At 38.1% G+C, this 144,179-nt stretch overlaps 1 protein-coding gene across 1 annotated transcript; it reads right to left on the bottom strand.

Moving 5' to 3' along the window:
- Positions 1-36,495: 36,495 nt before the first annotated feature.
- kctd16b (potassium channel tetramerization domain containing 16b) lies at positions 36,496-131,492 on the bottom strand (the record flags this gene model as incomplete). The annotated part of the gene is made up of 2 exons (XM_079247899.1): positions 36,496-36,959; positions 130,658-131,492. 2 exons carry the CDS (start codon positions 131,490-131,492, stop codon positions 36,496-36,498), a joined length of 1,299 nt encoding a protein of 432 aa, XP_079104025.1.
- Positions 131,493-144,179: the final 12,687 nt, after the last annotated feature.

Genomic DNA, 144,179 nt, shown 5'->3' with positions numbered 1-144,179 from the left:
CTCCAACATCAGAAAAACTTACTTTTTTTTTTTTTTGAAAAACACTATGAAATGTGGCACCAATTTTAAAACAAATCCCTCCATCAGTTGTCCAAAACCAAAATCTGCATAAACACTTATTGAAAGGTATCCTTATTAAACAGGCATGTGTTAAGATACTTAATTAAATAAATCTATGAGAAAGAAAGTCAAGTGGCGACATGAAATCTACAGTATTTTGTAGCTGAAAATTTAAGAAAATCAGTCATTTCTATTAATTGAATCAAAATTCATTGTAAGAAATTTTTAGAAAGTCCAGTTAAATCCATTTCACTGTCATCCAATTACAGTGAAGTAGCAATAAGACTAATTACTAATTAGAATGACTAATTTTATAGAAAACTGTACCACATAAAAAGACAAATACAGTAATCTCTCCAGTGTTCTCTGGCTCTTCCCCAGGGTCTCGTATCTGGGATCTTATGTTTTTGATCACTATCCAACTGTCATGAACATCATGTTGGAACAATGATGGACAAGTAATTCAAAGGCTGTGTCTCATCTCCCTGTTCACAATACATTAGTACAATGCCCTCATCATCACTGACACAGCACCAATCCGTCTGTCCTTCTCTTGCTCCATCTTACCACAGCTCATGAACAAGATCATAAGATACTTAATCGCTTCCATCTCAGTTCACCCTTTTTCGGTTTAGAACCGATGCCTCAGATGTCGAGGAGCTAATTTTCTTCCTGGCCACTTCACTGTGTAAACTGAGCCAGCGCATGGTGAAGGTCATGGCCTGAAGAGGCCAACATAACCATACCATATGCAGAAAGCCTGAAATCCTGAGGCTCTTATACAAAGAATTCTCATCTCTTTAACTCACTGACTGCAAGTCATTGTTTTAGCAGAGATCCCCATACTGCCAGCATTTTGGAGCCTTTTGGCACATTTTTCAGGATTCACAGTCTATTTAGTTCCAGGACTACAGAGAAAGCAAAACATGTCTTATAATGTCTTTGGCTTTGAATGTTTGGATTAGAAAAGACATCACAAAAAACATTTTTGGCCAATGAGTTAATAGCATGAAAACCACAAATAGGATTGGTATCAATAGATTAATGGAGTCTATCAATTAGTGAGCTTGGTGTTAAATCAAAACACAGCTCTTGCTTTGGTTCTACAGAATACAGGGATCATGTGTCCTGTATATGCCTCCTTTCCAACATCATGGAGTCCACTTAGTTAGGGAGGCGGACTTATATGATATCCAGTTAGAAAAAGTATATAAATGTAAAAATAAATCATTGAACACAAGTTTTAATAAATACATTTTACCAAACATTGAGAGTGAATTCTAATATGTTTATAAAAAAAAAGAATGACGTCTTTTGGTAGAATAAGCGTCTACGCTAGTTTCATGAACTAGCATAAAAAATGTTGAGTCGAGGGTCTTCATGGTGATAATAGAATTTATTTTATTCACTGATACAAATTCTTACTATTATGTACATTTAAGGTTGTGAAGTTTTACTCGGGCAGCAGGACTGTCAGGGGCAGTAGTTGCAGGTGATTGCAAAGTTCAACTTAAATAGCTGCATTAAGCCAAATAATGGGAACTATAGGGTTTGTTTGGAGGGTTTGGGACTAGTGATTGGGTTGGTAGATAGGATTGTTTTATGTGATATACCTGTGTAAGCGTGCAAGAAAAAATATTGGATATATGTCTTTTGACATGATTTGGAGTGAGTTAAATGTTTTTGTATGTGACAGCTTGTTTTTACTTTGTTTTATTGTTGATATTTAGTTTTTATTTTTGTCAAGTAAAGCACTTTGAGCTGCTCTTTGTATAAAAAGTGCCATATAAACAAAATGTTTCATTGAACTATACTTTTTATTGGCAATACATCTAAAGAAAAGTAAACACGTTTGTTTTCTTTTAAATTATTTCCCACAAAATAAGAAAATTTTAGTCTATTGCAGCAGTAACCCTAAATGCTACATCATTCTTTGAATCTACAATGCCTGAATAACTAAAGACAAAAACGTGTGTTGTAAAGCAGCGAATGTCAGAGTGAGTCCGCGGAAATAAGGAGAAAACTAATGCATTGCTTTAGGCATGCGAGATTGAAGCGAGCCATCAGACAGCACATTATGCCACTGCAGGTATGCTGGTGAAATGAAAAACATATCTATTAGAGCACAACCCTTTTCTTTTCTTGTAAAACAATGTGCCATTTTGTATTAAAAAATAGTTATGTTTACTTGAGCCTCATGTTTCTGATAAAGGACTGTTGAACATATGTATAGTGTAGGATCTGCATTGCTTAATCAGGCTGTGGGTTATAAAGGCTTCCCCAAACCATTCTGTAGTCTCCCTTGGAGACAATGGAGCCTAATAAATGGCCTCTGAGCTATGTGTGCCATTGCTGTAATGACTCTAAGCATTGTGGGTTCCTTCTAATAGCAAAGCCAATCAAGTCAAAATGAGCTGCAGGTCAGGAGGTGTTTGCTGTATTTTCCCAATGGGAAACACCACAGAACTTAATAAATGGCTTGTTAGCCAGAAGAAGATTCAAATGAAAAGGACCAAAATGCAGAAAAGTAAGCCCATCACTATAGCAATGCTGCAACCAATAGGAAGTCTGCTGCCGGCATTTCTACTGAGAGTCGCTAATAAATGAGCTGCTAAAGAAACAGTCCACAGGATCCAGTATTATCTAGGTCTGCTGTAATATGGTAGTTTTAATTTACTGTACAACTAACTTTGTTTGCAGAGTAGCTGATGTCGAGCACCAAAGATGAGCATTTAAATAAAGTCACTGCATTCAAATTTGTTTTCATAAATGAAATTCAATTATCATGAAGTTCATTTCAGTCAGTTAATATCAACTAAATTACAAAGGCAAAAAACAAGAGAAGCCTTAAAAAGAACACATAAGTCTTACGCTCGCTGGTGAATCAGGTTAAGGTTTAGGTCCCCCTCAGTGACATAACATTTGACAAACCCACTTGCTGCTCCATCTCGCTTATTCCACAAGAATGGAACCAAAGGCTGCCAGAGAGTGCTCCTCTGCACATCTGCCTCACCAGGTGTGACTTCAAATGCTGTCTAACACTAAGCCTCTGAGGAAATATCACAGCTAATTAATGAGTCCTGTAAGTTTAAACACCTCACATGCTATTTGGCGCTTACCGAAATAAAGGCATCTTAACCATTGGAGAGGATGTGGAAGCACAAGGAGGATACAATTAATCACAGCCTAAGACAGCTAATGTAAGGATGATATATTACTGTGCATTTCAGGCCACAGGCTATGCGACATGCGCATTGGTAATTATAACCTTTTACATAGTTTGACTTGGAGCTCTTCATGAAGACTCAGCTAGAGGCACAGAAATCATAGCTAATACAAAAGGGTTTACAAAAAATAATATAAAGAAATAAATCAAAATAACAGTTTTAAAATTTGATTTTGTTTTACTATAATCTAGCCTGCTTCCCCTCCATATTCAACACAACTAATCAATGTATTACCAGATTGATTGAGTTGTAACTGCACCCTCTTTTTTTGAGTAACTCCATCCACTGGAAATTTAAAAAAAAAAAAAAAAAAGGCTAAGAGGGGTGGTGAAGATTGAAGATATACAATTTATGCAGTGATATGGTCAGTGCAGCAGGAATATACAAATAGAGAATGAAACGGCTTTCAAAAGGCACCTTTTGTTGTTTCTTCTCCAACTCTTCATATTTACTTAAAAGGTGCTTGATAACTGGATAGGATAGCTCACTTGCTGTTTGATAGGCAGCCTTCAAAGAAACACAGGTCTGAAAATGACAACCTATCAAATTACATTTACAATATAGGCCTAGTAAATGCATGTTACCCTCTGAAAATTAGTAATGGGAGCAACAAAATCCCACTTAATGTCAGCGAACACATAACACATTAGAAATCAGAGGACAATGAATTGATGCACTGTACTGTGAGCATTCTGGAAAAACAAGTTTCCTCATATCTCAGACGTTTGGTACATGATCACCCAGAAAGTTTGTTGTGTTTAGAAAAATAGGAGTGGGATAAAGATGACCAGCTGACCAGAATCCAACTAAACCTTCACAGTGTTGGAAGAACTCTCCATACAAGGTGAATATTGCCAACATACATAGCCTATATGGTGTATTTCAGTCTATCTGCAACCACTGTCATTAAAATCTGTACTTAATCTGAAATGATAGGATGAAATTTACACAACACACAAGGTCAATGATGAATGACCCTGACTGAGTCAGTGAGACGAGGCTCAAATGGTCTCCTTCCATCATTTCTTTTTCATTCCCTCATACAAAAATCTCCCTTTTTTTCTTTTCAAAACAATAAAGTCACATTATATTGTTTGCAGCTCCAACAATCTATCTTTGGATGCATTACCCTTTATAAAAAGCGAATGGGTCTTGATTTTCCTTTTCCAGGAATAATGATGAATAAACTTAAATGATGTGTGTGGGTTTTCAAAGAATTCTGATCCATTTTGATTATTCTGATAAAAATATCAGTGGAATCAGGCAACATTTCATGTTTTTCACACTACTTGAATGTCTTTGACAGTATAAGTATACTATGATTTAAATGTTTTTTTTTTCCCCTTTCTTTTAATCTCCTCTTGATAAATGGTTATCCAGTTGTTCCCATTACAGCTGACAGGTATCAAGTCAATGATAACTCCCTCAAGGCAGACTTTATTTTCTACAGGAATGAAGTGGGGACGCATGCTGCAGAGCTGCTCCCCTTTTCCAGAACTTATCGTTGACATTTCTAATTCATGTACCTTGCTCCAGCCTCCCTGAGGACATCTTTCTTTCTCTCTTTTTATTGATATTTATTGTGTGATGCTGTCTGGGTGCGAGGACTGTGACAGCTCACTCTCTAAAGCAGCACTTGGATTGTTTGCTGCTGTGCGCAGAGCAATAATGTATTTGTCACCCACTGCCAAATGCCATACACTCTGCAGTTCATCTTTTTGTGTTCCATTTTCTGTACAACAAAGCAAAAATAAGTGCAACTTCCCAATGACAGGTATGGAAAAACATAGGAACTTGAAATCTGTAAGAGCACGAGCAATTAAATCAACATTTTGCTTTGTATTTTTACAAATTGATGTGCAAATAAGGATAATAAACTCTCAGAAGAACATGAGATTAGAGTGCAAAGTGGGTGCAATACTCCTATTCAATGAAGAATAATCTAGTTTTCACATCAGCTTCATTTTCATTGTGGCTGTTTTAGTCGGGTCCTGTGGGTGACAATAACATTGTTGTGCTTTGTACATACAGTGAATGTTTAGATGTTTCCTTCATAGGACTACAAATCCTGTAGTAATACTTGAAACTGGGATTTTTTTTTTCTGCATGTGTCAGCATTTCTTCTCAAATTATTTAGAAAGAGGAGCTATAACTTATAACTGATGTGTTCTTGTTGGCAGGAGAAATCATTAGAGAAACACAATCTCCTGATAATGAGACAAACAACTAAGCATGCAATGTTTCAAAGCAAGCAAAATGTAATGCTTCAGTCATTCGCAAACTTGACTGGAGAGTCACAAAATCGAACCCAAAGACAGTAAGCAGAATAGTTTTGGTTTACATTACAAAATTCTGTGCGTAACAAAATAACAAAAATCCTTAAATTGTGCTATATTTTTCTTCTTCTTCTCCCTCTTCCAGATTTAGTTTAAATGGAGGGTCATCTTATACTTCCACTGTGGTTGGGATTAGTTAACATAGATGCATATGTTTACATGCTACAAAGTAAAGCTATATGGTTATCGCTTACATATGAGCAAAGATCTTGCATGGTTGCTGCCAAAAAAAAAAAAAATTCCGCTTAAAGATACTTTAATATCTCACAATCTGCAGCAATCGACTGTGATATTAATATGTTTTGGTCCACCAGTCAAACATACTTATTCCATGTTTTTTTTTTTTTTTTAAAGCAACTGGACTGCAAAAAGAGACCCACAACAATTTCCATTGATTTCAGATAAAACAGTCCAATGGCGCTGTGTGTGCCACTCAGCACACTCAACTCAGTTATCTGAGTACTGTCAGCTCCAACATTTCTTATGGATTATGATCAAAATTTGATTTGACCATTTTAAAATTTCTACTGAATTCTCTCAACTATTTTTTTTTTTTAAACGAACAACCAGATGTTTCTTTTGGTTTTAATGACATTCGTCTTGCTTTTCTTTTTTCCCAGGCACACGTGCCGGTAGCTCTGTTTACAATCCCACTGATGTCAGCGATGGTAAAAAATGTTCTGCAATTTTGTATATTTGTGTCTTTTTTAAACTTGCTCGGTGGAGCATAAGCTCCAGATGACTTTCATCTGGCTTTAAGATAACAGCTCTTGATTGTCATCCTAGGATTTTACCATACATATTAAGGAAAGGTGGTCTTAATATTGCTGAAACTGTCAGATTCATTCACTTTGGGTGGATGTGTGCACATTTCACAGTCTGCTTTAATTAATGTGGCTGAGAGCAGATTTCTACTCTACTTAATCAATTAAATCTTGGGTAGATTGAGCAGGAGTCTATTTATAGTGCAGAAGCGGCTATTCTTTGTGTGGTACGGTGCATTGGTCTGTAACAATAGTTGAAAAGAGATCATTTGCTGGAGCAGAATGACTGGAACTTCTTCTGCGATGGCTGGAAATGGTAGTTGTAACAATAATATCATAGCAGTGGGGATTCGGGCATTTGAATGGAGATCATGGGTGAGCTTCATTAGAATGAGGTCAACAAAATGCCTGTCTTTTTCAATCCTGTCTCTTTGGGGTATGGACCTAATCACTGAATATATTAAATACGATTGGCTGAATTTTATGTGCATGCATCTAACCCCTTATTCCTGACTGAACCCATTTAATTGGGTGGATGAAAGGAAGAGTTTTCCACAGTATCCTAACAGTTAATTCTATTAAATCTGGTTTGTTACTGACAAACAGCATGAAAACATCACATGTTGGACACGCCCGTTATTTTGTATTGAAAAGCTTTTATTTATTTGGATGTTTTAATGGATTAACTGGGGAGTTTGACATTTTACTTATGGTTCTTTGTCAGTCCACTTGCGGAATTTTTTAACAAATCTTAACACAGAAAAACTGCAACACTTGCTCACTTTTATTGAATTTCTGTTAAACATTTCAACAACTCTCAAGGCACATTTTTTCTTCTCAAACTAAAAGTCTGTGTCCAAGTATTTCTAACTGTAGGTGGCCTTGGGATTTCATCAGACATCTTACAGACAGAACATTGTGTGGAAAGTGCTTATTTATAGTTTGTAATATATTTGTTGGTTAGCCTGTTTTGGTGAATAGATTTGACTACCATTCACATTTAATACCACTGATGCAGTCTGCTATTGCTCTCGAAAAACACGGTGTAGACAACATATGCAAACAGTTTCAACAATGTGAATGCAGACAATCAGGTCTGATCATATTTTGATCATATTTCTGATAAACTAATGTAAATTAAGTAAAAAAAAAAAAAAATCCAAAAGAGTTTTGGTGAATTAAATTACGTTTTGCTTCAGTTTGATTGTGTTAGTTAATCTGAAAAATTGTGTCAAGTTTGTCCAATTGGCGAATACTTTGACACAGTTTGAAATTTTGCTAAGTGTACTCAAAGGTGCTTTACAGGCAATTAGTTCACTGTGAAAGTTTTCTCAGTGAGTCATTCTTTAGTAGGGAAGTCTGTATTCCATCCATCCATTTTTGTATTTGTTCATTCCAGTACAGAATCAAAGACAGCTGGGTCTCTGGCCTGGAGATAAATCATAAATCATAAATATTGATGAGAAAGGCGTAACCACGTTGTAAAACGATCGCCAGCCAGCTGTTAATTTGGTTGGGAATGACCAATGGCTACATGAACCCGTCCATGACACAATTTTCACATGAAAAGTAAAATCTTGAAACAAAAGCAGAGACAAGTTTTGAGAGAGAACAAAAAAGTTTTGAGAGAAAAGAAATTTCATTTAAAGTAAAAGTTTTCACTTGGGCAGAAAAAAAATTATTTGAGAGTGAAAATGAGCTTTTTTTTTTGTTTTTCGTTTTTTTTTTTTTTTTTTTTTTTTTTACAACATATATTTGTTAAATGTCAAATTATTTTTTCATATATTCTATGACAGCATATCTTTATCTCATCTTTTTTTAAAAAAATTTTTTCCAATCAAATATACTTTTTTTTTTTTTTTTTTTGCTATTGGTGTAAAAAGAATTACTATCGAATTTTTTTTTGCCTTTCCAACCTATTTTCCTCTCAGATTGCATATTTTTTTCTTGCATTGAATTAAAAACACAAAACTAGTTCCATAAAGCAGATTTTCCGAGCAAATGCTTAATTCTCGAGACTACTACGTAAGTTCACTCACACAGTTAGATAAAGGCAACTTGTTAACATAAGTTACCTCTACTTTTTCAGAGATATTCTAACTTAACAACGTACGTAGTTTCACTTCAAAGACATGAGCAGACCTGAAATCTTTCCTAACTCTGTTGAATGTAGGATTTTACTTTGAGTTACCGTCTTGATTTAGGTTTGCAGAACACCCTATGTTGAGTTTATCCAAATAAGTTTTGCAGCTGGTTGAATTGGGGAAGTGGAAGCTAAATACAAGATGCACATGTAGCTGATTAAGCGCAATAAAGATTTACGGTAATTGAAAATTATTTAAATGTTATGTAGAAATTGCATTAAATGTGCTGAACAATTCAGAAATAGAAGGTGGTGAAATATCCAATAGCTTTTCCTTGTTTAACATTGAAAGAAAAAAAGACATCCAGTGTCTCTTGAATAGAACAAGTCCAGTGTCAAAAAGCATCATTGCTTTTAAAACTTTAACACACTTTGATTTAAATCAGCACGTGCAGCAAGCTTTGATGCTGGGAATATAATTTGTAAGGATTTGAATTGACATTAATTTTACATTTCATGTCACTGTATCACAGGTTCTGGGAAAAACTTGAGTAATAGGCTTTATGCATGAAAAAGTATCTAATTTATCTGCTTGCACCTGTCTGCCCAGAGCTGCTGACCCCCATTTAATGCTTGGGGAGTTGAGTGTCTCTTAATCTCAACAGCATTCACCCAGCCAACCTAACACAGACCCCTCCATGCTTTTCACACAGCCACACTCAGCTTTCAGGTTTCACACACAGGTATTTTCAGACACTTTAAATTTGGAATCAAATTTATTTGAAAGCTTACGCAGACACATGTATTCGTACATGACCTTTTGGGACAATTAGTGCTGTCAGTTGCAGTCTGTATGGTTTATGATCTTGCTCCCCCCACTTTCTTAACTTTTCATAACCAGTCAAATTCTGGATTGTGGGAAAGCTGGAACCTATCCTGGCAATCACTGGGTGAGAGGAAGGGTACAAACCGGGCAGGTTGCCAGTCCATTGCAGCATTTATGTACTCATCCTTTGATAATATTTACGAATACAGCAGAGCAGCAACAACGTAGGACAGGACCATTCAGCGTAGATGAAACTGAAACAGCTGGTAGCTACTCTCTATTGCACAGTCATTTTAGGTCTGTGCAGCACATTAACTACACAAAGCTGATTGGAAAGTTTCCTGTTTTTTTATCTTTGAAGGGGCTAAGTCTAAATCAAAGCCACTGAGACATCTTGGCCCGAGAATGTTTTGACGCTCCGCGTTACCGTGATTGATTTTACTCTGATCCCTTATTTTCTGGTTCATCCATCTTTAATTCCATTTCCAAGATTCTTGTGCCAGTTAGACGTCGTGCCCTGCGGTCAAAAACCATTTGCCTTCTGGGCCAAAACATCTACCCAACTAGTGACGTGTTCCTCCTATATGCGTCACCTGCCCAGGTAACAATACATCGCCCCCTAACAGCACCAATTAGAACACAGTTAAAAATCGGCTCCTACAATCTTGTTTTTGTTTGTTTGTTTGTTTCAGACTTGTTTTAAAATGGGGCAGTACTGTAAATTTCACTTCTTATCAAACTATACAAAAAACTGCATGGTGATGAAGAGCTGCCTTTGCTGGAGTGTTTTCTTAATTTATTAAAAATATGGCTGAGATGAAAATGAAATAAGCTTTCAGACACTCTTTATCCTGACATTTACGATTGAGTTCAAGTACATCCCGCTTTAATCAATGGTCCTTGAGATACTTCAATAACCTGCATGGAGTCTGCATGAACCTGATTGAATATTGTGCCTAATTAAGAGTGCACTCACGTGTCAATTGATATGTTATGTGTGGTAGTGTGGAAACCAAGTTAAGTTTCCACACTACCACACTGCAGAGTTCTGGCTGTTTAGTCACACTGAGCAGTCAGGGATGAAAGTCTTTTGGTCCAACCGGTAGCCAGAATGGTCGTGGAGAATAACATCCTATGTAGAGAGCAGAAGGTGTACAGAGGGACCCCCACTGGAGGAAGATAAACTCAATATTGTTGTGAATATGAATTCTAAAACATGTAAACCCTTCTGTGGGTAACTTTGGACGCTTGTCCTTTCCAACACACATACAAATATCTAGAAAGTACAAATACAAAAAAATATGAATGTGCAGAAGTTATAAAAATGCACAAACATTTCTTTTTTGTATGCTATTTTAATTTTATTTTGCAAATTTTGTGTACAAAAAGACTCATATCCTGACAAATCATTATATGTGCAAGAATTTCCTCATACAATCAGACAAAACTGTGTTTTAAGGGAGTTCCAAAGAGACGCAAAATGAATTACCTTTCATGGCACGCAAGAGACTTAGGCCTGCTTAAATCCTCTGGACCTATGACTCAGGTTTCCACCGGTACTTAGGTGCACCACGTACGCACAAAACTGAAGCTCCAGGAAATGTGTAAAGAAACTTAAAACCCCTTTTTGCCCTTGTAAACTGATCTATCTGTAAGCACAGTTTTGCATGTGCATATCAGATGACTCATCAAAACATATCTGAGGATATCTATGAGCTCTGCTTGGTTTATATTCTCTGAACATTTCACAGATGTATTCTGGTCCTAAACCCTTCAGGGATTTTTAAACAATCTGCAAGGGTTTCAAAATCTCTCCTCTGACTGGAAGTCATTGTAAAGATTTTAAAACTGGTATGACGTGTTCAGATCTCTTAGTCCTAGTTAAAGCTCTTGCAGCAACATTCTAGATGAGTTCCAGATGTTTAATGCTCTTTTCAGGAAGTCCTGTGAAAGGACCGTTACAGTAATCCAGTCTACCACTGATGACTGCATGGATGAGTTTCTCCTGGTCTTTCTGGGAGACTAAACTTTTAATTCTGTCAATGTTTCTGAGTTGGTAGAAAGCTGTCTTAGTGATAGCTTTTATGTGGCTGCTGAAAGTCAGATCTGAGTCTTTTAAAACTCCAAGGTTGCAGACTGAATTGGTAGTTTTGAGAGCTCGAGTCTCCAGGTGTGTACCAATACTGACCCTCTTCTCTTTGCTTCCAAACCGACAATCTCAATTTTTTCTTCATTTGATTGAAGAAAATTCCCTCTCATCCAGATGTTTAGTTGCTCCAAACACTGGGACAGCAAATTCATTAGACTACAGGCGTCTGGTGTCAAAAACACATAAAGCTGCATGTCATCTGCATAACTGTGATAATTGATGTTAAAATTCTGTAGTATTTGACCCACTGGGAGCATATACAGGTTGAACAGAAGTCCACGGACTTATCCTTGAGGTACTCCACAAGTCACAGCCACTCATTCAGATTCATAGCTGTCGATTGTAACCAAATAAATCTGGCCCTCTGGATAAGACATGAACCAGTTAATGACCACTCCAGAAAGTGGAGTTTCCCAGCCTGTGCAACAGAATTCTGTGATTTACAGTATCAAACGCAGCACTGAGATCCAGCAGAACCAGAACTGACCAGAATCAGTATTCAACCTAATGCCATTTAAGGATATAAAAGAGAGGTTAAAAACAGGTCTGTAGTTGTTCATTACAGAGCCTTCTAGAGTCCTTTTCTTTAGGAGTGACTAAATGGCAGCTATCTTTAGAGACTTGGGAAAAATACCTGATGGCAGTGAACTGTTGACAATAAGCAGAAGATGGCTTTTAAGAAGTCAGATGGTATCATGTCCAGAGAGCATGTTGTGGATTTTATATGATAAACTAATTACTGTAGGAATTTCAAATCAATTAGTGGAGTAAAAGATAAACAAAAATCCAATTGCCTCATTAACAAAAAATAACTAGATCAATTACAATATGTTTTAAGTTATGTTTTATTTACTGTGTTTTGTCAAATGTCAAACACGACTAGTTTATAGATAGCACAATTACGTAGATTGGAGTAAAAATACTACATTAAATGTAACTTGAAAAACCATCCAACTCTGCAGGTTAAATGGAAAATATATAAAAGCTTCCACAATACAAATCTGACATGATTTATTTTTCAAAACAGGCCTTCTTGTTATATGATTCTGTATTTGTTTTCTAGCTTCATAGCACTCTTAATTACCTTCCTTTAATTAATAAGCATTCTTAATTAATTCAAGGAGTTGTATCATAAATAGTCACAGCCTTTCAGCATAGCTCACAGGGTGTGATGTCAAAGTGCAAAACTAACACTGGATTTATCTTTCAATAATACATGTACAGTGCGAGTCATACACATGCCCCTAAAGGCAAGCATGCATGGACCGTGTTAAGAGATGGTGATTTTGCAGCAAGTTGATGAAGCCTGAAAGATTCTGGTCCCACAGGGCATTTTCATTAACACATTAAGTATTACAACATGGTGCAATAATAATGTCTCACACATTGTGCTGCCCCTTTTCCTTTTCTTCTAGCAAAAAGGCTTCAACTTAGTATGTGTGTGTTTTTGCATGCATACGGTGCATATTTAGGTGAGTGCTTTTGAAGCTTTCTTTTATAGATAGAACTAATGAGATGTTGGATACGCAGCTACAGTCAACTGCCAAAAGTGCCACAGAGATGGTGGCAGATTTTAGTTTTCACGTCTGTTTTGGCACTTGTATAGATTGGCATTCTGTATTGGGACTGAATAACAGGCGCGTCTGGAACTCATTCTGTAAAATAACAATTCAGTCCAGTTATCCAAGACCTTCAAATATCTCTGATGACGCTTTTTTTTTTTTTTTTTTTTTTTTTGATCGAGCAGATTGGCTTCATTGCTCTGGTATCATCTGCAAAGCTACACAAGCTGTTGACATCACAGGCAGCCACATATTGTGAGTCAACATGCCTAAAAATATTATCAGGTCAACACTGGGACAAAAATAGAGACCAGTTTAAAATATGAAAATGACTGCACTCTCTGAGGGGAGTTTTGTCATCTTATTGCTGTGGCAGTGATTGGCTAATTTCTTTGAATAACTTTTATTCCTTAAAACACAATTTAATATTAAAAACAGAAATAAACCTTGATTCCACAGCCAAAGAGATGGCTTAGGTATTTGAAATATTGTATTTGTTAGTTGCAATGATAGAAGTTCGACCATCAACTAGGGATTGTATTTGGTATTTAGTTTAAAGGTGGGGCAACATGAATAAGTGCATTTACTCAAATGGGCCCTGTATTATAAATGTGCCTGATGTATTGAAAAGTTGCATTATTAGAAACAAATATTTCTTTTTTTCCATGAACAACCTAAAAATAATATTTGGCAAATAAATTACAGTGGCTTTAATGAGATACAGTTGTGCCCATATTTATTCATACCCCTTCATTAAAGAAGGAAAAAAACAGCTGCCTGTAAAATAAGCTAAATTTTACCTATGAAAATCACAACATTATTTTCTAATTCTGGTTCAATAAAAATATTTTTTAAAAAGCAAACAAATAATATAATTTATTACATATTACATCACTCATAAACTAATATTTTGTTGAACCATCCTTTAATGTTTCTGCTACAGTCAGGCGTTTTCTGTTCCTCTCAGTCAGACTTCTGCACCTTTTGACAGGTTTTTTGTCCCACTGTTCAACAGAAATGTACTTTAATTTGTCAAGGACCAATTTGTTTGTTTGTTTGTTTTTTCTTTCTTCAACTCAATTAAATGAAAAAACAGTGTCTTACATGACTAAATTATATTTTTGCAAATTCTTAGTTATTGTTCCTTTTTTCAAGTCTCCAATTACTTGAGTGACTGTTGTAAATTCAACCTTTTCTCTAATGAAAGGGTATGAATACATATGAGCACAACTGTAACTGATTTAGTGTGAAATGTAAAATGTTTGTCTCCTCACTTTGTTGGAGGGAGTGATGGAGGAAATGTTTATTGCATGGTACAGAAATCAAATTCGAGGCAATTTGACAATCATGAAGCATAAACTCGCCCGCAATGCGGGATTGACAGAACTTTGTGAAGGATCTGGAGTTTGCATGTTTACAGAGCTTTTAAGACTTATAAGACTCTTCACCACAGACCACCTAATCCTATTCCTGATTCCATGCATCCTCAAAGTGCAGTTAAAGACTGTTTATGGTGGTTTTTCAGGCCTGCAGGACAGCTTTGAGGACATCCGAAAGGAGCTCTTTGAAAGCCAGACATTGAGCCCCAAACAACTGTAGTCTGTTTCTCAGAAACTTCTTCACATCAACCCAATCTTTTGAAAAACTAATCAACTTGCATGCTCAGTAATAAAGGCTGGACTTTGGCTTCTACTTGCTTGTGTCTATTTATTTCATAGAAAGACTCTAATGAAGTGATCACTTGAATGACTGTCAATGATTCATTTTGTTATGCACTAAACTTCCAAAAAAGTTATCATGATATCTTTTGTTTAAAGTTGAGTTTAGTTTCAATTCAATGACAGCAAGGTGCCCACACCCATAGGCCTATAGGTATAGCCTTAAAGCAGCTTCTTTTTCTACAGCTCAAGTTGTAGAACTCAAAAAACTCTGAAAGAGCCCATTTTCTCATTTCTGGGCAGCTCGTCAGCAACATTAAATTTAGGCCTAGGCAGTGATTACAAACGTGTAAAGCCTGAAAGCCAGCATTTAACAAAAAAATTAATTTAAGTAGCATATAATTTAAACTTCGACCAATAAACTTACCGACAGTGTGCTGACTAAAAATTCAATCCAAAGTCTTCAGAGCAACAAAATATTCTGCTTGGCAACCTATCATATGTTGCTTCATGTGTTTATTCCGTTTCCCTTCAATGTATTTTTTGTTTTTCCATGTGTTCCTCTGAAAAATATCCTAAAAGCAAGCAAGCAACAGTCAGGCAGGAGAGAAAATCAGCAGATAACACAACATATCTGATTTTCAAAACAGCTCCATGAAATTATCTTTCCCTTCAAAGGCAGAATTTTATCCATACTAAAAATATCATTCATGAAATGTTCACATAGTAGATGTGTTCTTCCTTTGTGCTTGTTTATCACAAGTCTTTAATCGGTATTGGTGCCACCAAATGTTTGGGCAATATGAAGCACCAGTGGTACACAGCATACATAATTAAATGCATTCCCACAGTAGACATAAAAGCCATATTAAATCTTCCCAGTGGAATTATCCAGTAAACAAACTATGTATTTTTTCATTAAAGTTTTACAGTATGTATTGTGGGCTAACAAAGAAACTTTGCTCTGTGGTAAAATGTTTTTAACCTTTTACAGAACTAACCAAACTCTAACCAAAGAACTAACCAATAATTATTAACTGATGGATGTCAAGTATTTCTTTATAATGGTTTTTTATCCAGAAAAGTTTGTTTATAGAATATATTTATAGCTATATATATGGTAGGCAGGGTAGGCAGTGCCAAGGCAGAAAGAAATATATGTGATCATTCCATTTTAATAATTAGTTTATAAATTTTTCACATTTTTTAAAAATAACTTTTACTTTTAATCTAATCTTTCATATGATAATTTACTATAGCCTGTAGTACCCGTCAATTTGAAACTGACGGCATTTAGTGCTTTTTACAGTGCATTAAAAATTACTCAACAGCACCTCCTCCTGGCCAGACAGAGAAGCCCCACAACCCACCCTTGCGCTGTACAGTTGAGGCCGTAGGCACAGTTCTGCACTGCCCTTTACTCTCTGATCATTGCAATGATGTGTGTCCGCACATGCGGAGTCCATATCCCCATCCAAAATCAAATACATAGAAAGGCAGATCACTACACTGCCTTTTTGCGTTGATTTTGGTCTATGTAAGTTTGCTTACATAGACTGGTGCTTTGCTCTCAAAATTGGTTGAAGTGTTTACCAGCAGGATGACACTGCTAAACAGACTGTAATGATCTTGACCTTCCAGAATTAAAAGACGTTCGAACTGGATTAAATGATGGGTTCTTTATCTTCTCTTGCAGTCAGACTGGTGTAGTCCTAGAGGACTGGAGAAACTGACCAATTGACCCAAAGGAGGACGACAGACCCAGAGATTTACACTCTCTCTCCTCTCTACAGAACGCAGCTGGATCAACAAAGGATATTTTTTAAGTGAAACATCTAACGCGATTTATAGTTTTACAGGTCAAGAGATACCAAGCGTCACATCTGACCAAACGCTGGTTCTTGTCAAAAATGACACCTTTGGTCAAGGTACCAGACTTCATGGCGCCAGAACACCCCCTCCCCTGACTGAGAAGGGGACTGGAAAGAGCTCCAAACTTTTCCCCCCAATTAAAGGAAAACTTCAGATGCTTAACTTCATTGATCTTCTTTTAAAGTTTCCCTGTAACCGATTTAACTTAGTCTAAATGACTTTGGTTAATTGTTTTGATTGAATTTCTCCTTTTTCATTATTTCATCTTGATACGTGATTCTTTGAACTGATCACACACCAAAAATAATCATGAACACTGTATTAAATAATTGCTGATTATGTTTTCCAAGCTTCAGACCTCTTGTAAGCTACTAATGTGAATGAATAAAATGTGAGTTTCCTTTTCAGGATTCATTGCCCGATGAAGACGAATCATGACAATTAATTAATCCACCTTTAACAAAAATATACGTAGCCAATCTTTTCATGTGTGAAAGTAATACTATAAGTTAATGCTTTTCTTCCCAACAAACGAGGAGTCTGCATAACTTAAGAATGTGATTTGATGTGTATTGAAGTCGAAACAAAGTAAAGAATTTGAGTATCATGTTCACATTAATGAGATGCAGAGGGAAGGAACTAGAGCTGACCTGATTGGATACGGTTGGTCAGCTTCTGACAGAAGCAACTTGTGATTGGTTGGAAGTTCGAAAGGCGGGTCCGTTTAAAATACACTTGCAGCCTGACTACATTTTGTTATGTCTTCTACCTCTCCATTATGAAAGTACAAAAAGTGTTTATTTTTAACCAGTAATTTTTTTCCCAAGATCAGAAATTAACCAGAATCGTAACTCCAACTTTTTCCACTGCGTCTTTACACGTAAAATCTGGAACTATCTATTTTTGGGACAATCTGGATCATCATCACGCCGCTCTGGAACTCCACTGAACGGATCCAGAGGTCCAGATTAGCTGCATAGACCTACCCTTCCTGACGCTTCAAGGATCCAATTCCCCGGAGATGCGCCGAACAGGGAACCAACCACCCGATTTGACCCGCACTCCGGCATTCAGCGTCCAAGTAGGATCTGATAGCGCTCTGAAAATTTGTGATGCCCAAGACCAGTACATCAAACTTTAACCAAATAATAAAATTTGAATTCTCATCCAAATTTAGGATTATAGAACACATTCTTATCAAAGATTTAAGTAAGATAATGATCCCAATTTATTTGCTTAAATCCAACCAGTTTCTTCCTGCTCCATCTCATTTAATTAATTTCAGCGTTCCTTATTAATATCAGAATTGAAAACCCATGCAGACATAGTCATTATACAATTCCATTAATAACCTCTCTTTAACTGTTTGGTTTCTTCTACTGTGTTGTTTATCATGATTGTCAATAAATATGTGATCAATTCATCCGTTCTTGTCATAATTTCTGAATGCACACTTTCTGGTTCGCTCGTTCTTAGAATTTACTCCTTTAAATTGAGACTTTATTTATTGAATTGAATTTATTTCAGGTTGTCTCATACTCCTGAATCTTAGGTTAATTCAAAAGGGATGAGTGGTGCTCCGAGGTAATTTGATAATTAATAAATTAATAATCAATAGAGGCATATTCCGCTACACAGGCCTAAACAAATTTCATGCCTTTCTTTTGAGGAAACACTTTTGGTGTTTTGTCCTGGTCAATCTATGTGCTGGTTTCATCCTTGCTTTTTTGGTTTGTTGGCCAGTGTATATTTTGGGCAATAAAACCCCAAATGAGCAATTCTTGTTACTGTGTGATGTTGTTGAGGCGGTGTTGTCTTGCTTGCGTAGCATGCATTTGTGCAGGCCAACTAAACCAAATAATGGTATGACATTACTCAGCATTCTCCACCCAATCCTCATGGCTGTGTGTGAATAGTGTTGGAGTATACTCCCAAGTCTTTCAACACTGTAGAAACAAGAAAAAGAAAAAGAAAACAAATGAAAAGGATTCTTGCAAAGCACAAAAATTCAGAATATAGCAATGGTGCCCTTTCAAAATGATGTTGGAATACCTCCTGAATAAGAACATATAGCTAGTTGATGTTTTTACACCTTGTGTTCATGTAATGCAATATCTGGCCATGCCTTGTTGACATCAGTCAAATACTAATTTCCATTGTCACATATTTTTATTGAATGCATCTTTTAAAACTGAAAGGTGTCTATGGTTTGAACTCCAGATTATCCCCAAGTGGAATCATTTGGGATAAGATGTTAGGAGTGTATTCTAGGATTTAATTATCTTCATTTCGTTTTTAATAGAAGATCCAAATCAACATTGTTACAATAGAATTTATGGTATGAAGTAATTACCTCAAATATGGATCAAATATTCCCATAACAATAACTTATATTGTGTAAATCTACCTGTTATCAGTAAATTTCTTTTCATTGCCATATATTCCAGTTTTACTTCATATTAATAAGCCTACTTGCTTGTGTGATTTTCATTGCATTGCAAGACCCCCAAGTAATCTTTGCCTTGGTTCAGTTCACAAAGAAAAGGAGATAAGGGATTAAATGTGCTTTTACTAATCTTGTCAGTGTGATTGTGGCTCCAGGACACAGCTGAAGCTGGATCAGCCGTTTGTGCACAGGCTTGTACCATTGTTTGCTCCATAAGGCATGGCAGTGTGCGCACCATTCAGCAGTGCTGCTGAGAAAATCAGCCCGACTAGTTGCAACAATAGCAATACACAGAGCTGATCTGATTGCAGTGTGAGAGCACACGCTTTCATCTCTAATGCAGGAAAACAGATCATGTAGCAGCAGCTCTTATCTTGGAGATGGATGCTGACAGCAAGCACAAGCTTGGTGTGCTACCTTCAGTTTTTTTTTTTCTCCTACATTGTAATCCCTTGTTTCCTCACACTTCTTGCTCTCGTTCCTGTGTTTTCTCTCCATTTTCTTCACTCTGCCCCCCCACATGTCTCAACACCCACTTCATCTCCACTTTCTGCCAATGAATTTTAATATTAATTATTATTTCTTCCCTTTTCCCTCTCTTCTCAATACAATTCCTTCCATCTGCTCAGCCTTCTTTTCATTTTATTCCATCCTCTAACCTCCCCTCCTAGGCTGTGCTTTGGCCCCATTTTCCACCCTTTCTCACCTTTCATCCTAATTCAAAACCTTCCCTCTTTCAGCACCCTTTATCACTTCTCCCTTACACTTTTGTCCCCTCGTTCAGCCATTTCTTTCTTTATCAGACTCTTCATTGCAGGCTCCAGCCGGCTCTGAGAACCACATGCAGCCCCCTCATTTGCTGATCTTGAGAAGATAGCTGATCCCACTGATGCTATTTTAAGCCTGTCATGCATACTCTCCCTCCGATTCCCTTCCATGGAGAGCTGGCAGCCACAAAGAGAGACATGAAACACGCATTCTTCCCTCACAACCAGACTTTCTCCTCCTGATTGTGACTTTGAAATTCGTGTAATTAACAGTATTGTCCAGGGATGAGCGAGTCTGGCAGCAGATTTCTCTCCATATGCCGATGCTAAATAGATGATTTAATGGCCTTGAAGTTTTTTTTTCTTCTTTTCAGAGGACTTGCAGAAGGTAAAGACAAGCTTGTTATAATTTGCACTTTTTTTTTTTTCAAACATTGTATATCTATGTCATTCATTGGATGGTAAAGGTCATTCTCATTCATGTACAATTCTCATTTAATTTCTGCTTAAGGTCCCAGTGGTCACTATAAGAATGAAAGCCTGATAGACTTTAAAAGGCATCATATGCATGGACAGCAAAATGGAATAAGTCTTGGTGAAGATTGAGGCATTGTGACATTTTCGTGTGAGGACAGAAGTCATTCTCAGGCCTGTTTTGTATGCATTTCCAATTATTCTGTGCTGTAGCATTTATTAACAATGGTAAATGATAAAGAAATAATTACATAACTAATTTTATGTATCTTTAATAAGTACTGTAGTCCTGATTGAAAATTCATAAAATTATTTAAAATAAATAAATAAAAGAAAACATCTATTGAGTGGGAGGCAACACCTGAGGCCTTGAAACATAATAAAGGTCAAATCAGTCTTAGAAGTAGTTTTTGGCCTACATGTGTCAGTCTGAGGTAGGTGTGGGACCCCTGTTTTGTATGCATTTCCAATTATTCTGTGCTGTAGCATTTATTAACAATGGTAAATGATTAAGAAATAATTACATAACTAATTTTATGTATCTTTAATAAGTACTGTAGTCCTGATTGAAAATTCATAAAATTATTTAAAATAAATAAATAAAAGAAAACATCTATTGAGTGGGAGGCAACACCTGAGGCCTTGAAACATAATAAAGGTCAAATCAGTCTTAGAAGTAGTTTTTGGCCTACATGTGTCAGTCTGAGGTAGGTGTGGGACCCCTGTTTTGTATGCATTTCCAATTATTCTGTGCTGTAGCATTTATTAACAATGGTAAATGATAAAGAAATAATTACATAACTAATTTTATGTATCTTTAATAAGTACTGTAGTCCTGATTGAAAATTCATAAAATTATTTAAAATAAATAAATAAAAGAAAACATCTATTGAGTGGGAGGCAACACCTGAGGCCTTGAAACATAATAAAGGTCAAATCAGTCTTAGAAGTAGTTTTTGGCCTACATGTGTCAGTCTGAGGTAGGTGTGGGACCCCTGTTTTGTATGCATTTCCAATTATTCTGTGCTGTAGCATTTATTAACAATGGTAAATGATAAAGAAATAATTACATAACTAATTTTATGTATTTTTAATAAGTACTGTAGTCCTGATTGAAAATTCATAAAATTATTTAAAATAAATAAATAAAAGAAAACATCTATTGAGTGGGAGGCAACACCTGAGGCCTTGAAACATAATAAAGGTCAAATCAGTCTTAGAAGTAGTTTTTGGCCTACATGTGTCAGTCTGAGGTAGGTGTGGGACCCCAGAAGAAGAAGTGGATCCAGGAACCGATCAGTGATGATGAGATTAACTATGCCAAAGCTTCAGAGCATGTGCTGAGTAATCCAGACTGTAATTCTTACGATGTGGATATTGAGGCTTGAATATGTCGTACATATCATATCATATGTCGTACATCGACTGGATGCACCAGGTGACTGGTTCAGAAAATGGTTCCAGTCATGGCATGTGCCTAATCTGTGCCATGTGAAAGGGTGTTTATGCAACCTAGAGAACAGCCTGGAGAAGAGTTACAAAAGTGAATGTTTAAATCTAAACAATACAACACAACAAACAATAGATATTAACATGAGACTTGCTGACCTGCTGGTCACTACTGATCGGGTCCAAACATGTGCAAAATAAGAACTCACAACTTTATTTAGAAGCATACTAATATCCTAAACCTGTTTTAAAAAACGATGCTGCATGGATAGGTGGATGGATGGATGGATGGATGGATGGAAAGCTAGCAAAAACCAAAAACAACAAAATTGTTGCCACAACAAATGAGTTTGAATATGTGTGACGGTGAAACAAAGAAATAGCAAAGCCAACAGTCCATGTCTTCCAGAAAGGCTGTGTAACAAAAGCAAAGCTATGTGTGTCACGATGCGTGGTGGAGGTGTGGACCAGAATGCAGGAACGGGAGCCAGTGATGCAGAGTCAGATGTTTTATTAACTAAATGGAAATCCAGAAGGCTAAACTCAGGCAGACTTCGGATGAACCAACATACAATGAAGCAGCATGTGGTAACAGAAACCAAGGGGTATAGACACACACACAAAGAACAAGACATAGGTGGAATGACCTAAGTAATGAGTTGAGGTGAACCTAATAGGTGTTTCTCAATTCAGGGTCTGCACACTTCCAAGTGCTGCATAAGCAACTAAGTGTTCTACGTCATGTGCACACACCGAAGAGCGCTTACTGTCAGAGTGTACGAGAATTACCCATAGTGCTCTGGTCCTCCGTTGCCTGGCAACTACATATGCCAAGTTTATCTAATTACTGATCCCATTCTTCCACTAAAAGACTCAAAAATATTTTTAAAATGACAGAAAATGGTGCCAATAATTTGAATTAGATTTATTTTCACTTTCCTTTGTGTCTGAATGACAGACATGAGGAGGAGGTGGTTTAGACAAGCTCTCCTCTGGCTGAAAGCTCATCCTGTCGAGCTGACGTTAACTTCAGTGGAAAATAATCCTTGTTGGACACATATACAGTCGTCCTCATATGTATTCATACCCTCCCATTAAAGAAGGAGAAAACTGCTGCCTGGGAAATAAGCTAAAATTGACAAAAGTAATAATAAATAAAAGTTTTCTGAAAATCATGACATTATTTTCTAATTCTGGTTCAACAGAAAGATTTTTTAAAAAGCAAACAAATATGATAAAAAATAACATATGTTACATCACTCAAACTAATATATATATTTATATTTTTTAAAATCCTTTGATGTTTTCACTCCGGTCAGGTGTTTTTTGTTCCTCCCAGTCAGACTTCTGCACCTGTTGACAGGTATTTTGTCCCACATTTCAACAGAAAAATGCTCTAATTAGTCCAGGACAGATTTGTGTGTTTTTTGTTTTTTTTTTAACTCATTTAAATGACGTAACTGTGTCTTACATCACTGAATTATAGTTTAGCACATGTTTAATTATTGTTCCTTATTCCAGTCTCCAGTTATCTGAGTGACTGTAATAAATTCAGCATTTTCTTTAATGAAAGGGGATGAAGACCTCCAAGGACGACTGGAATGAAATTCATTTGTGGTTATTGGACACAATGCTGTTGTCTTTCCAGCTTGTCCAGCTTAACAATCCTAAGGCATTGACTTGGGGTTTAACAAGCAGCAAAGTACAATGAAAAGCTATTGATACACATCAGGAATGCTACCCAGACCATAAAAAAAGACAAAACGAAAAATAAACATAGAAGAAAAATCTGTGCTGAAAAAAAGAACAAGTGTTGAAAGTAATTGCAATTGTCAAGTGCAGCTGTTGATGGTGCTCTTCTTCTGTATTGTTTCATTATTTTGTGATTTTCACACTTAATCCTGACGACATCTGTGATTGTCATTTTATTTCCAGCTCCAGTTTAAGTTCAAACATTCAGCAAACAATTTGTTATTTTACCCCTGATGGCTACACAGTAGCTGCATGCTAGCATGTTTACATTTATTGTCTATTGACATTATTCAACCTGCATGAGCTGAGAGCATCCCAGTACTGTGAATTATGCATTGGGGTGGGGGGTGAAGGACCACAGTTATCATTCACGTTCTGGGAATCTGCGGGCCTGAAAATTCATTCTCCAGCATTCATGCTACATGTTGCTGATTTCTTTCAGAATCCAAAACATTTTGATAAATGTCCTGTTCATGTTCATGTCTAAACTGGCTAGCTAAGGCACTGAAAGCCAGGACTGAATTTATTTTAAACAAGAAAGGTGTATCTCCTGGAAGTGGTGAAGTGGTTGTGGAACCTGCAAGAGAAGGTGCAGTTAATCTGGCCAAGGTCCGTACTACACAAAGGGTGAAGCCCTGGAGAGTTAGACTCTTCTGCCAATAGAAAATAGCTGTTTTTCCTTCTCTCAGCTTCACACAGACATTTAACTGCAAGGTCTTCTGGGACTTGGTGGCTCTCCCCCAGTTTCTTTGTTTAAGGGCATTTGCTGAGGCTATTGGGATCCCATGCAGGCCCCTCACTGTTGTCTCAAATGAACAGATTGCCACATCAGGAAATTGCATGATTCATATCTTTTTTTATGTTGGAAAGAGTCAGATCTACAATGATTATGGCAACCAGTAGCATCCACATGCCCTCTAATCTCGCCTTCATTGTCAAACAACACAGAGACTTTTAATTAAGATGTTTTATTATTTAAAAAATGGTAAAAAAAAAAAAAAAATCTATCTATCTATCTATCTATCTATCTATCTATCTATCTATCTATCTATCTATCTATGTGATTTCAAGATTTCATACCACCACATTAGGCCAGATTGGCTTCATCCATATTGTATCTAGTCATATAAGCAGTGCTGGCTGGAGAACAAAAACAGTGTGACTGCAAGATGGCAGAATACGATGACAATTCAAAAGATCTAACGAGCATAGCTGATATTTGCAGTGAAGCAACACAATAAAAACAGTGGTAACAGTGTGTCAGTAATCCAGTTATTTATTCTGCATGGTGAAGGTCAAAGTCTTAACCTTTGCAAGATTGATTGAAATGCTTCTTTTATCTGTTTATTTTCCTTTCATTTTTTCTTTTATATTGTTTAAACAGCATAATATAAAGCCTCACATTTCCACCTGAGCCCACGCTAGCAAATGGCCAGGAAATGTGATTAAACCAATTCAAACTGTAGACAGCAGTGGGAAGCAGCATGTGTGCATTCACTGCTAGTGTTGGTTTTCATTTCTTTACATGAACAAGACCAAAATGCCTCATCAGTATACTTGGAACCAGCAATTAATCTGCTACTTTATAACTAGAACAGCTAGAGAAAAGTAGCGTGTGTAGCTATTAGCAGAATGTACTGAATGTAAACTTCCAGGCTGTGAAAATATTTTGTAGTTATTCTGTTTCTCTTTTATTGCACAGTTCATATTGTTATCATTTTTCTTTCTGTTATCCAGCAGATAATGTATCTCTACAATTCAACTGGATGCCTAAGATTAAACAAATGTTTATATTAACTTCTCATACATTAGTTGCCCAATTACAAAATCTTTGTGATTACCTTATGTAATCACAAACCCCCCAAGGCCGAGTTAACCCCCGAATCAGATAAGAACTCAGGAAGTTCTTATCTGAGGAGGTCCATCCACACATCTCCAAAACAGAGCTCAATGACAGCCCTAAAAATCAGATTTATCTTAATCCGGGTAGACAGACCTCCACTTTAAACCAGGAACCCTGCTGGTTTTATCTTGTTCCTGGTAGGAAATGTCTACACAGACAGACTTTGGCACCCTTTTGAAGTTGGACCCTAGTAAGAGCCTGTTGTCCATCACCCCAGGAGGTCCCTTTGTATCCACAGCACACAAAGACCAAATTTCAGAGCAGAACCTTTAAGCTCTGAATTCTAAACTGTATAAAATACTGGATGTATCCTCAGCACACCTGGATAAATGGACTCTTCTTCTTTTCTCAATTAATCCAAGACTTTAACCATTTTTCAGATGTGAAATCCACAGAAGTTAGCAAGTTAGTTAATTTCTGTGATTCCTTGGATGGAGCAATGGCGCCATCTAGCAGACACCCTCGCATAGGTTGAGCTAGGCATTTCAGGCTGATTAAATACACCGTGATTAACATTATATGCTGTTGTTATTAACGACTCTGACTCAAAGTAAGAACTTGTTGTGTGGAAATGATTTCTTGACCCACCAGGTCCGTGGAACGTGAAAATCATTGCTGAAGTGTATTGAAATGTCTTGAAATGTCTTAATGAAATGTCTTGTACCTGTTAACAAACCTTTTCCCCTTTTGACAGCAGCAAAACTGTTTTAAGGTTCTTGTTTATAAGGATCATTCATACTTCTTCTCATCTAAAAATGAATTTTATAGACATGTTTTGAGGTTGGAAAAATGTTAAGTTTAATTCCCCAAGAACTTAGTATTTTGACCAAACCTTCAGGCCCCATGTCCTGACCCCTGCGCTCTGATTGGATATTCTAAAGTCCGCCCCAGAGCGCCGGCAAATTTAACTGCGGGTCTTCCCGGAACTCGCTCTCTTTTGTCTTATCTCTTTTGTCTCTTCCTCTCTTATCTTCTTTTGTCTTTTTTTCTGCTCTTGTTTTTTCTCTCTCGTTTTCTTTGTTTCTCTCTTGTTTTTTTTTCGTTTTCGTTTGATGTTTGCTTTAGTCGTGTTTTTGTCCGTCTGGCGTCATGTTCGTTTTTATTAAGTAAGCTCGCTCGACTGCTTAACACCAGAAAACTCATCCAATTCTGGCTGAACAATTTTTGCTTCTGACACACCATCTAAGCTGCTCTCAAGGCCCACAAAGACTGTGACCAGCAACGAATGGGCAACCCGAACGTTACTGCTCCAGCTGATCCCAGGACAGGATCCCGTGACCCGTGGATTCTAATCAGAGTTGGGTCCAGCTTCAGACGTCGAACCAGGCGGTTCCAGGCGAGCTCCTGACTTCTGTGGAGGTCCCCTTTGGACAAGTATCAGGACGACCACTGAATCCTTGCCCACTGGACCCAAGGTTCGGGTTCTCGACCACCAAGGCGCTGAAGTAAGGCCGACCCATTATTCCACTGTCTCCGATCCAGCTGGTGTCTTAGCAGAAGCTGCCCTTTTTAAATCCATTCCCCCGGTATCTGCTTGATAGTCTACCCTGACATAGTTAGTTAACTTCATTAGACTTGCCATCTTTCCAACCTTCCTAGTTGTGTAAGTTATGTAAGCTGCTTACATAACTTTACCTTTAATAATTTTATTTTACATTTTTGTTGTTGGCTCAGCGCAAGCTTCCATACTCTCCCTCTCTCTCATCTTGGCTAATTCAGTATTTGATGCTTGCTGACGCTATTTCTGGTTTAGATTATTAATTTCATTTGTGCCTGATCATTTTAACCGGTGTGGTTTTTAATAAAGTGTGTTATATTTTAAGAAGTCGTGGTCTGTACCTGGGGGTGACTGTCGGTTACCCGGGTCTCTGGGTTCTCCTGGCCTTCCTCTAGCTGTAGGCGGGCGGGGTCACATTGGCATGATCACTCTTCTCTAAACACGTTCCACTCTGAATGTTCTGCATGAATGTTCTGCATGTGTCACAGTCACTGAGTCATCCAGCAAGTTTATTCACTAACAGCAGGTGCCTCTCTTTCTGTCTTTTTGACTTAACTTGCTAGTTTCTGGTCCTCATGATTGTCAACGGTTTTGTTCTCCACGAATCTAGAGTTGGCTTGTGTGGGTGTATATATTTATGTGTGTGGGTGGGTATGTGTGTGTACTTATGTGTATGTGTATGTATGTATGTGTATGGATATGTATATATGTATGCATATGTGTGAGTGTATGTGTATGTGTGTGTATGTGTATGTGTATATGTATGTGTATGTATGAGTATGTATATGTGTATATATGTATATATATATATATATATATATATATATATATATATATATATATATATATATATATATATATATGTGTGTGTGTATGTATGTGTATATGTATGTATGTATATCTATCTTTATGTATGCATGTATGTGTACATGTGTGTGTATGCATGTGTATGTATGTATGTATATCTATCTTTATGTATGCATGTATGTGTACATGTGTGTGTATGCATGTGTATGTATGTGTATATGTATGTATGTATATATGTATATATATAATGTATGTGCGAGTGTATATACATATATATGTAGGTGGGTATGTATGTGCATATACATGTATGCATTGATCTCTTTCTTTTGTTTTTTTTTTTTTGTTTTTTTATGTTCTCTTTTCTGTTCTCTTTCTGCCCCTTTCCTGTCCTTTCCGGTCGGGTCCAGCAGCATAAACTCTGTAATACAAGCTATTATCCAAAACAAATTGAAAAATAAAATAAGAATCAAGAAATACAAGGGGATCATTACATCTACAAAAGTTCCCCTTGGCAAAATAAATTTGCTCAGCAGAACACAGCATCCAGAACATCAGTCTGCTTGCTTAAATGCTGGACAAGACAAAAAAAAAAAAAAAAAAAAAAAAAAAAAAAGAAGTCGTGGTAGCGTGATCGATCTTTAAGGAAGTGATTTGTTCCCTCTGACGAGAACTTACAGTAAGCATATTTTGAGACTGATGGTTATCTGTTATTAGACAAATATCATTGTCATATTATGGTATTCCCTGCCTGACCGTATAACAAATTTAGGGCTGGGTGGTGCCCCGAGATCGTCCGCTTGTCTAAGGACACAGCGAATTGATAATTAAAACACCCACTGTCACTCCGACATTGGACCACAGGTTAACGTTAATGATAATACGCTACACTTGCCATTCCTTATTTCCTGTCTTTTAGGTTTTACTTGTCAGGCTGTTTGGTTACTGTTGATCTGCTTTTATCTAAACTTTTGTGGATTGTTCTTAACTTGTATAGTTGCTTGTGTGTCCAGACTCTTTTTATGTATCTTGTTAATAAAAAAGGCACAACACAGCCTTTCCTTTAAGAAATTATTGATTTTATGTTAAACCTCCCCTGGTGGAGAGGACTGGACTGGCAACCTGTCCAGGGTGTAGCCCATCTCTCACCCAAAGGCTGCTGGCTCCAGCTCCAGTTCCCCCGTGATCCTCAATCAGACTAAGCGGTAGGGATAATTAAAAAATGAATAAATGTTAAACCTGACCACATCATCTAATCCATGGCTATGAGTCCAAGATGACTGTCTTGTTTTGATTTATTCCTACCCCGTAGCTTACTCTAAGCTGTAAATCTATTTAGCTTGGTTATGATTTACATAATGCATGTTACTGTCATTTCCGGATGCATTTAAAAGAAACTCTTGTACTTGTTGACTTGTTGAAACTTAAACAGCATCAACATTTACTATTATATTCTTTGTTCCATTGTTTCTGAGACTGTTGAAGTTTATATCAGTTTCATACTCCGGAATAAGAAACAGTGATTTCCAATGATGCACTTATGAGTGTGACAATATTGGACATTATAAAACTCTGTTCCTCCATCCTTTAACAACTAGGTGACGAATAAAAAACAATGTCAAAATGAGGAAAATGTAAGGATGGTGGAATCGGTTGCAAGTTTTACCTTTTGGGAATATGGAATTACTTTCTGCACTTTGGTTTCACCTTTTACCAAGAATCCTTACTAATACCACTGAAATTAGGTTTGCTTCACAATAAAACCCCTCATGGGATTTTGTCCTAAAACAACAGGGTTAGGTTTAGGAAAGAAACACAGCTCAGCTTTAAACACACTCTTTCCTGCACGCAAACACTCATGCACATTAGTGTAATATGTTGAGGATAAATGCAGCACATGCGTCGCTGTACAGAATGTCTTGTTTATTGGTTGTACTCATACATTTTCAAAATTACTATATGATGATTTGTATCTAAAGATTCTCAGAGGAATTATACTGTCTCTAAAGGCAGACATAGAAACAGGACGTGACACCTAAAATACAAAGCAGCTCTCACCACCATGCCAGGCTTTACTGAGATCACATTCAGTGTGATATGATGAATCATATCTCTATGTATGATCTGGAGATTAGATATTTCATTAGTTGCAAGGTCCTGACGAGAGTTGCTTTGTTTTTTGAAGGAGTTTGGTCACATTGTAGAGTTGACTTTTTAATTTATAATGTCACACACCTGTGGAGAAACAGCAACTATTGACGTAGACTACCTGTCAAACGTTTACGCACACTTTCCCACTGCATTTAAAGGGAAAGTGTATCCAAACTTTTGACTGGTAATGTAACTGTGCTCGTCTTTTTTCTCAAATTTTCTTTTTTTTCTGTCAAACATCCCATTTTTTTTAAACAGAATCTTTTTCACAAGAACAGACTAAGTTAAATCTGTTATAAGTTTTATACCAACATGCTCACAATGTTTTTGTTTTGTTTTTTTCTTTTTTTCTTTGTGTGTGTGTATGTGTGTCACATCAACATACATCAAAACAGTCGCCCCTTGTTTCAAACAGCAAGTTTCAGGTCTGCCATGGTGTTATCAGACTAATCTGATTTTCTTTGTCGCTCTGCAGACTCCTCAAAGACAGGAGGAACATAACAAGGGCTCCATTTATGTACATGAGTTTCACTTGAAGGCCATGAATGTAACACCTGGACAGAAAATCAGTCACACACTGTAAGAGGTACACTCCAAAATAACACAAGCTTATCATCATTTCAGTCTCTCTTCCTTTTTAAACATCACATTGAACTTATTAACAAAATTACACTCATTCATTGGGAACATTTACATCATCTGTTGTTCATTTCAAGCAAAAAATAAATAATAAAAAACTGAACATCTCGTGTGCTGTGTGGGAGCAAACTGGTCAGCTCAATCCACAATACAATATATGCAGACATGTCAGACAGACACATTACCTGTGGCTAAGCTGTGCATGTAAAGTGACTGACAAATTAGCCTTTTTTCAAATACTTCCTTGTTTGTATTTCTTTGTTAACTTTTTACATTGTGCAAAAACAGCTGTAATCTATTCTAGAAGGCCACCGGGTGTCTTGGTTTTTATCTTCCCATTTCTGTTCCACAGCCTGTTTGAAAATGCTTCCAGATAGATTGGAGTGAGCAACGTCATTGCTGAATCTTTCTGAAGTAAGCAAACCCAATACATTTTCAAAATGGCAAGCAGAGTAAAGCAAACACAGTATTAGCTTAAGTCCCTGCTTAAACTGGGCTGGAAAAGAGCAGCACGAGACTGAAAAATAACTTCACCATATGACATATGCAACAGCTCTAAGACAATCAGGGACATATTTTACTCAAGCAATCTGAAAATACACATTTTTTGAGTTAAACAAAAAATGTCATAGTCATTTAGTCTTAATAAAATTAAAAGATAAAAAAAATTAAGGTAAACGGTTATCTGCCTATATTTATGGTATCATAAGTTTGGTTCAGACCAAGCCAGCTCACTGGATATTTACCCCCACCCGTACAAAGATTATTTCACTGTACAGCCACATTTTTCTGGCTTCTCGTTGACCCAGCTGACTGATGGAAAATGAGATAATAGCTCTGATGTTAACGTTTTCTGTTCAATTTTAAAGTATTGAGTTGAACAATGTTAGAAAATGTGTTTCTCAACTTTATGTGTTGTGCATGACTTACAAAGGCTTTGGAGACTGTTTTTTGTTTTTTTTTAGGTGTTTTTCTATTTCTATTGATTCAGCTCATAGCAGTCTCCAGTCTCATCCTAAAGAGTGAGAAGAACATTATCAGTTGGATTTAGCACAAATAGCAAAGGATTAAGCAGGAAGATGAAGGTGTTTGAAATCACTATCTTTGTTACCTTGAACTGTAAAGTGTGAGTCAATGCTTCTGTAAAGATGGAAAGATAAGTGAAAACCAGCAAAATGGATGTAGACTCTTTCAAACAGTTCAAAGTTGTAAGTTTGTGCTTTGGGCTGATTCTGAGTTTCAAGTCCAAATTCTGACTTGCGGAGCCAAAACAAGGACAAATGAATGATTAAAAAGGTTCAATAATCACGCTTTCACTATTTGAATTTATTTAATTATAACTTTTTTTGTTGTTTTAAATCTTGTCTTCCACAGAATTACTTGCCATGGTTGTCCCCAGTTTTTTGTTTTATAAATAAGCATCACATCTCCATTGAAGAGGCTGCCTGTTAGTTATGACTGTAAAATAGGCAGGACATTTGTTTTTTTTTTGCTTTCAAGTATATTTTGTATACCTGACCTTACATAAAACAGCTTACTTATTGTTGTGAGGTTGCCATTTAGAGTGGTGCTTTAGCATATTTAAGTGCTAAAAAATAATCCTCACTCGTCAACTGAGGATGAAGTTTACTATATGACGAATTCTAGCAAAGGCCTCTCATATAATGTCCAAAGTTGGTTTTATAGTTTAACGATACAGATGTTGAGCTGCTACTGACTTACTGTTTTTCAGGTCAGAATTTTAATATGATAGTTTTGGGCTTAGTGCTAAAATATCGTTGTGATCACTGACTGCTCAAGCAGTACTGTGACACCAACGTGTTGTTCATTTAAGACTCTTATTTAAAAAAGAAAAAAATCACTGGCATGCCACACTTTATAACCATTGAAAGATCTGTGTGTTGTATTTACTTTCACCTCTGATGACCTTATATGAAAACATAAAACAAGAGAGAGGGTCAGACATTAGACGTAGAACTACCGAGTCACTGGGAACAGAATAGTAGCAACGCCTTAAGGATTTGCATCTTATATACACAGAGTATAATATACATGTTTCTGCTTTCGTATGATTTATGCTGTTTATTTACATATGATAAGTAGATTTGATTATCGTTTTGAATTTCATCTGATCTGACAAATGAATTTAAAGTTCAAATGTAATATTTAAGTAATTTAGAAAAATAAGTATTGTCATGAGGAAAACAGTTGATTTTATATCTAGCACCTAAAGCAACCATTTCACTGTATACTAGAAGAAACCATAATAACCAATTGAGTTGTGATGAATATAAATGTCATTTAAATTATTTGGAATGAAATACAATATGGCCAACATAAGGGTATTTGATAATATATTCGACTAAAGGATTATAGATAGAAAAATAACTACAATAAAATTTTTAGTCATACTTTTATTCACATGTGGATTTGTTAAATAGACAGTTCTTTGAATAATATATGCATATGTTTTTCTAAGATGGGTGTGCTTTTAATTTAGCTCGGCAACAAGCTGTGATTGTTTAAAAACAGTATGTCTCTGTGTTTCTTGTTTTTAATTCCAAAGGGAAATTACTGAATTTATTACAAGTGTTTTTAAAATTTTTCACACATACTTTCACTTTTTACCTGAAGTTAGATTCCTACTGCGCAGAACTGAAAGCATAGAAAGTTACAATTTTTCCATTTTTAAAAGCCCATTCATACTCGACGCAGAGGACAGATATGCAAACGGACAGGTTGATCAGTTTCCTGCATTGGTTATGCAGGTAATTTGGTTTGTTTTTGTGGAGTTTAGCAACCCGCCACTTTACGCAGAATCACCAGAAATTGCTGGATCAGTGCTGAATTGTAAAGCCCACACACAACTGGTGAAATGAACAAACGAGAGAAGAAAAAAGGAACAATAAGCAGACAGTGCAGATAAAAAAAGTAATTGTAAAGTTGCAGAAGAAGTGCAAAAAAAATATTGCAGTTTTATTCTTCTTTTTCTTTTGGTGTTTTTGGATGGTTGCAAACGACACAGCAAACAACCGGTGTCAAAAAGTGGAACTAAACTTCAAACTCAACACTGCCCATGAGTGACTGAACTGACTGAACAATAGCAAGATAAAAGCTGCAAAAAAGTATGTAAGGTTGCAACGTGTAAAACATTTGAAACGGACCTCCCAAATGACATACTTAAGGAACATAAATGGGCTTTAACAGTACCTCCATCTACTAACTTTGGCTACCGTGCCAACAGTATTTTCTTCTATTGCTTTTGTCAGTTTTTTTGTTTCACTGCAAAATATTTTGTTTTAATTTTTGATTTTATAAAGCAAATTTAATTGGCTTGTAAAATTGTTCTGTATGAAAACATTGCCTTTAAAAATCTTTTGTTTCTCCTAAAAGACAAAAATGCATAATGCATCTAAATGAATGGGATTCCTTCCTAAAGCTTGTTACATACTTCACGAGAAGCAAGAACTGAGTTCTTGCTCTCGAGGCTGCAAGAACAAGAAAAAACTTCTTGTTCGTCAGGTCCATACATACTCTACGAGAAGCACGTCTGCAGCGAGGAGGGATCACTGCGGGGGGCGATGTCTGCTATTATGTGCAATGAAGCCGGTTGTTACCTCCGCCAAGGAGGTTATGTTTTCCCCGGGCTCTTTGTGCTCAAGATAACTCAAAAGGTTACGGACGGATTTTTAAAAAAAATTTAAAGAGTTGTTGCAAATGTAAAAATGAAGAACTGATTAAATTTTGGTGGTGATCCGGATCACCGTTTGGATCCAGGAATTGTATAAAAGGATTCTTTAACATTGTGCTTGACGGAGGTTTCCGCTCTCCGAGTGCTTTTCTAGTTTCATATAAAATGAGCAACTTCGTCCGCGGCAGGGCGGGTTATGCACATGGCTGGGTCCAAGTGTTTTAATACCACATGTAAAAATATTCGTACTTTCTCACCACATCGATAAGATGCTTTATCAAAACAATCCGTTTTTACCTGCAACAGCAAAAAACGCAGAAGCAGCAACCCCGCTTTATGCTTTCTCTGTGTTAACCACACCCACCTCAAATGTCCGACCAATCACACGATACTTCTCAGAGCCCCGCAAGAAAAAAGTTCTGCCAGCCCGATGTGTCGAGAACTGTCTTCAAACGCGTTAGTGAGAACAAAATGACGCCAATTCTTCTCGGAGCCTCGAGAACAAGAAAAAAATTCTTGCTTCTCGTGGAGTATGTAACAAGCTTAAGTTTACTGACATGAATGGTTTCTTTTAAGGTACTAAATAAAATATATTCAATAAAATATCAAAATTTGCATGAATGAAAATATAATTAAATATATTTTGTGCACTACCACTCAAAAGTTGGGACACACTTTCCCATTAAAAGCTGTGTGAAGGTGTGTCTAACATACGGCAATGTATTTTAGCAATACATTAGCATAACTGTTACATGAGGGAACGTTTAAAGCTTCTAATTTGGTAACAACTGTTTATCATGTCTTTTAACATTTCCTTTTCCGTTTTGATTTCCTTCAGTGGATTTTCTTTTTTTTTGTTTGTTTGTTTTGTTTTGTTTTTATTGTTTTTTTTGTTTTTTGTTTTTATAATTTGTTATAACAGTTTAATTTGTTCCCAGGAATAATTTATCAAGTCTTCTCTGATAGATATACTTTAAAGCAATCACCTCAAATTAGTAACATAAATCTACTGTCAAAACCAAACTGTGTTTTTGAAGTGTGCTCTCATAAGTAAAACTGTTTGCCACCTTTGTATCTGTACCCACAGTGTAATATATCACTTTAACGTTGATGAAGAATGGGCAAAATATGTGGATACTTCCCAGTTCAATAACTACACAAGCAGCTTGTCTCTTTCAGCAACCCAAGTATTTCATTAGTAACTGTAAGCCAGAACTACATATGTAGGCTCGACCACCAGACCCATGATCACTATGGACAGAAAGTACCTGTCTGTGTCGGCAGTCAGCAAATGCAACAATCCTAACTCATTTTTACCTCACTAATAAATATGTGAGCTTGCACGTGTGAATGAATGTTGGTAAGAGTGTTGTTAATGTAAATAAGAGTAAATGTTGATTGTGTTCAGCAGATAGAATAGTGTGTTTATCTAAGTGCTTAATATTTGTTAAAGTTCATTTAACCTGGTTATCCCCCTAAAGTTTGATAATCCCTTTTAAGGAGACCTCACACCTGGGTGTTGCTCCATATCTAGTACGCATAATACAAATCGAAGCTATGCATGCTAGTTTGACACTTCTAGGTCACATTTGCAACATAAGCAATAGCCAAAGCAGGAAATTAATGGAGATGTTCTGAATATTATACCTTCTTCTTCCTCAGAAGTTGTCATTTTACCGTAAAGCAGCTTAATCAGCCCAGCTGTTTATGCCAAGGTGGCAGCAGAGATCTCTGAGTATAGTTGTGGTGGGAGCACTGTTGGAACTGCATGAATTATTAATGGATCCTGATACAGATTCATCTGTGACCTCCAAGCCACCTGGGTACAAACACATGAATACACCCCGACCCACTCACACACACACACTCACACACACACATTCACGCACATATGAACAAACATTCACATAATAATCATTTTCCTTTTTGGACAAGAAATGTGGATTGTGTAATGTTTTCTCATCAAGGTTATGGCAGTCTGTTAACCATTAGCAACATGAAGTGCAGCGATCGACATGCCTTCAGTTGGTTGATCAGTTAGCCCATTTGCACTGGTCCTATGGGATAAATTATTCAAAGCTCAGAAGCATTCAGCAAGCTACAGCACATACTTACAGATTACAGCAGATCTAAACTACATACACACACGCACACATACTACATACACCAGAAGGAGGACTATCAGTGTCTTTATGATTATTTCTTGCTTCTCTAAAGACATTCAACCTTCTGGTATGAGTTTCACCAAGAAAACATGATTTTGTTTCAAAAGTCACAATTAAAAAAAAATTAAAAAAGCAAAAACCAAACAAACAAAAAAGCAAAACACGTAAACCGATCCTTGGCCTTGTTTTCACTCCATCCTTCCATGCATGTTTCCATGCTCAAAGCCGGTATTTTCTCAGCAGGTCGGCCTGCCACATGTACTTCCTCTCAGGAAATCTCTCTGGGATCTTGATCTTTCGGAAGTCTTGGATGCATTTTTCTAGCTCTTCCTCCACTGTTAGCTTCTCTTTCACAGGCCTTTTCTTGCACATGCTAGTGTCGCGGGAGCTGGATGTAAGAGTGCGCAGCAAGTCACTCTTCCGTCGCTGGTCAGACTGTTGGAGAATGGGGACGGGGCCCTTTTTTGGTGGCCTGTCCAGTGTTTGGACCTTGGTATGGGGATGTGACTGACGGCTCACTGGACAACGAATCACTGTTCCTTGCGGAGAGCTAGCCTCTGAATGGCTCTCTGAGCTAGAGGTGGTAAGCTCATTGAAGGAGGTCCCGCTCTCGCCTTCACCATCACCCTTGTGGTTCTTGCAGCAGCAGTCACATGGTAGGGAGGACCAACGTGATGGACCACCTGGAGAGAGAGAGACAAGCAGGGAGCTAATATTAGATATGCAGAGCTCCATTTTCTACCTTTTCTTTAAATTTCCAGTCAATGTGAAAAGGAAAACTTGAAGGCAGCACAAAGAGAAGCAGAAATTACCCAGACAGGAGAATAAAGGAAAAATAAGAAGCACTTAGAGAAAGACAAAAAGGAAAAGTCAGCCAAAGCCAATTGGCTATCATCAAGAACAAAGTGACTTGACATTGGGAATAACTGGCTTGCCTCCAGCCCAATCATAAAGGTGAGCTGGGTGACTGTGTGACAAGCCTGTATTGTTCAGAGAAAAAGGCTCATACATTCATGTTGTCACATGAGACAAATGGAAGCGCTGAAACCTTTCAGAAAAGCACAGAGGAAGTTCAGATTTACACTCTGTATGTTTGTACAAGTGCCAAATGCAATTATGTCTGAATGTAATGGAAGAGATGTCAAAGCAGCACCAAGTTGCTTTACCATTTTCAAATATTTATAGTAATAGTATCTAGGAGGATGATATCTAAAATGTCTTATAAGCAGTTTCAAGATAGATTTAAGACTTTATGCTTCCATGCCAGTGACACTGCAGTGTTTCATGTCAATAAGCTGTGCTGTAAATTTTCAAAAAGCTTGTTTATGATGACTTTCTGCAGAGAAACTGTCGGGATGAACAGGCCAGCAGAAAAAGGTACACCTAAAACTCATGGGATTTTATTGATCACTGACTTTACAGCTGAAAATCAAACAGCTGATACAAGTATTTGGTGAAAAATGTATAACTGCAGGTCAATTATTTGAGTGGTGATTTTAGTCCACTTAAAGAACAACGATTCTGAGAAACGCACTTCATTCACAAATCTATCAAAAGTAATTCACAACCAGGTCCCAATTACTACTACCACCTAAGGATCAACCACCACAGTGAAATACAATGGGAGTTTTATTCTTAGCTATGAAACTGCACTCTTTCTCCAAAACCAATTTTAACATATAAATTCATGTTGGCATTTGGAGCCTGCACTTCCTTCTTTGGTGGCAATTTGCCGTTCCTTGACATCTCCTACATCAGGGGTAGCCAGCTCTGGTCCTGCAAGTGTTGGGATTTTCCCTGATGCAACACACTTGGCACATATCAGACTTAATTAGGAGACTTTTGCAGAGCTTGACATCAAACTCTGCACAAGTCAGCTATCTACCTACTGATTTAATTCAATCGAACAGTGAAGTTTATCTTGGTGTTATGTTAGAAACAAGGCAGAGTAGTCCCTACGTTTTCCTGTATAAGTTGCAATATTTACTGTTACTTAGGATATAAAACAGCAGAGACTGCTAATTTGTCAGTTAGCCTACAATGGATAAGCTCCACTGCAACAGTTTCCCATTGCAACAGCAAGTAACGGCTCTAGTTACATGATTTAACACAGTGGTATTAGCTATTAACAGTCGCTTAATACATAATACACAACGGGCATGCTTGTAATTTATTGATATCAACAATCAAACAGAATTATGTATCGTTCTGTACCTCATCACCTGAAGAGATTCAACTGTTTTCAGTGTGGACCATGGCTGATTCATAAAAAAAGCCCATGAACACATTATGAGGAAGAGAGAACAAGAAAGAGAGAACAAGAAATAAGACAAAAGTCAAGAGAAGACTGTCTTTTACTGGTTGGAGAGACCTCACAATACAGGTAAGATGGAAGATGGATGCTGTATTATCTTTTGATGGTGGGCGCATCTTGGTGAAAATTGCATTTCTTCTTTAAAGTGCTGCTTTCAGGAATCTGACTTATTTGTTCCTGAAGTAATGTTTACTTGGAAAACAGATTGATGTAATTGTGCAACACCTAAAAATATTTTTCTTTTCCTTTTGTTAGAGTGTGGTGATTTTGTAGGTTGTCTTAGTTCTAGTTTCCCATCTTATTTTGTAGTTTTCCTTGTGTTTTCTGTCTAGCCTTGTTTCCTGTTCATTAGTTCACCTGGGTTTTGTCAGCTCATCTATTACACCTGTATCTTGTTTTGTTGTCTGTGTATTTATGCTTCTCAGTTTCAGTTGTGGACTGCAAGGTGGAATGGTGGTTAGCACTGTGGCCTCACAGCCACCGGTGGGCGGGGCTGGGTTTGAACAGTGGCCTTTCTGTGTGGAGTTTGCATGTTCTCACCGTGTATGCGTGGGTTTTCTCTGGGTACTTTGGCTTCCTCCCACCGTCCAAAGACATGCGTGTTCGGTTGATTGGTTACTCTAAATTGCCCCTGTGAGTGAGTGTGAGCGTGAGTGGTTGTTTGTCTCTGTGTGGCCCTGTGATGGACTGGCAAGCTGTCCAGGATGTACCCTGCCTTTTTCCCAAAGACTGCTGGGATAGGCTCCAGCTTCAGCTTCCCCGCAACCCTTAATCGGACTAAGCGGTTGGGATAATCAATGAATGACTTTCAGCTGGTGCTTGCTGGTTTATTGCGTGTGTTTGTTTGTGGCTCTGCCCATTAGCAAAGATAAGTCTCAGTGTTTCTTCTGCCTCTCTGTTCTGCATTTTAGGTCTGCACCTCCACAATCCACAATCTGTTTCCTTTGAACATCTAAAATGTACATTCATCCATCCATTTTCTTTACTGCTTGTTCCAACTAAGGGTCTGAGGGAAACTGGAGCCTATTCCAGCAATCATTGGTCAAGAGGCAACATACACACTGGACAGGTTTGCCAGTCCATCTCAACCTCTGAAATGTTTCGTTTGCAAATGTCTGACCTAAAGGGGAACAGACTGGCTTCTGTAAGGATGGTTTCTATGCACTACTTCACAATGAATAAACCTGAGGAAGACAAACTGCTTCACCCAGTGCCAGAGTTCACACCAATCAGCAATATTTGTCAAAGACATGTAGGTTTTGAATTGAATTGAATTGAATTGAATTGAATTGAATTGAAAGTAGTCTCACTGTTGATAAGACTGAGGCAGCTGTCCAAGAGTTGTGGTCTCAGCCAATAAAACAACATAAAAGCAGTGATCCACAATTACCGCTGAGAGGAAGCAGTTGCCCAGTCTGACCTCTGTGCGATCACACACTAACCTGAAAGATTCAGGAACTGGAGCAGCACCACATTTCACAACAGGAAGCAGCCATTTATTTTTCATGCTAACCTCCTGAATAATTGAGGGAGTATCTGTTGCTGATGGACTCCTCTCTGTTTAGTGAGGGGAGAGATTAAAACCCTTGAGGCGAGCACACTAATGCCCCACCCTACCCTCTGTTTTTGAGACCCGCCTCGCTCCAACTACATTTCCACTTTCCCTGACAAGCTTAGTTTTCCATGCATCCTATGTTGATCAAGTTCAAAAGTACCGTACAATTGTTTCTTTTCATGTGCTGCTGAGCAGTTTACTTCAAACAAGACTATAAATAACCCTAAATAACAAAAGCCTGTCTGCATTTAATTCCCTTTATCCTCAGCAGCATACTTGTTTATGTAGAGACAGCACAATAAACCAACATTTCTTCCACACAGTATCTTCCATGAACAGCTACCACACATCTTAACTATGTGTGTTTATTAATTGTGGATGTATTTTCTGTACAGCTTGACACCAACTTCATATCACATGCACATACACACCACTGCTGCTTTGTGTGTATGAAGTAAACTTCACCCATCAAAGGCATTGACAGAAATGGAACGACACTCTCTTTTTCATCCGTAACAGCTCTGTATTTCTATAATTACCACTGGCATTTACACTTCTGAGCTTCGACATGCACAAATACACTATGATGAGCAGTGGTTCCCAGTCAGGGGCCAACTGCTTCTCACAAGGGGTCCCAAAGATCACTAGGGGGATACAGAAGTCTTTAATTGCAATGAAATCCTAAGGTTGAGACCAATACTTGGATATGGGGTTCTAATTCAAGAAGAATGAAGACATGTAGGTTTTTTGTCACTACAAGGTGGGATTTGGGTGCCTTAAACGAAAATAATTATAGACCATTACATAAAAAGTGGAAAAACCCAGCTATAGAAATGCCATCTGCAGCCAAACATTTGTTCTATGAACTATGCTAGAAAAAATGCACTCATATAGTTTCAGGATACAATACAGTATCTAATTCTAGGATAGATGGGGTTGCATCTCTGTTAAATCTTCATCAAACACAAGTTTATTGATGTGGCATGGAAGGAATTGTGGGTCATCTGATTAATGAGGTGAACACTCATGACTAGTACTTCGAAAAAAAATGGACCCAGACTCTTAACAACAACTGGAAGATAATCTGCTTGTCCACATGAAGTCAACACAATGGGTATCTTTATAATGAATGTCTTGAAAGGTCTTGTCATATGCTTAACAGGGACATGGCCTTGCGTCTGTACATTTTGATGTATGATTTTCAGATGAAACATTGACGTCAAGTAATTATAATCCCCTTGTCGTAGTTCTTCATCCTGTAAGCTTTTGACTGGTTTAATTTGCAGGCTCTGTGAGTGGCTGTTAGCTTTCCTAGCTTTAAGAAATATATGTCAAGAAGGGGTTGTGATTTATTATTTTGACCTGTTCCTTCACATGCCAAACCTTGAGCCTCATGACAAATTAGTGGGAAAAAAAAACACTTCTTGCTAGAATTGTGAAAGATCTGCAGCTTCACTGAATGGTTTCACCACAATTTTCACACTATAATGGTAATTTTGTTCCCAAAAGTATGTTTAAGTATGCAGCGTTGATGAGTTGTTACTCACCGAGTCGTGGTAGTTGTAAAACCAGTTCTTCTTGCTAATTGAAGTAAAAAAAAAAGAGTAAAAGTGTAGACTGGTATTTACTCATTAGCATTCAAAGGTTATGATTTCATGCTAATTATGGTGAGAATTAAACTAATGTTTATGCTATTTTTCATTTAATTGTCATTTTTCAATACTGCTGCTTTCTGTTTTACCGTTGTTATTAATCCAAGATTCATTTGCCTGCATGAAAACACAAAAGAAACTGTTGGAAGCCCAAAGGTCACTAATTTTATTTTCACAACAATGCATTAATTTTTCACAGCTAGCTAAAGTGACATTTAAGGGTCATCCTACATTTGCTTCAGACTTGATAACTCAAACAAACCTTGTCCAATTTTCCCCATGCACAGATGAGTTATGCATTTTGACAGTGTGCTGTGAAGCATCAAATTTGACGCTGATGATGGTGCCATCATTAAAGGTCAAAGTATCAGAATTGGAAAAGCTACACAAGTTGTTGGATTTTAACTCTTTAAGCGCCAGAGTTATTAATTTTTTTTAGACCTACAGTAAATGAACAAAAATGTTGAATATGAACCAGAGTTTATAATGGCTGTATTGCCTTGTTATACACTTACTCATTTTTCAAATACACGCAGCCATCATCATGGATAGTTATAGCTTGATTTTTCAGTCCTACATTTTTCCTACCTGCTCCCTTAAACACGTCCAGAAACTGTCCTAAATATTCAAATTCTGTCTCCTGATCCCATTCAGTTAAATACTCCGAGTTGTTATCTCCCACATGTGTTGCTTCAGGTATGTTATTATTATGAACGCTGTCGCTAGAGGACCAGTCATAGACCTCCAGAGATAAATATTCCACTCCGGGATCAAAAATGGCTGAGAAAATATTTCATCAACAGAGAAAAAACATTTTGATATGTTGCTGTTTTCTCTGCATCACCGACTATGAGCTCTTGCTCATCAGCTTGGTACAGTGTCTATCAAACACAATTTCCTCATAAACTTTGAATAGACTCCACACGCTCCCCTCTCCTCACCTACCATGTGTTACGCTGAAGATTCACATGTTTGCCATTTAGCGGTGGAAAGTAGTAACATGTCTAATCTCTTCTTCTGGAGATATGTCCTAGTGCTTGTCGCAATTTTGCACCGTAATAAATTTACCACAGCACTGACCATGTGTGCCAGCTCTTCAAGTCAGTGGATTGACATGATATGATGATGACTGTGCTGCATATCAGGTAACACACGGTTTTAGCTTTGACAGTCCAATTTCCTCCCATGGAAAAGGCTTATACAATTACTGAGCAGTCATTTCCTACTTGCGTAATTGCTTGTTCCCTAGTTATCAAAAATAACTATCTGCCACTCTTAAATAACTTGCCATCAATAAAACATTATGAGATTGATGGCTCCAGTCAGGAGGTGTATGTTATACACTCCCATATTAATGTGGTCTCACACCAGAATGCGAAAATTCCTACATCTCTTCCTTGGCTAGAAAAGACAAGACAACATTGTGAGCATATATATGTTTGCCTTTGAAATCATAACTTGCATTTGTTTATAATAACTTAAAATGGCTGCATGTGCTCCAAAATGGTAATAACAAACTTCAAGGTTGTATACAAACATATTAAATGTTTACTCTCTCATTTACACATTGTTAAACTGGATGAGCTTTGGATTTTGTCAAACAGTCAAAACTGTGACATTTTACAACAATAAATCAAAGAGATATTGGAAAAATGCAAGGGAGCCAAGTTTGTCATCTTGTAATCTCTATTTTTCCACTTTACAGGCTTTGCTAGTTTTAAAAAGAAGGTAGTTAGACAAATCTTTTGATTAAAATATATGGTCAGATTTAGGATATTTAAAAAAAAACAACGCAACAAACAAAAAACAAAACAGGTGATTTGTGGGTTTAGGTTTTGTTTTCTAATGCATTTGGGTTTCATCGTGATTTATTTTGAAGATTTCCCCTTGTATGTTTTGCTTTTTGCCTCCTGTCACCTGGTTTCAATATAGCTAACCCACAGCGCCTGTGTCCTGCTAGTGCTCCTCTGTGTATTTATACCACTCAGTTTGTTGACTCAGATCATGTCTTGTCTTGTTTCCTGAGTTGCATCCGGTCATGAGTTGTTTTAAGCAGTCTTCAACACAACTGCACCATCACCCAATAAGACTCAAATGTTTGGAAACTTTTCATTAAAAGGAAAGAAATGTGTTTGGTTTGTAACCTTTTTGTTGTAAAAATGCTTTCTGGCAATAGACTCCACACCATCTCTTTTTTTAAGGTGCCACATTGAAAACATTGCAGTTTGGTGATAAGCAGCAGAAATGACTGTGGGTTGCAAGCATGAAAAACAAATCTTGTACATCAATGCCTATTATGTTTACTCTTGCTTCTTGTTTTTTATTGGATTGGATGAGGTCTATACAAATAATTTCTAAATTAATGATATATTTATTTAACGACTAAAGGCCTCTGTAGCATGAGGAAGAACCATTTACATCCACCATATCCCAGCATCTCCTCCCAGTCTTGACCACCAGTCAGGTCTCGAACTGCGTTCCATTCTTCAACCAGTATTTCTCCAAAGTCAGACAGTTGAGTCAAACTGGCCTTTTGTACCCAAACCACAGCTCAAACAGCGCTCAACCTGGAAAAGTTTCTGGAGAAGTTCGCTGTTCTCTGGCAAGTGTTTATTATTGCACCGCACCTAGAAAGAAACTGGTTGAAAATCTGCTGGTTAATTTCCTCAATTTGTGCTGATCATGAAGCTGCTGCTGGAGCCGTGTATACAATATGATGAAATAGTCATTAGACATTCTGAATGAGATGGAGATTAAAAAGACAAGAACTATAGTTTACAGAATGCCTAAAACCCCTAAAATGGCAAATTAGTCCTACAGTTCTGTGCACGTTGACGTCAGTGTGCATTCTCTGTGGGTTTGAAGTTTCTTTCTGACATCTCTCGGAGGTAATGATATCGCTCTGCATTGAGATTGTTTGCAATGATAACAAGCCTTTTTGTTTTTCCACTTAGGAGGATACTGGCCGAGACCACCACACTGCCTCCACCAAAACCTGATAGCCTATCAGTGCAGCAATCAGCATAACAATGACAGTAAAGATTTGGCAAGTTTATCATGGTAAAAACCTACAATACATTCTTGGCTCTGCTGCTCATTCCAAAACATGTTTTTTTCTTCCAAATGGGGTAGCTTTTAAAGCAGAACTGAATAGGCTTTTCCACAGTATATATATATATATATATATATATATATATATATATATATATATATATATATATATGTACCTACACACACGTACATACATACAATCTTCATAACTCATCTAGTGTCATATGATTGGGAAATATCATGTTTGTATGTACTCTTCTTGAGTTAGTAGTGCAAATTCTACTAATTAGTGCAAATTTATAATAGCTCAGAGGTTAAAAAAAAATCCCTTCTTAGCTAATCTAGTCACATATATATTCATGAAATATCATCTTCTGAACATGCACTCCGTGACTTTGTCATGTAAATGATATACATAGTGCCTTGTGTTCGTGTGTTTCTGCTTGTGCATCTCCCAAATGTTAATATATGTCGTTTATTCATGTATGGGCGACATGATCTACTCTAATGTGAGTGCAGGGTCATGCTTGCCTTCAGGGCTGAGTGCACGGTTGTGTGGATGTCTGTGTAAGCACATATGAGTACACGTGTGCACATCCACAAGCACGTCTAAGAACCTGATGTGGGTCAGTTTGTGTGCTTCACTGAAACCTTTTTGCTTCCATATGCCATACATAATAACTGTGTATAAATGTGTGTGTGTGTGTGTGTGTGTGTGTGTGTGTGTGTGTGTGTGTGTGTGATTTAAAAGAAAGATGTGCATCAACATTTTTGCACCCCTTTGGTGCTCCATCAGTGTGTAAGGGACATTGGCCGGGGAGTTGTTATGTGTATGCTACTGGGCAGAAAGAGGGATTCTGGTGGCAGGTGGGGTTCCCATTCATATCTTCAGGGGTGTCAAACTGTTGGCCATGCCTCTGGTCAGCATCATTCACCGCACACACACACCTTTGCTTTGTGTGTGTTTGCGTGAGATGTATTATTTGTGCCACAGATGATTCATGTGATCTCATGTTGTGTCTTTTTCAGGCGGGTGGGCAGGAGGTCTCGCTGCAGACTAATGACTGTCACATATTATTACACACACACGCAAACACACAGAGCATCTTGACAGGTGCTCCCGGCACTGATGTATTGATCTTAGCAGGGGCTTCCACAACTTGTGTCAGATTTGGTCAGTAAAACTGATTCACACCACACTTACAAGTGAATACAATACAGTCATTCACACAGTTAATTCTCCATCCGCATACCGAATCATTTTATTATCAAAGGCTTGCTTGTTTTCGCCTGTGCATTCTCAACCAATACATTAAGTTGTTTGTTTTAGTTGGAACATGAAAACAGGCATTTTGTGAATTCGTGTTTGAAGTATCACGTGTCTGCTATGTAAGGCATAAGACTTTTTGCAGAATTGTTTGAATTCTCAATTATAAATTTCATTTGTTAACTGCAAAATTAGTGCACCAGCAAATGATAAAACAGCTCTAAGATTCCTGTTTCTTTGTTGTTGTAGGAAAATGAATCAGGCCCCAGGGATGAATTCTGTTTACGCCTTCATCTCGCAATAATTGACAGAGTCTGATAGACAGTAGCAGAGTTTGTTAACAGACAAAACATACCCTCAGCTGTCCAAGTTATCCCTCACATTCACAGCAGAGACAATTCAGCAGACATGTGGTATTACAAAGACGACAAGCTTTTCCCCTTGAGCAGAAAACAGTTCACTGCTCCTATTGTTTTAAAACTCCATTGTTCTTTTCTCCATTGAACTTAGTGAGAGAGCGAAGGTGAGGGAGAGAGAAGGGGTTGTACAATGATCTAGTGGCGTTTCATACTGATTTAATGTTGAGTGTCTACAAAGTGCTATTATTAATACTTCGGTGAGATTCTGTACGGACACAGGGAGTTACGATTCTCACACATGATGTTATTTTACCCTAAATAAAGACATCTACAGTATGTCTGCAGTTTTGCAGTGGAAAATAGATTTCCCTACCAGGTCAACTGTATATCAGATTATATTATACAGTCGCAGACGAAAACATTAGATCACCCTTATTTTCCAAACAAATTAACCTTTGGTTGTATCAATCAAGAATACTTCTGTGATCCTGATTATTTTGATGTCTGTGTTCTAAAAGCTGATCCTGAGGCTGTCATTTGATTACTGTGAGTTATAAAGGAAATAATTAGGTTGTAGCATTACAACCAAGTGGCCTCAAAAGTTCATTATTTCATGCTAATGAATTTTTGTGTCATTAGTTCATTCATTTGTATCATTGATCAGTACTGATCTCTAAATTCTTCATACACCAAGCACGAAGGAGAAAGTGGAAAATCAAATACAAGCGGTTGTTTATTATCCTGATCTCATTAAGCTTTGCATATATTCTGGCTTTTTGGCAAAAAAAAACTATGTAGATCCTAAATCAAACCACAAGTTCAACCAATTACTTCTTTACAGTAGCTTTAACTAACTTTTATTGTCTCCAGTTAAACCCAGGTTTGTGAAATTAAAGCAGACGGCTCTCCAAAAGCTCATTAAATTCCACTCAAATGTCTTTAAACTACTCATGTGGCATGATTCAACTCTGTTTTTTCAAAAACAGTGCACGGGGGGGTCTAAAACTACTCAGTTATTAAACTCATTAGGTTGGTTTGTTTCAGGGAGAATAAAAAAATCTTGTTTTATTGTTAAATAGAGCTGCAAGTAAGGCAAGTCTGAGGCATCTGTTGGAACGTTTTGTGGTCATAAAAGCATGAAAGGGCGGCTTAATGAGTGAGTTGATGGCAGCATGCAGTCAATTTGTTTAGGGACAAAAACTCTTCTCAACTTCTTATTGATTTAATTGTTCAATTAATTTGCCTTTAGCTTAATTTTAGAAATCTGTGCTACAGTATATTACATATTATGACAACATATGAGAAAAAGGAAATCTATGCAACTATACTTTAATGTTTAAATGTAGTCTGCATGTAAAATATCCTCTGTTAAGGATGGAGAAGCAACTAATGGAAAAGTGGGAATTTAAAATGGAAAAACGCCATAAACCAGTTAAGACAACAAATTAATAAAGGATTACCAACAGTATTTTGTCCTTTCTTATGTTCCGACTTGACTCGAGATGGTAAAAGAGGAACTAACATGAAAAAAAGATGCCCAGATGTCAAGTGGAATAATGGGAAGTTTGTCTCAAGTGGCATTTAAACTGCAAGCACCCTAAATCTGTGGCTTCCTGCATGAATTTGCAACCATTTTTTTTTCTTTACTCCACATCCGTGCACTTCCCTCAGCACTGCTTTTCACCTTTCTCTCCTCCTCTTCCCATATATCTCTCCTCTACTCTGCTTGTATCGATGGGTTTGCACATTAGCGGCTGTGCATGGACGATTGCCTTCTGACTGATTTCTGTCATACAACCTCTGCACTCAGAGGCTGTTCAGCAGAGATAAATGATGGTGGCAATAAAATCTCAACTCTTTCCACAGTCTGCATTGGTCTGCTTCTATGTCTTGCTCTAACTCACGGTCTTCTTGCATCCTTCTCTGCTCCCCCCATATTTTGCTACCAGTCTAGATTTTAAAAGTCTTATGCTCTTTCTGAGTTTTTTCTCAACCTTTTACATCCTATTTTTCCTTCATCCCTTATTTTCCAATGCTTTGAGTCAGGTACCGTCATTGTGCATACTTTTAGAGACTTCGATGCAGCACTTCAGTGAAATGTTACGGCCAAATTATTGAGCTGAGAAGAAATCAGCTATTCATCTATTTTAAAAAATGGAACAAAGCTTGAACTGTATTTTACTAAATATAGAGACATGCACAGTGGAAAAAATTAAAGTCCTTTCTGCACTCACCTGTGCACTCAGACAAGGATGTTTTTTTATTTTTTTTGATAAGTCATTTTATTCTTTTTCCGCTCCTACTTGGTTCAGCCTGGCTCAGCCTAGAAATCTATTTAGGTAAAGTTAAATGCTGGAACTTGTTCAGAAAAATGATTTCACTTTAGAAAAGTGACCCAACTGTTAAAAATGTTATGAATAAATCCTTACTTCTTTCTCTGGCACAATGGACTCTGTTTAAGCTGGCTACTGGTTACAAAAAGGAAGTCTTACTGAGAAATACTTTACAAACTGTTCTGGTTTTAGATTAATTTTCATTTGCAATCGGATTTTTTTTTTGTACTGAAAATGAAATTTTGCCTTTAAAAAAACGTTTAACTTGTAATCATAACATTTTCCCCTCAAAGTAGATTGAATGTATAAAAAAAACTACAACAATTAATATATTGGGTTTTTTTTTACTTATATTAACTATATTTTTTAAGACGTGCTGAACAGATAGCGACGGTTGGAAGCATTACATTAAGATCATTTCTGTTTGTTATGTTGCTATAAAACATGGAGGGCAGTGCTCCTCAAGGACCAAAGTTTGAGATCCGTGGTCTACACATTTAAAATGACATGGTCGACCTTATAGAAACACAGTGTGGCTTAGTTTAAAACAGGTTTCCGCTTAATAATGACTTCCTTCACATCCGATAATGGGTTGACTCTTAACCAGAAGTCACAGTTCGTTCAAAAGTTCATTTAAAAGCAGAGCTGGATATCAAACCAAACAACCAAACAAACAAATCCCATGCACATTTTAATGAGTGTTTTTGTTTGTTTTTTTATAACTATTACATAAATATGAGCTCCCAGTGTTTACAATGACAACACTTAAGACTTGCAGCACCCTTTATTATAGAAAGACAAGTGTATCAAACCGATTCTAATATACAAAACAGTGCAGTTTAAATCTGAATTACTTGTCTTATCTCAACCTAACATGCTGTATGGGAACATGCCTACATAGTATTACACTAATATGCCTAAAATAAAAGAAATAAACAGCTGAGATTCATTGACATGATAATAAAGAGAATTTGGCCCCTTTATGCCATTGCGCTGTAGTCAAGGGCTAACCTCACGTGATCATTAAATTTTTCAGCTGTCTAAGTTACAGTAGTTTTTCTTCTGGATCAGACGACATGGGCCAACTGTTTCTCCATGTGCATCATTGAATCATTGCAACTATAACATCCTACAGAACTGCAGTTGTGGAGTTGCTGTGGTTCAGTTATAATCACTATTTGGCCTTTGACAAAGTCACTCATATCTTTACACCTCCCTGCTTTCTTTCTGCTTTTAACATCAGTTACAAGGAAAGAAAGTGCACGTGCTGGCTGAAATATATCTAATCCACTGCCAGGTATGTCTGTAACAAGATCATCAGTTCTTTCCGCTTGAACTGTCAGTGGTCGTGGTGTCATGGCATGTTGGTGAATTGAGAGCGATTCAGGGAGTTTCATTGTGTGCTCCATCTTTCTTTATCATTCGTTCTTTCAATCAGAGGTCAACGGAATAGCCATTAAAGTTGACAGTGATTTAGCATCTTTCCCAAGGACACTTTAGAGTGACAGATGTTGGTCAAGTCAGGAGAGAACCAGTGGAAACCTGCTTCACATCTTTGCTGTCTAGCATTTAGCTGTTGGAAGAAAAGCTTGGTTGGTCAGATATTGATTAAACTGTCCATGGCCCTGGAAGGGAGTTCTGGGCAAAGATGTCAGGTATCAAATGAAAATGCAGCTTATTCAGAATGCAGGGTGTGTTTGTTCCTAAGCAGTCTTGGTTTGAACTACTTTTTGCAAAGTTGGGATAATAGATGGCCAAAATGTACCACTCCTCACCCCAGTCCCTCTTTCTTCCTCTGCATATCTCCATTGTACTGTAAAATCATTAGTCCCATGCAAAGCAGTGTGACGTGATGCATTTGACTGTTCAGCTTCACAAACCAGTCATTTCTGTCATGCTAGTCTTTTCTATCCTCTGCATTTGGAGACTGTGTTTGTATGTTTCTGCACTCCTGCATGTTTCCTTTATCTTCTGACTGAAAAGACCTGTTTTTTCTACATGCAGGTGTTATATTTTGGCTGAGAGTACGATGACAGGAGTTTCTATATCCAACTGCCCAGTTTCTTTCAACATCTGCTTCCTTTTTTCTTAGTCTTAGAGTTGACTTTGTCCTTGTGGTTGTAAACTCTCACAGGAATTTGAGCAATATGCTTTAGAACGTACGTAACATATGCAAGTGTATGTTCTCTATAATTCACCATATGTTGGAAAAACATGCAGGCAGGCTTTTTCTTTTAAGTTACAATGAGCGCTCTTGCAAAATGGTGCAACTTGTCTTACGGCATTAATCTCTTGCTTTTGATTTTCTAGTTGAATTTTTAGTTTTTAAAAATGATGCAAAGAAAACGGAGGAACATATAGATGTACTGGAGCGAAACGATAAATATACATAGAGAATTGGACATTTTCTTATGCAGTGGTTTTGCATAGTTAACAGGACTGGAATTTATCAACACAGACCAGTAGCGCCCTGTCCTCAAATTCAGAAAAACTAATCTTCATAATGGGGTGGTTAAAAATGCTTCAGAGTGGGCAGAATGGATCTTCCTGTTAAAGACCATTGTGATTACTCATCAGTCCTCCTCTCCAAATGTTCAAATGCCCCATCTCCTGTTCAGAGTTATTTCTGACAGATACCAGCGTCTGTTAGCATTCATTAATAATCCTTGTTTAAATTAGCACTTTCATACAGTCAAATCCAGACTGCTTGCTTCAACAGTCATCATAATGCAAATGAAAGGTTATTCTCTCAAACCCTTTAGATCGAGCTGTCTTTCTCAGCTCACGCTGACCACCAGGACATCAGGGAAGAAATAGTTGAAAAAGGGGACGGTGAATTTCTTCAGCCACATAAAAAGATAAATCATCTCTCACTTCCCACATAAAGGTCACACATTAAAAGAATGTGAAATCGATACAGACCAAGGCTTTGACATTCATGTTATTACTCTATTACTGTACAGTGTTGGAACATGTCATATGAGAAATACTCCCACATAATTAGATTATTGGATATCTGAGGGCCAATTACATAATCTCTAGATCTATTCCCAGATGCTGAGCGTTATCAATCAACCCGCCATGTAGTCTTTTCAGAAATGCATCTTTGGTTGATCCAAATATTTGTCATAATTTTAACCATCTGTCTCCTTTTATGTACTTTCACTACACTGAATAAAAAACAAATTGCTTGATGGGGGGACATAATGTCTTGATACTGTGTTCTGGTGTCGTAGAAACATTGTTGACAGATTAAGTATCCTCTCATCTCCAGCTATGCTCATCAGTGAGAACCACTGACAGGGTTAACTGTCTTTTACAGTACAGTACCTGCTCCATCATCTTGAACCATGTTACACCTCTTTAGCTAATTCAGCGTGAAAGCAAGCTTCTAGGTCCTGGAAAGATTAAAATATCTATTAACTAATAAAACACATCTTAAAATCACAATACAGGTGGAAGATGATTGAATGCACAACCTCAATATCGAAAAACTTAATTTAACAAAAGAAGGGATCATTGTCTAGCAACATATAATAATAAGATAATTCATCATAGCAAAAGGCTGTTCTTGTCCTTCCTGAACAGAATCAGCTCATTAAGAGATAAGTTATTCTTTCATAGCATCAGAACAACTTGCTCTTTGTCTCCCTCTCTCGATAGATTTCTTCCTAAGCGAATCATAATGCCAAGATCACAGGTAATCAGTCAATATCAGATTGTTTTTATACTATTAACTTTTGCTTCATTAAAATCAAATTCCCTTCCAATTTTAGTAATTTCTCTTTTGCTTTGGGCATTGTTCTTGATTACTTTAAATATGAAAATCTTCAGGTTTTTTTTTTTTTTTTTTTTAAATGTCCACTAGGTGCGTCAGGTGCACTAAATTTGTCCTCAGTTAATTCTCTTCTGACAAATCGTTTGTTAATGTTAATTTACTCAACTCCTGCTGGGATTTTTTTTTTTTAGGTTTTTAATTATTCTGCCATTTTGCAGCATTTTTTCAGTTGTGAACTTATTTATATTTCTGTCTGTATTTATTTCTAGACCTATGTGCACGTTTCAGAGCCATAATTCATCTGATCTTCTCTGAATGAATGAATGAAAGTGGAAATTTGAATTTGAAAGAAAATTTGAAAGTGGAAAGGGAAATTTTTTTCATTAAAGTAGTTCTCTTTCACAATTTGATGTTAAACTTGTCACTCTGGCAACCAAACAGTTTGGTTTCTGTGCTTGGTATATGAGTAAAACGAGCATCAGTCCTTCAGAATTTATGGCCAATGAAGAAGTATTTCATCCACCTTACATTCCTCCACATCTTTTTGAATAATTCTCTGAAAACCAGCCCTAAAGAAAATAAATATTTCAAAGAAAACAATGAAAACAAAATGTAAACATTTTCCTCCGAATTACATAAAGGCTTCCACCGAGTTCATCTGCTTCCCACTGACGGCAAATATTCCTATTTGAATGTGCCTTTAAGGTCCCCGATGGCCCTCTGCAATGCAGGTGATAAATGAGAGCCATGAAAAAAAAGTGTTTTTTGATCTGAAAGTAACCAAGCAAGCAGCCTGAAGCAGCAGAAAATGTTGCGCTAAGCAGTAAGAAACCATAGAAGAAGGGATTCTGTACAGCAGAGTGCTGCATTAACAATACGCAAAATGACTAATCTGGGAATGAAAAGTCTACTGTAAATGGTTGTAAGGTGCAATCTTATGACTGAAAAACATGTTTCAAAGGTTTTATATACTTTGTCTGAGTTCACTTACTCTGGCCCAGGTGTGATAAATAAATCCTTACACAAATGTGTTTTAACCTCTTTTGCTGTGTATTGTCTGATTTTTTTTTTTTTTTTTTTTTTTTTAAATAAAGGTGCATTCTGCATATCTCTGCTGATAAACAAAAATGTCCGGTGACGAATTATCTGCCGATGATTTTAGGACAAACAAACTGGCTATAATCTGCAAACAGCTGCATGAGAATTATCACAGCTCAGCAGCCCACAATCTGTGTCACTTTGTCACACATTCTCTCATTGTACAGAATATCTTTTAAACTCTTTCTCTCACACACACTCACACACACACACACACACACACACACACATACTGAGGCTGAATAGGCTACATTTAAAATCTATTTACATGCGAATTTATCAGTCTTTCATTATGTCTTTAGTAATCCTGGCGATAAAGTGATTGTTTCAGTTATATCTGGAAGACTCTGCCTGCAAACCTGCAGTTAAATGATGTTTCATTGCATTTTATTTCCATCATTTGTGAGAATGAGTCCTCATTTTTTCATCACATTAAAGATTCATTTTAAATTTTATCATCATTAGCAACATCAGATCTTGCTGCCTCTCATTTTTTCTTCTTCATTTATCCATTTGTTTCATGTGTTCTACTTCATCTGCTCTTTCCTGTATCTGTCAACTGACCCTTATGATACTTTTTTTTTTAGATCTTTTGCATTTGGTTTTTTCATTTTTGTCATCAACCCTGTGCCCCCCTTTTTTCTTTAAGTCTTTCTTTTTTCCCAGATTGTGCCTGTATTTGACTGTCTCTTGCTTTGTCTTTTACTTGCCCTGGTCTAACAGTCTAACTGTTCACTGTGATGATAATGTGTCAGTGGCGGTTTTGCTGCAACGCTGGACGCAGCAGCGTGACAGTCCCTTTGGGTGTCCACAATAATGAGCGTCAGCCTTTGCCTGCCCCTTTCGACCAATGAGAAACTATCCAATATGGTTGGTACACTACATGCGGCACTTTAGTTACATACTAACCCACTTCACTTTATAAAACAGTCATGCCCACATGGTTACTTGCTTCTTTTTTTTTTTTTAAACTGCAAGTCTTGAAGTCGTCTTAGGCTTTGATTCATTAGTGTGCAGGGAATGTTCAGCTGTAATCATGGCTTCCAAGACATGTCTCTTTCTTAAGATGTTTTTATCCACAAGCTTGCCTCTGACTGCAGCTGTCTTTGTTTATTGTCAGTCTCAGGAGGTTGAAGACACTTGTGTGGGTAGATCCCAAGATACTGGCTGTTTCTCAGCAGCAACGATACAATGTTGAGTCAATTAAGTCACACATCTTGTCTGCTGAACTGCAACAGAAAAGCTTGACAATGTTGGATATGGCAGATAAACACTTGTTGGAGCTTTACTTTCATCTACACAGTTAACTGGTCAAACAGGTCGGTACTCCTTTTGTATAAAGCTAAATGAGAACATCTTTATGTGCTAGTAAAGGCATGTTTTGTGTTTAAAGTTTTTTTTTTCACCATGATGTGCTATTGAACACCCACCTTAAGTCCCACATTGCCATTTGAACAGTTCTGGTACAGATTTTCCCTAAGGAGTGTGCAAACAGACATTTGGAATACTAAGGCATCAAATGCGTTTTTCATTTTGTGGTTGTAAGTGAGCATGAACAAGTGTAGAGTGGCTGACTGTCAAGAACAATCACAGCTAACATAAAATTAGACACAAAATGCAAAATATTTGCAGTTGGTAATTTGTTTGCTGAGCACAAGTTCAGCTAACAAATGATAAAGACACTTCCATCATGCCTCAGAATGACAAATAATCCAAAGACCAGAGCTCAAAATAAATATTAGCCATTCTGGATTTAGATATCCACATGGGGCTCCAAGATAAATCGACAGTGTTGTAAATTTCTCAACTAAGTCTGTTGTTGGCTCTGAAAGGTACACAGACTGATCAATACGGCCGAGGTGTTAAATCCTTTCATGTTCCTTCAGGCCTCGTAATCTTTCACTCCATCATGCTCCCTTCTTTTACTTGATCTGTTTTACTTTTTTTAAGCAAACAGACGCATGGTCCAGAATTATTTATCTTTATTGCGATAAAACTCTGAGAAGAAGCAGATGAGATTATCTCTGGAGGAGATTTGGTCTGAGGCCAACAAGGATCTTATTCAATTTAGGCATTCAAGCAGGGCTTTACTAGAACAGCATCTTAAAGTGTTATATCTCTCTCCTGTGTCATACATGCACACAGGTGGCCGCGAGAGTGCGTGTTTATAAGAGTTCTACATTTCATCCCCATGAAGTCTCTAAAAAAGAAAAGCTACATGAACTTGAGAATTGCTTTTTTCCTTTTAACACTCTACTTCAGGCATCTATTCCATGTTAAGAGCCTCAGTCTGGAGCATCATCCTTAAGCGGCTCATCGCAGTGGTTCCATTTCATCTGGAGTATTCTCAGCAGGGAAGATTTCAGGAAAACAGCACAAGGCAGGATGTGCAATAAAAAAATCGTGGTTGGTGAACCAAAAGGAATCAGATTTCGCCTCAGGGGAGATGACTCTTTTTTTTCTTTCTTTTTTTTTTAACATAAACTACTGTAAATCCCTGAATGTTCTCTCTCTTTATTTTTCAGCTTTTGGTTTTCGGGCTCTCGGACAAGTTATCCACCTCAATACTCATTTTCACACATTTTATGGGAGGTGGAGGGATTATTTTTCTGTGTGTGTGTGTGTGTGTGTGTGTCAACTTTGTTTCAAGTACGTACTGATTCTAGTGCCAATCGTGATGATACAGACAAAATGACAAGACAAGAGATACACATGAAAGTAAAGCAACCCACATCATGCAAGGGCTTGTAACCAGATGGTGTGTGAGTGTTGGCCTGCCTGTCAGGGCTGTTTGTCAGTTTGTGCAAATGTGTGTGAACAAATGGACGTTCAACATTATTTGAAATATCATCCGGGTGTACGGGCCAAATCTGGTGGTGTTAATGTCTGAAAGGATGGTGACAAACTGGACTGCCGGTTACCAAACATGGCAGTTCAAAGGCTGTTCTGCCTTTAAGGCAGCAGCTTTGATATAGATTTGGAGCTGGAGCTGTTTTGGAGGCGCACATGCGCTGGACAGCTTCCCAGGGGCCTCATTAGGGACTTTGTATGATGGGTAGGTGGAGGAAGTAGGACACTGCAACCAAACACACAGAGACAGCACAAAATCATGTCTCTCCCTCTCTTACCCCCACACACATTTATACATGTAGGCATCCCAAGAAGACCTGAGAGGGCCTGACAGAGCACAAAAGTAATTGGCAGTAAAGTGATGCGTCAGGACTAGGCTTGTCATGATGTGAGAACTCCAAACTCAATACGAACATTATTAATGCTAAAAATATACCAAATACTCCATATACAATACCATTTTTTTTTATAAAAATGGAGGGAAATGGAGAGTTTAACCAATATTAAATAGCTTTAATAAACTGTTTCATGAAACTTTCCCCCTGCATCAAAGGTTTGCCTTTGAATGGTAAATGGACTTGTACTTGTATCGGGTTTTTCCAGTCATGTCGTCCACTCAAAGCACTTCACACTACTTGTCATATTCACCCATTCACACACATACACACACACACTGTCATACTACACACTCATACTCCGATAGGCACATGGGGGGGGGGGCAACTTGGGGTTCAGTGTCTTGCCCAAGGACACTTCAGCATGTAGTCAGGGAATCGATCTTCCAACTGAAGTTTAAATACAACTCCTCTACAGCCATCCCAAGTACCAAAAAACTGTACCAACAGAAAATTATTCAAAAATGCATTTAATTTTTCTAGATATTCAATTTTTTGGTGCTTTTTCTGTGTGGAGTTTGCATGTTTTTCCTGTGTATGCAGGGGTTTACTTCCTTCCACTGTGCAAAGACATGCATGTTAGGTTAATTGGTTACTGCCCCTAGGAGTTAGTGTGAATGTTTGTTGTTTTCTCTGTGTCGGCCTTGTGATGTCGCCCAGTGATTGCTGGGATAGGCTCCAGCTTCCCTGTGACCCTGAAGCGAACAAAGCGATCAAGAAAATGGAGGGATGGAAGTGAGTAAACTCAGAATTTATGAATATGCAACTCTCTTCTGCTTTTGGTGCAAATGCACAACAACAACATTTCAAAGCTCTTTAGAGACATAATCAATTTCAGCCAAATCATTGTGATCCAATAAAAACAAATCCACATTACTGAAGCTTACAGTAACTGTTCACACAAGCCAGTTGATAGAAATAGATTAGCTAAAGGAAAACTATTCTATTGCATGAAATGCTTTGATTCAATTGATCAGCATGAGCATGCACAGGGTGGTGATGGTGGTGGAGAAAAAAATCCCAAAAACAAATATTGGTTGTTTATTAAATAATCAACAAAAATACATAAACAGTATTTTGGTATTTTGTGGTTTGAGCAGACTGATAATTATTAAACTATTTAATACAGTAGTGATATTACGATAGAGATTTACTGAAGCTATTTAGTTGAAATTAAACTGAATTCACACTGTTACTTTTATCCATACGGACCATTGTGTCCGTATCAATTAAAATATATATAAAGGCTATTCACACTGACTTTTTTTGTTCAAAAAATTAATTTAAATATAATTCAATTTAGTTTATTTTACAGCTTTATTTACAATGTGGTTGTGTGTTCTGAATATGTTCATTTCAGGCTCTATTGCAAACTGACTAGTTGATTCCTGCCTTAAAATTATGCTGACAGACCTGCAGCAGTTCACCATGCTGTTTGTCAACCTTGCATTTTGAAGTTTGAAGTCAAGCCTGAAAACACCTTTTTTTTTTTCTTCATGTGTTGGGCCACAGCAATAGCAGTTTAAGAAATGCACAATATTTCTTTCTTTGTCATGTTCTGACCTGATAAACCGCATCGCTTCTTGTCAGCCGGAATGTTCTGTAGGCTGGTTCCACCTGCTGGAATTTTTATCATATCCTTACCATTACTGTCATGTTCAAAAGAGGATCTGAGAAGGGTGGCAGTCTGCTTACTGGCCTGATGCAGCAACGCAGGTAGATGATGAGGTGCCTGGTTTTAATTGTTACAAACCATTTTTTAATGATGACTCAGAGAGGGTCTCAAAAACTCTTGTCTCATTTACACAACACATTCTCGAACAGGCCTTCCTTTCCTCTGTACATCGCATAAAATGTATAATTATGGAAAAAAAAAAAAAAACTGAGCTTGTTTTCAGACATCTTGTATTTTGTAAAAAAAAAAAAAAGACCACCATATTGCTAAATATAACTCATTAGTTAAACAATCTTATGTTGCTAGAAGCTGTTTGTCAACTACGAATAACGCATGGATCATGGCAACATTGGCACTGACGCTGTTGTAGATTTATATGTATTTAGATACTAACTTTTAAATTATGTGTTCTTCCTTGATAACCCCACTGTGCTCTGCAAATGGGACAAACAAGGTCATGCAGTTTGAAGTTAGTTTAACGTATAGTTTTTACAGTGTTTATTTGCTATATGTCAGTTTAGTTAATTGATTTCCTTTTTGCATCATGTGTACAAATGGATTTGTAAGTGTGTTGGGTCATTAGCTGTAACAGCTTTGGCTCATCGTGACTTTTAGTGTCACCAGTGTCAGTCTCAAGCTAAGTGTCATTAAGGCACTTGTCTTCTCACAAAGCTGCTGAGCGTGTGTAATGCTCACAAAGTGCGTGACTGTGCATACGTTTTTGAGTTATGACTGTGTGTATGTGACTGTGCGTGTGTCTGCATATACTGGTGGCAGGCTGTGTTTAGACACCCTACATTTAACTCTTCCACAGCTCACTGACAGAGCTCCATATGGTGTCTCTCAGTTTCTACTTCATCTACCCATCACATTGTGAGAGTTATGCTTTTTTAATAGGCAGCCCTCCCTCTCCCTACACACACACAAACACACACAAGCACATAAGGCACTTCTTACAGTGATGCAGTGGAAAAACTGACAACAGTTTTCCTTGGAATTGGTTGTCATTGGCATTTTAAAGAAGTGACAAACAGCTTATCAAATATGCTCTTACAACCGATGATCAAGAAAGTTAATGAAAGAAATGCGTTGCTGCCTTTACACTGTAAAACAATACCGACCAAATATTCTGTTAGTATGTTTTATTTTACCGTACAAATATAAATATATATATATATATATATATATATATATATATATATATATATATATATATATATATAAAGCTCAACATCTGTGTAAAGATATATTCGTAACAGTTTCGTTTGTAAGATTATAGCGTTCTGCTAAAACTTGGGGGATCCATCTAGAATCTGACTTTAGTCAGTTGAATATGCTTATCTATGAACTATCAGCTGCTCTAAACAGATGCCTAACACTGAAAATTACAGTAACAGCTGAATGAAGCTAATTATGGAGTAGTGAAGTCTCTCCAGGCAGAAGAGACACCTGGAATTTATGGTTGGACCTTACAAACTCTCACCTAAACAACTTATCAGGAAACAAGGAAGAAACTGTAACTTTCTCTGCCTGGTGCGAACACAAATAATTAAGTACAACTCTGAACTGTTCGACTACTCTTTCCCTGATCTCTACAGATAGATTGCAGACTTACAAAAACCCATTATCACTTCCTATACACAAAGTGGTTGAAATGCATAATCCCAAGTGGCCCTCCTTCCCCCTTTTAAAATAACTTGTAAATCCCAAGTTGTGGCATCGCCTTCTAACCTCTGCTGTTAGTAATGGTGAGACAAAGTATAGACACCCATTTGGTGTGGTCAGTCATCAAAATACACTCCTTCAACAGCACTTAAATCTCTGTATTACTATTGGCTGGAAGTTGCCAACTGCGTCCTGCACATCCAAAACTTACAAACCCAGTTGAGACATAAAAATATGGGCTCAATGTAATGTCAGAAAGGTGTTGCAGCTTTAAATGTATATCTGCAAACAGTTTCAGAGCTTGTACATGTGAATCATATTAATATAATAATTATAATTCTTCCACATCATCAAGTTTGTGATTGTGTAGTAAGAAAAACTACGGGATGACTGTTGAAAATGTTTTCTCTAACTGCCTGTGACAAGACAAAACAGCACAGAGGTGATTCATTCCTTTAAGCTACTTATATAGCTGGACTAAATGTTGCAACAAATCAGATCTGCACTGTAAATGCACTGACACATGTATTTTGTATATGTATATAATGCAATGCATGTACAACGAGTCATTTTTGGTGCAAAAAATACACATATGTAGGCTTGTTTGTCAGTGTCTCTGGCACAGACCTGTCTAACCACAAATAGACATTTTCAATGAGCCCAGAAGGCACAATAGGACTCTTCTTTGAATTCCTATCAGAAGTAAATGCATTACAGTGTGTCATGCTCACCCTGATATGCTGGCAGTGACAGCATACTTTGAGGGAAGTAGACAAGCAAAACAGCTTTTCCCTGTTTATATAAAGTGGAAGTAATGACACGACAGACTGACATTTTTGACTAGTTCTCTGTTGAATCCATGATTTTACTGTGCCATGTTTTTATTCAATGGTTTATTACCACCAGGCAAGAAAAGTAAAGCCAAAGACTGTTTTTCTCACCCAGCAGCTTATATCAGCACTAAACCAGAAGTAGGTAACGTTTCATTTTCTGTCTATTTTTCTGTTGCCTATTTTCTGGAAATTCATCTCACTTTGCTTTTCAAGATCCCTGCAGTTTCATGTCCACCCCCTGTTAACTTCAGTTTTTTCTGTCTGTCTCACCTGCATATTGTCAGAGCCTTTCATTACCTCTTGCTGTCATTGGAGACCCTGCCACTCCCACCTCCTCTGCAGTTAACTCAGCACTCCTGCAACCGCCTTGCCCTCATCCTCATAGGACAGTCGGTGTGTAATTATTCCAGCATGTGAGCACTGTTGCACTTGTCATTTGGCAAACTGCCTTTGACATATTCTCAGTGCATCAACCTGAACTCATTTTGTAACCCTAAGCCTGGTTTCTTATTTGACTTGTATACTACCTGTCTGACTCACCAGGCCTGATTATAGAAAAATGCTTTTCCGTATATACCAAAGCTTTATGTCTGTGATGAATAATTTCAAGGTTGATGATATGGCTGACATGGGGTTTGGTGTAATTATAAAACTATTTTATGTTCATTAATTGTACTTTAAAAGAAACCAATACCATGTATGCAAAAGGTTAGATTCTGCCAGTCCTAATGGAATTAGTATATATATGGAATTAGTTTCAATCTGTGCAAGTCATTGTTAAAGCATAAAATATTTTACCAGAATATGTTCAGATAATAGTCATTAAAGAAGAAGCCTATAATTTAAACTAAAACTAAACTAAACTTCACAACTATCCCAAAAAGAAGTTTTAGTGTTTCAGTTTGTGGAGTTAAACCATAAGATGAATGTGTATACATAACCCTGGAATACATTTATTATTAATTCATTTTCTTAACCACTCAGTCCGATGAAGTGTCACGGGGAAGCTGGAGCCTATCCCAGCAGTCTTTGGGCGAAAGGCAGGGTACACCCTGGACAGCTCGCCAGTCCATCACAGGGCTAACCCTGGAATAGTTAAAGGTAAAATATGACCAAATGGTTTATCAGCCGTATGGAGGGATTGCAACCTGTTAAGTGAACATTGACGATTATGGAAACTATCCTGCCTTAGAAATGCTGATATATTTATTCGTGTGTACGTATGCATTCGTGTGTATGTATATCTATTTGTTTATGTTTATTGAGGGGAAAATATGTTTGGACTTATTCCCGTTTCTTTTCCAGCCTAACATGAAACTTGCTGTATGATGTTGCTCTTCATGTGCTCTAATGTCCATCTGCTTATTTTTCTTTTTTTTTTTTTGTATATTTAAATAAACCTATGAATGAATATATGTCTACAAATATATCAACATCCAAATCACCCTGTTCAGAAACACATCACTGACTTCAACTTTTGTAAGCCGGTCAGCTTATAAAAGTGAATCAAAAGCAACAACTGTAGCACTTTGTGTTTTCTTACATGTATTACAAATTCCATAAAAGTGAGTATATTTTTTTTAACACTGTTGAAACCCAAGGGAGAGAAATAAAGCTATTTGGCAAACAATGAGCAAAATGGACCACATGTAGAAGTAAGCAGGTGTTCAGGGTGGAAAAAACAGAGCCAGGCATGAGCAATTAAATGGACCGATGATTTTATTAGTCTCTTTTTTTGAGGATTTAATTATTTGATGGTTAATTTAGAAACAAATCCGCTCGGGTCTCAAACGAATCAACAATTTCTTATCACATTTATTAACTCTTATCTAAACTATGAAATGCACTTTAATATCTAATGTTCTGTTGCCACGCATCATATCTTAATTTGCACGCCTTGTTTAAATTGCAACAAAAATTAGATAAACAATACAATGCAAAAAAAATGTTTCAGGTGTTTGAAGTCACATAATAAATTGTACTATTTTAAGTAATTGTAAGGATTCATTCCAAGTCTAAATATACTGAATGCACCATAGAATTTGAATGGAGCTTGTTTAGATTTCCACTCTGTTTCACCCCTTCTCTGAATCAGCAGTGGATTAGCTGATTGAAAAACTACTCCTTTAGCAAATTTTCTGCAACATATCTAAGAGCCCTGGAAGAGAAAACCAAAGCCCAAGGCTCATCAAAGAAATGCAGCATGAAATGTTGATTGTAGGAAGCGGCTGTTGGTGAATTTGTTTGCATGTATGCTTAAAGGATGTCTTGTGAGAGACGGAGGTCCCTGTGGCAACACTCAGCAAGACAACGGACAGAACACCTATCTCTCTGATTCACTCGTCCTTAACCATCACGCTCTGTTAAACACATGTTGCTTTTCATGTATTACTGGATTTAAAAGACTCTCTCACAGCTCTTCCTCTGTCTCCCTCCATCAATCCAGCTGCCCTTGTGAGATATAGCACAACCCTAATCTTCTAATTGGTAAGTAGTCCTCTCAGCGATGACAGGGTGGAATCAATAAGAGGCACAAAGCTAAACGATGTGTCCTGCTGCTTCTCTCTTTATTTCTCTCTGACTGTTCCTCAGTTTTGGCCCGTCATTGCTTTCACTGTCACCCTCTCTGTTTAAATTCACGGTATCCAAGGCAACAGCTCTTCATTCTCAACACAGCAGTGAAATGAACACTGCTTTAATTTGTCTTTATTACCACCCCCCTTTTTTTCCATATTTTGCACAGACTCGATATGAAAGAGGGAAAGTGTATCTCCACGCTCCATCAGCTTTGAAGTAATCAATGAAAACCTAGTTCTCAATCAGTTCCAATAATTTACCCACACCAGTCGCATCTCAGAAATGACAGATTACTCACAAAATGACAAAGGAGTGTTGTGTAATGATCAGGCCTTTAATAGACTTTGATGACTGGTGTAAATGTGTGGAACATCATATCTGAAAAAGGGTGAGAAGAGTCAGATGCTCCTGGCCTGTCTGACGTTGGGTTCATTGTTTTTGTACCAAAAATGAAGATGGAGATGTCAACAAACTGAACCCGCCCCCCCCCCCCCCCCTTTCCTTTGTCAGTGTAAACAAATTAGTATCATCATCAGCATCACTGTCATCACCAGACAGTTCTGAGGCATTCGTTTTACAGCAAATGAAAGCAAACTCAGAGCAGCTCCACACACATTTATCCGACTTTTAGGAAAAGCACCTTCATTTTAAGTGTGCAAACCGATTGCACCTCGTGGACCTTTATCACATCTGAGCTCCTGGAAGATGCGCATGCATACGGAGCAGAAAATGAATAAATTCCCGAGGGAGAATTATGTTGGGATGAAAATCTTATTTGAAGCCTGCAGTGAGCGGCCTCTCCAGATTATTCTCCTAAGCAGAGGCAGAAAATGGTAACAATCAGTGATTTCTAGAGCAGCGCAGAACTTCATAAAGCTCCGTCACGGTCGGCCAAATTCTAGTAAACAAAAAAAAAAAAAAAGGGGGGGGAGAGAGAGAGAAGGAGATGATGGATGTTCTCTTTCACAGCAGAAAATGAAAAACCCATATTAAGTTCACGTACAGAAAAAGAGGATGATAGCAAAAGTGAATTTCAGTTTATGAAATGGTTTTTTTTTTTAATCTCCTGATCAATATCAGCTGATGCCATCTTTCCATGACAGAGTAGTTTGTGTTCTCTAACCTCTAATGTCTAACACATGAAGATATATCCTTTTTATTTTTATCTAGGGATGACTTCCACTTCTATCCATTTTATCTGACAAATTGTCATTTAAATGTCAGAAGTGACACAGAAACAAAAGTAGGCGGGTCTGAACCTCTGAGCCTCAGAAAAGGAATCAATGAAATGCTCCCAGCATGAAACTGGGCCAAATCGTCAAATATAGATTTGTATTTATCTGCTGAGAAGGAAATATAGGCAACGGTCGAAAACAGTGTAATGTTCTTCGGTTCAAAAAAAAAAAAAAAAGAGAAAAGAAAACCCAGTAAAATGAAAAGAATAGAGGTAACAGCAGCAGAATACTGCATGGATTTCTGCCTGATTTAATACAGCTGTAGCATGTCTAGCTAATAATAGAAGTTCTTTATCTGGAGCACGCTGCTGAAACTCCTGCTTGTATGTTTTCTTTTAATTAGGGCATTGTCTGAGATTTAGCCTGGTAATCTGTGCATATTCCTGAAAAGCGCTCACTATTCTCTCGACCAATTAAAATACACTGTACAAAACAGCCTCAAAGGGCTCGTTGAATACTTCTCGCCTTGTACTCGACAGGCTTTTTGTCAAAATTTGTCAGACGAGTTGTATTTACATAAAGAGCTGCATTGAGGAGTGGGAATGATAAATTGATCTCTGAAGTTTGATCAGTTCAACCTACAGAATCCCAGAGCTCTGTTTTCAAAGCAGTTCCAGTTTTGTTTTGTTTTTTACCAGTGATACTAAGGGAATATTTTTAGCCTGAGGTTTTTTTTTTTTTTTCTTCGTTTGCAGAGCACGCAGAATATGATGTTTAGTCATGAAGACTTGCGTTAATTGAGCTCTAATCATCTTGTCAAAGTTTATAGATGCTGAGCTGGGTAGTGAACTGGCATGGAGACTGTAATACTGTCTGCTTTTGTATGTTAAGAATTCAAGCTTTGATCATTTCTGATCTAAATCACATTTTCTGTTATTTGCATTTTACAGTTTCTTGTAAGAACATGTTGTGGATCCACTTATGAATTTTATACATAATGTTTTAAATTACTTTTTCTTTTATTTTTTCTTTTTAACATATCTCCGTATTTTGTATTTCATAACACCCCCACAAGATGTGTTTGGTCAGCTTTGCACAGAATTAACATAGGCCTACTATCATCTTTTTAAACTGGCGAAAGAATTTCCAGCCAATCATGGGAATCGTAACTGTAAACAGCTTTTCTGAAGTACTGCCATCACAGGGTGGTGCAACATAAGGGCCCAGTCCCATTTCTCCTTTTACCCATACCCCTTGCTACTTCTCCCTTAAAATAAAAAAAGCTACATGGGGTAGTGCTGAAGGTCAACCCCTACACATATGCAATCGCATAGGTCATCAGTAGTCAGGCTGACTTTTACTTAAACAGACACGACTAGCTGTTGCTGGGAATCTCAACAAATCATGCCGTCTGCAGATGTGGTGATCTCTCTTATATAGGCTATTGGCTTCCTTTAATGGATAGCGGAGGTTTGCAAAAGGTCTAAACTTCAATTTTAATGTAACTTCAAACAAGCAGTGAGGTTGCTAGCCGGTTTTGTCCACAGTTTCTAGCCGGTTAACAACGTGACTTAGCTTTAGCCCGCTTACCTCCGTTAGCTGGTTAGCTCCTGTTATCTCCGGGTTAGCTCGGTTAGCTTTTAGCTACAGGCAGCTCAGATTTTGCTTAATGTCAATCATCCACCATGACGCTCACAGCCCCCCTCTCAGCTTTACCTCTTTGCCCATATTTGTATTTTCCGGGCGAGACGACACGCATGCCCTAACAGGAAACAGCAAAATGGAGAAGTGAGGCTAAGTTGTAGGGCCAAGAGGTAAAATGGGATTCAGCCAAAGTAGAATTGTGTCATATCACATAGAAAACCATTTTCCATCAAATAATTCTAGACTTGTCTTCATAATCTTATGTTAAATATTACTCCACTATACTGCATAATATTTTAAATTAGTTTAATATCCCTCCATTGCACATTTTTTAACTTTTATTGTGGTCAGTTAATCATTAACTGTAAACAAGTCTCAATTTTCAGCTGAAGACACTATTTCCTGTCAGGGTGCCCACTGACTGTCTGTCTATCCCTCCCTCTCTCTCTCTGTCCTTCGCTCCCTCTTTCTGACACCAGGAGTGTAGTAAGATGCTGGATTGATGACAATCCCCCTTTCAACATAGATGGGTGCATGTAAAGTGGTGCTTTGCGCTTGAGGGAATGATGGGTTGTGAAGCAGAACAGAACCTGCTGAGCAAGCATAATTCAGTGAGACACTTTCTTTCTCCAACACTGTCTCTAAGCGATAAAGTTATGTTTGTACAACAAAAGTTTGTAGTTTTGATTCTAACGATGAATCTAAATTTGAAGTGGCGGGATTACTTCTTACTCAGATAAGCAGTGATGTTTTGCAGTGCGTAATTGTCAAAATAGTCCTCATATATAAATTGAATGAATTAAATTGAAGGGATTTGCACTGATAAATGGGAAACATGAAAACAAATAAACACATTTTTTTTCAAGGACTGAAAAATGACATGAAAATTGTATTTCAGTATGTAAGATGTTGTCATGATGCAGCCAAAAAGCAGTGCAACAACAGTAAGTAACAGTAAAGCCCTTGCATATGTACCTGTGTGTGTGTTTTACACCCCATTTCATAACAGAGATGATGACAAGAAAGGTCTAATCGAGCGCAGGTATTACAGACGAGAAGGGGTTGAGTGTAGTGATGTAGAATAAGTAAACAGTCCATCTACTCACAATCAGGCTTTCCAGGCTGATGGATGAAATGACTTACAGAGGACACAAGCTCTGTGACACTGATGGACAGCCTGATATCGCCTCCCTAATCTTGCCTTCTCTCAGTAACACACCCACGCACACATTTCTCAGCATCCCTCTCATTGCTCATCTCACTCTTTTCTCTCAGTTTTCTCCTGCTCTGACTCTTTTTTATCGCCACTTCTGTCATTTCTGATTTGTCCTTCTTTCATCATTCACTCGTTCATCTCTTCTTTCATCCCGTCCTGATGGGCTCTGATGTTGTTTAATTTAGTTGTTTTCTGACCGAGCCACATGTCCATCATACTGTCTCGCTCGGCCTGTCGCTGTCACTCTGTTGCTGCTCTCTCTGTCCTTGTTTGTGCAAAGTAACATGCAAATTCCTATAATCATTCAAGAAAGTCAAACAAGCACTGCTTTGGGTGAAGGACACAGGGGAAATATGACAACTGCAAATCCAACACAAAATCAAAGGAAAAGGTAAAATTGCACAAGTAGGAGTGACCGCTTGTTATTTTGTTTAATCGATGATGCAGCGCGAGATTACAGGCGTGAAGTTTTGCGGCTGTGCTGCATTAAACCATGTCTCCACTGTCTATTTTACTGGCTTATCATCTTCTCATGCTGCAAGTGGAAGTGGTCAAATGCATTAGCTTTTAAGTGAAAACACACTTCATCTGGAAGATACCACTTCCATGCCATTCCCATAAATTTTATTCATTTCGAAAATTCCATATTGTCAATAAGTATAGAATTAACTTCCATTGCTATGCTGACGACTCACACCTCTACATTAAAGTCACTCCCTTAAAGGTGGAGTATGTAAGATTTTCAATATTTAAAAAAAAAATTAACTAAAAAATAACTACAATCATAATTAGATAGTTTTTTTTTAAACATGTAGGTTCCAGTCTGTCCATATTTGATGTGTTATTAAATTACAAGTTTAATTAATGACAATTAAATGTTTGCCTACCAGTAAAAAAAAAGTGCTTTTTGTCATTTGTCATTAATTAAACTTGTAATTTAATAATGCATCAAATATGAACAGACTGGAACCTACATGTTCAAAAAACTATCTAATTATGATTGTAGTTATTTTATTAGTTAATTCATTTTGAAAATATTGAAAATCTTACATACTCCACCTTTAAGCTCGCCCTATTCCTCTGTTTCCTGTCTGAGCTCCTGTCTGGAGGAGGTAAAGATGTGGATGAGTCAAAACTTGCTCCAAAACAGAAGCCATTCAAACTAAAACTAATCAACTCCACTCCTCTCCCCTCACATGCATTTTTTTTTGTGGACATACCATTTCCCTTTCACCATCTATCACAAACCTTGAGGTAAAACATGACCCCGCACCTCTCTTCTGAAAATCATATAACCTCTATCTGCAAAACTTCCTTCTTTCAGCTCTGAAACATTTAGAAACTGCACCCCTCCCCCTTCCTTCCTGCTGGAGAGAAGCTGGTGCACGGCTTTGTCTCCTCCAGGCTGGACTATTGTAATGCACTCTTCATCAGGATCCCTGGCAAGAACCTTCAAAAGCTCTTGTAGGTTTAAAACATCACTGCAAAACAGCGCTGCCAGGGTCCTGATGAAGGTGCGCAAGCATGATTAGAAATGCCAATACTCAACATCCGTAATTTATATGCATTTTTTTTTTTTTATGCCAATGGTTATGAGCAAACAGCAGTCAGTGGCTTCCAATAAGACTGCAAGAAAAATAAGAGATGATTTAAATGCAGTCAAGATTTTTTTCCTAACCTTTTTAATTCTAAAACAGATTTTTCCTGATTCTTTCACCTCTTTTAAGAAATTGGTTGCTTTTAAAAATAACCTAAGAAATCAGTGCATCACACAAACCAGGTGTACCGTTTCAAAAAAATATATTTGGCATTAGGACATACTGATGTTTACAGCATATTACATGAAACATTTGTTTGTTTGTGTTTGTATTTTTTCTTTTATTTTTCCATATGTGTTAATAATGATATAACTGAGTGTGTGGGTTTATTCCCGCCACCACATTTTTTGGGTCATCGTAAAGCTTGTATGAAACACAAGTGTTTGTGTCCCCTTACAATGAGGATAACACAAATGCCCTTCCTTTGCCACAACTCAACCAAATACTTTTTATGCTTTCACAGTTTAAAAATGTGACAGAATTCTGTGTCTGCTGCTAAACACCTTGCCATTTTTAACCCTCTGTTTCCTGTGTGCCTTCGTGCCTCTTTCACAGCCAATTAACCTGTGTGCACGATCACTTGACTCTTCAGTCTTTTCTAAGAAGATGCACCATAACATTGTGTGGTTAGGTAATCAAGTACTTCTGTCATGTTGTCCGTGCCCCAGATATACTCGAGCACATTTGCCTTGGTGTGTTCTTCCCCAAAGAAATGGTGTTTTTCTTACCTTTCTTTTCCCTCATTCCAGTGATGCTTTTTTTTTTTTTTTCTGTACGAAGAGATAGTACGGATATTGGAAGTATTTTTTTTTTCCCCTTCGTGGGTTAGAGAAGTGGAAAATAGAGTGGCACATTCTCATACAACCTGACTGACTTCCACTGTTTGATTACAGCAATCAATTCAGAGATTGAAGAGAAGGAAGTGTGTGTGTTCGTGTGTAGGCATGGAGATGTTGTAGGTCTGACAAAACAGAAGAGACAATTGCAGGGGACCCTGAAGCGCACTATACTTCACTCTTGCTCTCATCTGAAAAAAGTGTGGGATGAATGTCACAACGAAGTCTGGATTTTTCTGAAGGGATGTTAAAAAGAACAACAAGAACAGATCATAAATCTGCACGCCAGTTTGTGTCCCTGATTTTCCGTCGTGCCTTTTATTGGGTCAGTCAGGTGGTTTTGATTTGATGTTAATATGCTCCAGTTCTCACTGGAGAGATATGAAAGGCTCCCAGTGAAGCACAGGTCAGGTCAACCACCTAGATATTTTAATAATGCACAACATGCATGTATGTGTTAAAATGTAAAATCAGTTAATTAATTATTGACATCCTCTTTGGTAATTATTCACATCCATGCATCACATCTCAGCAGCAATGTTGGGAAAATCCAGGGCTGCATATTACCCAACCAGCAGCCTTCGTATCTGCACAGCCAGTTGAAAATAAATCAACAGGCTTGTTTAAAGAGCACTGATTCCACTAAATGGCTTTGAGAAGCGTAATGATGCAACTCGAGTTTTAGAGGTGAGATATGCTACACGTGTCTGCTCGAAATAGTCTGTCTGGAATCAGCCCCAGAATCCCAATGACTGGATAATGATCTCAGAGACTGAGAGATTGATCCAGTCTTCCATCACTGTAATGAGAGATTACAAGACACCTGAAACACTCTGATTGGGCTCCCCCAAGAACTGGCTGCAAACACAGTGCAATCCTTCCCGTTGACTGTAACAGAGATTTTTAAGGCTCCCAGAAGAGGTTTTGAAATGAAGAGCCTGTCACATTAAACAACAAGCATTGGCATTATTTGTTCTCATCTTCCGAGAAACAACAGTTGACTGTGAGGAAGCAGCTGTTTTTTTTCAAGACAAACAGCTGGATCATCATGGATGTAGACGGAGCCTCAAACCACAAACATGTGAGCTGAAGTGACCTTTCAGGCTGGTCACATTACACAGGTAAAGTTGTAAGACAAGCTTTAGATTATTCACACAACCACCTTTCTCATTGTTTTGGTAAATATTGCTAGATATATTTTAATCAATATCAAACTAATGGATTCAAGACTCAGCCTCCAAGAGAACATTAGTTGTGCTTAATACAGCAGCACAGTTACTGGATTTGCTCTGTGTCGATATCCAGCCACTTTCCCTACGTGCATCTGCTAATCCATGCTCATGTGTGCCCTGCTGTGGCAGGCCGTCTGGCTGTGCATGCAGATTAGTGCATGTAAGCATCCAAAGGAAACCTCCAGATTGTTCATCAACGCATTAACTACACACTTGGGCTAAAAGGTCTTCCACAAAGAGAGGGACAAGTCCACAGTGCTCCGATTTTCCTTCAATAGTGAAATCTATCAGTTACTTCAAGGACTCCAGGTTAGAATCTGCTATTTGTTTCAGACTGAGATGTTGCTGTTCTAGTGAGACATTCAGAGGTTTTGTAAGATTGTAAATCAGCCTGAATTATGTTAAAAAACATCACACTAATGTTTCACAAAAGACTTCATATATCTGAGGAGTAACTAATTAAAAAGTAGTTTGCATACCCTGTGTAACCATCAACCTTTATTTGCATAGAATTAATTTCTCCTTCTTTTCAACATGCACTCAGTTTCATGACCATAAATAAGTTCCTCAAAAATGACCCTTTGTTAGAGCCTCAAAGTGTTGCCTGGCATTTTGCATTTAGACTCAACAATGATTATTACTTTGCTTACATTAGCATAGAATTACTTGTAAATAATCTAATATTTCTTTTTCTAAAGAGTGGTTTTCCCATCAAGGGTAATGAAATACATCCTCTGAAACATTGACTTTTTACAGTTTCTGTGAGAGCTGTGATCAACTTTAACACATAGTTTTGAAGTCAAGATGAAGGTCACCTTAATAAATCACCAACACACATGTTTTAGGTTTATCATACCAAATGCTCAAAACTTTATTGACTGGACACTAAAAAAAAAAAAATCCTCATTGAGGCATCGATTTGCCTTACAGCAAACTGTGTACCATATGTTTTTTTCTTCTTAGTATTTGGGCTTAAACCATGGCAGTCTAGTGTGTCTCCTATCTACCGTTATGTTGCCGGTGATTTGCAATGCAAATCACAGCAGAGTTCAAGGACTCAATCAGACATCAAAGACATGTCCAAAGTGCTCTCTTCAGGGAGAGATGAAGGTGCATTTGCCCTCCACTTTCTCTTGTAATCAATATCTTTCATTAGATACTTTGCAGCAACAAAGGTAAGTGGTCTTCATATCTTTTTCCATCCTGTCCTGTTTTTATTGTTGTAACATCATCTTATCTTGTGAAAATGCCAGCTGTTCACGAGGACCTCGGCATAATTACTTAGAATAGTACATCTGAACAATGTAATCCAGCAATGCTTACACAGTTTCCTGATGATTGGAATTTAATATATATGACCAGACCATAGACTGCATATAAAAATAAGGACGTAGCCTCCGTGACGTCCAAACCATCGGTTTCTGAAGAGCTGAAATTAAGCTCGATGGGCGGTTTCTACCATCGCCATCTTGGCAGAGGCATGCGTGTCGTCTCGCCCGGAAAATACATATATGGGCAAAGAGGTAAAGATAAGAGGGGAGCTGTGAGCGTCATGGTGGATGATTGACATTGAGAGAACTCCAAGCTTTCCGTAGCTAAGAGCGAACTGAGCTAACCCGGAGATAACAGGAGCTAACCAGTTAACGGAGGTAAGCAGGCTAACACTAAGTCACATTGTTAACCGGCTAAAAACCTCGATTGTTCTATGTTCTTCTTACTTAAAGCAGGAGCCTGTCAATCAATAGGACACACCCATAAATATGCTGTATTTTGACACACACACACACACACACACACACACACACACACACACACACACACACACAGTTGTCATGAAGGTAAACCTGACCTATAAACTGAAAATGGATTTTTGAATCAGGCTATAAACATGTTTAGTTCTGCTGTGAAGTCTTTTTAACATGGGAGTCTCTCAATTAGCCAGCCCCTAGTGGATAAAGGGGGAACTGCAGTTTTATGCACTTGTTGGCAAAGCCGGAGGCTCCGTCCACCTTTCATATACAGTCTATGGACCAGACACATGAAAAATACTGAAAACTCATCCAAATGACTAAAGCTGGGTCACCATTCATCTATCTATTTATCCAGTCATTCTTACTTTTCAATCAGGCCAGGATGCTTCTGTCTTATTCTCAATAATCCCTGATCAAATCAAATTCAACTCAGATTTATTTATGAGAACAGCATATATTGCTTTACAAAGTAACAATAGTGATGAAATATCAAATTAAAACGATTTTAACATCACATAAAAAAAAATAAAATAAAAAAAAAAATGTTACATGTTAAAGCGTACAGCTTAGGACACAAGAAATACACACTTAAACTTACGTATCTTTTGCACACTCATACAGATAATGTGTACAAAAGGCCCCCCATCCCCAACAATACACCAATCCAATTTGATATTAAAAAAAAAACTAAAATCCCTTTTATTAGGCTTGATGTTGATGTGAGGTAGCATTATCTTGGGGACCCATCCACACCGAGCCATCTCACCAATGATCGCATTGACTGCCACCACAGGGACCGCCCCAATCATGACCAGTCAGGTTCAACATCACAGAAATTTCCAGTCACTTTGGAAATATCTCCCCAGTGTACTCATACTCTACCCTGAGGTCTCCTCCAGAGCAAAGTTCCTTTTCTGCATGACTTCTGGAAGTATTCTAGACAGATACCTAAACATCCTGAACTGGCTTTTCTTAACGCAAAGAAAACATCATCTACCAGCAGTTGTGATACCTTAAAATCTATCAATGAGAAGCATCTATTTAGGCAATCCAGTTACTCTAAAATATGATGCCAAATGAATGACTGAAAAGATAAACTGCATTTGAACCGTGAACAAACATTCATATTGAACCTCCCTCTTTTCTTATTCTAACCTTCATTCTTCTCTCGACTTTATCTTCACATACCGCTTTCTATACTGTCCCATTCCCGCTCCTCTCCATCACTGCAAGCATTTGCATTGCCTATTCCAGATTCCCCTGGACTGCAATTTATTCAAAGGGAAGCCTATAAATCATTTCCACCTGACCAGCATGTGATTTCTCCTGAAGGAGGGAGAAAAATAAGCATATGTGTAAGAGAAATTGCTCTGGTACTGACACCTGGGCTGTTAGCCTCACTGTTGAGTTGATGAATGCTGAAAATCACAAGAGGGCCAACTTGAAAGCTGTGGGATTGGTACAATGAATACTGATGACATAAGGCTGATCTGTGGAGCATGTTCAGTGTTATGTACAGTAAGGGGGACAAAAGTGTGTTCGAGTATGTATAATGATTTGGTATGTTGTGTTTCCTATACTAAAATAAACCAAGAAAAAGGTGAGAAAGGAAGATGAAAAGGCAAAGAGGAAGACTTAGGTTTTAATCAGCCTCAAAGAAGGAAGACACATTAAACAAGGAATTCTTAATCAAAGATGCAAGTGTTTTATAATTCAAGGACCACAGCAGTCAGAATATGATAACATATGCACCACGACAGTGTGTATTTTGAGGTTTGCACACAACATCTACGCAAAAAACAGTCCTTCTGTTCAGGTAGGGTCATTTTAGTCTTTACTTTAACTCAAGATACTGCAGAGAACTGCTGTCTGTCAGCAATGATGGAAAATGAGTCTTTATTGGGTATAAACTTTTCTGGAAATATTTAATTCATGCTTTCATTTTTTTTAATGAATTAAAATACTATTCAGGGCTGAAATTAACTGACAATCTGTCTCGTAATCATCAATTTATTCATTAAGTGAATTAAAACACCAGCCACAGTCACAGTAATCTCATCCAAGTATTTTCAAGGATTTTTCACTTGCCAACTTTTCTACTGAGGGAAATTGGCACATACAAATGGTAAGCTGTTTTTGCTTGGTTGGCATTTTACACGCTGATTTTACATGCTAAATAGTTTACGTAGTGTTTTTATATAGTCCGAAAACAGCAGGTCGGTTTCACTCTTTGCATTATGTTGTCTCATGTGCACAGTATACATGGACAACAATCATATTCACTTCATCTTTTTTTATTTGAATCCTAGTCTGCTTGCTCGGAAACGCTAGAAATTGGACTGAGTCTAGCGGACTATCCTGATGTGAATGCACGATTAGGTTACATCCACACAGACCCAGAACCCATTTTACTGTGGAATTGTTTCAATAAATATGTCCACACAAACCCACTGAAAACTAAACTCTCTAAGCTGTATACCAGGCCTGTCAGTGGTGCTGTAATGCCACCACAGGAACACATTTAACTCATTGATGTGAACAAACATAAGAAACTGGTGGAAAATAAAGCTAAACAAGGTTTGAGGAAGTCGTGGGCTGCGGTGGCATCAGTTCAGAAAAGAGACGCATGGCATGTAAACACTGACAAAGAACAGAAATACTTTCTGATTTATTCATGCTGGTCACATGTGGACATGTGTTTAGTTTTAGGAATAATGTCACATGATTCCAGGATTTCTACATAGTGGTAAATTGGACAACAGAAGGCTATTTAACTTCCACTGTTGGAAAGTAAAAATTTAGATGTACATTTAGATGCCACACAATCCCAGCCAAATGTAGTTTTTGAAGATAAAAAAAAACTTTTTTAAAGAAGAATTCGGGGTGAAACTGTGATTTCCTTTTCCTGTCATATATATATATATATATATATATATATATATATATATATATATATATATATATATATATATATATATATATATATATATTTTTTTTTTTTTTTTTTTTTTTTTTTTTTTAAGTTTGGAAGAAGCACGGTACAGATGTCAAACACTCAGCCAGGCGATGAGTTATGTCAGTGCAGAGTTCTTCTGATTGATGTCACGTACTTGGGACATTCGTCACTGCAATGGCAGTGTGTGTCAGCGTAGCTATACATAGGTCAGCAGCTGTGAGAGAACATATAGGGCCCCTTCCTCACTTTCAGCACACACAGAGATACAGAGATGGCAAAACAGACAGAGAGATGTAGACAAAGTGAGAAATAGAAAGAGTGGGTAGAAGTGGGGATAAGGTGGCTGTCTTTCAAAGTGACTTATTGATAATAAAAAAAAGAAAATAACACAGTCAGTGAGGATGAATAACAGAAAAAGGATATATATATATAATGTGTGTGTGTGTGTAAAATCAGGGGCTGCACACTGCACCATGGTGTGGTTGTAGGAAGGTCACTGGTTCGAGCCTGGGGGTGGCTGGGGGTGGAGTTTACATGTTCTTCCTGTGCATGCATAGGTCCTCTCAGGGACCCCACTTTCCTTCCACCATCCAAAGACTTGCATGTTAGATGAACTGATCACTGTAATAACATGCATGTGCTTTCATTTTGTTTAAAAATAACACTTTTAAAAGGAATTTGCATTAGCATGCCATTAACATGTTAACTTTGACAGCCCTAATCTATTTGTATAAATATGTATGTATGCATATATATATATATATATATATATATATATGTATATATATGTATATAAATGTATACATAAATATGTATGTATGCATATATATATATATATATATATATATATATATATATATATATATATATATATATGCATATATATATATACATATATATATATATATATATATATATATATATATATATATATATATATATATATATATATATATATATATATAAATATATATATATATATGTATATATATATATGCATACATACATATTTATACAAATACATTAGGGCTGTCAAAGTATATATATATATATATATATATATATATATATATATATATATATATATATATATATATATATATATATATATATATATATATATGTATATATATTTGTGGTCTTTATCGTCATTAAAGACCACAACACAGTTCCCAGATTCATTTGGCTCACACACACTCCCCACACACTTGCTAGCCTTCACAATACCCCTAAAATAGGCCTGTTTTAAATTATGCATGCTGAAAGGCAATTCTCTTCCTTCTCACTGGCAGACTGCGGCTTGAAAAGTTTAAAAATAGTGAAAGAAAACATTGGATCTTTTTCTCAGACTAAACTTTTTGCAAAACAATAAGTAAAAAAAAGGAAACAGATCTTCATATAGGCCATTATCAGACCCTAAACATAAATTGTGTGAATGTGCATTCAATGGAGAACAAGTGAAGGAGTTTAAGACCTCTTACTTTCTTGGACAGATGGGCTCTAGAAAAATCAGAAACAGATTTATTTGCTTGCTTTTGTGAAGTTGCAGCAGGGTAAATATTTTTTACCAGGGTACAAATTATTTCTTCCAGGAAGTGTGTGTGCGCGTGTGTGTGTGCGTGTGTGTGTGTGCATGTGTATGTGTGAATGTGTTGTTTTCTAAGCAACTGTCTTTTCTTTTGTCTTCTGCCCATTCATTATGTAAGTTTGTACAACAATTGGAGAAATTTAATGTTTGTACCAAAACAAAAGTTTTTTTCACAATAACTTTGCAGATTTTTATTATGGTTCATTTACTTGAAAAGTCGCATTCATTTGGGGAACAGAAAATGCACAAATGAATTCTGAGGCAGATGAAAGAAGTAAACTGACTATTTCTTCTTGCCCTTAATTGAACTAAGCAGTTAACAAAATGAATGGATGAATAATTTATTATGCAGCTGGCAGGGATGGGAATATGTTATTTAAAAGGTCTGGTTCATTTGACTGCAGTGTGAAACCAGATGTGGACCAGAAGAATGTTGCAATCCCCACTGAACCAAATCTCTACTCATCCCAACAGTATTTTTTGTCTACATGTTTCTAAAGATGCCCTGCGATGGACTGGCGAGCTGTCCAGGGTGTGCCCTGCCTTTCACCCAAAGACTGCTGGGATAGGCTCCAGCTTGCCCGCAACCCTTCATTGGATTAAGCGGTTAGGATAATGAATGAATGAATGTTTCTAAAGACCAGCTGAGTGAAAAGTTTCTGTTGCTCAAGTGCTGCACCCAGTTTTCCAGAGGTTGCACAGTGTCAATTCATTTTTAAAAGTTTAGGTAATCTAGAACTGAGATTCTTGAAAGGTTTTGTCAGAGTCCAGGTTGTTATATGAAATCTCTTTCTTTAGGAAAGGTATAAAGTTATGAATACTTTTGCTTCTTTTAGTGCTGGTTTTGTAAACAAACCTGGACAGTCATGAACTGTTCCACGTTGCCTGGCTTCCTTGGTACAGAGAGGTCACAGAAGTAAGCAGTAAATCAGTGACACATATTAGTAGTTTTTTTTTTTTTTTTTTTTTTTTACATTTAGAAACCATACTATTGCTAAGGCAAAATAGTATGTAAAATAAAAATAACTTGCTTAGTTGGTGAGGTGTTGGATTTCGGGCTTTTGATCGGGCAAATGAAGCCAACTGAGTGGAACTGCAGGGTCGACTAAAATGACAGTAATAAAGAAAAATTTATTGGCTGCAAACAATGAGGAAATGCAACAAATGATGATAAAATTTTGTCGAATGTAGTTATTTTCAGAAAAAGATTGTGGGCAAATTGTTAACACTAATGTTCGTCATACAATCCTCAGAGCAACATAGCATTATATTTATTGTAACCACATGTAACGATGCATTTAAGCAACACAAAGATTGTGCAAAAAATGGATTTTCCATTTACATATTAGAGTAAAATCATCGGGGGGATTTATTTTCTTTTTAGTAGTGTGTCGCCCAATCACTCTAATGAAGCAGCCGTCTTTGTGTGTGACACTAAACGCAATCTTCAGCATCTGTAAACGATGCTGGGGGGAATGATGCCATCAGTGTGAAAACGAGTTGGGTCTTTGATTGCAGAAGAGCTGAAGATGAATCAGATCTTTTTTCACTCTCTAATCATCTCCTCTAGCTGCCAAGACCCATTTTCATGTTTCTTTCAATAATTCAGATTAATGTAGGACATCTGTTAAATAATTCTTTCCAAGAAATTTAGAGAAATGTGAGGGTGGCTGAGACACATCTAGAGTAGGATAAGCTTTGAAGGAATATAAATTGGAATCATAGAATGTTGTTTACCACTCAGTGCGGTGTATGTTGTCTGCTGTTGCATATGACTCACAGTTTTCTTTGCTAGGAGTTTCCCTGAGGACAATGTGAACATTTTTCATATTGCATCTTCTGAGTTCATCGCATCAGTCTGTATACTTCCCCAACTCTGTCTGCAAATGGTATTCTATTGCAAATGAAGGGTTTTGATATTGTTATTCAAAAACGTTCTGGGGGAGAAAAATGAACTAAGATTATATTAAGCGCACTTTTTCAATAAACGATTTGCATTATTAATCAAGAATGAGCATCTTGGAGCTGCCGCTCCCTTCACTGACTTGCTAACTCATTTGAGATGACTTCCCTACAAAGACCATCAAAGTATGTTTTTGTTTATATTGTATTTTTATTGCCTTGGCCTGTGCTGGTTGCATCAGAGTGCCTTTCAAAGAGCACTTATTAAGAATGCAAATGATGTTAGGTTCACTTTGGTAGCTGCACAGAGACCTGAGAATAAGACTGGGGGAGGGGTGGAGAGAGGTTTTTGCATTCACTCAAAACAGAGGGGTGTGCAGAAATTCAAAGAGAGAAGAAAAGAACAGGAGAAAATGTGCAAATTGAAATAGAAAAGGGAGAGGGATAAGAGAGGGAAACAATCAAATAAAGAGAGAAAAAAAAGGGCTGCCCACTCAGACACCATTCAATTTGTTCACTGAAAAGGGAAGAGGCTCGGAGGCAGAGAGCAGATATTATGTTTGTTAAAAAATACAGCAGTACTTTTATGATGCTTAAGCTAATTTCCATTTAAATTGTGTATCCATGTGTTCTGTACTGTTGTCTGTTCTGTGAGTCTCCTCATTCCACTCTGTGGTGCAGTGGTTGCATGCATTTTCACAATCATATGATTTTATGATGACTGTTGTTTCATTAGTGCTGCTTCAGAGAGCAATTAGGTCCTCATATACTGAAAGCATTAAAGGAGGTTAGTGGTCATTTCATTTTTCAGCAGCATGATGCGGCCACTCAACCAGACTGGCCGTGGCTCCACAGCAATAATAACCGAGTCAAAGTTTGTGGGCATTTATGTGTCCCTATGAAGATAATTGTGATGTCTATCATTAAAATCCATTTGAAAAAAAATCATTTTCATTCCAGCTGTTTTGTGTGTCATGTTAGTTTTTCTTGACTCTATAAGAATTAGTTATCACTTGCAGAAAAAGGTGTATTTCACTGCTTAAAGTTTGTACTTGTCTGAGCATGAGATCATCTGGTTTAATAAGAAAAGAAAGTCTTTGTCATTTAATAATAAAAGATTATCTTCTGTTATCTTTAGGAGCAGTCCAAACTGCTAAATATCTCCTGTTCTCAGCCTCAAAGCGGCATCTGTTTTCTTTGCTTTAAACAAGCCCCATCAATCATAGAGCTGCATTTGATGGATCCGTATGTAGATACGTTCCCACTGCTGATGACATGGCACAGTGAAAAGATGCAAGCAAATTCTTGGACAAGTGCGTATGACATTTTCACCAACATGACAGTTCATCTTCTGCCTTGCAAGGCACCTGAATGGCATCATCTCTGCAGGACGTTGTTAAATTCTGCACACTGAATTGAAATTAGTGTTAATTGGTGGAAGTAACTTTTTCTGAGCAGTGTGGGACTTACAATCCAATTACTTTGCTATTTTATGTTTCTCCTCACAATGATGTCTGCCGGTCATTTAGTGTTGTTGCTTGGTAATAATCAAAGTAAATTTATGTTTTAGCTAACGTATTTTTCAATCCTTTCCCTATTGGTTTTTTTTTAGTCACTTTTTAAGTAAAACTGCAAATTTAGCCTATTTTTATTCATAGACACGTGGCACTACACAATGCCCGCCATTCCTTTATCCACCTGTAGGCTCCAGTTAAATGAAAAATATTGCCCCAATATTGAAATGATAAAAGAACATGCATTCACAAGCAGTTCGTCAAGCACTATAGCCTAACTGCCAAGCTACCATACTTGACAAAGGTTTTTGTCTATCAACTTGTGGGTTGTCCGGCTGAAATCTGGATTTTGTTTTGCAACGCTGCAGCAGATGTTGGCTCAAGGAATGTACATACTATTGCTTTGAAGAAAATTTTAATATCACATGCTAGATATTTGTAAAAAAAAAAAAAAAAAACAGAAATATGATGTTGTTTTACAATTACAAAATATTGACTTTCAATAAACTGTTCTTCCAGCACTTGAGTACATACAGTAGCTAAAAGAAGCTTAATGTGTGCGTTTTTGTGCCTGTGTGTGTGTGCGCGCGCAGAGAGGCCATTTATCAAAATGTAGACAACACCAAGATCAATAATGAGAACTATTAGGAAACAGAGTGAGATACTCATTCACAAGCTTAAATGAGAAATTTGATTCTTGTAAGGCTGTTACTACTAACTACTGGAGTGATGTTTCTTACTGCAGTAAAGAAGTGCAGAAAGTGTTTGTGTGTGAGGGGGAGAATGAGAGAGAGAGAAGGAGACAGACTGAGCGAGGCCACTGCTTAAAACTGCCACAGTGAACTTGTTTTTCTGAGTTGTCTTCTACCCTACCCCTCCAGAGCCCTGCCAAGTACCGGGCCCTGGGCTCATCTGTAACACAGAGCACCTGGAGTGTGGGCATAAATGCAAACTCTACTGCAAGCACAACATCCGCCTTGACCTCAATATGCTGCCCTCAAGAAGCTATCAGCGTGCCTAGGGAAGCTGGGGTGCTGCGATAATAGTAAGTCTTCTGATGTCACACCTGCAGGTTTGCTGTTGGCGATTCAATGAGGCTTGTAGGTCTTTTAGTCCCTTTGTGTCTCCCTCTGTCTTTCAATCATTCTCATGGATGCCATGTTTTAGTTCACTGCCAGTCCTCCATATCTATTTGCTCCCCCAGTTGTCTCTTTGATTTGAATCTTTGACCTTCACTTTTATCTTTCTTTTCCTGCTGGTCTTGTAGTTTCACGTCGACACAAGAGATGGAATTTTAAAAGTTCATTTAGGAGGTACCTGACCTTGTTAATTCCCTGTTTTCTTAGTCCACGCCCGTCCTCATTAACTGTAGCCTAACAACTACAGTGAGCTTATCCAGCTGCCACTGCTGAGCTAGATACCAGTGTTTATAACTGGAAGCGTGTTTCTTTGTAATTGGGTTGCTTTTCTTGGAATATTAGATGGAAAATGAGAAAATCAAATAAAATACAACAAGAAAGTAATTGGACTGTTCCTATTAATCATTTTTTTGTGCAATGTGCACTCAAAAACAAATGCATTCAATTATGTTTTATGTATGCACAGAATTAGCCATTTTTTATCCAATAAAATCCATACATGGAGGTTATTATTAGTGGAAAAAGCTTTAGAGAAATCCTTGTAGAGGAAAAAAAACCTGTATAATATAATATTGATAGGTTTGCTGGGCTTCTGACACAACAATAGCTTAAGTCTATTGACTGGAGCACAGTGGAAGTAGACTTGCTATCGGTTACAAAAATCATTTAGCAGATTTACAGCCATAGTTTCCTGAATTGGAAGTTGAAGAAAAAGAAAAATCAAAGCGAGTTTTCATCAAACTGTCGTGATTAGAATCACACTCAGTGGGTTGATTCTGTTAAAAGGCCACTGAAGCAGCCTTGTCTCATCTTAATAACAACAATCATGAGTCTAAACAATTAAATACAAATATGGAGGACCGTCAAAAGCAGCTACAGAAATCTTTTACTTATTGTGCTTATAACTAGTATGCAAACATTAAGAAATGGCGTATGTCAACGGAACCCAGCACAACATATATGATATGTACCGTTTTTCAGACATTTGGTATCACTTTATGGTTAAATGTTTCCTCAAAATCCTGTTGAACACGACCTTATACTTGTATCCTGCCCAAGAACAGAATATTATACTATAATAATTTTGGTAATAAATGGTAATAAAAGGTAAACATCCCAATAAAACTGTCAAGTTTTGCTTTTTACACTTTGTTAAAGGAACAAATAAATAACTCATTTTTAAAAAATCTTCTTTTTTTTTTTTTTTACATTTTTTTTATGGGTCTTAAAAGGTTAAATTACTAATATCATAAAGGCAGACATACATTGGTCGGAAAAAGTGTTAGAAAATGTAGAAATAAAAAAATTTAAAAAAACACTACAGGAAATCTTGCCCTGGGTGGTATCAGATGCCTCATCTCACCCTATGTGCTTCATCTTTGCTGTCTATAGATGAAAAGGCTGCTGATTCTTTTGGCATGCATTAGCATTCAGATACCCACCTTTCACCTTATCTGCTGTCAAAACAGCCACCTCTAACTTCCACAGAGAAACACCTTGACGACGCATCAATGACAAGTGCTCTTATGAATGGCCCAAACAAGCTCAGTACACATCAAATTCACGGACAGCAGGAGTGTCAAGAAAAGGAATGGGAAATATGTCTGCAGAGAACCAGACAAACACACTGAAGAGAGAGCAGTGAGCGTGTCTGACATTTCTAGTGCTGGTATTTTACTGAGCGTGACCTAGAGGGAGAAGAATTGAAGAAGACTCCCATCTCGCTTTAACATTTGTTTTGGGCATCTTTGCAGTAACTTGCTTGGACCAGTAAAGCATGCAGAGGAGTGAGGCTTTGTCATGAAGTGGCTTAGAAACACAGACTGAGCAGGACAGAAGAGAAAACTGGGAAAGGAACGCGATAAAAGACAGAACAAGTAGTGGCAGAACAATTTCAAAGGCCAAAGGGCTTGTCATGATGAAGCACACATCACACATTGCAGCAGGAGGCACAACCAGGGCTGGAAGATTTGCATGCCTGCCACTGGAAGACGTTACACTTTGTTGAAAGAACTTAGAAATAGTTTGAATGTCGTTTTATTGTCTCACAGCAAAACACAGTGGAGGGATAAAAGAGCCAGGAGTCCTCTCTTCCTACTTCTGCTGTGTGACCATGGCTCTTTTCCAATATTCTATCAATGTTTTTGTTTGATTTTTTCATTATTGTAAATATTTTTTTTTCCTTTGAACCCCAGAACTTTTAAGAATCCTTCTGTATCATTATTGGTTTATGTAGTAATGCAACAATTCCAACACAGGCTGTCCTGACAGTGTCATGCTGCCCTGCCTGTCTTGGAATAATGCCGTAATGAATATATTGCAAAACTGAAAACTCTCTGTAATAATCCACTTACCACACTAGATATCAGCTATTGTCTTTCTGTAGAGGATCCAACTTCTTATTAAAATGGAATAAGGAGCTGTGGAGAATTCATTTTGAACTTGTTGGCTTTGTTTCCTATGATTTCCTTGAAGGGGTACTTCCAGCAGCTCAGCCGCTTTCTGTCCAAAAAGCATATAGTTGGACTGGATAAAATCAAAGTAGCTCTTTAGAAAGTGATAAAATACTAGTACTTCAAATCAGATTGTATTTAACGCTTTGGTTTAAATTGAAGAAAAAAAAAATTCCAATTGCCTTGAAAATGACATTTGCAACAGGGAACTTAGTTTCTGACCGTAAAACTCTGTGCTTCTGGCTTGTTATGATGATCCACTGGCCATTAAGTTCATTAAGCCTTCCTGGAGCCATCATTGCCCTACAAACTCCCAAGACTAAGAAACTGCAATTTTTCACCTCGTGGTCCAACTTCCAGAATCACATGACAGTCGCATAATTGCTTTATAACACCACATCACATACCAGCAACTGGATGTCAACACATTTGTAATTTTGGTACTCACTGTGGCTGATTTAGCAAAGAAAACCTAATGGACATTGTTAGAGACAGCAAGGAAAAAAACTGAACATCAGACTGACATTTGCTGGTAGGAGGGAGATCAGAGAAGAGGCAGGATGCAAATTACATACCGAATTTTCCTTCTCTGGAGGTCACCAAAGTGTGAAAAGCTGCAAAAGTTCTGTAGTGCCCCTTTAATATAAAAATGAGCAGAAACAAAACTAACTGTAAACAAGACTATAAAAAAGCATGATATCAAAACTGATACTGATGACTCTGTACCTAAATATTATGTATTACAAGCTTTATTTACATTGAAGCTTAGCTAGCAAACTATCATACCAGCAAACTGCTGATAGGGATTGTTTGGATATGAACTTGCCCTTGCCAAACCTTTGACACCCACTGCTCTTTTCATTTCTGTGCTCCCTTTATCTTTATATATAACTACATGTTTTATCAGCAGAGTAAACCATGCCAGTGGTAGCTGAGAGTGTAAAGGTCATGCACAGACCTAACAGAGACGGGGGTGACAACTGAGGGCTAAATGTCATTTTCAGTCTGGCCAATGTAGTGCACTACCAGAGGGGAGGTCACAAGGTCTGATGAAAACAAATCCATCACTTTGCTGTCCAGGTAACAGATCAGAGAGCTGAAGGGTTACAGGGGCACACTAGAGCCCTGCATCTAGAAGCAGGGAGAAGGTTGCATGGCAATGGCAGTGTTTTGTTGTAGAAGGATGCAAAAGTGAGCAAATCGAAGATGGGAGTGAGTTGATGATTAATGAAGTAGGAGATGGAGAAGAAGGGAGATTTAGCCTAGTTTGTATTTGTGGTTCTATGATGATGATGATGATGATGATGATGATGATGATGATCATTTTTATTTGGTTATTCATTTTAAACAGTCTGAATTATTGGAATATGCCAAAAATAAATACTGTAAGCTCTGTTTTGTTTTGTTGTTTTTTTTTTTTTCAAAATTAGAATTACATACAAAATTGTTTGTAATGTTTTTTTTTTGTTGTTTCTTTTATTCAAGTCTGCATTGAGTGCTTTTTATCCATTTACACCTCAACACAACATAGAGTTACATGCACAAGATGCATATATTAAGCCGAGTTGACAAGACTTTAAGCCCTGTTCCCCAGTCACTGACAAATGGCGGAGGTTGCAGATAATTAGCTGAGATCTGAGGCAAGTGGGCAGTTCAATCAGTGGTCACCAACTGCTTTGTGTAAAAGTTTCAAAGACATGATTTAAGAGGCTGGCTGAATTCTTCTCTGACTCTGACTTAAAATAATATGTTTGTTGGAGAATTTGAAGGGAGCCAGAAGCTACCACCAATGAAAGGTCAAGAGACCAGGTCAGGTGAGATGAGGTCAGGGGTAAACTTGGAAAGGAAACATAAACAAACAAACAACAAAGTGAAAGAATGTGATAAAAAAAAAAATTAAAAAAAAAAAACTTTGCTCGGGACATTTAGCAGAATGTGGCTGAATGTTGGCGAGGGAACCAATGCTTCCCTGAAGTTTCCAGGGAGAAATAACATAAAACCTTCCATTCTCTTTCACTACCATGTGAACAAAACAGCCTTAATCATGAAAACCTGCTTGAATTCTGTATATTGAATTATATAGAAATTGGTCAGACAAGTTGGGGCTCAGCATAGTGAAAAATCTTGAGCTGTGTAAGTCTTTGTCAAGAGTCCATCATGTTGTATGAACAAGGTACAACATTAGACGTCCTACATACAAAAGAAACACATTTTACATGGGAATGATAACACGATCTGACAAGAATGAAAATGTCAAAGTCTAATCTTAGCTTAATGCGGTGCATCCTGTGTCTGTCTAATAAACCAAAACCCAAACAGTCCAGTACTTTTTGCCACATAGAGGATGGGTTCATTTGCAGCTAACATAAAAAATGAGCTATGTCTCAAACCCCCTGTGGTGCCATCTTTCCAGGGATTATGAATTGAACAGGTTCCTGCAAATGGCTTTGAGCATGGCATCAAACCTCTCTGTTATTTTCCTTCCTTGCAGCTTTAATAGGAAATCAAAGGGAATTCTTAGAAGTGGATGCAAATGGTTGCGTAACCACTGTCTCTGACCTTGCTGAAGGATGCCATTGACAGCCATGATGTGGTCATAAAGGTTTTATGTTACATTATGACTCTATCTATCTATCTATCTATCTATCTATCTATCTATCTATCTATCTATCTATCTATCTATCTATCTATCTATCTATCCATCTATCCATCTATCTATCTATCTATCTATCAAAAAGCTTCAGGCACAAGTAGCAAAAACTAAAATATTTCATTGTATTAAGCAAAAAATGGCTGTCAGGAATATCAGATAGGCTACAGTATATCCCGAGTCATTTGTGATATAATAATTACATGAGGGGAAAAAAATCAGAACATCTGGAATCACCTGATTGTTAATGCACACACCAGCACGCAGTGCACTGGAAGTTCATACATCACCATACTGTTTGTAATATAAAGAGGTTTGGACAGTGTAATGATTTTCTAATTAGGAGGTGTGGTCACTCTTGCTCTGTGTGCCGGCAGCTCTTCAGTTCCATTCAGATCTGTTGAAGCTGGTCCAGCTGTGAAGGAATGGCAGTGCAGTTTCCTCACAGACAAAATTTAAAGCCCCCCAACACCCCAAAAGAGGAATGTGGGCATACTCTTTTTTTTTTTTTTTTTTTTTTTAGTCTTGTCCAGCTTTTAAGCAGGCAGAATTATTTTCTAGATGCTGTGTTCTGCTGGGCAAATTTACTTTGCCAAGGGAAGCATCATAATAATAATGCTCACCTTGATATTCTGGATTCTTATTTTGCTTTTCTATTTATTTTGCATAATTGTTTGTATTACAAAGTTTGTACTGCTGGACCAGACCGGAGAGGATAGAAGAGGGACAGAAAGAGAATCGAGAAGAAGAGAAAACAGAAAAACACCTTGTAGAGAGAAAAAGAGAGAGAAAGATAAAATGTGGGCATATTCAACATTTCTCCTGTTATCCTTTAATAGAGAGATTTACGAGTTTCTTCAATGGACCCAAATAGGCTCCTTTTAATTTGGATTGAGAGTCTGGAGCAGTATCTGGTTGTTTCCCTTAGCCATCATTTTAAGATGGCATGGCTACACACCATCGTTACTAGCAAGTGGCCACATACATTGTTCTCTCCTCTGTGGTTTAGAATCAGACGAGACTGCTGCTATCGCCACAGTCTATGCTCCATGCAGGTAATTCAAAAATGCAAATAATGATCAAATTTCTATTTTTTGTGGCACATAAACTCACAGATAACAAAACTTAGTACACTTCGCATCTTAAGGCCCACATATGCCTCTTTACGTAGGTAATGTCTGGTACAAGTGTCGTCATATGTCGCCATGCTTCATGTTTCCATTTCTTTTATGTTGCCATGGTTATGAAGTCAATTCATCCACTAGTGGGCAGTGCTGAGCTTAGAGTTCACTCTCACAGTCTGATGTCAGTTTGTTCTTTTTGTTTGTCAGCAATATACTGCTCAGCACTGATCCCGTGGTTTCTGGTGGTATTCCCCCATTTGCACATCAAGTAACAGATCATCAAGGATTTAAAATGCACCAACTGCGCAAATAAACGACAGAGGCCGATGAAACATAAATGGACCTCAAGTGTCCCAGCTGCCTGGTGAATTCAGACCTGGAATGATTGTCCTGAATAAATGATAACACATTGGCTTTCAAGCATGTCAAGTTTTCAATAGTTACTTCTGTGCAATGACTGAACCATGCATTTCAGGAAAATCATCATGATCTGTGTTAACAACGAAGAAAATAGTCCATCCTAGGATGTACTACACTTAATTTCCAAACAAAGTAATGTCCAATAGATTATTCTCCTCCGTGAGAGGAAAATATCTTCATTATTATATCTGATAGAAAGAGTGCTGACTCCATCCAATCCCAGGAAGTTTAGCCAGACAGGGTAATTGCTAATCGTTGAAGCCTGAGACACACCTAACAAGGCATGCTGGAACCCTCGCCTTGAGTACGCGCCATTCTCTGCAGCTCTCCATGTGAAATTGATAGGCTGCCCCTTGAGACCAGAATAATGTACATTTTGCTGCAGTATCTAATGGGCTAATGGGGTGAGCGTGGAAAAGAAAGGAGAACAGCTTCCATTCTGGCTGTTGTGGATAAAAAGAAGTGGAGGTGGTGAGCGAAAAAAATATGGAAAAGACTGGTAGTAAATTTAAGAAACAATGAAATGGAGTGAAAAAAATGGGCAGTATGAAGCACATGAGGTGATGTGAAATTGAAAACTTCCAAAGGAGAAAGTAAGTGAGACGAGCTGTGGTATTAGTGAGTATAGTTGTAGTAAGAGAGTGAGATTGATAAGCGGAGGAAAGGAAAGGGATAGAAAGACGAACAGTAATTATAAAGACTGAAGACGGATGAGGCAGACACAGAAAAATGGTGAAAGGAAACTAAGATATGGTGTTAGGGCACACTGAGACTGTTCGAGCACTAAGAGGTTCAGCGGAAAAGCAATTTAGAGCTCAAATCAGATTGCAATTGAATGTGTTGGAATTAGACTTTGGCCCCAAAGCTGTCTTGGCTACAAGCAGATACACTCAGCATCCTTCGCTCTTCAGCCTCTGTGAGCCAGACAAGACACGAGCCAAAAGCCACAGAACTTGGCCAGTGTGTAAGAAGACATAACTTTGTACATAGCAACACTAAGTCTGTTCTTTGTGTCTTGTGAAAAGGCAGTGCTGTTATGAGGGCAGTTAAATCACAGTGTTGAACTTAGCTGTGAATTTTTGTGATGCTTTGAGAAAAATATCATTCATAAATATGAATTAAATAGCTACAGTAACATATGACTAATTTGTTTTATTACTAACACTTTACTGTTATTACAAAAAGAAGGCAATGCTGGTGGGGAAAAAAAACACTGGTAGGTCCAGAAATGTTTGGATACTGACCCATGTTTGGTTATTTTAGCTGTTTGCTCAAACACATTTAAATCTTGTAACCAGTAGTTGCAGCTTTGTGTCAGACTATTTATATCAAAGTCAAGGCTTTAGGATTTTCAACTGCTTAATATGCAGAACATTCTATTTTAGGGAACCTTATTATGTGAACAAGTGAACTAAAGCATGAAGAAAATGTCCAATTTTGACTTTTTCAGAGAAGTTTTTTTTTTTTTTTTACAGGCAATGACTTCCTGGAGTCTAAACTGGTTCCACTGAGTGATGTTTATTCAGGTCTTCACTTTACCTGTGCCTAGTTGTGGTTTATTCATTGGTTTTGTCAGCTTATGTCTTTGTGAAATGCAGCTCACTCAGTCTGAGCTCATGTGATCCAGATACAGAATGTGCCACCTTTTAACCATAAAAAAAAACTCCCAGGTGGCTTAAAAAAATTGTTGTAAAAATCATTATATACATCTGCACTGTAATGTGATGTCCAGTCAACTTCTTTGGCTGTATCTTCATAACTGTGTACATAAACTTCATTGATAGCAATGTATGACCATGCAGTCATTGGTTTTTGCTTTTGATATGATTTATTTCACGTGCAGGGAAGGCATCCTTTAGCTGCATATTGTAGGTTCACATATTTTGAATTAAATAACCACACTTGGAACCATTTATTTATACATCTGTTCAACTACCCACTCATCCATCCATCACAGGCCAGATAGACCCTGGACATATATGCTTTGCATAGTCAAGTTGCTGTGATGATGCTGAACAAGACAGGTTTAATCATGGATGGATGGATGGATAGACAAATGGTCAATAGCTTAGACCAATTTCTTTTAATTAAATTGCTTTACTAAATATAAAAAGATTTTTAACACATACTCTTGCATTGCAAGACCCCTGTTTATGGAGATGCGTTGGTCTCCTTCTCTCCAATGACCACACATTTCTGAGCTGACAGCCTTCCTCATCATGTTCTAGTTTACTGAATCTTCACAATAGGCTGCTTAGCAAAGGGAATAATTTTCCACACAAATCGCTGTCAGGACAAATTGGTGCAATGGGCTGAACCTGAATATTGTAGGTGATGGAGATAGAGAAATCATAACGAGGAAGGAGATGGAGAAAAACACAGGCTGAGGAAGGCAGTCAGAGAGGATGATGAGGCAACAGGGAGTTAGTGAAGGGATAGATGAGGTAATGCAGGAATATGGCTAGAGGCGTTGGCGACAGAGAGAAGGAGATGCAGATGGGTAGGGAATGAAAAATAAATAAAAGTTAACAGATCTGTGGAAGTAAAAGACAAATAATTGCCGGTGAGTCTGCAGTGCATTTGCAGGACCGACTTGTTAGGCAAAAATCCCTTAAGCCAGTTGGAAATGCTACCTCTCAGCTACTCGGCTACCCTCCCACAACGCTGCTGATACAGTGACATTCTTTTATGCAATTGTGCCATTGTGTTAAGTTGCGTTCATGTGTGTGTGTCTCGAATGAAGAGGCTGTGCGCCATGCCACCGAATTTCCATGAAAGGCAGAAATATATCCAACTAAAAATTACAGAAAACTCTCTCTCCTCCTTTCCATCACTGTGGTCTCTTTTACTCAGACGCCTTCTGTCTTTGTGTAACCTGACTACTTTGATGTGCATGAGACTGAGAGAGAGAAAAAAAAAAAGATTTCAGTTCCTTCCAAAGGCCCCAAACAGAGGAGGAAGCATTTGAAGGGAGAAGCAAACTTGCTTAATGGCATGTGGGTGGGTGGAAAGCACAGATCATCGCTGTACCAGTGAAATGATTTTTTTTCCCTGTCATATAAATGGAGTGAACTCCATGATAGAAATCTGTGCCACATATGAAGCACAATTCCATTTAATTATTATGATTAATATTCAGAATGGTTGTATACCTGCAGACTCCTCTTTATATATATGTTTTAATGCTCACATACTTCCACAAATTGAATATCCATGAAGTAGAGAGAAATCAGCAGGTCTGTTCTCTGTAGATAGTATGTGGAGACTGTATTTGAACATTTCAGCAGCATAGAGGCAGACTGAATATTTCATCAACATGGAGAAAAGCAGACACAACCATAGAAGTTTGCTCCATTTCCAAATTCCTTTCAAACAGGGTTTAAAAAGAATTTTTAACCCTGTTTAAAGTTTACAGATCATTTCCAGCACTAAATGATCTGGTGAAGTAATATAACCACCCTGCAAGCAAATCCATCAGATTTCCCCACTAGTCCCATTAATATGATTAGTACAAAGAGAAGAAGTAATGATAGTTCTGGCGACCTTTAATCTCATAAAGTCTTGGATAGACAAAGAAATGTTTAAAAAGCTAAATCTAGAAGGTAACCAACACCAATATAAATCTTGTTGGATGAAATATCATTCAACTTTTGTTTCCTGATATTACTTTTTAGAAAATTATTCTTATTTATTGTCATCTCATCTCGTATTCCATGCATCTAAATGTGAAACTTCTCTGCAACTTTTACCAAATACAAAATTCAAATGCAAATACATTAAATACTAATAATAAGGACAAAAATAAAGACAATACCAGTATTTAGAGTTTGTTTACTTTAGGAAAGACAGGAAATGTCACATTGTATTTCAGTCTATAATCCATATTTTTTTTTACTTTTAACCATAAACTGTATACAAAAGATGGACAGAGCCTCCGTCACGTCACCAATAGGTTTCTGAAGAGCGGAATTGAAGCTCGGTGGGTGGTTCCTACCATCGTCATCTTGGCAGCGTCATGCGCGTCGTCTCGCCCGCAAAATACAAATATGGGCAAAGAGGTGGAGCTGAGAGGGGAGCCGTGAGCGTCATGGTGGATGATTGACATCGAGCGAACTCCGAGCTTTCTGTAACTAAAAGCTAACCCCGAGATAACGGAAGCTAACCAGCTAACGGAGGTAAGCGGGCTAAAGCTCGGTCACGTTGTTACCAGCTAAAAACCGCAGTTGTTCTACGTTCTTCTGACTTGAAGCCGGAGATTGGTGCCTGTCAGTCAAAGGGACCACCCCTAAATATGCCAAACTTCGAGATTAAATTACTTTTAAATGGGCGAGTTAGAAAAAAGTCGATGAGGATTTGCTCTGTTTTGCAGCCAGCCCCTAGCGGATGAAAGGGGAATTGCAGTTTTATGCACATCCGCATAGACTTCACTTTTTACCGCCGGAGGTTGCCGCTTGCTTTTAACACAAGTTTGGAACATTGTTATTGTTTTCTTTTTTTTACCTTTTTTTGCTCGATTTTTTGTTATTACTTTTTTCTTTGTTTTTTTTTTCAGAATTCAAGTTCAGGACTTGGTTAAGGAAATTAAAATTGGCATAAATTTTCTCACACTCTACAGTACATCATAAGAATTATAAACCTCTCTGTTGTAACTAAGCTCTATATATTTTTCCCTACATTCAATATACAAAAATTATAATTCATTTCAAATCCAGTGGCCTAGCCTTTTTTCTACCAAAGAAAGCAGTGTCTAAGTTGCCATTCTCTCACTCACTCAGTCTTTTATTCTATGTTATATCACCATAGAAACCAGCAACTCAGGGGTTATTGGGTGATTGTAGCCCCCTCATCGCTGTCCAGTAACAATAATCATTGCTTTTGCGTCCTCTTTGCATATTACAGACTATATCTACAGCATCTGCACATTTGTTACACTCAGAACTTGTTTCAGTTCTTATGTCCTGCTCATGTAGTGCATTACCTTTAGCTAAGCTAAGGCAGATGATACTTTTTGCATGCCTATAATTTCACTTAATGGACTGCTAGAACAGTTAACGTGACTTTCAGTATTAAAGTACATTTATATATATATATATATATATATATATATATATATATATATATATATATATATATATATATATATATATATATATACATACATATATATATATATATATATATATATATATATATATATATATATATATATATATATATATATATATATTCGTAAGACATCACATCATGTAGGAAGGTTTACAGGGTCTAACATCTCAAAAGCCCACATCACTTAATCCCTGATTAAGTGATGATTAATCCCTGTATGTACTTGGCACAAAGCATTGAGTTAGGAATGGCAGCTAGCTAACTAATACTCATAATATTATTACAGCTTATTTGGATTCCCACAATTTGTTCTGTATAATTTGCAAATGGAAAATAAAATAAAGAAAAACAGACTCTGATGGTGAAGCCAAAATGGGACCACTGCAGATCTGAAAACACACCTGTTTAGAGAGTCAGATTTGTGCTCTGTGCCAACTTAAAACACAAAGAGAGAAAGATTCAAGAAGCAAGAAGTACGCGGAGGCCGAATGATTTCATGTTTGTGCAGAACCACAGTGGTGGAAGAGTCCGAGAGGTCCAATCACTATGAACACCTGCCTAAATTTTTTGCTTTGTAGTTAGAGAGAGAGAGACAAATAAAAAATGCACTAATGGATTCATTAATTAATGGAGATCATTATTTTATCAAATATTAATGCATTTTATTTTAAAGTTTTTGCTAGGCGGCCAAAAATACAAAAGCTACTCATCATTCATAGGGTGTTCCGCCCAAATTCCAGTGTCCACACAAAGCACAAAGATAGGGGGGGTGAAGGACTGGTGAGGAGCAGAGCCACTATCCAAGATTAAACATCCAAGCTTCACAAATACATCAGAAAGATGGCCCCTAGGGATGAAGCACTTAGTGAATGTCTCGGGCAGTGGAAACTGGAGGAAATGGATTTGGAGGAGCCATCATCTGAGGAAAAATCCCTGCCAAGATGGCTAAAGAGGGCTGGACTGACTGACAGCACAGAGGCGCAAACCATGGCAGCAATAGGAGCAAGCCTGGAGCGTCACAGCAATGGAGGCCCGCATCTACCAAGCTAGGCAGGTTCCCAGGAGCAGGCTGTGCACGTGAAACAGCAGGCAAAGAATACATGGAAAGTCATAACCAAATAGACACCACAGTATACAGAAGCATCTGTGGAGAATATGGACCAGAGACCCCTGGGTCACAATGGGAAGCACTTTCCACAGTGGTGGAGAATGAGACTGCCAAGATCCTTTGTGATTTCTGGATACAGACCAACAAAATAGTATTAGCCAAGCAACCATACATAATAATGATGGATAAGCTGCAAAGGAAAGCTGTCGTGATAGACATAGCCAACCCAATGGTGGGAGCATCAAGGAAAAGGAACGCAAGAAACTGAAGAAATGTCATGTTTTTGCCACCCTGATCTCCTGGCGCTCATCATTGATTACTCGATCCACCTGCTGGCTTCCTAATTGCCTCTGCTACCTCATTCAGTTCACCTGGTTTCCTTTTCTCTCACTGCCTACTTAAGCTCCCTCCAATCCCTCCTTTTCTGCCAGATAATAATCAGACCTATGTCTAGTTTTGTTCCAGCGTTCTACGGATTGTTCCTCAGTTGCCGACCCTCTGCTTCATGCCCCTGGATTACCCTCCTTGCCTTGCCCTCGACGGATACCGCTACCTTTCGGATCTTCTGGTTACCGACCCTGCCTGTCTTTGGATCTCTGAGCCTTGTCTTTGCCTGGATGAGTATTTTGCCATCCTGTTTACCTCCCAGCTGTTGCCTGGTTTCTTCTGCAGACCACTCCCCTGGACTGATCTTCTGTTCATACTCCACCAATAAACTGGTCATTTGTCCAGAACTCCCTGTGTGTGGCTGAATTACGGATCCTCAGGGTAACTCATTACAAGAAACACCAAGGACTCAAGGAAGAACTGGAGAAAGCCTAAAAGATGAAGGCAACAGTAGTATCTGTTGTCCTTGGAGCATTTGGGGCCACATGCTAGAGAAGTAGCTTCAGCAGATACCTGGAAAATATGTGACATTTCTGTCAGGAAGAAGCCAAGCCAACTTTATTCATAAAAGCACTTTCTGACAACAACTGCTGTCATAACTAAGGGCTGAACATAAAATAACAGAAATATTTAAACATTTAATAGAGAAAAATAAAAGGAAAACAGTTAAACCAGTAAAAACAATAAGACGAACCAATATAAAAACAACACAATCGCTAAACGCAAACTCATGCAGGGTAAAACACCAATCAAAAGCGGTGGGTTGATTTAAAACCGGTCAAAGAAGAAGCCTGTCGAGCTGCAGGGGCAGCAAGTTCTACAGCTCTGGTCCCGCCACAGAAAATGCCCCTCTGAGCTTCTTCCACATCCTCTGATCATCCAGGAACAGCTGATCTGCTGACTGGAAGGCGTGGGAGGGGGTGTATATGTGTGGAAGCTTAGAGAGGAGCAGCTAAGATACTGCGTAAGACCCTCAAGCTCTCAGGCCTCTGGTAGAGGACCCCAGCAAGAGATGAAAAGCATCCCACCTCAACCTCAGGTAAGAATTTAGTTTATATATGTATATATATATATATATATATATATGTATATATGTGTGTATATATGTATATATGTGTGTGTATATATATATGTATATATAAAACCTTATTTGAAAAATTAATTTAGAGGCGTATTGTTTCTAAGAAACTATATTCAATATTCAATATTTTCTTGCTACTTGACTGGTTCAGAACTTTCCTTCTTAAGCTGTTCTGTGTTTTAACAGGTCATACATGTTTTTTTTGCAATTTAAAGGTTTATTCTAGACATGTCTGTATGTTGCCCCTGTGAGGATTAAATGTATTTTCCTCTTGTTTGGGTATGCTTAGTGTTACTTGTGTAATGATCTAGTCTCCTTTGCCTCAGCAGACATCTGCTTAGAAGCAGCATCCCACAGAGCTCTGAACTGTCAGACAGAAATGCTTTGCATAATCTGCATCCCTGTCGATCAACGTGGGACTCTGAACCCTTCAAAACCACTTTGGTTGATCACCCTGGCAACTCACCATGGCAACATATTCCCTGAAAGAGTGGCCTGAAAGACGTTGAAACATAAATTGATTTGAGATCCATAAGAATGACAGAAAGAGAATTAGGAAGATTTTATAAGGCTTGCAAGTATTTTTGCTAAAGAAAATAAAAAATTTTGAACAAGTAAAAAACTCCAAGAAGCAAATTACAAATTTCTGGTACATCTTTGAGAATATTAAAATTACAGAAATTTTTAAGGACTGCAGCGGGACGGGTTCGCAAATTCTGAATAGCTATTGATCTTTTATTTATTTCTTTAATTATCAAAGCAAAAAAGTCCCATGAAGTGGTCCAACATTCAACAAAACCAATGAACACTTCCCCCGAGTACAACAACAAGACAAAACATCTTTTAGAAACTACAACTTCCAAAATACACAACCTGACAGAAAAGAAAAAAAAGTTGTTTTCTACTATATGTTTTTAGTATAGATGTCCTGTTCGTATGTTGCACCTCTGCATTGAAATGTTTCCAATGACACCTCAAACAACCTGCAACCACCTACTCAGGTAATATAATCTGCATGTAGAGTTTGCAGCAATATTCTCACGAACTGAAACACTTGCTGTTGGTCAAAAAAGATAGATTTATATATAGATGCATTTTCTCACTACATTTGTTACTGCTTAAAGCACCAACATCATCACTGTGTTAGTTCAGCCAAATCCTCACAAATCATGGCACACGAAGGGAAGAAAAATTCATTCACACACAGTACATTCTTCCACATCCAACTGCATTTCTTCTGGACCGTCAGTCTGACAGAAACACATCCAAAGATGTGTTTGGCAAGAGCATTTGATTGTCATTCAAGTTATTTTCTTTGATGTTTTGTCATTCAGATTTTGTAACGAAGAGAAGTTGATCTAAAAACACTTTCCTGTCATCCGAGGGAATGAGGTGACCGGCCTTGGCCTGCAGGACATCGCTTCAGTCAAAACTGGAAGAAACTCGGTGACACCAGATTTCTTTTCTCCACCACTCTGCTTATACATTTCTTACTGCTTGCTTTAACCTTTTCTGTGACCACAGTAACACCCCAGTTGGCATTTACCAAACAGTTTGCCTCATCTGGAGGTCCATGAGACACTTTTGTGTGAAACACAGAGCTTATAATTGCTCTGGTGAAGCTGTTCAGTAGTGACTTGTTGTTGTGAAACCCTCCCTGAGGTGGTGACATGAATATAAATTAAATTGCTTTAAAGAGCATGCCTGAGGAGGAAAATTAAGATTAATTTCCTGGATAGCTGATTATAAAAGGACAACAGCCTCACTCAGTCAAGAGAGAGGATTCACCCTCCAGCCACAAAGGCTATCAGTGGCATTTAGCTAAAAAAAAAAAAAAACAGCATGCTCATACTTTCTGTCATCGTGTGTCTCTCCATTTCACTGAAGACAGCCTCTAATTAATTAATAACATGCAACTGTAAAATCGCCTCCGCCCAGAGTTCTTTATTATGTGAAAAAGCCAAGTAAATGTTCTGTGGGATTGTCAAAGGAATGCACGAGCTTTAGCTACAGCATTATTAGGTCATCTTTTAAGCATTCAAATTGTATTATGCAATGCACTAAGAGGATTGCCGTGCACATATTTCAATGCATAATACAAATAAGTATATGTGAATATCTATACAGCAGATTAACATTTGTCATGTCATTGTTTAATAAAGTTAACAGTGATGCCTGCTAACATATTACAACAACAACTATGTGTAGTTGTTGTTTCTAAATGACTGATGTAGTTCCACTTTCCACTCGTATATCAGTGATATTGGTTTCTACTGACTCAGGAATACTCGATCCTGGTCCTCGACCAAGTAGCCACGTGCTGCTGCGAGAAAGTTGATGAATACACAGAGAATTAAGAAAAACTCTATCTTCTGGTTGCAAAGCAATTAACTCAAAAGATCTGTATAAAAAAAATAAAAAAAAACTTAATGTAACCAACAGGTATTTTCACACAAGCATAGTATTGGCATAAAAATTGTATAAAAGAGATCAAACTGTGTGTGATATTGCCTTTATAGAAAATTAAATGTGGCTTAAAAGTCTTTCCATGTTTTATTTTTTTCAGGCTACTTCATGATATTTGTGTCTGAGTCTCTTATAATTCTGACGACACTCAGCTGTATTTTACTGTCTCACCAGGGGACTCTTGTCCCATCCAAAGCTCCTTGGTAAAATCGATACATTGATGTACCAGAATTTCCTTCAGTTAGACAAAGATTGACCTGAAATCATTGTGTTAGAAACCAGATAAGGGCATCTGAGGAACAGTCCCCGGCTTCACTCGGCAAAGACAGAAACAACAGATAAAGCCAGAAAAATCTGCTTACTTTAGACTTTAAGGTCAATTTTGCTATCCATAATAAAGCAGTAACCACAACATCTCAGGGAAATAAGCAGAGAGATGGCTCACATAATTAAGATATATTTATTTAAGCAGTTGTTTTCAATAGGTTTTACCACTGTAATGAAGTTTTCACAGTTCTGTCTAAAAAAAACAAAAAAACAAACAAAATCAGTAAAACAGCTGTAACTAATCCAGACTGTCACTGCTTGTGTCATCGGCTTTGAAAAAAAAAAAAAACAGCTTCACTTGCCAGTTTTTTATTCTCTAATATGTTCTCTTGAATATGAACTCTGATGATGATCATAATGGTCACGACAACATATTTTCCAGTGACATTTGTTTGTTACATGTAACTCTGTATTCTTTTGCCGGTTCTGTTTGAGCCGAGCAGCCCTTGTTTATTTCATGTTCTCTACAAATAAATCTCCCTTCCCTTGTCTCTAAATTATTTTAATATTACATTTTCTTGTGATTTTAAGTTTCAGTTATCTGGCTGCTCTATTAAATCCTTAATCAGAGATACAGTAGGTTGATACAAGATATAACAAATGAAGTTACCTGAATAAAAATGGACTAAATCAGCACATCAACTGCAATGCCAACTCCTAGTTTATGTTGATGCATGTTTTTAGTTTATATTTATGATATTCCATTTACATCTCAGTATTTTAACAACAGATTTCATTTTGGTGACAAATGAAGACTTCTTGTGAATTCACCTGATCATTTATCATTTCTTTCAAGTTAGTCCGTGTTGGCCTTCTGCATGTCGGGGCATTTATGCTGTGGTTTTATTTTCACTTAAATAATCCATTAATGAACACACGTCAGCACCCGAAGAGTCAGCTGGATCTGTTAAAGTTAACCTTCCATTCAGCATCTCTGTTCATTAGGCTCAGATTGTTCCCTTTAGAAACATATTTGACGGGATTAGGAATAAATGAGTCATTAAACATAGCATTATAAAAGGATGTGTCTACTGCATCAGGGCATACTATGTCCAGTTGCTCAGATATGAATGAGCTTTCACTTCCATTTTACCTGAATATATCTGTAAGGGTGGTCTCTACCCTCAGAGGAGCAATTTCAAGGGCCTTTACTGAGACATCTGCAGATTTGGCGGAAATTGATATTGAGCTTATTTTTTCCAGACCTAAATTAACACCTAAATACCTTCAATAAGTTCTTTAATTGGGCGCTAGTCATCATATTGTGGTTAGAGGCGTTTTAATACCAAGTGCAGAAGAAAAGCAGATCCGAGGATGATCGCTGACAGCCACAAGTTAGAGATCTTTATCAGTCTGAAAGTCAATTTATAGTTGTAGCCTGAGAAAAGAAAGAAAAGAAAACTATTTGAAATATAAAAGACCTGCATGTAGCATGATGACAGAGTGCACCTTTGAGATTGAGTTACTCCTGTCATGTTTTTTTTTTTTTTGTTTGTTTTTTTTCATTTCTTTGAAGTCAAGGTAGCAGCATAGCTAGACAGCAATTTCAGGGGCGCTCTCATCTGGAGCCCTCTTTTACTGAGAGCTACTGGCCAGCATGCTCGGGTAATTGCTGAAGAAATCTGAGTCATACTGTTTGACCTGACCTACATTGTAAACAAACATTCATCAAAAGTTACCTTTCAGGGACTTGACACCAGGCTTAAGACCGGTGAGTAATAAATCATTTATGAACATGCAAAATGATTAGTTTGTGTGCTTATGTGCAATGCAAATATACTTAGCATACATTTTGTGAATTAAACCTTTTACTCAAACATTAAATGACCACCAGTTACAGGTGCAAATATAATTGTTATTTTTTAATGATTATTATTCCCACTGTTGATAAAATGATAAACAGTGAAATACATAGTTAATCTAAAATTTTGCAAATTTCATATCAATAGTTATGTTAAAGAAAAACAATCAAATGAATAGAGCACAGCCATGAAAACATAGATTTTACCCTTAATACAGCTAATTAAGTTTCTCTCCTTCTACAAGACAGTCCAATCCAATATCCACTTTCAGTCCAATATATTCCTCTTTCTGTGCTTTTCTTTCTTTACACAACACCTTGCAATTTGTGACACAAAACTGCAGGTTCACCCCAATATTAAGAACAGAAAAGTGTCTCCAGCCCCAGTGTATCTAATGCACTTGTAGAGAAAACGTGTTGAATAAATAATATTCTAAATGTTGACATATGTTCTTGCTGAGAGGAGATAGGCAAGACTTGTTCTTTTTTTTTTTTTGTACAAGTGTTTAAAATGGATCAAATCCATCTTCATCTTGATGGGGGATTTATTGCCTAGCAAGAAACCATGCTGTTCAACACCTGCAGCAGAAGCTGCATGTATTTCTTAACTTCACCCCCACTTCCACTTTGACTTTTTTGAGTTGTTGTGTCTCTCGGTAGTTTTTATACGTTTTTGTTTTTTGTTTTTTTTAAATAAGGATGATTGTGAAACTGAAAAAAATAAAAACTGTTGGATGGATCAAACCATGGATCAAAGGACATGCTCTGATGAATGGCATTTTTATGTTGAATGTCTGTTTAACGGAAGTTATTTATTTAATTAGTTTGTTTTCATAGCTAATCCAAGTGCATTAATTCCCACTGACATCAGCTGTCACCATTATCAGTGGTGTCCTCTATTGTTTTTGGTAAATGTCACAACTTTTATTCCATTTTATTTTTCCTAAACTGTCCCACATGATCTGCAAACCAAAATTTCCTGATGTTATAATAATGTTCTTGCTACATTCTGTCACATATTTATGGCCACACAGACGTCGGCATGTCTCACTGGTTCTTGCTGCCTTACATAGACACTGAATGTTTAAGTCTTGACTTAAAGTTTTACTTTTGATTTATGAACACTATTACAAGCACATAGGCCTCGAAGGCCAATCAGGTTCATAGAGAATTTGCTTTAAGATGGTTCAGCTTTTTTAGCTGCAGCCCCTACATTATGGAAAGGTTTATTCTCATCAGTAAAGCACCACCAGAACCTTTGTCAATGTAACTTTCTTGCTTTATTGTGAAGTCTTTATGTTTTTGACACACTAACCATCAGTCAGATTTACTTGTTTTAACAGTGGATATAGATAAACTTGACTTGGGCACAAGTAAAGTGATATTTCAGCACCACATTGATCTATTGAAACAAAATTCAACACATTATTCAGATTCAAGACAATGTCAGCAGTCTTGTGGGATGTGACAACAAAGACACTGCAAAAAGTGAAAATGGATTTTGCCCAGCATCTGTGTCATAATTTTATTTCCAAAATTATATGGAGTGCATTAGATATGTTTTTATTTCAATATTCATTTAGATAATTATTTACATGAATTAGTAATCTGCATAAAGGGGCTTTTTCAAGCTGTGTGCAGTGTTAAAAGCATGAGTTAAAAGCAAAAACGAATGCACGGTGCTTCCAAGCATGGTTCCTTCATGTAAAATTATTACAACTAATAATACAGGATTAAAAAGCAGTTGAAATAATATTTAAAATCCCCATCAGTAGCTGTTTCTAACAACCTGCTTTTTTCTGTTTACTTAGATAGATTCAGGGCCCTTTTAGCTGTGCATTTCCAAAATCAGGATGAAACAGCCGTGCACAATTCAGTTTCTGCTGTATGCTGTGATGCCGTTACTCCCCAAAGCATGCTGGCAGACACAGGGATTTAATTCAACAGAGCCAACCAGACTTTTCCAAAAGCCATCAGCATTGGTGTCTTAAGCTATGAAAGACATGCTGTACGTTGGATTAGAACAATCACAACTTCAAAGCGCCTCACCCTGGAAATCATTGTTTGTAATAATTTTCAGGTAAAACCTTACAGTCACGTCTCTGTGAGATGTTCTACACAGCAGACATTCTTTTGGTTTTTCTCAGACTGCCGTAAAATGAACACTGGTAAAAACACGCCTCGCTTGTTCTTTCATCTTCCCTTTTCACAATGTCTCGCTGGATTTCTGATCATGTGGCAAGTCCTTGGAGAGTTAGGAGAGACACATTTTAGATCTCCAAGTTGCCTTGAGGGGTCTTGTGATGGTCTGTGGTGTACGAAATGATATTGTAATTTCCAAGCTTTAAAAGTTTCACCTCAGTTAATCCTGCGGTTTCAGATCAAATGTTGTACAGTAAATTCTTAGAACTGTTATTAAATGTTATTTATCTATGCATGCACTTGACTGGCTATACACGCACACACACACACACACACATCATATATATATATATATATATATATATATATATATATATATATATATGTGTGTGTGTGTGTGTGTGTGTGTGTGTGTGTGTGTGTGTGTGTGTGTGTGTGTTTGTGTGTGTAAAAAAAATTACAAAAAGACATTATTCATTTTAATAGTTTTAATAGTGTTTGTAAGGGCCCAGTATTATGCAAAATTTCCTTTCTAAACAGTTATATGTGTCCTCATACCCCCGTATGATGCCCAAAATTTAGAAATTCTGTCACCTTTCTCACTTGCTATCTCCACTTTTTAGTAAATGTGTGTTCAAACGAGTGAGTCTGAGATCTTTCCTTTCAAGTCCTCATGAAGGGAAATAACCACTCCCTCCAGTCGTGGATCCTGCCATTGACTCGATGCCGGCTGGCTGAGCCTATCCTCTGAAGTCACTGAGCTGGCTCCAGCAGACCCCAAGAGGGGTGTGGACAGGCACCGCTCATGAACATTTAAATGTTCAGAGAGAAACATCCTGTTCCCTCACCAGAACCACTTTTGGAAAAGCTGATATTAAGAACCAAGACTAAATTTGGGGTAATACACTTTGAAAACAATGTTGCTGGACCTCTGACAGCCATATGAAATTGTTTTTTTTTTTTTAAGTATAAAATGGGACCTTTAAAAACATCTACTATCCAGCAGTTTCAAGTTTTCACAGATTATGACCATGTCAGCTGTGGATCCACAAGCAGGCAAAGGGGAGTAACTGCACCCCAGTTTAGAGCCTTGACCCTGAACTGCCCCTCAACTTTTATATTCCTACCTAACAATTGTAAAGGTAATGTAAATAAATAGATTGATACACAAAGAACTACTGAAAACTGCAAATATAATCTTAGGTCCTTGAAAAACTGTCATGATGTGATGTTCCATGGGTTTTCTCGGTTTTGGTCTCCTGTTTTATTTTGTAGTTTTTCTTGAATTCCCTCATGTCTTGTTTCCTGTTTTGCCTTTCCGTTCATTAAGTAGCTGGACTCAATTAGTTTATCCATTTCACCTGTGTCTTGTTATGTTTCTGAGTATTTATAGCCCTTTGTTTCTGTTCCCAGTAGCTGGTTCAATGTGTTAGTTTGTCTATAGGCGCCTGTGTTTCCGCCGTTTTCTGTTCCATTTGGTTTAAAGATTAAACCTTTTTCCTGCATTTGGTTTGCTTCCTGCCTCTATGTCTTGCATTTGGGTCTCCACACCAACAACTCAGCGTGACAAAAACTTACTTGTGGTCTTGCATCAAAGAGGCAACAGTCAGCTGCTCCATGGCTCAAGGTATTGGTGCATTACAGACATATAGATAATCTGTCTGCAAACTGGCAGAATGGGAGCAACGGATCCACCCAACATTCAAGTCAATTTCTCAGGTGATGTTTTAATACATAAAGTAAAATAAGTGTCTCTTAGACATCACATATGCTTTCTGTTCAATATGTTTATTGTTTGCCAAAAGTGACTCACTTGTTTGAGATTCATCAGCGCACATTTCCCTAGTTAGTTGTTTAGTCAGTATAAGAGCAGTTTTAAAAGAATTTACATACACTGCCAGTTAAAAGTTTGGACAGACTTTTCCATTAAATCCAATGGGAAAGTGTGACCAAACTTTTTACTGGTAGTGTATAAAAAAAACAATGTAATGAAATTGAAGCTTTACTGACAGTGTGAATTATATCCCAGTAATAAGACTGATAAATTAGGCCACTTCACATCGTTATAGTCCAACTGGGAAAAGAACAAACAGGTAACAGTGAGAACGAGAAAAGAATTCGGAGACCGGAGTATTTGGAGAAAAGAGAGTGGAGACCTCTGCCACGCAGCTCATTTCCACCAATACTGTGAAGAATCCTTTCAAAGATTTGTGTCCACAGTTCCATCCAGATCAAACCCAAAATTTAATGAACTCTAAGTTAGATAAAGACCCAAATTCTCAGCAAAAGGATCACAGAAATGTGCCCAGGAGCTTCTGTGTAAAGCCGCTAATAAACACACAAACATGGGCAACAACAGAACCTCCTTGGCAGAGGTGATAAACAGTCTAAATATATCTGCATATGCAATGACAATTTCCCAGCTTCGTGTTACAGCCTAAAAATAGTCTGTTTTCTTTTTTTAACTATATTAAAAAGGTGTAAAGTGAATTTGTAAATATTTTGTTGACACCATTTAGACATTGGGGATTATCAAATACTCTGTTGAGTTTGTTTGCTGCAACCCTGCCTCAACTTGTCACATCTTTGCCAATCTGTGTAAAATGTTCTAGGTCCACCACTGGACCATGTCCATGTAAATGTGAGTCCTTGCATGTGACAACAGTCTGCTGGCATAAAATAGCATGTTTATGGTATGCATGCCATTTTGCTGGCAGCGGGAGCTGGGGATTCCCTGGAGGCCCTAAGTGCCAACGCCTTCCCTGTCAGAGCGCTACTTTATCTGATGATCCAGGAGCAAGTGAAGCAACAGTGAAAGCCAGCCCACAGAGTAAAAATTTCACTTGATAATACTAAATCAGACCCCTCTTTTACAGCACATGACCTTACAATTTATGGTGCATATAATGCAGGGTTGCACTTTGGGAAACTTCCAAGGGAGATAAAGATTATAGTCTAGCCTGGATAGATTTTGTGGCAGCTGGAAAACAAACTAAGGGGTATGAGTGAATGAGTAATTCACTCCCCCACAGCGGAGGTGCCTTTGAGAAATGCTTTTAACTTAAACAGTTACTGCTCTGATGGATTTCTTTAGACAAAAACAACTGAAGACTGTTTGCTCTCAAGAGCCAATAAAACAAGGCAATCCTGAAAAAAGAGAGCCTTAGTCTAAAAGAATCATCAAAATTAAACAAGTATAAGATTATTTTTCTTTTAAAGTCTGTCACAGATCCTGATCAACTAACAACTCATCTGTTTCTTGAAAATTGGATCATATTTTAGTTTTTGTTTTGAAAAATAAGCCTTAATATAGCATATGACATCACCTACCAACTCCTATCTTAGTCAAAATGAAGATCTATAGATACATTAATGAGCTCCACCCACCATCCAGCCTCTCAGCACATCCCTGAGGTCTCCTTCGACCCAGTAAAATGCACTCTGTTTCATTCATACTGGAAAGAAGAAAAGGTAATATGTTAATGATCTAAGCCGCTAGCTCACACACTAAGCACCAGCATCATGGCCTTTTCAAATAAGATGCAGCAACCACTTGCACTTAGCTCATTTTCCAGCACGCATCAGCAGGGCTGCATAGGACTCATTGACTTTATGCCCAGGATTCATTGCTTAAGAGGCGGCTGTGTGTGAAGCCAAACACAGGTTGCAGCCACTGCTGTGATAATCCTGCTTCCACAGACTCAATATAGTTATCTGGTTAAAATAATTCAATGAGAATTCAGAGTGATTTAAAATCAAGAAAAGTAAGAATAAATAAAGGAAAAAGTCATTTGTCCTCATTTATTTATTTTTTCTATTTTGAAAGGATATTTTCTCCTTTCATACATACCAGCCAAGTCTAGTGTTTAACCGGGACCTGTAACATGAGTGGGTGTGAATAAAGGTGTGAGAAGGGCTTTATTGTCCTTGTCCAACCGTGACAACCAACTGAGAGCAATTTAGTGGTACAATTGTGGTCAAAGAACAGCAGCATGACTTAAATGCTCAACTTTTGATGCTTCTTGAAAAGGTTTAAATTCCTTAAATAAATAAACGAGGACTGGAAGACCTCCAGATATGCAGCCACTTGATATTAACAGAGAAAGAACTGAACTGCCTACACCAAAAACCTGCATCCACTCTAAACTGTATTCCAAAGATGGAGTCATCATATCCTGCACCATAGGTCTTCAGCACCTTGCTTCCCCCAAAATGAAGTCCTTGTGACTCACATTCATCACTCCGTAACCAAGTTGATCACAGGAAGACCTCTGCTCAGCATGAATGCACAAAGTCATCACTTCAGTTGACTGGTAGCTGCATGCAATATATGAGAGGCATCCATTCACATTAACACCCCATCCACTCACACCACATCACTCACTCTCTCTGGGCTACTCCATATTGATAATGGATTCCAGCCTTACCATCAGCATTACAGTGGCTGTGTGTTGCTGTTTGTCTGTTTCTGTACAAATGTGTTCAAATATTCACTGTCTTATTTTCTGGGTGTTTAGAAGAGGGTGCTTTAATATCTGGATGACACTCCAGCATTTCAGTCATTCAGTCTGGCAGAGATGAACAGACACACACCTTGGCATGTAGACAGATATCAAGTGTAAATAGGTGGAATATATACACACAAAGACTTGAAACATAGTGGACACAGATCCCGATCATTTACTGCATAATGTGTAAGACAAAGGTTGATGATATCATCTTGAACTTATATGTGAGACATTTCTACATTAGCATAAGGAAAGGGATAAATCAATGCAGAGAGCTATGAAAAGTAAAGCAATCAAAACTTCTGTTAGTCATAATCAGAACAAAATGCAAAAAGTGAACCAAAACATATATATTTGTTCACCAAAAAAGGGGCAAAAATACAAAAACATTAAATTCCAGAGCCACCCAGTGATTTTTATATGACAATCAAAGTTGAAATGTTTCTGTGTTCTTTCTGATTAATCAAGTAGACTTATATACAAGGTATCACAAAGAATGCAACTGCACTTGAAAAGCTGTTGAACAGAATAGTAATTTCCCTCCAGCAATCAGCATGTTTACATGCTGCTACAAAACAACAATAATATTATTTTAGCTATTACCGCACTTTGAAAATACATGTAAACAAAATCATACAAAATAATTGCTAACACAGCCAGATCCATATTTTTGCATCTTTTTGCTAAAACAGTGAAGCGCATCATATTACACTAAACATGATTAAACAGCCTTTTAAGGCTACATGTCCAGATTGTCTTTCTGCTTTGATACAATTCTGATTTTATATCTGCATCATCAACTAACAATCACAAAATCACAAAAAGACATTTTTTCTAATTTAGAATATAGCATTTAGTAGCATTCAAATTAAAGAAGGTATAAAAAAATAGAAACGTAATATTTGGTCCCTGAAAAACATTGTTACGGCCCTGCATGAAACAAACGTCGTGCCTCTTCTGCTGCAGTGTTGTGTTGCAGATAGAGGCAGAGTGGACCCACTGGGCAACACAACTTTAGCCAGATGAAGTCAGTGTTTAATTTACGTTTGTGAGTTAAAGTTTAAATTAAATTGAGTTAAATAAGAGCCACAAGAAATGTCAGCTTAAGGTGATGAATAGTTTGCAGGTGCATTAATCATATGTCAACAGTAACTTAGTCACGTGCGATTTGTTGGAGCATATTTACCAAAGTTAGTCTTGATATACAATGAACACAAGAGGAGTTGATGAAACATTTAGATGTCGAAAAAGAAAGTTAGAAGAGTGACGGTTGTGTGTTATCAACATCACAGCATAGAGGTTGGTCAATCAAACCATGTCACATCCTTTCAAGCTGGTAAAATAAACAGGCCATGATAAGAATGATGTTGAAAGGAAACTGTGAATTGTGTACATGTGATGGATTGTCTCTGGTTTCATATATTTGACTTTTTTTTTTGTTTTGTTTTGTTTTGTTTGTTTGCTTATCATTTTGTTTGTTTATTTCCATATTTCTAAATCATAATGCTTACAAACTGCTACAATGAAATAAAATGACAAGTCGACACTGTTTCAATTTTGGGGGACAAAAAAGGGGAGAGAAATTAAGAAGAAATGATGGTCAAGAAACCAGGAGAGGCGGTGTTGAAAAAGACACTGAAGATAATGATAAATAATTGTTTTAAACTCTTTGTGCGAAACTTTTTTTTTCAGTATAATTTTACATCATGGGGATTTTCAGATACTGCTCTGGTGACATCCAACAGCACCATTCAAATCTTTTCTTCACACCCCTGTAAAACTATATAGGTCTGCCACTGTTTGACTCACTATAGCGAATAATTTCATTCTGCTCCTATGCATGGATGCCTGGACAATGGCAGTGGTCGACTGTAATGGCCAGCTCAAGCTCTGCGGTGGTTTGCATGTTTGCAATGTGTAATCAAAGGTTTTGTATCATGGCATACATCAGGGATAGGGGGTATTAGGATAGGAGCACTATTAAATCAGCAATTATTTTTGCATTTTTATTCATGATTTTAACTTACATTAATTCACATTATTGATTTTATGTCATGTATTTTTCACCTCTAAACTTCTACAGTCAGCAGTCTGTCAACAAACTCATTCTCAGTAAAAGTGGATATCGTCAAGACAAGGAAGCACAAAAGTAGAATTCTTCAGATCAATCTTGCATGGAAACAGCTGAAGAGAGAATATGGATGTTTCCATGTCTGCATAAATGATGTTTTTATTAAAACAGGACTTGTACAGAAGGTTTCTATGATGTTTCAAGTCATTTACATTCATTTTCAGCCATGTTCTCAACAAGTTGAATTCAGAAATGAACTGTGTTAACTTTTAAATAAGGTCTCATACATGCAATGCTGCTTTTTTTCTGATTTCTATGCATAAGTACGCTAAGTAAGTGAAAAGGTCATAAAATGAGGTTGATGTTAAAGCGTCTGATCATGACAAGCTTTGAAATTCCATATAACAAGAGGCTAATTCTGAAGTCATCACCTACACTGTTAAACAACCACCACACATTTGGCAGGAATTCTGGGTGTTTGGGGCATGTTATGCTAACAGCAGCTAAAGCTGCCAAGCACCTTTAGCCACAGGCAGACTTCTGTGGAGGCAGGCTACAGAGATCTGGTGAGCTCACTACTTTCTGACCAATTTATCAACTAACCTGCTGTCATCACAGTAGGGTTAGGTTTTCAATCATCTTGCCAAGGCCAACAGCATTTCAGACATGGATAATTACAATCCTATAACTCAACAGGTGCAGGCAAATATCATCTGATAGAAAATATCCATTTTTCCATTTTGAAGTATTTCCACAATGCAAACATCCGCACTAGCAGGTTGGAGTTGATGGATTCATGAGACTTACTTTCAGGACCACTCTATTTGAAAGAATTACATCCCTTCAATTCTTTTGCCTTTCCTGCTAAGCTGCTATTTACTTTTTATTTAAATAATTCAAAAGACTTTATTACAGCATATTTGTACATACTCTCGAAGGTCTCCAAAAGCGAACCTTCCCTTCATGCTAGAACTGTCAAAATGAACAGACCGCCCACTGCCGAGGAAAAAAAAAGTGGTTGAATCTTAACATGCAGTAGTGCCTGGCTCCAGTCTTCAAGGCCACAATCCTTTAGGCTTTTATTTTCCCTCTCCTCCAACACATCTGACTCAAATTAATGAGCCTGTTGGATTCATTTAACTTGAGTCAGGTATGCTGGAACACAAAAAACCTGCAGGACAGCAGCACCTTTAGGACCAACTTTGGACACCCCTGACTAAATGGGTAATTATGACCAGAGCATAATCCCAAAAAAGCTGTCAGCCCTTTAGGCAGGACGTTTCAGAGAAAAAATCAATAAATCAATGAAAATGCATTATTTGAAGAAAGAGTTTTTATTTCACTGAACCATCTTAGTCTTAACGTCAAGCAAGTTGTAAATACTCAAGATAGATATTAATGATTTTAAATATGATTAATCATAATTATTCCACAACTATCCTGTGATTTATCAGATTGAATTAAGCCCTTTTTTCATTCTTGAATCAATACATTGAACTAAGCCATTTATTTACGTCAATAATCTAAACATGGATGTTTAGATTACTGCTTCGCCAGCACTGATGTATTTCTTTGAATACATGTATTCTGTCACTGAACAAGTAATCAATAGTAGGAACATCTGTTCCGTGACACCTAGACAGCATCACAAGCACATACATATGTTTTGGTGTCCGATCTTGCCTTTTAGGACATGCATCTGAGATGTATGATATGATAGAAGTGAAGATTCATTGGTCCTTTGCTTTTTGAGGTTGTCTTGCTGTCAAGATATTCTAAGCACGGAAACCAAAGAGGAGACCCTGAGGCAAACACATAACATGATGGCGGGATTAAATCCCTCATTTGGCCTGAAAACACCCGGGGAACGACCTGGAAGTGCTGCAGGACGGGCTGGAAAATGCTGTCAAGCCACAGCATGGAATCAACTCTGCTGTATGGATGAATACACCTTGTAAAATAATAATTTCAGTTTGTCCTGTGTGAATACCAAGCAATTATAACTAACTATAAACCTAGCTTGTCTTAGGTCATAGTTACCTCTGCTGTCAAAGGTCAACTAATTTATTTTTCAGCGCTTTTGCAAAACTGGAGCAAAAGACCTAAAAGCTTCTTCATCTTCTACATTTTTCTTTTCATATAAATTGGCAGCATTACATCTTAACCAACAGCAGAATTATAACTTATATATATAAAAGAATGTCTCACTCATGAGTTTCTCCCAGTCTTCCTCATCCTTTGTGTTCTGACCAAGAGAGGCTTATTTCTCAATCTCTTGGACGGCCGGACGAATGGGCTGTTATGTGAAATAGGTTTACTGTAAGAGTGGCAAACTGCCAATAGTTGCATCTGGTGTGCTGAGGTTTAACTCCATCTCCATCCATCTCCCTGGTGAAGAAAAAGAGTACAAACTAAGCCAATAGTGTGTCAGGGTGAGAGGAGAGTGGAACAGTAAGCAACGGAGGAGAATAAAACTGTTTTGGCTGCAGCGGATTTTTTACTCCTCAGGCACTTGGAGCGAAAAAGAGAATGAGTGGATCAAGACAGAGCAACGTAAGCAACAACCCTCACAGATAAACAGAGCCAAATAACAGCTAAACCTCACTCCACCTACAGGACAAAAAAAAAGAAAGAAAAAAGAACAACAGAGAGGACAGCCAGAATGAGACAAAAGAGGGTGCAGTGAAGAAAGCACCTACCAAACACTCCACTTCAACTGCCAGTGGAGGAGATTTGGGGAAGGAAAGACTGGGAGAGAAGGGTTAATAAAAGACAAGACTATGGAGTGAGAAAAAATCTGAGAGCAAAAGAGGCAGCAAAAACAAACATCTCCAGATGTGAACCTTTACTCAGTAAAACACCAGCCAGAGGCAGAAGGCTGTGCTCTCAGTGCAACACCTTGACGCTTTAAATGTTCAAGAGGAAAACACAAAACATCTGATCTGCTCATCTGGATGAAGATAAAATGCTTAAAAACAGGACGCCTAAAGTGTACGAATTTGAAACTGTTTGAATGCAAAACATATCTTTTTGTAAAAGGCTATTCAAACATCTGCTGGTACTTTGGTGGTAAATGTACTTAAAATTCTATGATCTATGTCTCACTGGGACATCTGTTCATTTCGCTCCTGTTCCTCTCGTCTTCAATCCTTCAATTGTTTATTCAGTCTAACTACATCCCGTGTCGTTTGGGGTCACATTAATATTTCACACAGCGAATGTTGGACACCGTCTGAACAAACACCCAGATGGCCTGTGTGGTCTAGCTAACAGCATTATGATGCTCTAAGTGTTACAACAAGAACACAAACGACCTGATCAGTGAAGGAAATCCAAACAAGTCAGAGCATTCTCATGCCCTTCAGGAAGTATTGAGCTATGAGCCAAAACACACTTGCAAAAGATTTGATCTACAATGCAATCTGTCTTTAAGAAAAAAACACTGAATATTTATTCAAGATCCTTAGTTTTGGCTCATTGGTTGACTAACTCCATATGCATATATTTTCTTTGACTTTGTCTGATTGTCAGCTTATTTTTGGCTTGTTTGTCTGAACAAGCTGGCGTGTTTCTCCAACTGTACAATCTCCTGCTGAAGAAAGAAACAAAGCCCAGCCATTAGTGTATCCATGCGTGACAGAGAGGCGAAGCTGGGTGAAGTTAAGAAGAGGAGCTGCTCGAAAGGGTGAGTGATGTTTGAAGATGGCATGCTAGAGTGAAGTTTGTTATTCCAAATTACATGACAACTACGAAGCAAATCTAAAATAAACAGCATCCCAGTTCCCACACAGTCATCACTATACGTTTTATCAGGTTCATAGAGATATACTGGAATTCTTTTCAAATATATGTCATAAAAATAATATCACAGCTTTAATCAAACCATCTGAACAGTGAATAAGGAATCTCCAAGCTTGAGGGGATCGTTGTACCGGAATGTCCACCTGAAACGCTTTTAACACGCTAAATGAGTTTCTAATTTCATGGACATTCATAAGTGTCTGCTCCATTTGCTTGTTTCTCACCTCAGCAAACATGACAATGTTCACGTCCAAATGAGAATCACTACGCTCCACAGATCTGATCGACACGTTCAATCTGTGCTGTGGCTGGAGTGTACAGATTCCACTGTTGGCTTGTGTCGGTGCATTAGTTTTGTTGATTTAGGAGGACACACGCCGCTTACTAATCCCTCTAAAGCTTTGGCCAGGTTAATCTTGCAGTAAACAATGTGTCTCTGGGCTGGACTGCAGTCTGATCTTATCTGTGTAATGTGTGCGAGTGTGTGCCTGTTTTTTATTTGTGAATATGTCCTGTCTGACGTTTACATCCCGATGCATTTTTTTTTTTGTTGTGTCCTGCAAAAACAAATTTAGAGACAGACCCCCTGTCTGCAGACCTTAATCGCACTCGGTCACACAACTAACACTGTCTTGTGTAGTTAGGAGACCATTACACAGGTAGTGTGTGTGCACAGGACCCATTATTTTTGCAAACAAACAGCCAAAGCCTCTTATGGGTTGCTGCCGACTGCACAGGCTTCTGTGAACAGCACTCAATAATTCATTACAGCGTGAATAATAAACAGCCGTGTGGGCTGGATGGGATGATAATCGAGGCCTCTTTTTTTTTTTTTTCTTTCTTTTTTTTTTCCATCATCAGTGCAGTGAGACAGAAAATACTGAAAACCAGAGATTATTCAAATCCACCAAATGTTTGATCGAATAAAGCAAAACCTAGCATGAATGTAATCTTTCCCGCCTCATTTATGGCAAGAAAACAAAACGTGGTCTCTTGCTGCCAGAAGCGGTCACCCATTAAAAGCAGAAGCATTGCTGAAAATATTCACAAAAGCATTAAAATGGCAGTTTTGGATTCAAGCTGTCATTTAACAACAGGTTAGCTGCTTGTGTTGGCGTGTAGTTTAAGTCATGCAACAGGAGCTCCAATCGGCCACATAGAAAAAACTAATTAGAAGTAACACTTACATAGATGTAAGTATTCGCTTTGTACAATCTGATAAAAACTTCAAAGCTTTTTCTTTTATCAAAGCAAAAGAAAAACATCTGAAAAAATAAAACCACTCGGTGCGGATGTTTAAAGGGGTGCTATTATGGTATTTCAAGTTTTCTGAGCTTTCTACAGTGTTACAGTGTTGAATCCTCATCAGACATGTGAACGGCACCGTTTTTTATCACCTAAACGCATGTTTGAGTTTGAGTTTGAGTTCCAGCACTCTCTGCGTTCGGTTTCCATGGCGACGAAAAACACGTCGTTTTAGAGAGTTTTTTTCAACTTCGAAGTCCTTGTGACGTCCTGGGAGATAAGGTTCGGCATTGGTTACCTTCTACTGGTTAACAAGGGCATGTACAAATACATCAGGCGGGTGGAAAACGTGGGATAAAGTTATTTCCAACGATGGCTGGTGAGTTTACCAAAGAGAGACATCCTGCTGCATTCGTTGCTGTGGGTTGCTGTTTTCCACTTTGTTTTCAGGGTCTGATTCAGGTTCCAACATGTAGGGCTGTATGCTATGTGTTGACATTGTATTTTGTTTTTTATTGAGTTCATATTAGCCTAATCTTTTTGTTTATGAGATGTTACAATGACGGCAAAAGCAGTTGCGGTGCGCGCTCCCGATGTAGCGCGGTGGCGGGGCTTAATGCGGAAGAGTCTCAATCTGCTCGTTTTGCCCACAGACTGATCTGACAGCCTACGGAGAGGGTCGGTCTGAGGTAAATAAAGAGATTTGTGACAATAACTGGATCAATCCCAGCCCTTCTGGTCTCAGAAATAAAAATAAATTAGCCTGAAATGCACATAATAGTTCTACTTTAAAGCAGCACTATTTTTCTAAACACTGCCCCCGTGTGGCCGTGTAAACCTAAAGCAGGCAGTCATATGTGTGTGTTGAGGTGTTGAGAAACATTACACACTTTTTTTCTAATAATTGTTTGTCATTTGAAGAAATTGACTTTATAAATGTAAATTTAACATAACACAAGTTTTCCATTAAAAGCATTTTTTACAAGTAAGTCCTGCAATGATCAGCATGTTGTCCGATCAAAACAAGCAGAGCATATGATCATGCCATGAAATACAACCAATAAGTGGTTCTTCTGAACTGTTCTGAATGAGCAGCATGAATATCTATATTAAAGCCACCGTCATACACAAGCGTTTTCCTTCAAGGAGGCACAAAACTTTCTATAAAGAGGAGAACAGAGAGCTGCAAGACGCAAAGCTTTTAAGCTTAGGATGTAAGTGATAAATCCAGACACATTCACAGACAAAACACTTTTCTTATGTTTTGGTTGTTTACTCATTAACATTGTTTGTAGATTTAAAAATCATGAATATTTGGTCATGGTTAGAAGATCATGATGGGTGGGATTTCTCAACTTTTACAGTTGTTATGTTAAAGGACACTGAAATGACATTAACATAAGTCAGTATTGCCAGCATATAAAAGTAACCCACTGAGTTGTTCTGGACTTAGAAGAGCCATCTTGTAAACATAGTCTTATATAATCAAGTGTTCTTAAAATGAAATGCAGACCAGGGTCCTTTAACATCATGTGAAATGCTACAACTAATTTTCTACCACTCTGTGGTGGCTGGCTTTATCTTCCAAGCAGTGGTGTACTATACTGGGGAGGCACACAACAAGACTGAATTGAGTACAGTGGGGGGTGGAGGGGAGGATGCCTCGCAGCACACACAGGGCTGGACTCACCGGTGATGGAAGAGAGAGCCCTGGATAAACTGCTTTTCATCCTACACAACACACATCACCCTCTGTGCAGCCTTGTCACCACAGGCAAGAGTGTTTTCAGTGACAGCATTCTGTCTCAACCCTGTTCAGCAGGAAGACTTTCGTCCCTTTGGCCATAAAACTGTATAATTCCTCTCAGCTTCAGCAGGGGATGAACACAACAAAACAAACATAAAAGCAATCACAATTGCAACTTGCCCTTCCCTAACACAGACAATGCCATTTTCGGTTGTATAAATTGCTTAACTGTATTTTCTGTGTGTGGTTTGAAAGTCCTGTTTATGAGTTTCAGTTTCTTTAATGGATATAAGAGAATGGTGGAAATAAAAAAAAAAAGCTATATAAAACTTACATTTTCATTGCTATTTGGATGATACTTTTGCTTTGGTTTGTGAAATGAGGATATACTGTAGTGTGAAATGGAAACAAATTTCTAATTTTCCCATCATACTATTCATAGTTTCCAACCTCAGAACTTGTTTTGAGGGGAAAAACCGCACCACACTTGTTTTTTTTTTTTTTTTTTTCCATATTGTCACACAAACCAGCAACTGGATATCACCATACACCTGCACTACGGCTGATTCAGCAGCATAATCCCGGAGGACATTGTCGTATGACGAGAGGAAAAGAAAGACAAAACATTACAAAGCAAGAAATAAGACAAGAGTCAACATCATACTGGCTTCCACTGCCTGGAGGGAACTAAGCGAAGAGAAAGGATACAAAACAGGTGAATTAAACTCTGGTTTCTTCACTGTGCATTTGAAAATACAATGAGACCACGAGGCACCATGAAAAAAGCAAAGCCCAGCTATGTGCATTTGTAGTATTTCAGTCTATTTTCAACCCGTGCGCAAGTTCCAGTCATTTTTACAAGACAGTGGCAGCTCCATAAATGATGTTCAATTTCTACAATTAAATCTACAAAACTGTAGTCACATGGCGTACGCTTCAGGCAGTCGATCTGAATTCAACACTGTCGTTTCTAAGCTGTGCTTTCTAGTGAGTGAGAGAACTGAAGTCACCAGCTACGGTTATGGTGAGAACTCTGTTCCCACTCGGATATATTTGTTAATCTTGTTCTGTCTTAAAAGGTGGCTGTAGATAAAAAGCAAGGGAAGTCGATTTAAGCAGAAGTCTCAGGTCGAGAGGTGCACTTGAGTTGCAGCTCAGTAAGGATGCAATATGAGTAACATCTTGTGTTTGCTGTGAATCCAGAGGTATTCATCAAAATCTAAGCTGTTTCACATTAATCAGCAGAAATGAGGCAACAGAATGGCGAGGAGATTGCAGATATCTAAGTGTGTTTAAGTGAGCAGTGAATTATAATCTGTCTTCTAATGAGAGCTATAATTCATCTGTGAGATGTCCCTATAAATTAGGCTTCACACATGTGCCTGTGTGGATGTGCCCTCAGTATATGAGTGGTTCAGTGGACAGAGAGACTCACAGCTACATAGGATTGAAATGGCTGTGACAGTACTCTCTAGCAAGTGGCTGAGTTCCCTGCTATGACTGAGGGATTACAAGTAAAACACTGTTTGAGTTTGGGTTTCATTTTTTTGAAGCAGCTTAATTTCAGGTACTACCTAGTAAACAAGCTTTTTACTATTTAATACAATACAACCCTTAGTGATTCTCAATATGAGTTGTATTGTGAATCAATGATGGTCATGAGCACCAATTGGTGTCAGTAGGCATCAATAATATGTTTAACCCTTTGATCCATTGTGCCCATCAGGAAAGTCACCCTGCACACCCACACACACCGAAGAATGAACATATATATACAACATATATATATATATATATATATATATATATATATATATATATATATATATATATATATATATATATATATATATATATATATATATATATATATATATATATATATAAGATTATATATATAATTATATTCATGTACATTTAATTGCCAACTTTATCTCAGGATAAAGGACAAAATAAATATTGCTCAATATTTTGAAAAATGTTTCTATTATATTAACACAACAACATATCTTGTGAATATTTCTATCAAATAAATAAAATAAATAAAAACTTAAATAATATTTAAGACAAAGAAAAGTCTGTAAATTACTGTAGAAGTAAAATATTGAAAATAAAATATTGTGGCATTGTTTGTTTTTTTTGTTTGTTTGTCTTGTTTTTTTTCATAATTTCTGCATCAGAGGGATAATATGTTCTATTTCCAGTGCTTCCACTCTCCTCCCATCAGACTACCAGACATCCATCCATCCATCCATCCATTTTCTATACCCACTAATTTTTATTATCGTGCAGGGTCATCAGGGTTCACCAGGGGCTGGAGCATATCCCAGCAGCTACTAGACATGAGGTAGGACACAGCCTGGATAGGTCACCAGCCCATTGCAGGGCTGACTATCATGGGAATGAATTCTTTATGGTTATTTGCATCTTTTCCACAAGAAAAATAAAGAGAGAGTAAAATACATTTGAGAATAATGTTCTTCCTTCTTCCAATCTAAATGGTGATACTTTTATGAAAGAAAAGGACACATGAGGCTTGTTAACATTGCAATCCCTGCCTCAGTTAATTTCCCTGGAGTTTCTACATTAGTGCCTCTGGCCTTCTTAATGTACAAGAAGACTCCAGCGCTGCTTACAAATGGAATGCCACTGACATTATGCCCTCGTAAGACACAAAACACCATGGAATGGAAGTGCAATGACCATATGCTCCATCAAGCTGTGGACCGCTGCTGAGTGAGCGAAAATGTGGGATTCTAACGAGGCACACAGGCGCAACAAATGATCCACAAAGTTTACAAAGTTTTGTTGTGAAGTTTTATGGTCTGATAGCCAAATATTGACCTTCTGCTTATTAGTAACCCTGTCATGGATTGACAAGCTGTCCAGGGTGTTCCAAGTTTCCAAGAAAATTCATGGATCTTGCCTTTGTGATATATGTTCTGATTGATGAAGATCACAACAGGCTCAAAAAGAGCTTAGATAACCAAGAAGTAAGAGAAAAAAGCCAGACTCCCACAGAACTTCACTTGTATAAAAACTAGTCCTTACAGATTTTGCAATATCAACGACAGCTTCTGATGGCTCAGTTAAGGAAAGATTTAATCAGAATTTAGTGTGGGCTTGCATCATAACAAGGGAAAAGCCACAGTGAGGGAATGTGGATTAAAAGCTACAATGCCAATGAGAATGAGCTCCATATGATGCTACCCTTTGATCTCTATGCAAAAGGAAAAAGATAAAAAGCATTAAAAAAAAAAAAAAAAAAAAAATTTAGCACCAGAAACCATTTTAAGGGATTTTAAGGGAAAAAACATGAAGGTTGCAACCTTACGTTGTCCAAGTCACAGAGAAACACGTAAAAGTCTAGATTATATGTTGATGGCAGGATGGCAGCGTGAGACAACCGTGTTGTCATTCTGAGCATTGAAAACCAGCTTTTTGATTGGTTGAAATTATGCCAGTCACATCAGTACAAAGATGACATTTCCACATGTTTGATGTTAAAATTAAATGTTATAAATACCACGGCAACGAACCACTAAAGGCCACAGGAGCCTTCATCTGGCATGAGAGCAGTTCATGAAAAGAAAAACTGTTCCAGTCAAAAGTTTGGACACATAATCGCATTAGGTCTAATCGGAAAATTGTTGACTTTTATAACTAGTTCAAGATCATTTTGCAGATACAGTAATACAGGAAATGTTGAGGAATGTTGCTACTTCATTTGGTTTTGCTTGTTTTCTCACATTTACGCTTACTGACGACATTATGCAGTTACAACAACTGCTCACTAGGGGCAATACCATCTGAAATGATGGGAAAAAAGGGAAAAAAGGGAAAAAAGGAGCAGGAAAAAGGAAACCTGAATCACCAAGTGTCCAGAATTCATTTAACACAAGTAAACAATAAAAAAATAAACATTAAATTGATGCAGTCTTGGGGTTTCTGTTTTTACTTTAGCGTTCATCCATCCATCCATTTCCTACCTGCTTGTTCCAATTAAGGGTGGTGGGGAAGCTGGACTCCATCCCAGCAATTGTTGGACAAGAGGCAGGGTACACCCTGGACAGGTGGCCAGTCCATCACAGGGCCACTTCAGTGCTCAATATGGGCTTAATAATCAGGTTAAAGCAGAACAAACAGTGTCAGTTTTTGTTTTTTTGGGTTTTTTTTTGGTTTCTTTGTTCAACTTTTTGGATTTCTATTTTTTTTTCTTTTTTTTTTGTAGTCCAGCATTTTATTAAGTTTTAATACATTTTTTTGGTAAACTGTCATCACTGCCACTCGCTTCTGTGGGTTCCTCCTCGAAGCAACACAAGGTTGTTGTAACACAGGAAACCTCTGATCAGTCGGGACTGTTGACCAACATCTCGGTTTGTTACATTACACTTCAGATTTGGAATTATTTTTCTCCTTGAAACACACACACATGAATCATGTATCAGCATCAAGTACGTTCATATAAATATTATCACAAAAAGTTTGCTAAAAGAAGCAATAGCCACTTCAGAGTAGCGGGGATTCTGGGAACCCTAAATTCCAAGCAGTCCTGGTGCAACACAAGCTTCAGTATGGGACTCAATTGTCATGTTAAAACAAGTAAAGTGGGGCGGGAATGCTTAGATCCTCACAAACTCAAATTCTGTGGCACAATCATAGTCAGAGGTTGGGTAAGTGTGTAAAAACGTGTCCATTATCAAAACCACCGTGCACAAGACAAAGATCCAAATTGCAGCAGACATTAATCCAAAATGCCACAAGCACCCCTCCACTGTGGAAACAGATGCTGGTATGATGAGGCGATGCAATTACAGATGCAATAGAACTTCTGTGTAGCCTTTACATTGTGTTTCCACCCAGCCAGAATTCACAAACAGCGAGGCCATGAAAGCACTGAAGCATTGCAGCAGCCGGTGAGCTGAGCTGGTGGAGAGTCTCTCCAGCTGCAGTTTCTGTCATTATGGCAACGCTCCACACCTCGTCGCACCACAGAGCACTTATTCCAACACAGCAGGGGAAGAGCATCAGCATTATATCAACTGTGAGCACCAACAGAGAAAGAACAGAGTGTCAAGAGTCGCAGAGGAGGAGAAAATGGACTGATAGACGTCAAAGACAAGAGGGAGTCACAGAGGACTATAGGAGGCCTTGTTTTGTCTTCTTTTGATTTTCTTTTTGTTTCTCTCTCTCCATCTCCCTCACTTGTTGTGTGTGTGATGTGTGTGTCAGAGCTTGGTAGTCATCCTCAGCCTTCAGGGAATGGGGATTATGTGAGTCTACATTACGTAGCTACAATAAGCTTCCAGGGGAGAAGGTCAAGGGGAGGCAAGACAAACAAGAAAGTGTTTCTTCCCCACATGTGTGACCCACTTTATCTTTTCTTCTGTCTCAGCAGTTGCCTCCTTATTTCCTGTAACCTCACTTGCACCTTCATTTGTTCACACTTAGACAAAACAGATATTTAAAAAGTCTAAATTAATTGGAATAAATACGCTGGTTAGATTCATGATTTATTATTTGTCTTTTTAAAACATGAGTGAATTTGAAAAAAGTGAAAAATTGGGGTTGATTTTTCTGCCAACCTTCAAATCCATTCATTTCAGTCACTCTGTCATTGCTTTCATGCATGCTTTCCTCTCTCAGGCGGACTCCCACTGCTGCAGGCCTGTCACCAGAAAAATACTTTGAAATTTATGTTTCATATAAACCATGCAAGATCTCACATCTCAGTCTTTCTCCTTATAATGATGTATGGTTACGTATGTGCAGAGGTGTGTAAGACTGTATTTTAAGACATTTCCTAACTAACAGGGTGAGTAAACCTAATCAAAATGAAAACAGTGGGCTTGCAGGAGATACAAACCCTGTTCTCTGAGGCTAAATTCTTTGAAAACCAAAAAACAGCATGTCGCTCATGCAGAATATGGTGCTGTAGTTTTATGTATTCTTTAGAAAAGCCAGAGGTATATCAGTTTTGTCAAGCCAAGACTACTGGACCAACTCAAATCCTTTGAAATTGCACCTGCAAACTTTACACCCTAACTAAATAACAAGGTCAGCCAAGCAAACAGATTGGTTGGGAGTTCTTTCTTCACCTAAATACCGAACTATTTTTTTTCATCAGTGTCCTTGCTTTTAAGATTTTATTGAGAAGGAAGTTATTTTCTCACTGCTTATATAAAGAGAAGCTGTTCTGTTTCTTACTGGGAGACTGGCTGTTTTTTTCAAGTTCTTTGAAAGCAGGACTGCAACACATCAGAAAACAGCAACAAGCAAAATACATACGCTTCAGAACATAAGTAGTTTACTCACATGAACACAGAACAGAGACATGTCCAGAGAACCAGTGACATGAATAATGAAAAAGAAGGTTCCAAACATATTCTCACAACAGCGAACAGTCAGGTATGGTCCTGAACTCAGCACGCAGGAAGGAAGACATGATGCAACAAGGCAGACATTGCAATGTTTTGTTAAGATTTCACTGATGGTAGATGAGGATTTTCTACAATTATGGCTGTTCTAGAGTTGACCTTTTATTGCATGTATTTGGATTTTACTGGAATATCAATAAATGAGAGAAAAACGGAATGTAGGCAAGTTCAAAAATAAGTTAAAAGCAGAAAGCATTATCAGCATGCGCACATGAATTCTCAGACAATTATTCAGAGTGCACATAAGCTGGTGGCTGGATTTAAAGCTATGCAGCTAGCTGTGCAAATAAATAAATAAACAAAAAGGAGTAAGTGATCGTTTCATTCTTATTTGCAATCTTTTGAAAAATATGTAGAAAATTTCAGGACTGTGGTGCATCAGTGCACTGTAGCAGTACTGTCCACAGAGGTGTCCAGTTCCCGTCCTCAAAGCCCTGCAAGTTTTCAACGTATACCTGTTCCAACACACCTGATTTAAATTAATTAATCATTATGCAGAACTTCATATGCTGTTGGACTCAGTTAATTTGAGTCAGGTGTGTTGAAACATTGACACATTAAAAATGTCAGGGTTTGGACTCCTTGTGCTTTAGTTTCAGGTTTTCTGTTTTATTTTGTAGTTTTTCCTGTTCAGTTCTCTTGGTTCTTGTTTAGCTTTATTGATTTCCTGTTGATTAAGTTCACCTGGGTTCATTTAGTAGATTTGTTTCACCTGTGTCTTGTTGTGTTCAGTGTACTTATGCCCTCTGTTTCTGTTCAGTTTTTTGTTGGATCATTGTGTTTGAGTTAGTCTCCTGAGTTCCTGTGTTGAATTAAATCAGTCTAAAAACCTGTGCCGTCATCCCTGCATTTGGGTCCACGCCTTCACCTCCCACGTCGCCAGCATGACAAAAAATCTGCAGGACAACTTTAGAGACCCCTATCCTACATGATAAATGATTATTACCTAGTTTACATGGTCAGTCACATGGGCTGAAGTGGGCTGCACTGTTGGTCTGTTCCTGGTTTTTCAGTCTTTAGTGGCTGAAATGGGCTATTTTTAAAGAACATTTTTTGTTTCTAGGAGGGGAGAATGGTTATTCTAGACAAAGTGGAAATCATAGTGGACTGTGAAAAAATGTAAAATCAGATATCTTAATCTAGATATGAAATATTAAAGTCCTGAAAGAGCATTTTTGATCATTTGTATATCATCTAAACTATATTACTGCTAATGAGAAATCCCAATTAATGGAGCAATAAAAAGAAAGATGAACTTGCTGTCTGCAGTGGAAGCTGAGGTTGGGAGGAGATAAGGAAGTGCTCAACATTTGCACTCTGAGTTGGTACTGTGAAGTATATTTCCAACATGGATGTCTTCCTGAATAACAGCAGATGCAGTGGACACCAAACAAAGGAACATTTGTGCATATTAGGAGTTTTTGAATCTGTAGTGACTGGTGACAGCCAAACACATCGTCTCAAACACAAAAAGACATAATACTTCCCTTTTGAAGACTGAAATGAAAGTAGAGAAGTAGTGATTTTGGTGTCAGTACCAGAGCTGTTGGTATGACACTACAGTTCTTGTCTCATTGTTCCAGTGCTCAGAAATATTGCAGCATTGGAATGACTAAAAACAGCAATCGGGACCATTATTGCAATAAACTGAACAGGTATCACAACTGCAGCATTAGGTGTGTTGTAGTGTTAGTCAAAGCACAGAGGCAGGAAGAAGAATAACAGTATTTGCTCTTCTCTCATAGATCAAACATTGTTTTGCAGCTGCTTCCTCTCACCTCCCATTCTTTCTCAGTTTAAATAATGCACAATTGAGGTGTATGGGCTAGGACTCCCATGTGGAGCTGAGGCCGGGGTAGCAGCTGTCCCTATCAAGATTCTCCTCCGAGCTGTCATGGCCTGTCTGCTCCTCAGCTAATCATTTCCTACAGGCCCGCAGCTTGGAGCTGCTGCCACTAATGTCATCACCGACAGGCCGGAGAAGCTCGCAGGATGAGCATGATGTAGTTTCATATGGTGATGAGCGCACTTGTCTGCCGTCGGGTGCACGCACACGACAATGTGTATCTGCGTGAATGTGCATCTGTGTGCAAGGGCTTGGTGGAGTGCAGGTGTGTTTTGCTGGTGGCTCAACGGGTGTGCAAATGCCTCAGGTAGTGCAACATGGGTCACGCATTAAGGCACACACACTCCATAACCGCTGCCACCTGCCAAAACACATTACCCACACAAGGAGTTACTCATCTGTGTGTAACAAGCTAATGGCACAGTGCGGCACACACCAGCATATATGAAAGCGCCTATTTGTGATGACACACAATTCACGCACTGGATTGATGTTGATGTAAAAATAAAAAGCAAGAGAAAATGTACAGGATTCTTCTGTCTCCTCACCAGACTTCAGTAATGTTTTCTCTGAGATATTATCAGGATTTGGGGTTTTCCTGGTTTTGTTGTGGGCTGCTCCATCTGTGGATTCATGTCAGCAACGGTAACAGCCATGATTAGTTGTTAGTCGTTCCAAAGACGCAGCAAAATTGATAAATATATGTTTGGATTGTAGACTCTCGGATGTAAAAGAGAATGTAAATAGCCAGACCAAATAGAGACTGATCACTATGATGAAATGAGTGGATCAGGAAAGAAAACAAGTCAAATCAAATAAGGCACTGTAGGGTAGCTATAGAAAATTCACTGTTAGTCAATAAATCTGCTGTACTCCCAGTTATGATGATCCCTGATCATAACTTAATAATCATAATAACTGCTGCTAATGACTGCCTGTTCAACCTGCCAGCAGGCAGTGCATTTTCGCTATTATTGAAAGCAACGGGAAATAAATACATTAAGATTGTGATGCTTTCACTTGCATGTGACTACAGCTAAAGCAGCAGATGTTAGAAGCTGCTTGTAGAAGCTGCATAACTCCTTCTTTCTCCGCCCGCCTTCCCATTTCATTAGTTCCTTACTATGCAAACCCTTTTACTGTGCAGCTGTGCCCAGCAAGAGCTCATAACTGGGTTCTTCAATTTTCTACATAGAACACAAGACACCTCAGACCTCACATTTCTAGGACTCTGTTGTGGTTGATGCCGTATAAGTTTTAAACAGAAAGTCACGGCACTTATGGCTGATTCAGACTGATTTGTTTGATTGTCTCTTATCAGGTTTTTCTTTCTGTAATTGACCCTCATGCCAAAGGGACCCACCAATTAATCTGGTTTTAGTTTTCTGGAATGATGATCCCAGACTGCTTTAATTAAAAAGGGTTGCTTGCCCACAGTGACAAAAAAACACAACAAAAAACACGGTTCTGATGTGAACTAAAGATTCTTCTCAAAAGAACCTCCAAACAATGGTGACACTTTACTTTTACATTTGCAATTTGCAATTGATTAAACAAGAAAGTCTGCATCAAGTGGGGACATTTATTAAAGAGTCAAATTTTTCAGGAAGCTGATGTCAGAGAATGGGGATTAAATATAAGATTTTACTTCCCATAAAGGGAAGGTAATAGCTTCTGAGACCATGGCTGCAGTTACCTTTTCTGGAGAAGAACCTATCCATATCCATGTTAAATAAATTGAAAATGCTCATTTGTCCTACAATGATCTTATGCTCCATTTTACAGAGGGTCACATTATGAGTTGGTTAAAAAAAATTATTTAATCGACTTGTTTCACATGGGGCCATACCTCTACATACAGGCTCTAATGTCAAATGGATGGGTAGTATATAAGGAAGGTTGTGTAGTGTATAAGTGATTGTCAAAATCAGTCTTCTAATCAGATCAGCTTGTTCCCAAGATTTGTCTGTTTTTGACCCTCTTATCTCATTTTTTTCTCTGTAAAGTTTACCCATAATTCTCAGAGGCAACTCAGATGTCTAGAGCAAGCTGTTTGGTAATATTAACTCATGTTTCAATGGAATCTTGGAAAAGCTAATAGTACCGTAGATGAAATTCAATCAGCAATGCTAACGTCCATGTGACAGATGCAATGAAGCACTTCTGCATAATGCACCAACAGATGTGGCTTTGCACATTTCATCAGAAAGCCATTGGCATTAACTTGATGCAAACTTTTAATAAGATTTGGGAACCTGACGGTAGTAATTTACACCCGTTCAGCGATATCAGCAGATATACAGTGAAGCAGGACAAATCTGGCCTGCAGCTGATGTTGCAATTCATCTAAAAGATGATCAATAAGGTTAAGGGCAGGACTGCGTGCAGGATAGTCATGTTTTTCCACACCAAGCTAAGAAATTGATTTTTATGTGAACAGCTGAATTAGAAGATCATTTCCAAACTGCAGGAAACTGGTAAAAGTCCAAGGTGGCATGTTGAAATATAAGAATGGCCTCTGACCAAAAATGAGACGGCTAAAGATGAAGGTTAATCCACAATCATGGCTGCGGACAGACAGAAACACAGAGACATGAATAAGAAGCGAGACAGGCAGCGTGACGGTGCAGTGAGGCATGTAAAGGCAACTGGTGCCACCACAGTGCTCCTTGCCCCCGCGGCGCTCAGAGCAAAAATGAAGCTGGGGAGAGGGAAGGCGGGGACCGAGACGGAGAAAAAAAGACAGCTAGGACTGACTACAGCGGAATGGGAGGACATGAAAGGAGAAGATGGGGAAAAATAAATAAGAAGGGTGAAGAACAGGTAGGGGGTTGGGTGGAAGGGGGGGGGGGGGGGGGGGTGAAGGACCACAAAAAATGTGACAGGCACATAAACAAGACACGGTACATTTAATCCGCTGAATGACTGCAGGATTAAACAAACCCTCTGCGAGTTTTACAGTGCATACATGCATGCTAACTTGTGTGTGTCTGTGTGCATGCTTGCTTATCTGCAGAGGTATGCTACCTCTTACCTCTCTGTGTGCTCTCCAGTGTGCACTGGGTGCAGACTGGAGCCACTGCTCATCCCACCACTGCAGGTGTCTCTTATTCTAAGTATGCGACCAATAACAAGCTGAACATCTGTCACCAAAACAGGAAGCTGCTGGGATTTAACGGCAAGCAAGAAATGTTTTTTTTCTGAGGTGGACCACATATACACTGACTAATATTGCATAAGCAAAGTGTGTGGTGTGCATATATGTGTGTGAGTGTGGCTATCGTATGTGTGTGTGAGCAGCTCTCACTGCCACTTGATTTGGCTTGTTAGAGCTACTTCTGGGAGCTGTGGGAGCCAAGAGCCATCCAGTCACTGTGCTTCATGTAGACCATTAATGCAGAGCTCATTTAGCCTGGACCCAGCCCAGCAGACTATTCTCATGTGCTCCTCAGCTCCTGGTCGCTACGTGACCATTTGGTGGGGTTTATTGTTCCGGTGGCCGTATTATTTTAGATTCAAAGATAAAAAAAAAAAACATGCTTGATTTCTGCAGTTTAGTTTACTACAACTGAGAATATGAGCTATGATGTAAAATTTAAAAAAGAAAATGTCTTTTAAAAACGCTCCATATCTTTCTTTCTTCGCCAGACATCTGGAGGATTACATGCAAAACACTGGGTTTGATGTCTGTCCTCTGCAGCTAAAAATGTTAATCATGTTGTGAATATAAAAAAAGGTTTCGTTTTAGTTGCCACAAGTACAAGCAGCAATCTGCTTTGTATTTACAAATTACTTGTAAATGAAGGATAGAGCAGAAAATGCCAACCAAAGCTGTGATGCACAGACTGATTTGCTGACTTGTTCGGTTTTCTGAGATGATAAGACTGCCCACAAGGGTAAATTAAGGCTACAGGCCACAGAATATGCGAAACACGCACACATATTGCATTACTTCTGCTCACTTAAAGAGCTGGATAGAAAAATGTACTTATAGCTTAAAAACCTCCCAATAGCTGCCTTTACACTATGACCCTGGTATTGATAGCTTCTCCAGTTTTATTCACAGCAGCACTAAGCATATTGTTTACTAACTTGACTGCATCTTTTGGGATTTGAAATGACCTTGAAATATACTACACAGTGGTGACTAAACACATCAATATCACTAACCCCTGCAACTGGAACAGCTGCATCTTGATGCATCTGAAAATCTGCCATACCAGGATGAGTCACCATTATTCCAACAGATGTTCCCTAATTTGGTGTTTTGTGGTGGTTGTAGAGAGAGATGTTTGAGATATTAGTCTTAAATCTTTCATAACTTTCTATCTGGGGATCTAGGAAGTAAAGGAAAAGCACATGAGTCATAACATCTCCATCTTCTGCTCTCTATGAATGAAGATGACCATAATCAGGAGCGAAAGGCTTCATCAGAGGTTAAAAGTGATCGCTCGCAACAAATTTGGAATGAGTGACATGTTCAAAGAAAAACAAATGACAAGACTGATATGCATGCACATTTTTAATGTTTTGTGCTTTGATGGTGGCACAATGGTTTGTGTTTTCTTTTTTAACTTTTTGCTGTTTATAGTAATATGTCTGGCTCTCTTTTTATTTCCAGGAGGATGTGATTGATGGGGTTCCCACCAATCCAATATGTGGTCTTTATTTCAAGACCTCCCGTGGCCTCTAGAACATGCTCACTGCTTCCAGTTCAGGAAAACAAAATGTGTTGCAACCACTTTATTCTGGTACCACGCATTTAAACACAGGTTTATAGTAAATTATGCACGGTTACGTTCAAGAATACGGATTATTATGTGCCTTCATAAAATCTTACGAGGGCCAGTATAAAAATCAGGATGAGCTCTTCTTCCCAGCCTTTGTGCCAGACTCCTTCATAGCAGCTCGCGAGGGGCACAGATGGAGAAAGGGAAGGGAAGCAATAGCAAAGCCAGAAGGAAATGCAAGAAGTTAAAAGGCTGGGCTGGATGAAAGAGAGAGGAGGTGGAGTAGCAAATTACTCTGTGATGGGAAATGGCCAGGCTTTGACGAATCATTGCTCTGACAGCTGCCGTGCCTCAGAGTGAAATTATTATTAAAATATGGTTAAATCTTGTGCAATATAAACTGCAGGAGCATACTGAATGTTGCAACACGCCGTAATAGGCTTGAACACACAGAGATCATACGAATTAGCCTCTCGGTTAAGTGTTTGCGTCAAAGGTTCCATTGCTACCATGGAGAGATGACAACACCTTGGTTTAACCCCAATTATGAGAGGTGATCTCTAATTGGTTTAGTTTCCACAGGGCTCAGACAAAACCTCAGACTCCAACCGAGCACGTGTTTTAGCTGTATAGCTGCATCTTAACTATGTAGATGCTGCTTACCCACAGGTCAGAAACTTTTTTTTTTTTTTTTCTGTCACAAAAATCCACCATACCGTGGATTGACAAGATTTTGACCTTGCCGAAGCAGATCAGACAAAATGTGAATAAAAATCACTGCAGTGCATTTTAAATGACATCACCTATCAGTCAGCACCCACATCTGTAACACAGCCAGAAAGACCCACCCGTCACCAGGTCCAGATGTTTCCCCCCCCTCGAACCACCTGACACAGCGAGGGCGCCTTCTAGCGGCTGTTTGTGTACGCGCGCATGCTCGTGACTCCTGCAGAACACAAACCAAAAGGCGTGACTTACGGTAGAAAACGTATTCTGTGTAGCTGGACCAGATCTTGTCCTCTGTGTGCTGGTTGACAAAAGAGGCAGTGACGGACGAGTTGCAGGCCACCATTTGGAAACCACACTCCGACAGCATGTCGAAAGCTCTCTCCAGGTGCTTGAACTTGAGATAAAACCTGGAGGTGTACCGTTCCGGGGTCCTGTCTGGGTCCCGGCTCTCGTTTAGGGTCTCCCCGAACACTTCCTTAGCCAGGGCCACCCTGCCACAAATTAGTATCCGAGGTACCCTCCTAAATTTGGCGTCTGTTTGGGTCTCTCGGCCCATGGTGCACGACCCCCGGTAGCCCACCGTGATGAAGCCGCTCTTTCTATCCGCGGGCACGAGGGAGGGTGGCGGGCATTGCCTCTGGTCGCTGCCCTGAGACGCATCTTCAAAGTCGCTGTGGAAGTAGTCGTCCGGGCTGTGCTTTATATCCTCAGGGGTCAAGAGTTTCACCAGGTCAGGCAGCTGGAAGTACTCTGCTTCTTTCCTCAGTCTCCCTTTCTCTGGAAAGTGGTCCGGGAGGACCACTTGCTTGTCTCTGAGGTAGTCCAGCACATATCGAAATAAAAACCCGTCCCTGTCGATGAAATAGCGACCTTTGGGGTCTCTCGCCAAATCGTTAGTGGCGTCTTTTTTGGAGAAGAGCTTTCCTAGTAATGAATTTGGGCTGCTCACCAAAGTTGAGTGACGCGTGTAATAAACTTGACCCCCCACGTTCAGTTCTACAACATCTGGGAAACTGTTTTGGACTGATGTCAGGTCTTTTATGTTAGTCCTACAGTTTCCGCTGAGCGCCATTGTTTCCGTCATGAACAGCTACACACAGCTTCCACACTTCTCCCGACGTGAAGTCTCAAAATAATGAAGATTAAGAGGGAAGGAAAAAAAAAAAAAAAAAAAAGGTGAATCGGCATCAGAAGTTGCGCAAACTCTCTCCGCTGTTCTTCTGAGTCTCCAGCTTCATCTTACAGCAATCTGGATGTTCTTTTAGTTCCCTCGTCAATCCATTTATCTCAACCAAGCTGTAGGTTTATAGGCAGCTGCGTAAAATGCGGTGAAACTGATGGGTAACCGGGAGGAGGAAAGAATCGTTGCTGCGAGAGAGGGAAAATGTAGCATCAAAGACTTACATTAGTGGCTGTGGGACTCCCACCGCCTGTGGGGAGACAGCTTCACAACGACAGAGGCTGAAAGAATTCTAATGCACGGGATGAAAAAGAAATCCTTCGCCTTGCATGCTGTTTTTTTGCTCCCATGGAGTGTTTTCCAAAAGATATATGGGTTAGATTTTTCTCCACTCAGACTCAGAAGCAAAAGAAAAAAGAGAAAAAGTCGAAAATATTTAGAGATTTAGTCCAAACGGAGAGAGGTGCTGATGCGATTTTGTCACTTTTGTTTGCTTTTCAACTTCCCTTGAACACCAGAAGATCTTTCGGGCTGAATTCCTTTTAGAGACGAGAAACTTCAGAGGAAATTGAATTCAAGTCGTCCTGTGGTGATCTTAAATGTAGTCAGTCATTACAAGTCTTCCCAAAAACAAAATGTTCTTCGGGGTGTAAAATGAAAATAAAAATTACTCTTTGCCGTTGGCAAACAATGCTAAAAATCCAGATCAACGATGTTTTATGTTTGTTTGTTTCCTCTCTCCTTCCTAAAGCATCAGAGGTGTCTGACCCGCTGCTGCTCACCGGGAGCTGTCCGCGGTGCTGAAACGAGAAACACTACCCCCATGTCCTCACCCTCGCATGCACACACTCGCACCTCCTCCCCTTGCCGACAGAGTTGGGTGGTGTCTTCAGTTCACTGTTGCCTCCTCCAACCATCCTCCTCCTTCTTATATACACACACACACTCACAAAAATATTTTCCAATATTCAGCACACTCCAGTTTCTTATGCATGTGTGTAAGAATACTTCCAGATGAGTACTTGGTTTTGTCAGAGGTCAAGTTTGAGACTTTACCGGCTGCCTTGAGGACATTGTGCTTGTGCATCTATCGTTGTGCTATTATTATAATAACACTCACAATGCTGCCTTATGACCTGCAGCTTGAATCAATTTGCATAACATTTGTTTAATGTAGCAGTGCGTGACGTTCAGTGTATATTCATGACAATATGGGAGATTCTGCAGCTACAGCTTTGGTCTGTTTTCTTATACAAAACATTTTATCATCAAATTCCAAATGAATGATGTTTTTAAGTACCACTTCTCACTGAGCGGGCTTCCTGTCTCTGGTAAAATGAGCAACAGCGCCCCCTGCTGTTACGCTTGATACTGTTTTCAACATCGTCGATGGATTCGCCAGTTAAAGCTGTTTGTGAATGAAAAGATGCATACATATGTGCAGGTTCCTCCATTTCCATTTTAGATGTTTATAGCATAAACTTTTTTTTTCATATTTACCAAGGAATTTAAATAAAATGTAGCTTTTCGTTAAAAAGCATATCTAAATTCAACAATGACAGACTAATGTAAGACAAGCTGAAATCATAAGACAAAAACAACCAATTCTGTCCATTTCCTTCTAATTTGATTAGCTAAAGTTGGGCAGGTGTGATGTACACCATAAATACTTGCTGCACCCGTTAAGGCTGCAGGAGAAAATGGGGACTTTAATGCAAATTCTGCTTGACAAAGTTTTAAAATATGCATATATGACAAACCAAGTTGCTTTTATTCATTCATTTCCTTTGACTTGTATCTCCATATTTAAAATAAACCTTGCCTTGAGCAAAACTGCTTTTCTGAGAGTGTCTTTACCAATGCATGTGTTCTATCTTTACTGAATGGATGTTACGGCTTTAAACTCTACATGACCAAAATAAAGATGTGGAGGTAATCGACTTTAAGATACTGAACAGTTTTACTACAATCCCCTGACATCAAGTTGGTGATGATTGATAACTTGTGAACATATTCAATGTCTAAATGTGTTTATTTGGTGTGTTGGGCAGAATTTTAATAAAGGTCTGAAAGCTGTAACACGAATTGTTGAATATGGCATCCACCAATAACACACTGGATACCTTGTATACTCAATTATAAATAAATTAGCTTGAAAAATAGTCTGCAGCACTGACAACATGTCCAGGATGTATCCTTCCATTATGATGTAACCGGATTGGCTTGTTGTCCTGTAGGCTGGAGGTCAGGAATAATGGATGGATAGATGGATGGATGGATGGATGGATGGATGGATGGATGTGACAAAGGAGTCGTTCTGCATTTGTTTCTTTAATGATACTAGTAAAACAGGATTCTTGAATTAAAATGTCAGTGCCGTTTACATTATAGAAGATGTATTAGATGTATTGTGTTCTTTATATGAAGAAAGAAGTGTTTTTATCCAGGAGATAAAGAGAATAAGAAAAAAAGTGATCAAATCAAAATGAGTAGTGAATAAATAAGAGACGGAGTTAGAAGAAGGAGAGGTAAGCCCAACTGGGACCTGAGTTGTCACCCAGAAGTAGGCCATGTCTTCAGCTTATCATAAATACATGTACCCACTACAACTGTGTGCGGTGCCGCTATTTAAAGAGCAGATGATTGACCACCTGTAAGGAGTTAAACCTGTTTGGGCTTGTGCATTTATTTAATCTCAGCTCTCTTGCTCCTCAAAGGGGACTTGGTTTGTATAGAAACATGTAACACTTAGAATGAGACTTTTCCCAAAGACGATGATGCAAACCTTCAAAATTGCTCTCCTTCATGTCAAAACAATAAACACATCATATTACATTGTAATATTGTAGCTGTTAACAAAAACATACTCATAAGAGTTTCAGAAACTACATATATTTTGTCAGGGAGACACTGTTTTGCATGGAAAGAACAACAGGCATCTCCATTTATCACAGATTCCCAGATATGATTATATAAAATATATTTTTCTACCTTAATAATTATACCACTTTTATATAAGCCAATATAAAATGTATGATAAAATATTTACTCCAGCCAGCACAGCAGCAAGATTCATAATTTATCATCTCTCAGAGATGGACAACGTATAAGAGACTTTCTTAAATTTTCTCTTGCAAAGCGAACTCACTTCTTAATCTCGCAAGTGAAAACACGAGTACTTCACTACTTTGTCACAGATCCAATCACAGCACGTCATTTTCTTCCTGCATGGCACGCAGTAAACTGTTATAAGGAATTTTCAGGCCAATCACAGATGGTTGAAACAAACAGCATACTGCTCCCACTTCCATCTCTTATTACAGCCATGCGCTGCATGATGCCAGGCTTTAGAAGGGAAATTTGCAAGTGCAGCAGGCAGACGTTCAATTCATAATTCACCTGACTTAAAGAGAACGACTTTCACCTAAACTGCCTCAGCAAGCCTCCACTGGCTTGAGAGATGAAGGTTTATTTAATTTATCATTTAAAAAAAAAAAAGTCAAATAACTAATTTCCTTACTTTAAAAAGATTCATCTGACTAATAGCTTAATCCTTCTTTTTTATGGGGTTTTCTGCATGTGAACATTCTAACGCTCAACATTTTATTCAGCTTATACTGTAGACGGATGCAACACGGTTTGACATGTTCTATCTGAAATGTTCGGTCTGACTTATTATTTTTCTTCTATAAGACCCCCTTCCTGAAAGCTAAAATCTGTTCTGACTCTTCATTAACGATGCAAAACAGTAGCATTTTTCTTCAAAGTGTACCGAACTATTCACTGTGCTGTCATCATATAAATGAGTTTTTCATTGTTAACTTCATTATGTAGCAGAATAAAGGTCTGCACAACAAACAAGATAATTCATGAAGTGCACCAGCAGCATGCTCTGTTAGGGAGACTTCTTTCAGTGTGGGCAATTTAACTCTTCTTTGCTTTTCACAGTACAAATATGAAAAGCTCAATAACACACTGAGAAAAAAAGAATAAAACCCAGAGAAGACAAAAATACATTTAAATGTTTTAAAAACTGGCCAGACCTGTGAGATATATAATATACGTGTAAAGTGACTGAAGATGGAGAAAATGATACTGCTAATCTTTTAGAACCTTTGAGGGGCCAACAAATTTGAAGGGTTGTGTCGGTACCAGAGGTGGCAATTCCTGATCAAGAAAGTAAAAGTCCTGATCGGCAGATGTTCCGACCAGTCACCAACTGAGCTAAATTTAATGGGCAGAGGCTTTTTTTTTTTTGGTTTGGTAAATGAGCCTGTTAATGAAAACACCTGTTCTAAATGTACAAGTAGATCCAAAAACAAGGCAGGACCTTTACTTTCTGGACCAGGAATTGCCACCTCTGGTTGGTACTAACATTTGTCATGTTGTCAGCACATTATAGAGTTTAGATGTAGAGATTACATCATAAGGAAATATGTCTGTGTAAGTTAATGTCTTGTCACAATAGGTAGACACATTTGGGCCTAATCTGGGCTACACTTAGGGCATTTATGGCTCAGCTACAGCACTAGAAAGTTCAGTAAAAGCTCAAGTATAAGGAGCAAGAGTCCTTGTGAGCCATGTGTTGTGATCATCAGACTGAGTTTTGGCAGCCAGACTTGCATGGAGTTAACACCATAAGTCAAGGCCAAATATGGGCCAAACAAAGCTGCAGGTGAGGGTTATATTTGGCCAAACATTGTTTGGTGTCTGGGAATTATTTGGCTACAAAGCTGATTGTTGTCGTTTAAATTGCTAGAAAAAATAGTTATAAGGTGTCTCACAGAATTGATTGCCCATGTCAATGCTTTTTTTCACAGAGCTTTTCAACTAATTAGTATTTATTAGTTGTTTTTTTTTTTTAAAGAACTATTCATTATTCTTTGTATACTAAAAAGACCAATTCTCCAATCTCACTTTTCTATTTTAAAAGCCATAAATACATAAGCAGCAGAAATGACATAAACACGTTTCATATATTTCTATGAACCTTTTATGTGGATAGTGTGGGACAAACGATGCTCACAAAAGCCCAGATGTAATGAAAACAAGAAGCAAGCATGAAAAACTGCAACTGGTTATTTTAGCGTTCCTTTCATAGGAAAACTTCAGCTGGGGAAACAGAACTTTTACTTTTACTCCACTATGCACCTGCAGTTTCACAGCGCAGCTTCCAGATGTGAACCTGTATGAGTGTGATTGGTGAGTGTTTCTCTCTCATTTCCCTGATTATCCACCTGTAAGGAGTTAGACCTGTTTGGGCTCATGCATTCATTTGAAATTCAGCCCTCTAGCGCCTTAAAGGGCACTTGATCTGATAAAAGCATGCACAAAACTGCAAAGGAAAAATCACTCCTGGCACACAGATCACACATCCCAACAGTATTTTTTCCATTCGCCATACTCTTTTCTGTGTTCCCGTCAGTTTCCCTGAGATTTCTGAATTCAGACCAAACTGAGTTATGTTGTCCTACTTATGACATGCACTCTGACACATCCACAACTAAAGCGATGAGTCATCAGCTTGAAAATGTTTTCTTACAGACTGCTCAGCGAGCTTTTCCGCTGGTTTTTGGAAGTATGCCACAAATTCATTATTATTACAGCATGACTTTTCTCTGCAATATTGACATTTAAAAATAAACTCTATTTGGTCGTTGAGGGAATCAGCAACAAGTCCCAACGTCCCAGATTTGGTATCAAAGTAAAGTATTTTTAGTATTTTCCAGAAAACAGATCAGATTTGATGCCATTCCCCTCAAACTTCTTATCCACTTTATGCACAAGCATATGCAGCTTTTCCCTGCAAGAGCAGACCAACTGCCCTCCTTGGGGACAGAGCTATTAAACAGTAAGCCCTCTAAACATGGAGGTCTCTGGCTTCCAGAGTGCAGCAGGCTGACGAAGGACGCATTAGTGACTCCTGGAGCCAGGATGAGTTGAAGCCAACAGGAGACCACTGTGAGCTGAAAAGCTGACTGTCTGAGCTTGTTTCTTTGCCTGCAGCAGAGCTGTCATCCCTCTCACTAAGAGTGACTTAGCCGGTGGTTTAGTTTGTGTGTGTGTCTTTTACAGTATACAGGAGACAACATGACGAAAGACAGTGTGTCTTTACAGCCAAGTTTAAAAGAGAAGGAGTGTGGCTCCAAAGCTATTTCAGGCCCAACCAGCAATGTCCAGTGTCTCTCTCGTGGTTTCTTTTGCTGTTGGTTTGTTGATGCAGGGATGATGCTGGATGGAACGGCTAAATTAAGCATGGATAATTCTCATATTTGTTCTTTGAATGTGGGTTAGATCCACATAGACTCTCAGCTTTACGGCACTCCGCAGCACTCTATCACAGGGCAGCAACTCAATATTAAGACACACACATAATTATGTACACGCAGCATGACCTCTACAGCAATGAAACGCAGGAGGACTTTACTGGAGGAAGTGAGGAAAAGAAAGATAGAAACTGACAGAGGAAGAGATAAGACAAGACGTAACATCCGACTGACTTTCTCAGGGAGACAGGATTCAAGGCAGATGCTGAATTAGTCTTCGTTAGGAGGGACTATTGTGCAAAAAATCTGCCAAAGTCACTTTAAGATCAAACAGCTTTAGCTCTTGAGCATATCATCTTCTTCCACGAGGATAGAGTACAGAGCACCGATAAAACTGCCAAGTTTCAGTTTGTCGAATTTGTGTTGTCCAGCATGGCTCTGTGGTGATAAAACAGAAAGAAAGAAGAAAAATGCTCAATTCAACTCTGTATACTTTGATAAATCTTGGGTGAACTAGGGTGTAAGTAGCTTACATAAATACTAGAAAAGAACAGAAAACTTAGCAGAAACTTGGCTCATGATGAAATGCTTTAAATCATCAAAAATGCCACATTGTGTGTTGCTGCAAAACTACAAGGACCTAAAATACTTTGCCTTCATTTCTTCAGGTGCAAAAGACCTTAACCTGCTTTTTGTTGTGTGTTTGTTTGCTTTTTAGGTGTCAAATATGGGGCTCTGCTACTGCGGCTGTAATAAATCTGCAAAAGCTTTTAGTCGTAAACGACAACTTTTCCTGAATGAAGCACAATCTATGAATATTTTCACCATCTTATGTTCATTTATGTAGTGTTGTCTCATGTCGCTTATGATGGGACTTGTATTGAGAATAAGACACAGTGAGTTAGAAGGTGGATGCATAAGACATTTATTTATAGATATAGACCAGGCAAAGCTTTGGTGTATTTTTGAGGAGGATGGTGTCGTTGTATTACATAACTCGTTCGAGGACTGATAATCCATTGTCTAAGGTGCAGTTCATCACCTTTTTACAACTGATAGATAGTCCTTTGCTGGATGCTTTTTATCTTCTTACACACAAAGTCATAAATCTTATGTTGCAGCCGTGCTTTATAGTATACTCTGTTGCAGGTTTTAAAGATGTCAGTAAAACCGATAGGCAGGCAACTGTGTGAGATGGTATGAAGAAGATTCATCAGAAAATGATCACAGACAGAACTTTGTCTTGATATTCTCATTCACATCTTAGTAAGAAAAAAATCACACTTTTGGATTTGGTCAAGATAGTATGCAGTGTAAAAACTTGGAGTTCTGAGAGAATCACACAATAGCTGGCGTTGGATTGTATTTGCACCATGTTGGACTCAGAGAGCAGCTGGCAGGGATCAAGTGTGGGAGTAGTGAAGGGATGGGAGGGTAGTGGAGGATCTGACAGCTCCACAGTGAAGGAAGAAATCCATGTTCTTGAAACCAAAAAGAAAATCATTCATCCATTGAGTCAGTGTGTGTGTGTGTGTGTGTGTGTGTGTGCCAGAGTCTCCTCACTCATCATTCTATGCAGACAGCAGTCAACGCAGATGAGCCGTCAAATCAATTATACGAAGTGGACATCGAGGACAAAAATTCCTGCAAAACTGAGGAACATCCGTAACATTTTATTGTGTCTTTATTTGTATGGAACCCTCAATAAATATTTAAGATACAGGACAGCAATTTTCTAATTCAGTTTTATTTTCCATTTCAGTGGGACTTTTGGCACATAGTGATCTCTGCTTTGGTTTGTTGCATTTTCGCTTGGCACTAGTTGTTCTTCTCCAAAATCTGCTGGATCTCAATTAAGAATAAATCTAAAAGTGACTTACAAAGACTAAAAGCTTTTACACATCAGGACTGATACAAATAAACGGCACGAAATTGCAAATGATTTAGAGGTGAATTATTAACGTTTCTATGCACACCAAGTGTAATGCAAAATTGTGAATAAATTATTCACAATGGACTTTAGGATGTCTGTGGAACAGTTCAAAGATCTGCTTCAGCAGCTGGACGCTTGGTTTAAGGAAGCAGAGAAGAAAAGAAGATGCTCGGTCATGATGATGCAAAGTCTGAATGAAATAGCAGTGAAAGTGACACAGGCGTACCTCCCAACGTGTGATCTATCAGTCAACACGTCTTCTCTGATTGGTCGATTATATATCTGTTGGATGCGAATATTGAAAAAATGACCACAGTTTGAAAAAATAAAACTTGCAAAATAGATGACTAAACTTTTATACAATGTACACATATTATTTATCAAACTCTTCAGATAAGTCTCCTCTAATTCAAAAGGACAGTTTTGAATTAGTACTTTATTACATAGTAATACTATGATGACATATTGCTGAAATGACTGATTTCATGTAAAGTTTTCTTGATATTTTTGTTTGTTTGTTTGGCACAACTTGCTACAAAACTATTTGTATTGGTTGATATTGGTATTGGAAATTAAGAGTTCGACAAACTTTCTTTACTCAACAATTTGTTGTTAATAGAAATATTATTCAAGACATGTTTTTCTAAATCATGTTGAGATTTATTCAGCTGTATTTAAGAACTATTCTTCACGTGAGGAAAGACTGATTTACCCACTGCTGTAATATGGCTAATAAGATTTAACTTAAAGTCCAAAGTCCATTTTTAACCATTTTTAACTGAAGCTGCATTATAATCAGTGGAGACTGAGGATGTGCCTTACTTAGCTGCAGAAAACTGTGGAACATCCAAGTCTTCATTTGACTGAGCCACACACTGAAGCCATGTATGAGTCTCTGTTGAGACAGTAATATAGAGCTGAGAAGATATTTTCTGATGTAAGAGGTAAATCCCTGTTGTAATGTTGTTGCATTGTGTCTGGCTTAAAATGTTTGTATTAAAGAAAAATCAAGCAGTATTTATTATATTAAGTGTTATATTTAAAAACTATAAAGAAATAGGATTTAAATCATTTGAATGTTATTAGGTTATAATTATTCTTGAGCCAAACAGCAGAAAAACTTCAATTTTTTTTTTTTTTTTCATTTAGAGCTTGGGAAAGAAAAGCACATACAAATGAACTGAGCATAATCTCTGCTTTGATAAAAAAGAGAAAGAAAGAAATGCTAGCAGTAAACCTTTGTCCTTCCATGTCTTCCAAGCACCTCTGAGGCTCCTCATTGGCAGTGCACAGCACGGCAGAGATCAACCAAGCCTAAAGGGATCCTGACCCTGATGATGTGGCAAACCATGTAGATGAGATGTTGCTAAGCATCGGCGCTCCCTCTGCCAGCATAAAGGCCATGTGGGAGCACTGTGGAGGGGTAGATAGCTGTGCTAGTTTACTGCCACAGTCAGCTTTCCTGCAGTGTGTATTTCTGTCAGTGTGTAGGAGAGTGCTGCTGTGTGATTGTCACAGCACAGCATAGCGCTCTCACTCTCCAAGCTTTTTTTATGCTGTACTTTCAGGCTCTTGGGATTAAAGAATAGTTTCCACAGGTCTTCACCGTGTAACAAATCTCTTGATGGGGCAAATTTTCAAAAGCCCTTGAAACTGTAAAACCTCTTTAAAGGTATAGTACCCAATTTTAACTTTTAGCCACGACCATCTGCCGTCTGGTGTGCTGGCTTTAAAGGATATTCAGTAATGAAATACACACCTCAGAATTTCTCGCTGAATAAAAAGAAATATATTTTATTAATCTTCCTTATCTTAAACACATTCACAGAACGTCTACCCTGCATGTGTGTCTATTACTCACAAGACTGTCAGACCTTGAAACAATACAGCGTAACGTGAGACGAATCAGGTAAGTAGTTAAGAACTCCACGAGTTCCTCTGCATGCACCTCAAAAATGAATAACATCTGGGGGTCTGAGAAAGTGAAGGGGACAGTTGGTGACTAGAAGACACACAATTCAACATGCGGTGGGTCTCTCCTATCATCATTAATTTCCTCAGGAAAGCAGAGCATCCAGTGGAGAGTCATCACACACAAAGAACAAGAGTTGACAGGAATTACAAGTCTTGGGGATGTTTGTAGCTGCAGTGGAATTTTAAGTTGCTTTTCTCCCACTGTGCATGTCAGGAGTCGCTGCACATCTCAGCCTGTCTTTGTCATCTCCTCACAAACACCATAAAAATATTTGGCTAATTATAAACTTAATTTCCTTACATGTGTAGCTCCTATTAATGGTGTCGGACACAAGTATCCTTAAAATGCCTTTAGCTTTTCAGATTGTCCAATTTCCAGTTACTTGAGGGAAAAGATTTTTTTTTTTTAAATAGACTATGAAATACCCACTTTTGAAATGAAGGTTGTCTCAGGTATGTTTTATACAACTTGCTGTGATAACTGACTAAATTTATATATATTTGACTGAATCAGCCTGTGGGTGAAAGAGTGTGGAATGAAACCATGCTGGAGATAAAGCAAAGAGCAAATATGAAGTCATTTTCTCTGTCTCCTGCACACGGAAATCAACGTGTTAAGTGAAGAACAGATGCTGATTTATTAAAAATTAAACATTAAAAGGAAATTCCATTTCATTGTTAACAGCTAAAGGTAAGATTACAAAGTAATCTTGAACTGCAAATATTTCTAGCATTAGCTTACTTTATAAACTTTGTGTCAAACTTTTTCGTTTCTTTTTTACCTGCTTATGTGAAAATAGTTGTATTTTCTTTGTCACAGATTATGTCCATGGATTTTAGTGGTGATTCTCAACAGTGAGGGGAAAAAAAGTTTAGATTCGGACAGATGTTTAGTGCTCTTTCAACAGCAGCTTCAGAAATGCATCACTGTAATGAAGGCTTGCATGAAACCAAAAGGATGACAGTGAGATTAACATGATGACTGAAAAGAAAGGAAAAAAAAAAGCTTATATCTGTTTTCAATGTCATGAGGCAGACATGTTTGAGGTAAGGAAAGGTACACAGTTTTATAGAGTCTATTATAAATGTCCAACAGTGGTTATATAAATCATGCGAGTCGTTTCTTGCAAAGAGTTTCCACACTAATGAGTTTGTAGTAAACCCATTTATTATTTTATTGAATATTTCTTCCAAATGAGGAAATGCACCCAGTAAATATTTCATTAAGGGGGGTTTTGGTATTAGATGGATGGTCTTGGCATTTACAGTGCCATCTCTGAATTTAAGCTTCTCAGAAACCCAAAGTGAATAGATGATGATCTGATCTGCAAAAAGCATAATTAAAAGTAAACCTTTCAACATGTAAGAAGAGATCACTGTACATTTTTTTGCTTTATAGCATTTTACGGAAAAAATTAGGGGAGCACCATGAAAAAGTTTGAACACCTTGATTTAAAATCTTTAAGAAAACTTATAAAAGTCTAAAAAAAAAAAAAAAACAACAATCTGAACAATCAGCATCAGTGGGGTTGTGTGGAGCAGCTGCATGGCAATAGCTGGTATCCACACAGAAATGTTTACCTTTAAGATGTAAGTTATAGGACCCCTATGATGACAACAAACCTGGGCATAAATGTTCCTTTGCCCGGACACCGGTTACCGGGACCCCCCTCTGAAGCCAGGCCTGGAGGTGGGGTACGAGAGCGAGCGTCTGGTGGCCGGGCCTTCGCCCATGGGGCCTGGTCGGGCTCAGGCCGAAAGGGTTACATGGGCCCCACCTCCTGTGGGCTCACCATCTGCGGGAGGAGTCATAGGGGTCAGGTTCAGTGTGAGCTGGGCGGCAGCAAGGGGTGGGGACCCTGGCAGTCCGATCCCCGGCTGCTGAAGTTGGCTCTGGGGACGTGGAATGTCACCTCTCTGGTGGGGAAGGAGCCTGAGCTTGAACGTGAGGTTGAGCGGTTCCGGCTAGATATAGTTGGACTCACATCGACGCATGGCTTGGGCTCTGGAACCAGTACCCTCGAGAGGGGCTAGACTTTCTTCCACTCTGGAGTTGCTCATGGTGAGAGGCGCCAAGCAGGTGTGGGCATTCTCATCGGCCCCCAGTTTGGTGCCTGCACATTGGGGTTTACCCCAGTGGATGAAAGGGTAGTTTCCCTCCGCCTTCGGGTGGGGGGACGGGTCCTGACTGTTGTCTGTGCTTATGCGCCGAACAGCAGTTCAGAGTACCCACCCTTTCTGGAGTCCTTGCAGGAAATGCTGGAGGGTGCTGCTTCTGGGGACTCCATTGTTCTGGGGGGACTTGAATGCTCATATGGGCAATGACAGTGAGACCTGGAGAGGAGTGATTAGGAGGCATGGTCCCCCCACTCTGAACCCAAATGGTGTTTTGTTATTGGACTTCTGCGCTCGTCATGG

The sequence above is a fragment of the Telmatherina bonti genome (assembly GCF_933228915.1).
Source record: "Telmatherina bonti genome assembly, chromosome: 10".
Lineage (NCBI taxonomy): Eukaryota > Metazoa > Chordata > Actinopteri > Atheriniformes > Telmatherinidae > Telmatherina > Telmatherina bonti.
The sequence above is the reverse complement of the archived record's forward strand: the minus strand, read 5'-3'. Positions and strand labels throughout refer to the sequence as shown.